The sequence below is a fragment of the Athene noctua genome, chromosome 8 (genome assembly GCF_965140245.1).
Source record: "Athene noctua chromosome 8, bAthNoc1.hap1.1, whole genome shotgun sequence".
Lineage (NCBI taxonomy): Eukaryota > Metazoa > Chordata > Aves > Strigiformes > Strigidae > Athene > Athene noctua.
This window is the reverse complement of record NC_134044.1, coordinates 24669333-24813511: the sequence shown is the minus strand read 5'-3', so window position 1 is coordinate 24813511 and position 144179 is coordinate 24669333. Positions and strand designations below refer to the sequence as shown.

The 144179-nt window shown below is 43.0% G+C and overlaps 5 protein-coding genes and 1 non-coding gene across 12 annotated transcripts; 4 read left to right on the top strand and 2 right to left on the bottom strand.

The window, feature by feature from the left end:
• Positions 1-62169: 62169 nt before the first annotated feature.
• On the top strand, positions 62170-62242 carry TRNAV-AAC (transfer RNA valine (anticodon AAC)). Its single transcript has one exon. It is a non-coding gene; the product is annotated as a tRNA-Val (tRNA).
• A 540-nt stretch (positions 62243-62782) lies between these two features.
• On the top strand, positions 62783-77976 carry MYNN (myoneurin). Of its 6 annotated transcripts, none has more exons than XR_012634012.1 (9): positions 62783-62830; positions 63525-63823; positions 65756-66558; positions 68382-68541; positions 69243-69421; positions 69675-69758; positions 70217-70303; positions 72033-74985; positions 77780-77976. XR_012634012.1 is itself a non-coding variant. In XM_074911599.1 (9 exons), exons 2-8 carry the CDS (start codon positions 63558-63560, stop codon positions 72299-72301), a joined length of 1848 nt encoding a protein of 615 aa, XP_074767700.1. In that variant the 5' UTR covers positions 62783-62830; positions 63525-63557; the 3' UTR covers positions 72302-72324; positions 77780-77976. The 6 variants fall into 6 exon arrangements, 4 of the variants coding, with proteins under 4 accessions (XP_074767700.1, XP_074767699.1, XP_074767697.1 ...); XR_012634011.1 differs by having other exon boundaries at positions 75879-77976; XM_074911599.1 differs by having other exon boundaries at positions 72033-72324.
• Positions 77977-79112: 1136 nt separating this feature from the next.
• Positions 79113-90221, bottom strand: LRRC34 (leucine rich repeat containing 34). The gene is made up of 11 exons (XM_074911603.1): positions 90147-90221; positions 89715-89836; positions 88692-88813; positions 88469-88533; positions 87606-87689; positions 84987-85115; positions 83146-83241; positions 81211-81365; positions 80969-81124; positions 79595-79721; positions 79113-79322 (listed from the first exon to the last, which is right to left on the bottom strand). The coding sequence occupies exons 1-11, from the start codon at positions 90153-90155 to the stop codon at positions 79119-79121; spliced, it is 1269 nt and encodes a 422-aa protein (XP_074767704.1). The 5' UTR covers positions 90156-90221; the 3' UTR covers positions 79113-79118.
• Positions 90222-90508: 287 nt separating this feature from the next.
• Positions 90509-96110, top strand: LRRIQ4 (leucine rich repeats and IQ motif containing 4). The gene is given in 10 exon segments (XM_074912499.1): positions 90509-90850; positions 91547-91718; positions 91721-92051; positions 92087-92302; positions 92304-92586; positions 93516-93686; positions 94014-94149; positions 94744-94944; positions 94947-95098; positions 95994-96110. Coding segments are annotated over 10 exon segments (2121 nt in total).
• Positions 96111-99733: 3623 nt separating this feature from the next.
• On the bottom strand, positions 99734-113144 carry LRRC31 (leucine rich repeat containing 31). 2 transcript variants are annotated; one of them, XM_074911601.1, is made up of 10 exons: positions 113099-113144; positions 111285-111542; positions 109898-110050; positions 109341-109508; positions 106701-106868; positions 105673-105840; positions 104739-104906; positions 103447-103614; positions 102131-102298; positions 99734-100953 (listed from the first exon to the last, which is right to left on the bottom strand). In XM_074911601.1, the coding sequence occupies exons 1-10, from the start codon at positions 113109-113111 to the stop codon at positions 100634-100636; spliced, it is 1752 nt and encodes a 583-aa protein (XP_074767702.1). In that variant the 5' UTR covers positions 113112-113144; the 3' UTR covers positions 99734-100633. The 2 variants fall into 2 exon arrangements, with proteins under 2 accessions (XP_074767702.1, XP_074767703.1); XM_074911602.1 differs by having other exon boundaries at positions 109898-110047; positions 111291-111542.
• An 8063-nt stretch (positions 113145-121207) lies between these two features.
• Positions 121208-142042, top strand: SAMD7 (sterile alpha motif domain containing 7). Its single transcript, XM_074911976.1, has 9 exons — positions 121208-121364; positions 129603-129744; positions 130450-130576; positions 130713-130849; positions 131974-132052; positions 134825-135504; positions 136896-137017; positions 137735-137845; positions 138747-142042. Exons 2-9 carry the CDS (start codon positions 129642-129644, stop codon positions 139017-139019), a joined length of 1632 nt encoding a protein of 543 aa, XP_074768077.1. The 5' UTR covers positions 121208-121364; positions 129603-129641; the 3' UTR covers positions 139020-142042.
• The last annotated feature ends 2137 nt before the right edge of the window (positions 142043-144179 follow it).

Sequence of the window (144179 nt, the reverse complement as noted above, 5' to 3'; positions counted from 1 at the left end):
TTGAGGTGTTTTTTCCCCCCCCCCCTCCCTGCTCCACTGACTGTGAAACCTCAGTGAAGTCGGTGGTGTTGCATCAACTGCAGATCACTACAGGTTTTGGTGCTTTGTTTTCTGCTAGATATTTTCTGATGTTGTATATTTCTGGCAAAAATTGCCTTTCATTTATACAACAAGCACACTGGATGCTCCCCCAATACCTACCTACCTGTGCAGGCTGAACCCACACAATCAGAAAATTCCACATTTTCTGAAGTCTTATAAGAATAGACTTTTTTATTATTATTACTATTTCAATTCAGTTACTTTCCCTTTCTTTGGCTCTTCCTTCACTGCCTGTCCACCCTCCTGCTAGAGTGAGCGCTCGTCTCCTTTACTTCTCCAGAGTTCATTTTCTCTAATTTGGCTTAATAGTGACCAAACTACTTCTCCTTGCAGCCCAGACATTTCTCCATCTCTCAAGGTGTTTCTCCTTTCATTCCACCATCATAGCCCTCACAAAGCTTTCATGTTGAATCCTTGCAATATTATCCTTTAACCAAGGACAGAAAAGGCTGCTCATGTCTCCCTCCTCTTTTCTCCTCATTCTGTCATTACCCACATTTCCTTCCCACTCTCCTATCTGTGGTGCCACCACATTTAAATGGTTCAACACACCCACAACTGGTCTGCTCCTCTTCACCTTCAACATGGGGCTAGTTAGATATATAGATCTATATACAGTTAGAGAGTTCATATCTACTGATTTCAAGACAATTTAAAATGTGCTTGCAAGATACTGTACAAAGACAGCCATATTGGACCATTCTTCATCCCACTAGTGTTGATGGGACTGTTCAAATCAACATCAGGAGCCAACACAGCCTTTTTGGATCATAAACCAGATTTGCTTTCAGGTTGCCTTGAGTATTCCTTTTCAAGTAATCAAATTTACAGTCAGTCTAACCCCAACAAGCTCATTTGATTTTTAATAATTACTATACCTATCAGGCCACCATAATCTTCTGAGTTTACCCATCAGACATGAACTTTTATCATGCATAGCCCGGTTCCAAATTTTACAGGAGGTTACTTTCACTAAAAGGGTAGACATGGACATGGCAAGGAAATTTCTCTGTGTTATTTGTGTACAATAATAGAAAAATAATTGAAATTATCTTAATTCCCTATTTGAACACTGATAGAGGGGCTGGATTGGAGCTGAAATCAGGTTCAACGTTCTGATGGCTGTGACAGTCTATACCACTAGCGTTTTATAAAGATCATGTTATCGCTAGATGCATTAATAACATATCCCTAAAATCTCCCTTTCTACTGTCTGGAGTTAAGTTAAAATAAATATTAGAGATGACTGAACAGAAAAAAAGACCATAATAATCCCAGACTCTGCAGAAGCCCAGATTTGTCTCAGAAGCTAATTAATATTTCAGGGGTATCTGAATCCAGCATTTTGATATGGGTCCTTCACTACGATTTATAGGAAGGTTTTTTCCATCCCTAACACGAGGTCCATTCATTTCCACTGTCATTTACTAAAGACTGGACATACCTTGGGGCTAAACAAAGAGCGAAGGCAACAGTGCCTTCGGCTTTGCAGGCGGGTGGTGGAAGGACCTCTTTGCCTGCACACCTAGCACCGCGAGGGCTTTCCAGCACTGTTATTAAATCAATACAAAACACCAACAGAAAGCGTGCATCTCATTTTTTAAAGTCGTATGTTTTCCGAGCTGCTTATTCAATCATTTTAACAATTCCTAAAAGCGTGACTCGCCCCGCACGTGTCCTTTCGGTGGGAACCATAGGTGATATGATCAAAGTTAGCCTACACCTAATCAGCACACAAGAAATAATCAAGAATTTTTTTTTAAGACGTGTTCAATTCAGCAAAGGGCAAAGACTATTAGTCTTTTCTTTATTTACTACAGTTTGGGTGAAATTCACATTATTTCTATTAATATTGTTCCCGCCATATCAATTATTATAAGGTGCACTCAATAACACAGCTACGTTATACCTCGAGCAAAGTATCTTTCAGTGCGGTTTCTCAAGCAAACAAGATTTACATCCTAATGCAAGATACATGGCTCTACCAAACTAATGCCATATGTCTCTTTTTTTCAGTCATCGCCCCAGTGACATAATCCGCCGGGCAGATTCAATGTGGAAAAGAATGTCAGAAACTCCGCAAAGGAAAACAAGCACCAAAACAGAAAGTTGGATGGGATTGATTAAAGCACCACTTTTAAGTGTGTTGAAACAACAAATTTTTCCCTACTGTAGCAGAAGAAATCTGTCACGGCAGATTTAGTCATAAATCGTCTTATTGATACATGGAGAGGAGGAATCTCATGTGGAAAGATTTGGTTATATATTGAACATCCCTAATCCTCACCCATCGGGTGACCTAAACCAGCAGCAGCGTGTGTGTATATCTCTATAAAATAGCATCTCCGCTTTCCCTTAATACGAAATTCCTGAACACCTGGATGCTCCCATGTCATGAAATAAATGCTTGTAGAATAAAAATTTACAGTCCCCCACATGCATTAAATTTGTTTAAACACTTTTTCAAAGGAAGAGGGCTTTTTTTTTTTTTTCCTTTGGCTTTTTTTTTTTTCCTCCTTTTTTAAATGGCGAGCTGTATTTTATAATGGAGCGCCAGCTCTCCGGTGAGCCTCCATTCTTCCAGCCCTGACAGACTGTTTGTCAGCTAAACTCCCCTTGTCATGTATCCCCACCACTGCCAACTCATGCACGGAGACCTTCACTTTTACTGCTACCACTTGCACCCTGCGCAACCTTTGTCATTGATCACTGATCCAACCCAGTGCCCACATGTTCTTCAAGTGCCTACACAAGTAATGAGGTACTTGTGGTGTAAAATTAAACTGTCAACTGTCAGCGATTGATAACCACAGCGAGAGCTGACCTAGAACACCTGCACCCATGGCCAAGACAGGTGTGACACGTTTGATCGCTGAGCCCTACTAGTCAGCGTGACCCGACGGTGTCCCTCCATGGATTTTGCCCCTGACAGAGACGCCGTATTTCAGCCCCAGGTTTCCAGTGCCAGCGCGGGAGCAGCCCCCTCCCCTATCGCCTCAGACCCTCTCCTCCATCCCCTCCACTGCGGTGGCTGCAATGTGAGCAACACCAGATTTTGGTGGTGACAGATATTTATGGCCATGGAGCGTCTTTCTACCTCCACATCTCCTTGTTCCTCCTTCTGATTCCTTTTCACCCCCATCTTGGCAGCAGCCCCCACCTTTATCAGCACTGTCAGCCCCTTTATCAAGGTTTTTGTGAGTCCCCCAGGGCTCAGCCAGGGTCTTCATTTCCATACACGCATTGCTTTAGAAACACTGAGTAGCATTTATGGCTATTTTTGTAGTTCAAAAGCCTCTGGTTCTGCTTCTGCGTTACTCTGCGTGGCGGGAGCACAGAGCTGAACGTTGCTTTGGCATTGTTCAAGTAAACTCAGTCTGATGCTGTTGGGAGCACTGAATAGGAAATCTCCAGTCCCCCTTCTCATCTGTTCCACCACCACCGTGGAGAAACACATCCGTCTTCACCCATCTGTAATTAGTTTTAGCTGTGGTTACTACACAATGTTTAGCCTTCAGTTCATATCTGAATATTTTTATTACTATTTTTGAACTATTAATTTTCACTTTAAGCAAAAAGGGGCTTTTAAGACAAACACTGTTTTTTAGAAAATCCTGAAACACATCAGAAAATAATGGCAGGAAGGTTTCTCCCCTCCCCTTCAACAGTTGCACTATATTAAGTTCATGTGATGAGAAGATAAAAATCTATTAACTTGCTGCTGACCTTATCGACACAAGGATCTCTACAGACATTACAGGAACCATATCTCTTCTGACTTTTACATCCAGAACCTCATGCACCAGCGTCTCAAACCAAATATAAAATCTTCATGATGAGTGAAACTGTGACACATACTCCGACTCTGGTCCTGCTGGCTGGCAGGAGACACAGGGTCCTCCGGGGCCCAGGACCAGCCTCTACTTTCAATTTGACTTCAGGGGCGGTTTTTTCACCATATGCTGCTGGGGGCTCTGAATCAAAACAGTTTCCATAGGACCATATGCTACAAGGCAAATGTGCTGGATACAGAAAGGCTTTCCGCTCCCCCATATCACCATGATGTATTGCAGACATAATTAAAGGCGAGTAACGCGGGCGTTCCTGTTTCAGTTAATCATTCCTTTTTGCAACTGAAGCTGGTATAAAACAAACCAATTTTCAAATTAGAGCAAAAGTCCATCTAAATACACATTGCTCACACATAGTTACACCTCCCACATTTCCACATATGTACCAGGCTCCTCCTCTGGCAGACAGTAGCTCTGGAAAGGCAAAGGGTTTTGGGTTTTTTTTTGTTTTGTTTTTATTATTATTAAATAAGAGCTTGTTTGTGCAGAGAAAGCACTCCTGCCTGTCTCCGATGCTTCTTCCATTTCAGCAACCAATGAGACAGGAGTCCATCACAAACACCATCCTGCTCCAGGTGCTAGAAGGCAGGGATGGGACAATTACACGGTTGTCCCTGAAAGGCAGCAAAGGAGTTGGTGGCAAGTGCCACCAGGAGGATGGTAGCAGCGTTTGTGGCTCGGCAGCTCTGCCTGCCGGGATGCAGCAGGTTCCCGTGCTGTTAGAAATAAGCCTGTGTGGGATACCAGCACAGCTGCACCTCAAACAGCCCATGGTTGGATTACATCAAATGAAATGAAAGTGTTTTAACATCATCGATCAGCATCCACGTGGCTTGCTAGTGTCACCGACACCTAAATTCCAGGGGAATTTGCTCAATAAGCATATTTAAGGGGATTTTGCTTGGACTGGGCCAACTCTCAGGGTAATTCAGATATCAACTCAGCGGGCGAGGTGTCACACACACCCCTTACACACCAGAGGCAGGGATCCGCATCAGCAAAGCTCACCATCTCCCAGCCTACAAACATGGCCAACACCCCACCCAGCTCCTCAATGCTTTGATTAAAAGATAAACTCCAATGCAAACAGATCATGCAATAACCAAATGTTTTCAGAAGGTAGCTGTAACTCAAGGTAGCTGCTCTTGAAGCTATGTGAACGTGTGGATGAGCCCGCAGAGTGGTTTCCTAGTGATTAGTTGGTGTGTGCTGTTATCACCTCCTCACGGGGAAGTTTTGGTTCCAAACACAAGAGAATTTTCTGGGACATCCCATGACTCATGTCCTCTGCCCTTATGCCCTGCTCCAGCCACCCACCACAGGAGATGAGACGCCGGACTGGAGAGACCTGTGGTCCAACCCAGCACATCTGGTTTCACATTTGGAGTGTGCTCACATAACTTTCTAGCAGTACCTGGAAAATCCTCAAGCATACTATTAATTTGAAAGGCCAGTGTCCCTCCAAAGCTCCTGGCATGCCAATGCAAACCGCTTGAGGAGCTCCAAGCTGGAGCGGTGCCCGTGCCCCATCCCTCCCCATGACTCCAACCCCTTGCACACGTTTCACTCCAGAGAGCTTGGAGGAGCTCGTGGTTAGGAGGAGAACTGGCCAAACCGCATACTGTATCCCTATTTCAGTCCCCCATGTTCCTCTGGGACCTCTAGGAAAATGGTTTCATTTCTGTGCACCCCAGTTTACCCTTATTGTACAAGAGCTAGTAGCAACACCCATCCCACGGAGGTGTTGGGAAGGGAGTTGCAGTGGTTATACATGCCTAAGCCGCATTCATATCATGAGTAATAAAAATATATTACAAATGCCTAACAATAAAGAAATAACATGGCTCAAGCCACTGCTGGTTGTGGTTGTGGTTTTGTGAAACAAAAAATCTTACTGATGGGGAAAATTGCTGATGATTTGCTTCACAGAAAGAAAAAATAAACAAGTACAATGTATAACATGGAACAAAGTTAGGGTTTGATCAATGATGTTCTTTATACTAGCAACTGATGCAGGCTGAAAAATTCGGATGCCAATTCAAACGTTTTCAGGGCTCAGAGACATAACGTAGAGCTCTGCTTGCTGAACGCAGCGAACCTGATGGGAGGATTTCAAACAGCTACTGTTCATCATCCAGTCCAGGCGCTAACGTCTGATGCTGAAACTGCAGACTCATTGTATTTGCAAGCAAACTTTAGTATTTTTATTGCATATACAGCCTTTGTGTTGCTTCACTGCAAACAGGTTCTGCAATTTGTATGCTAGAAGGAGAGTAGATATGTTGCTTCTCACCGATGCTCCCTGCAAGACATACTGAGATTGGAGACTGCAAACCAGCCCCAGCAGAGATCAGTATGTAAAGTATGTCTGGAGCACCACATACAGCTCACTCCAGCATGCGCCATCAAGGAGAAATTAATGATACGTGGAAAGCTCATTCCAGATGATCACAGTGACCAAAACTCTTGGACCCAGAGCCTCTTTTTTTTTTTTTTTTTCCCCTGCATTAAGAGAGAATCCCTCTTGTTTTTATTCTAATCACAGGGCTGACTGAAAATCCAGAACTTCCCCAACCACCCAAGTGGAAGCAAAAGAGCTGATTTCAGAGCAATCAGGACAAAACAGGGTCCAGATTATGTGCCTCCCATCCCGATATTTTGAAATCAAGAACAGTGCACACCTTCTGGCATCGAAAACAGATATGTAAACATAAAATTAAACTGCTAAACTCTTGGGCATTCCTTGGGACAAAAACGTCAGCAAGAAGTGACATCAAAGATAGGTTGTTTATATATTGGGGGACCTGTCTGCCTTTCTCTTCGCATTGATTTTTACGGTACAAAAATATTATTTCAGTGACAAGGATGTAAACCTTATTCAAAACAGGATTTAAACCATATCCTGCAAGTGAGGCATCTCTTCAGATAGCCTGCCTGCACTTACAGCATACCGAAGGCATGCTGATTTTCGTCCGTGGTGTTTGTTAAGAGGGTCACAATATCAGGAAGCAGGAGAAGGCTCATCAAAGCCTCGTTGCTCGCCTTCACCGCTCATCAGCTAGACAGTACCTTGTTTTTTAAAGCAGAGCGGAAATGCATCTCCAGTGACCCATTGTTAGAAACTTCCTTTTGTCTTTAAGTTTGCTGGAAGGAGTATGGGGGCCCCTTTTAACTCTTTTCCAATAGGTAATTTCCTTTAATTAGGGCTCTCATTACAAGTGAGAATTTATCAGACGTGATTAAAGAAGCATCTTGTCTCTTTCCTATCGCCTCAAAAAGGGCATATTTTGATCTCCCAGCATGTCTTGCAAACACAGATAAGCACAGGCACTGAGCTGGGAGATCACAGCAGAAATGTGGCCTGCCCAGAAGGTTCATGTTTGGATCTCAGCATCCTCAGAGCTTCCCTCTGAATTACAGGGTGTCACAGCCACCACCAGCGGGGAGCAGTGGGGCTCCTGGGGCAGGCAGGAAGCCAGGCAGATACAACCACAGAGCTGAGCTCCAGGGCTTCGGGCAAGTCACGGTTCCTTAAATCCCCACGTGCACTGTGCAAATGACCTTCCTGCATGTCCCTGGACTTGATTCCTTCAGAGCATCCATTTCAGACAGACCATGCCCTCAATAATATGAAAGAGCAACTCCTAGCCATACCCATGGGAATTTCATGAAAAAAAATTGAATATAGCCCTTTTGGAGCGCCCTTGAATGCATTTCCACATGCTGTAAGCAAGTAAGATGCAATACAGAGCTTGCTGAACCAAAATTCTGCACTGATATAATGAATTTGATCTACAGATGCAGCCCTCTCTGCCATCAATACCCTAAACATCAGCTCTGCTCCTGCTGCCTTCTCAGTATCTCATCCAGCTTGCTTTGACAACAGGGGAAAATCTCCCACTGACTTCAAAGGCAGCTGCATTGGGTCAGTATGTTAAAAATGTACTTGTGCTCTCAATAATATTGTTTACTTTTAATAAGCATGAGTGATAAACTCATGGGTAAGTGTACTATTTTATAGAGTAACTAGAGAGATGGTTATTACTGCGAACCAGTCAAAAGCACCAAAACTCAGATTATAATAGCAAGACTATTAATTCACACCAGAAAAAAGCTTTCCCACCTGCAAATTATGGTATACACTTACTCTCATTAATTATCTTGTATTTGCACTCACACTGAGCACAGAGTGTGCATTAATCTGATGATAAAGAAGCAACACGGAATTTTCCAAACATTAAAAACATTCATAATCTGTGAATCACCTACAATCCGAGGTGTCACAAACATTCATCTCCATATATGTCACTCACAAACATCTGTCCCCTCTTTCCCTCGCACGAACACACATTCCATTCAACCACAGATACAATCAGGCTTTAATTTTATTTTTCTCACATAATGTTAATCAAGAGCTAAAAAGATAATTTCCTTCTACCACAAAGCAATTCCACTGTGGTGGAACAAACTGTTATCTTAAGTTTCACAGAGCAATTGTTCAATAATTCCTGTTTGTGGCTCTTTTCCAAATCCTTGAGAATAGCTCAGGCTGCCAACCCTTCTTAAAAAAAAAGAAAAAAGAAAAAAAAAAAAATCACAACAGAAGCCGAAAAGCACTTGCTGTCACTCAGGGGTTCAGCGGTGGCAGGCTCGGCCATTTCTCAGAAGAAACTCCAGCCCTGAGACTCCGACATGCAGAAATGCACTGTCTGTTTGAAGACAATTGCCTGGAAAGATATAAGCTCCCAGACTGTAAATTTGTCGCAGCACTGGCCCTCTGAGATGGTGTTATCTTGGCTTCATGGATTCAGTGAATTGGAAGCTCCAGGAGGAAAAAAAATAAGAAGGATACTTGGCATTTTTGCAGTGTTTTCTACATGCAAAGCGTAGAATGAGCTTTAAGCAATTAATATTTATTAAAGAAGAATGGGAGGGTGTTTTGTTGCATGAAAGGAAACTGATAATGTGGATTTCTTCAGTGAAAGTAATAAAATGTTCTGTTTCTATGGAAAAAAAATAGAAATAATAACAGAAAGCACCTTGCATTTCAAAATCATTATTAATTTTAGCCTGTGAGCTCACTGAGGAAGGGACAGTCATTTACTACAGCTTGTACAATGAGCAGCACACCAGGGCACTGCCCTGCCCGTTGGTGGGAGTTGCCATCAGACAAATATTAGAGCAACATTAATCATCACAAGTGAAAGTGCAGCTAACGCTGCCCTTTCAAAGTCTCTGGGTCTGAACCGAGTGAGGAATAGGGCAGGGAGGAAGGTTCGTGGGCTCACCTCAACCAGCATGGGGCACCGTGCAAGAACCTGAGCTGCAGTCCCACCTCCTCCAAAGCATCCCAGCATAATCCTACAGCATCCTGGCCAGGATTTCCCCGAGGGTTTGGCCATGGCTTGCAGGAGGCAGTGCCTGCTTGCTCCCGGGAGGCCCAGCTGCTGGACAAGTCTGCTGTTACCAACACCGCACTCACATGTTCAAACCCAGTGTTAAAAGGGGGGGAAACAAGGTGTCTTTTCACTCCAGAACATAGATATCTGCAAAGACAATCTGTGTAAGTGGATTAACCACAAATTTTGGCTTCATTTAAATGTTTATTTACATTGCTTCCACTTTGGTATAAACGCATGTATCCAAATGAAACTATTCTCAATCTACAGCAGATAAAATTGAAGAATCAATCCCAGACTCTTTTCTCTAGCCAAGAGGAAGAAAAAAAAAAAAGCCACCACCCTCTGGTTAGAGTAACACAGCAGACTTCTCAGGGCTGGAGTACATTATTTTACCCAGTCTATAAAATTTTTTGGACTCGGAGCACAACAGAAAACAACCCAACTGTTCTGGAAAGATGCTCTCCAGGCAGAACAGGGAAAATAAACAGACATAAATAACCACCAGCTGCAGAAGAGCTTGGCTGCATCTGTACCTGCACACTGCACAAAGGCAGTGAGATCTACACAAAGTACATCTAAGATGAAAACACTGCTGTGGAGCTAAGCAGGACAGGACATGGTTCCCCACCAGCCCAGTGTGCTGAGTTTATCCCATTATCCAGCCCAAAAAAACCCTCCAAATATATTACCGTGCAAAGATAGGCTTCACATTAACCTTTTGACCTGTTTGAGCTCATAAAACATATAGAACTTCCCCAACAGCAAGCGTCAGCAGGAGCCCCTTGCTGTGGTGTTAAAGCCCCATGGAAGGGAAACCAGCTCAGCTTCCCTGCTGGGGGTGGACCAGGCTCCAGCCCGTGTAGCTGTGTCTCTGCTATGGGACAAGGGGTTCCTGCTGCCCATCTGCTCAGGATGAAGCTCAAGAAAAGCAAAATCAGTAAGGACAGGAAGAGGGGAGAAGCCAGATCACTGCATATTTGCCAATACACAAACCACATATTGCATTTTGGATGCTTCTGCGCTCAGCTATGAAGGTACCGCACTGAATTGTCAGGTACAAAGATATTTGCTAATTCCTGTTCTCTCTGCAGCTTGCTCGGCAAGCAGTGTTTATAAGGCCAGGTTCTTTGCGCATATTCTCATGCATAAATCCCACTGAGATCAGCCTCCCGGACCATAATGTTGGCTGGAGACCACACCTCCCTTTCATCCCAAATCCAGGTCCCCACGTTCAGTAGTTTACTTATTACTCCCCGAAAAACACTCCTGATTTAATGTGCTGGAGCTTACAGGGCCCTTCCCTTTAAGTTCCTCCTGGCTCAGAGATGCAGACAGGAGATCAGCCACCCTGGGCTAAAACACATATACATGCACATGACTTAACACCCTGATCCTCTGGGATAAGCTATGAGCCTGTAAATCACCACACTTCCAGAAAACAATAGCTACCTCTTGTTTAAATAAAACTGCACCTGCTATATTAACATACCACCAAACAATCACTTTGTTTTTTGCTAGGCATCCAGGCTGAAGCCACGCTGCTTCCTGACCCATATACTGAATGACTTATTCTTAGAAGGGTATAGGGGTTTCATGCCGCACAGCAGCGTTTCACAGTGATCACCTTCCTTCCTTCTTTTGTACTGGGGTGTTACAGAGTTTTGTTTAGCTTTCAACAGGTTTATTTCCATCACAACCCTCTAAGACCTTGTAGCGCTTCTTTGGCAAATGTTCCTTTTTTTTTGTTTCTTATCTTGGTCTATTGCAAGCACTGAACTGTGATTTGGGCCATTTATAGTCATTTTTCAGGAGAGTCTTCTCCCATTGAAAGAACTTGGGCAAAGCAGGCACTGGCTGAATATTTCTTTGCCAAATGTTCAATCACTGCTAAATCATTTTGCTCTCCCCCCAGCAGGTTAATTATGATGCCTGTTTCAAGTTTATTTATCTCTACTCAGTGCTTGTTTATTGATTGCACTGGGACCCTTTTCTAATGAAGTTATTTTGCTCAAATAAGGTGCTCAGCGGTGATTGAAAAATTGACTTCTTGAAGAGGTTGGGTCACAGATGTAGGGAGCAGCAAGTGTTTTGTAGAAGTACGCAGTGGATGCAAAAGCAAACTTATCCGCTTCAGGAAGAAAATTGGTGTCTCCAGCAAGGAGCATGGATGGGGCATTGTTAAGCCAAAAAAAAAAAATTTATTCCTGAATCTGAGCCCAAAGCAAAGCCCAAATCCAGCCCAAAAAGCACATTTCCGTTTAGATGTGCATCTTCTGTTCTGCAGGCTACTGTGTTTGCAACAAGTGTCCTGCCTCCGCTCGCCGCCTCACAAAAGGCTTTCCAGGAACGCGGTGCCCTCTCCTCCTCACATCCTCTTCCTGGACGCCTGCCCCACGCCACGCTTCCTGCTCGTCCCACACAGCGCTCAGCCGGATCCGGCACCTCCCGCTTCACGCAAGCGTTTCCACTCTTGGCTGCTTGAAGCCAATGAACTTTGTGGGGAGCTGTGCTCCATAGCCCCATTCAAGAGTAACATCAAGGCTTCAGCCATTTAAAACTACAGCTGGACTTATAAAACACCACCTGGATGCAGACCATCCTGTCCAATTATTTTAGCAATTGTAAGAATATTTGTCCTGCTCCTGCAGGCACTACTAGTAGATTACTCCTCTTCCTTTTAACCTGATTACAGCACTGCAGCCTGAGCAATGGGTGACTGGGCAGCTCAGAATTAAAGAGAATGCTATCAAAAAGCATTTCAAGGCACTATTTGGAGTTTCTGGTGAATCCTGGAAGGCAGGTTGCCAAGATAGTCTTCAATGAATTGACTGACCTTGACCATCAGGCCAAGTGGGATTTCCTCTTACACAAACCAGCAAACACATGCCCACACCAGCATCCTACCACGACTCTTTCATGAGAGCAACAATCTCTGCACACATCATCTACAAAGTCTCCATCCAGTCCACTCTCATTATTGTTCTCTCCCAATCAATATATTAAATTACTTTTAAAAAGCTTCCACATGCAAGGCATGACATTTCTTGAAGTCCCATATAGAGGAAGAAATTACCCTGAAAGCCAGGTTGACCTCCTGGTCCCTCTATCAGCAAGATGTGTAACCATATACCAGGGGAAAAAGATGTCAGCTCTTCTGAAGACCTGCCCTGGCCAGCACCTGCCCTGCCACATCCTTCACCCGTGGTGTACCCCCATCAACATCTCTGCCCAAAGCCTTGACCAAAACCTCCAGCAGTACCACGTGATTTGGCTGCCTCAATCCAATGAGCCCAAACTGGGATACAAAGCACCTACTGGGCCTCATACCAGGTCCAGCACCAAGATGACCATTGAGAATCACCAGTGCCTGCAGCGCTGCCCCTCTGCAAGTCTCATCAGTGTTGCTAGTCTCAGTGATGTCTACAGGCACCACCACATGGGTGCTGTCACCATGCCACAAGAGAGGCCCCTTCTGGTACAGCGGGGTGCTGGGAAGTCTTTGCAGCCCAACAGCAGCTTGGGCTCAGGAGGAACCAGAATGTCTTACAATGAAGGGAAGCTGAGCCAAGCTCTGGACCAACCCCTCCCCAACACAAGGGCATTTGGAAAGTTCCCCGTTAATAACAGCTTGTTTCGTGCCATGAAAATTGCGCAATATTGGGTTCACAAGCTGAATTCCAAACTGCTCGGGCATTTTCCCTTCAACTTCCTAAATTTATTCAAGTGTGGGAGCTCGGCTGTCTTTATAGTGTTCAAGTAACTGGCACATCACTCAGTTGTGGAGACTGACATCCCCCATCACTGCTGTGTCTGAGTCGACCTTTGCATTTGCATGCACTGGCCAAGTTCAACATCCACTTGTGCATCCACAGGACAGCGAATTTCTGCAGAGCCCTCACTTACCAGCCTCCCTTTATTTTGTTGCACTGAGAGCTTCCTTCCTATCTTGCTCCTTCCAAAAGCCAGTCAGCTCCATCACTGACCCTCCCAAACACAGTGATGATCCCACAGGCATGTCTGGAATATGGATGTGGGGAAGCCGCTGCTCTCAGCATCTCCCAGACTCACAAGGGTCAGAGGCACAGGGGGAGGCCATTCCCATCACCGTTGGAGGCAAGAGAGAGAGATCTTCATCCTCATGGCAAATGGCTGTCTGTAGATACGTGCAACATCTGCCAAGCAGAGGGACCATCTTGTATCCAAAGGGGTAAAGAGAAAAACAAAGCAGGGGGTCATTCAGCCTTGGAGCAACGCCCAGGTGAACCATCACTCTGCTCCCCACATGGATCTTTGGCCCCCACACCTTTCTCCTGCTCTAGCCACTAGAGAGCACTTCTTCCCTTCCCTTTTATCAGTCATGCTCACAGATTGAATGTTATCAATTGACAGCTTTAAAGCTAAGGAATTGTATAAATTAAATACGGTCTGCAGCAAATATACTGAGGAGCTAGAATTTATATACACACTAGATATGGGAGCTCTTAGTTATTACCCACTTACGGCTATGGCACTGATGAATGGTAAGGCCACCCTATCCCTGAAGGCACTTTTCATTACCCACAGTATAGGAATATTGAGAGAGTGTGTGTATGTATCCAGCACGACTGCTCATTTCCATAGTTCTCCATCAGGTTTGCATTCAGTTTATAAAATAAAAAATTACTCTGGGGACATATTTCACTCATTCCAGAACCCTTCCTCTCTCCCTCTCCCTCTCCCCCCCCAGCCCATATCCCGGCTGTCTCTCTCCTCCTCCCAGCCCCAATACCGTAACAATGCCTTTAAATCTGATGGTGCTTATTAAATGAAACAACTTAATTACTATCAATATATAATGTTGTGTACTTCAGCCTCAACCGAGACTTCTGATCCTATTCTGCTCCTGACCTTTAATGGCCATCAAATCAAAGTAATTTTGGTCAGCTCAGTACAGCTCTGACACATGCACAGGTCAGGAAGATGAAGGGACACTAATCTACCATGTTACCCTGCCCATTGTTTAATACCTTTTTCAATAGAATCTAATAACTGGAGAAATGCCAGTTTTCTGTCTAGTTTGGGTTAAAACCTCTTTCGCTGAAAATAAATAATTATGGAACATTCTGAATAGCCCAGGGTTTACATAATTGGTGCCTCTTAGACAGAGCAATATACTTGCCTTTGAAGTTTGCAAGGAGAGGAATTTAGGAATTCAAATCAGCGACAGCGCTCCTGAGCGCACTCCGCTCTCCACCTTGGAGGGGCCAGTGCCAAAGGAGGCTTAATTAAGGGAAGTGAAAACCACTTTCGATTCACCAAGGTAACACAACAAGTGCATTGCTTCCTCTGAATTGAAGGGAAAATAGCAGGAATGCTTCCACTCAACAGCAGCTATTCTGCAGGCTGGGACTCAAGTCCTTCGGGGGGAGGAAAAAAAAAATAAAAAAAATCTATCATAAAATAACCAGTAACCCCATGCATAAAGATAACAGGAGTGTTTAGGTTCAAGCATTACTATTTATACGTATTGTTTCCCTAGTGCTAAACAAAACAAGTTTTCCCATGCCAAAGCAAGGGACACTGCCAGGAGAGCTAGACACCCTGTCTGGATCGGACAAATAGCTTGACCTATTGACAGGGCGGCTGGATGCAGCAATATTTTATAGAGGGCTCACTTTGCTAATGCACTTGCACCAGGCCACTCTCAAAGCAACCCCATGCTCTGAAAAAAAACTAACTGAAACACAAAAACATCACATCAAGGCAGATACCAGTGACTCTCTGGAAAACCAGCCCTGGCTGCATCAAACACAAGGGCAGGAAACTAGGGAAACATTCAGGGATTGCCAGGTTTCACATCAGCCCTGCCTTTGCGTTTGTGAAAGAGGGAGGCCACAAATCATATCTGCCCAGCTTTTGAAAACACCAGTCACGGAAGCTGAGCAGAAAACACAGAAGGATGTTTTTGTTAATTACCCATTTCTCCAATACCCATTCTTTACCTTAAGTCATTAGTCATGTAACATAGCAGGCAGGTAACAAAAACCAACAACTGAGATTTATAGGGCATCTCTCAACCCGAGGGTCCCGCAGCAGCTTACAGGGTTGGGATTACATCATGACAGAGCTCTTCAAAGGCTGAAGGGCCAAAACCGCCCTCGGTGCAGCCTCCATCACACTGCAGGTGCTGCTCCAGATCGCAAGGAGCATTGCAGATCCACAGGGACAGGCTCCATCCCTCCCAGCTCCCGTCCGAGGCAAGCAGAAGCAGGATGCGATGGGCATCGCAGAGCTCAGCCTCCCCGTGCAAGTGAAACAGGGAGGAATGCCATCAGCTCCGGGGGAGTTATTCGGGTGTAACTTAGAGCAGGATTTGTAATCAATCCTCACCCAGACACTTACTTGAGAAGGAATTCAGGGTTTGGCTCTACGTACACCAGAATCACTTCACAACCACTGAATACATTTATGGTGTAATTGAATCCTTTAGTGATTTTTTCTTAAAGAGAAACTTTATCCATTTAGGGTCAATTCTGCATCATTAAAGTTAATGGGAGTTTTGCCACTTACTTCAGTGGCAGTAGGACTGAGGAGGGATTGGGACAGGACGGATCACTAAGTAATGCATCAGCAGCATCTCTGGCTGTCAGCTTCTCCAAGAGTCATGAAAGGAGTATTTTTCTTTTATTTTGGAGAAAAGTTTAAGAGTAAACAGAACAAATTCTGAGCCTTAATTAGAAGTCTGTGACCAAGCTCTGCTCTCATCCAGGTTGAAGTAAATCCAGAGGGAAGCTGCCGAAATCAATGGGGAGCCAGACTCTGCAGCAGTCAGCACTGGACGCAGAGGGGTTTTAGCACTGCCGTTACATGCTTCCCCCGCACTGGCTTTGCAAGAAAATGGTATCTACTCTCCAGACACAAAAAGCTGAAGTGCAAAATATCCTTTTGATTCAAAAGTACGCACACAAAAGCATTTTTCCTCATAAACTGCCATGCAAACCTTTTCCCTTATCCCAGCCAGCCGTTCTCTGCATCTGATCCCACATCTGGTTGCCCTCAGTGGAAAACACTGGTGAGTTTAAATGGCGTGACTCAAGTCCCATAACCAAGGAGGGCACAGACTAGACCACCAACTCACAGCTTATGAGTCTTTCCTAGAGCATTCAGAGATAAAAGATCTTGGATTTATTCAAACAGAGCCAAACCCTGCTGATACCTAATTTTGCTTCTATTACCTCATTAATAACCTACAGACGTTCGCAGCTTACACTTCTTTATGTCTGCATTGTGGTCGTCATACACAGGCACAAGGGCTATTTCTTGTTGTATTTGTTTTGGGTTTAATTCCCGATTCTAGTCTATGCCTCTGCCACCTTTGCAGGGCTGGGCTCAATTAACCCTTTTGTGTTCTCTTTGCAACGAGCTGCAGCAGTCAACAAGCAATACATAATCTTTTAACCAGTATTAATATATTCATGTGAAAATATTCATTGACAGCTTTACGTAGCGTGGCAATCACTAAAAGTGAGATTTAAAGTACGAAAGTGGCATTTAGTAGTTGCGTGTAAAGGCACATTCACGTCACATAATTGTAAACATGTTTAACGTGTGCTTGCAGCTAAAAACAAACTTATATCTTTAACACATTTTTCATATTGATCAAACTGGAAAAAATGAAAATAAGTTAAAGTAATCTGACCGTGTCAGGTAAACTCTTTAAAAAAAATGTTTTAAATGAGGGATAAAACTGTTTACAAGTTTTTAACTGTAAAATATTTCTTTTCTTCTTGTATCTTGCCAATATCAATAAAGAAACAACATGTATAAATATATATAAACAGACATTTGGCATAAAAACACATTTCATGAAATATGAGTAATAGAGTAGGAAAATGCAAAGTATATTTCTTTTTTACTGTATTGAATGGACAGGTTACCGTAAAGAATACATTATGTGCAGATGGATGAAAATACAAAGTGCATGCAGGATACACAGGGTATGAACAGGGTGTTCATTTCCAGGTAGAAACGCAAACATTTTGGTTCATTTCAGATCTCACTTACACTGCACTATTTGGTGTGATTTCATTGACTCCCATGTATTTGGACCTCAGTCCAGCAAAGCACTTAAACACATGCTTAGCTTTAAGCGCACAATAGTCCCCTTGAAGTCAAATTAAGCACATATTTACGTGCTTTGCTGGATCGGGGCCATACTACAGATTTACACAGATGTAAGTGAGCTCAGATGATCTCAAGCCACAATGTTTGTGTCCAGATTCAAATCCAATTGGCAAATGCTTTCAAAAGCCAGAGGTATTTGGATTAGGGGTTTTGGTCCAAGCCAATCTGTAACTTTAGTACCTGAACCCGCATTTCTTGTGCGCCCAGGACTCCCATCGGCATTAGTGGAAGCTTTGGAGGCACAAGAAGTACAAGAGCAAGACCTCTGGGACCAAAGAGCCAATTTACTTAAACCCAAATTATAACATTTTTTAACCTTTAGATTAAACCAAACTCCCACCAGAGTTCAGCCCTCGCTTCATTACATTTCTCACCCAGCATTTGGATTTTTTGTTTATCGTATTACTATTGCTTTTGGCTAGCATTCACTTTATTATATAACATTAACCTAGGAAAAACTAATGGGCACCATCAAATAGCTGTTAACATAAAGCACTTATAAACAAGTGCCATTAGTGAACCAGCAGAGAGCACAGGAACTCACTTACGTTACATCTGTTAGCGTTGGATAAACATAGATCTACAATTTTAAATGGCAAATGATGCCTCAGCCTGGTCAGAAATTAATTGCCAGATTTTTCACAGATTTCACCAGCCCAGCAAATGGACACCACATGCTGAAGAACCCCCAGCTACAGATAAACCAGCTGAGAGGTGCTAGAGCCCACAGCAACACACATTGTCACCCATGTGCTTGCACCAGCCTCTAACCTCTCCTGCTTGTTCAACCAGGGCATCAGACATGCAGGTCCCTTTCCACATGAGCATGGGGGGGGGTGTGAAATCATCTTCAAATCATCAGGAACAGAAGTTATCACCTACCACTCTGAGGCTCTACACAGATCAACAGGTTCCTGCTTCTGGTATTGCTCAGACCAGAGGTGGCTGCTGGCTCTGCGAAGCCTGTGGTTCCCATAAATGTGGGAAACACTAGCACTGACGTAGGAAATCCCCCTGGCCCAGAACTGAGGGCAGCACAAAAAGCTGGAGAGCTCTTTCAGCAATTCCTGTCCTCTCCAGAGGATGGTCCTCAACAGCAACAACCTCCAACACACCTCGCCCCCACCGTGGTCAGCAAAGCCTCTGTGGGACAGCACAGCCTGCCTCTGCAGATTTTATCAGACACTCTTATAGGATTAACACATCTTTTCTTGCTTATTAACCAAAACCTGAGTGAGATGGTGCTATTTGATCACAACAGCCAAAGCTCTCCTCATGCGCAGCACACCGTGAGTTTTCAAGAGAGTCTCTGAGCATCCTCAAAGCCATTTCCCTTCTCACACACTACTGACCAAGGCAACACAAAACTACAGAAACACACTGGCTTCTGCTGCTGACTGATGGGGATCTAAACCTGCAGCCAGAAATAAAGGGGTTTTTTCCTTTTTTTGTATGTATTTCTATACCTTGAGGGGAGTACAGACAATACAACAGGATCACAAGACAATGGAGATGCTGGCACTCAAGGCTGTGGCAGAAAGTACAACAAGATGTGGCATCCAACACCTATCCCCATAACATTTTAGCTGTGGATGGGGACACCGTGCTGGGAACAGTCTGGTTTGTCGCTCCCCCAAGCTAATCTCCAACATCATCTGAAAAGAATACAGGGAAGGAAAAAAAAAGTCTTCCTCTTATTGATTTGGGATTTTGTAGCCAACAGTGAAAAAAACCAGCAGACACAATGCTAATAAGTTTGCAGAAAATAAAAAAATAGGTATTTCTCAAGAAAACAACAGATCCTTTCTTCTAGCCTCTGCCCAAATTCCAGGAGGAATAGCATCTTGTTGATACTAGTTCTGGGATGACACCTTGAGACTGCTATTAGAACATGTAATTACACTGAGGAGATGGAAACACCACCAACTTCACGTGCAGGCAGCACTGGAGGAAACTGGGGCAGCAAAAAAGCAGCTTCCCACTGTGCCAAAGCCCAAAAGGCAAATTACCCCTGGCCCCAAACCCCCACCAGCTGAGCGGTACCTGAGATGGTGGCTCCGCAAACACACAACTCTGCTTGGAGTGTGAAACACCAGCAACACTTTCCATGGTGTCTTACAGGATAAACAGCAAAATACTTGGCAGAAGAGAAGTATCTTCTACCCAGCACAGAGACAGCCTTCACATTCATTAATTATCCTGCAAACAAGCCCAAAATAGCACAATTTCACTGCGATGTGGCACAGCTGAGCAGGTCCATGCCCAGCTCCATGGAGGTGAAGCTCAGGAGAGGCAGGATGCACCCTCTCAATCTCTCTTTTTAATTTGCACTGAGTGGTCTTCGCTCCACCACCCCCACGTCCTCTCATATCTCAGGCACGTGAGGTGCATGAATGTAGCCTCTGAAAACCTGAGAAATCCTGAGGCAACCACAGGAAGAAATCAGCTGGACAGCCTGGATACTTGAAGGGCTGCAGGGGACAACATCACTTCACAGTCCTAGCTTGTTAGTACATAATTATAAAAGCAGATGTCCTGCTCTTCCAAACTGTTTTGGGTTGTTTTTTTCTTAACAGAACCCACAACTTAGTTAACAGCCTTTCCTCACTCAAACGCTCAGGAAGCCAATAACGATATAACTCAAGTCTAAACTTTTGCTTCTCTTCAGCTGGCATTGCATGTCTCAAAAGAGATTTTTAAAGAGTTTATATAATTTTTTTAAGTCACCAAGATCAGTGTAGGTGTAATACTGGAAAGATATCCTAAAAACTAGGATATGGCTAGGAAGCACAAAAGTGACTGATGAGTAGTCTTGCTAATTCTGTATATCAGGAAGTGGAATGAGAGATGAGTAGATAAAATAATGCCGTTATATAAGCATGAAAACAAGCCTATAAAGATACTCCCAGAAATTAAAAGCCAGGCTGTCTCACCATGATCCTATGCTCTGAAACAAATGATGCTCGTGGAAGAATGCAATCCCCAGCAACATCCAGAAATCCAAAAGGGAGAGAAAAACCTTATTGTAAAGAGCTGTAAATATTTTCCACTTCTAAGTGTTAGAGGCTAGAGAAGACCTTGACAGAGTGAAGACTGCCCCGTATCTGCTTTCTCCCCACCTTGGACAGATTCCAGAGCGAACAGCCAGCAGAGCCACATCGAGTCCATCCCCTGCCAAAGCGGGTTCTGCTCTCACACCAGTTTTACACCAGTTTAGCTCCATGTGCTTTGGGGCTGTTACTTTAGCGTGCTAAGGAGAAAAAAACCCTCTGAGCCAGTGCTATCTGTGTGGTTCCTGCGGCTGACAGGAGCTATGGCTGGGCAGGCCACATCTGATCGGCCAGGGAAAGGTCTGTCTGCTTCTGCTCCTATGACGGTTGGGGGAAAGGTATCTTGGAGAAGAAAGGGATAAGAAGCTCCAAGAGCAAAGGAGTTTGGCTGAAAACCCCACCAGGAAAACACACTTTCTCTTGCTAGCCTCCTGCAGAATGTCTTCAAGCTATTGGCAGATTTGAATGCACAGAAAATATCTTTTGCTAAAATATTTTCTGTATTGAGATGATCCAGATAATTTCTGAAATTAAGTACCTTCTTCCAACTTAACATGTACTCACCACGTACTTCTATTAACTCAGTCCAGTGTCAAAATACAGCAGCAGAGGTTAATATTTGGACGTAGCTGTTTTTCTAGCCGTTCATATCACTTTTATTTCCTTTCCTTTTTGTTCTTTCCTTAACCTCTTTTTTACTGCTGTTAAATTCCTTGCTTTCATTTTTGCAGAAGTTCAGCCTTCCAGCCCACTCTCCGATGCTGTTAGACATCAGCTCAGGCTCAGACTTATTACTTCTGATATGTCACTCCACAGGCAGGGAGCCTAAAGAAACACTGCTCCCTCCAGCCCTCGCAAGCTTCAGCTGGATCTTCACCGACCCGCAGAGCACAGCTATTTCTGCAGAGCAGGAACCTAGAGGAAATGTGTGGACCTTGAAGAGTAAGCCCAGCACTTTAGTTCACACTAAGCCTCTGAAACAGGAGACTAAGCAGGAAGTCAAGATGCACGGAGGTGGTTTAGCTATGTGAGCTTGCTGACCTCATGCATATATATATATATATGTATATAAACTGGTATAGCACTGGGGAGAGGAAACCATGGAGAACAGTATATTCAGAATCTATTTAGTATTTGAAAAACACCGATCATCTCTTGATTCAGATGTCCTGAATTACTCTAATATTCCTGTGCAGAAAGGTGCCAGCAGAGCTGATTTGTTTGCCTCCTTTTGCTCAGGGGTCTGCCAGCAATCCATCAGGCATGTCCCATCTCCCAGTCCTCTCCTCAGTACCATCCCTGCCTACTGCCATCTTATTTCCAGTGCTACCTTTGCTGCTGACAACAAGAGAAAGCCCTTTCCTTCCAATGAAACACAGAAGGCTGGCATGATGAGTTTGGTGGTTACTGGCTGTTGTATGCACAAGTTGCATAAATAAAGTGGGTAAAAAAACATCAGATATTTTCTCCATTCTCTCTGCTCTGTGGCACCAGGAGGGATAACCTTTTGAAAAGGAAATAGAGCCCATTGGAACTAATACTCTTTTTTTTTCTAGTTTCTTCTCCATTTTTTCCTTTCCCATAGTGGTCTCTGTATTCCCTTTTCTCATTCAAGCTACATAAATAGTATTGAGCACTGATGAGGCCTAAATTCTGTTTAAAACCCCAGAAAGGGCTTTTAAGGTTATATCTGAGTCCTCAAACCAGTTATAACTGGAAGAAGAAATTTCCGTGATTTAGTGTCTAATAAACAAACTGCCAAGGTCAAGATGGCATCTTCTCCCATACCCATAATCACTTCCCTCAACATTTTGAGTTGTTGCATGTATCAGCAGTACTCCCTCTAATGTCCAGCCATGTTTAATTTTCCTCCTATAAATTACTTCCCAAAGAGAAGTGGGTGTGAATTATTACACTGTAAAACAGATTCTTAAAAGATGAACCATGCGGAATGTAAAATAATTATTTGTGTGAGGAGCAAACAGCAGAGGCTTATCTTGTAAATCCCGTCAGAGGAATTCTGGACCTAGATTTAAACACACATATTTTAGCTGAAAGGCTAAGGGACAAGTGATTTTAATAGCCTTGAGATTGTGATGATCACCTCATCTGTAAAAATCACGGCTCTTAAACATATTTCAAATTAGAAATGCTTCAGCCTCCAAAAATAAGTGTCTGTTGCTCATCCCTGAACCTGGGTCAAACTATTCAGTTGTCTTTAAAAGGACTATTCCTTCCAAGGGCTATCCAGCCATGCTGAGATCAATGTACAGCTTTTCACAGCAGAGCTGAGTGATGCTGCCATATCTGGCAGCAGCCCAATTCAAAAATCAAACATTTTGGGAACTGGGAGTGCGTGGCACTGCTTCCCACAGCAGGTCCATGTGCTATGCACAAAGCCATAGCACCTTGGCTTCTAACATTTCTCCTTATTTACAAAATATTATATCTAAAACCGTTGCACTGGTAACACAATTGCAATCAGAAGTTAGGAAATTGCTAAATAAAGCCCATTTTACTGCCTAACTTCAGGGAAAGCCATAAAATTATCAGTCCTCTCTTTCCTCAATATATTTTCTTCTCAGTTTGTGATGCTCCGTGGGGTATTTCTCTATGCGAACTCCGTGACGGTTTGGCTCCAAATTATCCGAACATAAAACAGAGCTTATGAAGCCTCGCTCAGAGGTTGCGTGGACCCTTTTTATTGGCACAGACTTAAAAAGAACCTTAATAAACCTTATAGGCTTGGGGGACTTTTTGGTTGCTGGCACTTGCCAACCACACCGCTCGCATCCCTTTTGCAGCACCTGGGTGGAAAGCAGGCTGGAACCACAATCCAGAGATTTTATAGGGCTGGATTATCTGCTGGTATTGCCCTCTTCCTTCCCAGCAAATCTCAGAGCTATTTTCTTTGAAAGCAAGTGGGTGATGCTGCAAGGATACTCATAGCTTAATGTGGCTTGATCACCCAAGGTAATGAACAGAGCCAAAAAATAACAGGGATGTCTGAAAGGGAGCTGGGGGGGCCATTTGCTGGCAGAGGGAGAGGTCTGATGGGATTAAAGCTGAAGCACATCCACCCATGTGCAAGTGGAAAGCCTAGCACTTCACAGTCCCGACTCTGTGGATTTTCCTCAAAGCATCCATTTCTCCCCAGGATTTTATTACTGCCTCCAACGATGGTGTAATTGCATACGTAGGGCAGCAGGCCCGAAGTTTAATCTGCGTTTTTTAAGGCCTAAACTCTGCACAGGCTGCCCATGTTTGCATAGAGCTCAGCACAACAGGCATCCAGTCCTGACTGGGTTCTGCGGTCGCTGCTTTAATTCAAGTCATAATAAATAATAATGTCAGGTTGGAAATAAATCTTTTGGGTTTGGTCCATGGCTGATTCTTCAGCATGGTGCATGGTGAAAGCACCAGTGTGGGAAGATTTCCTGCATCCCATCCTGGGTCTAGTTAGACTATGTCACACCTTCTGGCTCAGTCTTGGTTTGGTTTTCCCTTATGGCTTTGGTTTGGTACAGATAATTTCATCTTTTCTCTCATTCTGAGCCTTGTCACTGATATTAAAGACACTGCATGGTTTTATTCCATCAGATCTCTCTGTTCTGCATAGTCTGGAGTGACCTAGCGTGTCCTTTCTCATTTCTCAGTTACCTTGGCTTTATCTAGTATCTTCCATCACACCAGGTACCACAAACTCCTGGATAGTAATTATTCAGGCAGAGCATAAGTGCTTTAATAGCACTTGCATAGGCAGCCAGTGACTACTGAGATATTGCTTACTATTACAAACTGAAAGAATCAGGACAAATATATAACACTATTCACCTTTTACAATTAACAAGTCTTCACTATGACTGTGATTTATCATTATTGTGATACAGTAACAACAAAACAGCAGAAGTATAAAGCAGTGCTGTTAACTCAGATACAACTGATATCCCTTTGCTTTTCGATGTTGTGTATTCTTAGACCAATACTCCATGCCAGTTCCTGCAGCCAAAAATACATCAAGAGCCTAAAAAAGTAAAATAGAAACATCACTTCAAAATTCTTTCAAACAACATGTTTCCTTTTCTCCCTTTATACAGAGCCACAAAGAGAATGGGAAAGATTAAAATTCACAAAAAGCACTGCTTAATTCCTCACCAAGGTGCAGGTAAATAAAATGTGACACAGTTAAGTTCAAATTGCAAAGAGTTTTCAAGAGGGAAAGGCTAATAATTTCTGTCAAACGTTGGAAATGTTAAATGGTTTTTAAATCAAAAATATAAGCACCACCAGTGACTTATGCCATGTTTTAGACATGTTTGGGGTGACTTTTTTCCAGTGGTCAGTGCTTGTTTCTCACATACCTTCTGTTTGTCTGAGACAAAATCAAGAGGCATTAAATAGAGTGCTTACTAGAGGCATCAGGTACTTTCAGCAGTAAAGCTGTTCGTTTAGAAGGTACAAAATCAGGCTGTTGGAGAACCACAGTCCTTGGGATGCAGAGCCAGGCGTCCTGGACCCCTCCCTCACCCGCCACAGCCCTCAGTGGTCTTCGACCCACGGGGGAGATGGAGAGCACGGGCAATGTGTGGGGCACGGTGGGAAACAAGTATGTGAAGTCACCGCAGTCCCCCCATCGGCAGCGTTCATATTTCATCGTAATGGCTAAAATGACTCTTAAATGAGGCCAGATTATAGGGCCAACCTAATTCACTTACAGTGATGTAAATCCAGGTATCTGTTACAACATCGCATGTTGGGGCTCACCGCAGAGCAAAAGCTGCTGATAAATCCCCCCCTGAGGATGAAGGGAAGCAGATTCCTCCCGGCCAGGCCCGATCCAAAGCCCGTTGAAGTCGGTACAAGCTCCTTCAGCTCCAGTGGGTTTGGGATAAGGCCCGCGGCGAGTGCTGAGCCAGCTCTGCTGCCAAAATGCAAAATCCTTTTCCATTGGCTTTGCCAGTTTGGTGTTAATACATGTGTGAAGGAGTTTAGGAGGGGAGGTTTTTGAGGGTTTTTTTTTTTTAAACTGAGGAATGATTTCACCCTTGCCAGCATGTGGACTTTGTGCTAAAGAACAGGAGAGGGGGCAGAAGTTTTTCTGAATCCATCAGCTCCTTGTCACAGCATCCTAGTGGAGGGTGGATGTGTCAATCACAGGGACACCTAGGTCCCTAGGGATAAATTAGTTCCCACTCTCCACTGCAGAAGGGAAAATCTGGAATCACGGGTGGATGTGAGTACAGAGCCCCACTCGCCAAACCCAGCTGAAATAAGAGGAGGATGCGGGAAGCAAAACATCCCTCAGCCACAGGTGAACCCCTCATCCAAGTATAACAGGACCTGTTGCGAGCTGCTGTCATTTCAGTCCCATTTTCTCTAGTAAACAACGTTGCCCTGAACCATCCCTCCAGTTTTCTCTACAGTTCAGCTCTTCCCCCACTGCCAGGTTTTTTCTTGCACTTTCCAAACAAGATGCTATTGCCCCTTTGGCTTTCCAGGGGAAGGGCTCTGCCTTCCTGTGGCTTTCGGAGCATGTAGCCCGGCTGGTCTCAGAATTAGACTGGGGCCTTTGCAGGCTGCCACAGTATAAACAGTTTCAGTAGGGCACATGTTATACAGTAAGATCATCCGAAACCAAACATTTTCCCACTGCACACAATAAACATCCATAATAAATTGCATTATACAAAATATATTTATGGCTAATTTTTTAATGTAAACCACCTGGGAAGTTTTTGTTAGATTGGTCGATACGAAGGTCTCAGTATTCTGGTAATCTAATGATATCTAATAGACAAAATAGTATGATGTTACATCTGTCTCAAAGCTTTCATTTTCTGTAGCCCTCTCAGAGATCAAACTGGCAGAACTCATATTTTTTGAAATTTTATACATAATTGGTGATGCAATTGCCAAAAATAACCTATTCATAGAAGTCTTGCTCTTCTGGTTTCTAACTTACTGTAATCACGAAACAGAGCAGCGCACTGCTTTGCAATGGAATATGGGTTTGGGTCAGGGAGCAATGGCTACAGTTGTGTGGCAGTTTCCATTCTGCGGATTATTTTACAGGCAATTTAAATTTAGTTTAGAGTTTAAACAGGGCTAAAAAGTAGTGCACCCATTCAGACATATGAGCAATTCTTCAGAAAGGAATAAAGCTGTAACTTGGGTATATCTCTTTTCTGAACCAAAATTTTGCTTCAATATAAGATTTTCTAAACAAAAGCTCTTGGTGCCAAAGGGGACAGAGTGTTTCTGTTGCATAAATTAAGCCCAGACCTGCAATGCTTCCACCATAAAACTTTCACACTCGTCACAGATCAGCCAAGATTTCCAAAAAGACTCGAGATCATCGCAGATCTTGTTGAGCCAGCCCCTCTCTAGTCAATACAAATCCCAGCTCGAGCTGTGCTGCGTATCTGCTACGAGCACTGGCGGCTTGGTAGTTGCTGGACTCGTTTTAAAGTGCAGCCCATACCTTTAGCTACTTCCTTGCCTCCTGTTGTTCCTGGGACTTGGAGGCCATGTGGTACATTTCAGCCTTAACTTTGAATTTCCTTTATTTTGTAGATCAAACTTTGACATTCCCTCAAGGTAGTGGGGTTTTATGTCATTGCATATATCCTAGTTTAAAAGATAATGCTTCACTGAAACAGACCACAATATTAAACCCTGAAATAAAATGAATTGTATTTCACTTCCCAACTCCTATTGCTGGATTAGCTCACATTTTTTTCGCTTTGTTACGTATTTAGCACCAAATACGATATTCATTGCAGGCTAGCTTCCCTCCTCCCACACAGCTATGTGGCTGCCTTTTCTTCCAGCAGCACTGGAGAAGGCAATGCCTCACTATAGCCTGGAAATGCAAACAAAAGGGAGGGAACGTAAAGTCAATGAATGATCAGGGAGGGTTGCTTTATACCCTGAGCATTTTAATTTTTTTTTTTTTTTTTTTAATTTAAAATGGCAATGCAAAGAGACAGAGTCCTGGGCCTGACAACATCCACTTCTCCTTAGCTTCTCCATCCCCTTCCCCTCCTTGCTGTTCCTTAGCTGAGTTCATCTGCCAGCAAACACCTCCCTCCAGCAGCCCCTGCAGCAAAGGGGCCCGGAGGTGCTTTCTATCTGCCCGTATCATGATCTATACTGGTCTTGCCTGGTTCCTGGGCTGGGTGTTAAGAACTGCAGCGGTAACCAATCGCACATTAACATGGCAGGAACCCACTGGAAAGCCATAACAAAGCAGTAATCAAACCTCGGTGAGCCCAGACCCCCTTCTCTGTATCCTGACCTTGGCATGTACACCCTATTCCTCCTTCCATCTCTGCAAAATCCAGCTTTATCCTTAAAGGCAGGGACAGAGCACCCCTGAGCCCAGCACGGGAATGCCTGCAATACAGGTAAGCAGCAGTAAGGATGGAAAAGACTTTGAGCCAGACATTGGCTCTGCATTGTCTGAGTTGAACCCAGGGTTTTTAATGGCCATTTATTTTTTAAGTGCATTCCTGTGATCCCAGCCTTGAGTTTATGTCTTATATGAAACGGCACTGCTTTAACTAGGTGCATAGATTATAAAACCAGGAAGAGTGGTCTGGTCTGCCCCCCTGTATAACACAGGCTACAGAAATTCCCTAAATTAATTCCTGTTTGGATTAGCTCATATCTTTTTAGAAAAACAGCCAACCTTAATTAAGACAAAGGAATTCCAGTGATGTTGAAATCCACCCAGCTCTCAGCAAATTGTTTTACTGGTTAAATTCCTTCACTACTTAAAATATAAGCTGTGTTTCAAATCTGCATTTGTCCAGTTCTAGCTCTGTCTACTGGATAATATGACACTTGTATCTCCTAGTTTGAAAAGCATGTGGGATTAAATCTCCTTCTGCTCTTCATAAACCACTCCTTGCCTAACTAAACTGAAATGATGTAAAACTGATTGTATTGAGTTATGGCAAAAGAGCACTTAGTTGCTCCAAAAATGACAGCAAACCTAGTTAAATTTTAAGCAAACAAATATCATGAATTCTTGATCAAAAACCTGAGTGTCTGAACAAGCCCTTCCAAAGTTAAAGTACATCTGTCTAGAGAGTGGTTTACTGCAAAGCAAGGCAATTTCTGTGGACAAGGTTTCATTAGCTGAGATTTATAAAACTCCATCTCTTCCCCACTGCCCTTTCCTCATCCACCCTAGGCTGGAGCAACCACCGATGCTTTCCTTTATCCTCCTGCACCATGTGCCTGTCCTGACAGAAAATTCATTCCACTTTCTTTTTCAGCAACTTAGACAGCTTTACTGGGGAGCTGTGCTCCCCAGGACAGCCAGAAATACCTCCTCTGTCCAGCCACCTTTACTTACATGTGAAGTCAATAAATATCTTACAACGAATTCTCCCACCACAGAAGTACCCAGTTAGTGCATTTGGGAAGCATCCCAGGGAACAACAGGAGCCTATGCATGCCACAATCCCTCTCTAAACTGGCACATACATTAACTGCAATTGCAGATATCAAATGTATTTACCTCTCGGTATGTGTACACACATATATAGGTATTTTGTACATATATATACACATATACATATATATATCTCCATGGCATAAACAGAAAAGTATGTTATGAACGCACATGTATGCACACGTATACGGTAAGCACAGGCACATGCACACTTATGTGCACTTAAATAACTAGGTGAATAGGTGAATATGAACACTAATAGCCATTTATGGCAACAACAATGAAAGCTGTCCCTGGAGCCCGCCTATGGTAGAGCAGCCAAAATGATTGAGTATGTACAGGGCACTGCTGCAGCAATGGCACTCACATGGGCCTCCTTCGAGAAATGATTAATATTTAACCGACATGGTGAACCTGGCTTTGGTTTTAGTTATGATTAGATAGCAGGGTGCACAGAGCCGTCCCACTAAGGACGTTGTGGGATGTCTGAGCAGCTTCCACTCGTGCTTTGCAAGAAGACAGACAGAAAGTGAGAAGGGGAGAGAGGGAGAGATACAAGACAGTAAAAAAAAACATGCTCAGCTCCATTTGTGTTTGGAAAGAAAAGGGGGAAAAGCAGCCGGAGAGGCCAGTGTAATAAGATGCTGTAGCTTTCATGAAAGAGGTGAAATAATTTTAAACACAGACACACAATGAGTTTATTTATTTAGAAAGTTGTTAAATAGAGTCTGGGAATTCAAATATTCAATGTTGACATTGTACAGAGCTGGCGGGGAGCCAGCCCCCACTCTCCAGAGGGACCCAATGGCCACGGCGCCCAGGCCCTCGCCCCTCCCAGCCCACTAACTAGGTAAAAGCCATTAGTTATACCCACAAGCAATATCTGAATCCGAGTCAAATAATGTTCCCTCAGCCAACCAACTTCAAAGGCGTGTAAGTGTGTTTGGCTTTTTAGTGCTGGAACTGCAGCAATATGTCACACTTTTGAAAGAGTTTTGTAAACAGTTCCTTCCCCTTTGTAGAAACATTTCTTAAGTTTCTTGTACCCCCTGTAAACAGCGTTAATTAACAAGGGTTACATTTTTCATTTACAAGCAGGGCTGTATTAATAATGAGCTTGCCTTTTGGACCATCCTTTTCCTCTGTGCCCTTTCTCTGCCCTGCACCGTGGCCAGCTTAGTGTGGCCGGGGAGCAGCCGGGAGGCACCGCAGAGCTCGGCCACAGGCTCAGCCCCAGGCAGCATCGACTACTGCAGCACCACAAAGTTGGTCCCAACCTCAGTTGTGACTGTTGGCCCCGAGTAAGAGACACTGGGAGAGAGAGAGAGAAAGAGAAAAGAAAGGGGAGAGAAGAGAAGAGAAGAGAAGAGAAGAGAAGAGAAGAGAAGAGAAGAGAAGAGAAGAGAAGAGAAGAGAAGAGAAGAGAAGAGAAGAGAAGAGGGAAAGGAAAGGAAAGGAAAGGAAAGGAAAGGAAAGGAAAGGAAAGGAAAGGAAAGGAAAGGAAAGGAAAGGAAAGGAAAGGAAAGGAAAGGAAAGGAAAGGAAAGGAAAGGAAAGGAAAGGAAAGGAAAGGAAAGGAAAGGAAAGGAAAGGAAAGGGGAAAGGAAAAGGAAAAGGAAAAAGGAAAGGAAAAAGGAAAGGAAAAAGGAAAGGAAAAAGGAAAGGAAAAAGGAAAGGAAAAAGGAAAGGAAAAAGGAAAGGAAAAAAGAAAGGAAAAAGGAAAAGAAAAAGGAAAGGAAAAAGGAAAGGAAAGAAAACAGGAAAAAGGAAAGGAAAAAGGAACGGGAAACGGAAAGGAAAAAGGGAAGGAAAAAGGGAAGGAAAAAGGGAAGGAAAAAGGGAAGGAAAAAGGGAAGGGGAAAGGGAAAGGGAAAGGGAAAGGAGAAAGGAAAAAGAGAAAAGAAAAGAAAAGAAAAGAAAAGAAAAGAAAAGAAAGGAAAGGAAAGGAAAGGAAAGGAAAGGAAAGGAAAGGAAAGGAAAGGAAAGGAAAGGAAAGGAAAGGAAAGGAAAGGAAAGGAAAGGAAAGGAAAGGAAAGGAAAGGAAAGGAAAGGAGAAAGAAAAGAAAAGAAAAGAAAAGAAAAGAAAAGAAAAGAAAAGAAAAGAAAAGAAAAGAAAAGAAAAGAAAAGAAAAGAAAAGAAAAGAAAAGAAAAGAAAAGAAAAGAAAAGAAAAGAAAAGAAAAGAGAAAAGCCAGAGCCACACGCACGCTCTCCACCCCGAAAAGGGTTAATGAAGTGCCTGGTGAAAATGTGCCCGGCACAGAGTGGGATCGCCTCCCGCCTCCCCGCAGCCTCCCCCGTCCCCGCAGCCGCCGCGCAGAAGCCACTCGGGGACAGCCCGCGCCGGGGATGCCGCCGGGCCGGGCCGGGCCGGGCCGGGCCGTGCTGAGCAGGGCCGGGCCGAGCCCAGGGCCGGGCCGAGCCCAGCCGAGCCGGTCCCAGGGCCGGCGCTTGGCGCCCCGGAGCCGGGGCGGTGGCGGTGCCCGGGGCGGTGCCGAGCCGGGCCAGCAGCGGCGGCGGCCGCGGGGCCGGGCCGGGCCGGGCGTGTTGGCGGGGCCGCGGCCGCTGCCTCCCCCGCGGCGGGGTTTGGGGGCGGGAGGGGGCGACCGGCACAGCGTGCCCGCGGCTGTAAAGGCGCACTAAGGCAGAGGTAATGATGAAGCGACGGCAAATAAACAGCCTCGCTGCAAGGGCCGGGAGCCTGGACATGGCAAACATTTCCCTGCTCGAAAACAAATTCCCGGACAGTCTTAAACAGGCAAATAAACTTGCCAGCTCTGTTTTTCAATCAAGCCTTTTAAGTACTAGACTGAGGCAAATTACAGGCGCAGGAAAACCTGCTGAAACTTAGGAAAGTGTTATTTTACTATCTCAGATGGTTAGAGGGATCTGGATCTACCTTGGCTGCACTAAATTGCCTGTAAAAAAGTGGTGATAAAGTGTAAAAGTAACAAGTGCCTCCTTATTCACGTGTGTTCCCCTAATCTGATCACCTTCTGTCTCTTTATGAGGCTACTGGGTGGCTGGGGGCTACCCCGGGCCGGCTGCGGGGCTGCGGCTGCCCGGCCTGGGCCGGGGGGTTATTCGGGGATACGGTTTCACCAGGCGGGCACAAACCCACCCGAGTGGAAAAACAGCTGCCCCGGGGGCCGGGGGCCTGTCCCGGCGCTGCGCGGAGCGGAGATGCCCGCGCAGGTGCAGCGCGGCTGCGGGAGGCCGGGCCCGCACCCCCCCCGCACCCCGCACCCCGCTGCCTCCCCAAAGCGTGGTGCACAGAAAGACTTCAGCCTGTCTTCTCCCTTATTTTTACAGCCGGACATTTAAAACATTCACGAGCTATTACCCGCGTGGCTCTTTTTGTTTCTTATGTTTTTTGGGTTGGGTTTTGGGTTTGGGTTTTTTTTTTCGGGATGGGAAAGCCTCAAAGTTATTTTTTAGCAATTTTACACCGAGGTCGAAAAAAATGCTCGCTTCGGGTATTCTCCCTTAATTAAGAGGAAAAGCTTTCCTGGGTATTAGCGACATTGGCGCAATCGGGGCGATTTTTCTTTCACGCGCAGTGCAGTAAAAGTGAAATAATAAAAGAAGTGCGCTTGATCCCGATCTATACAGTTTTCCACGTAAGAGGGTGAAAGCTAGAAAATATTTTCTATTCCCAGCCCAGACAGAAAGAACCGAAAAGCTAAAAACTTTTCCCCTCAAACGACTAAATTACAGGGGTCGCCTCCAACCCGCCTGCCACTTGCCATGAAACTGAGACGCTCTTCGGAGGGAGGGGGGAAGAAACAGCTTTTCGACGAAAAAAAAAAAAAAAAAAATCCCAGCTTTTTAAATATTATTTCCTTTATGAGTGGATTGTAACTGAAGGATTATTTAATGCAACGCATCTGTCTGGGGGGGAAAGCGCTGCTGCTGCAGCGAAAGCCAAGACGCGCAGCCCAGAGCAGAAACTTTGCAGACGGTCGGATCTCGCCCGCGGAGCAGGAGCGGGAGCAGGAGCAGGAGCAGCCCTGCATCGCTGCGCAGCGAGAAAAGCAAGGGAGAGACAAGGAAACCTGACGGATTTTGTCGGGGATGTGAGACTTTTTTTTTTTTTTCTCCATAATTATCTCCAAAGCAGTGATGGCAACCTGGAGATTTAACAACATATTTGTTTTCGAATTGTGGGAGCTGGATTATCCACTTTCAAATCACCTAATCAAATGCAGGTTGCTGCTGTTATTGTTAAGGTTCGCAGAAAAGCTGATGATGATCCGGAGACATCTTTCGCTTCCCCTTTTCCACGCTCCTCTAATTTTTTCCCCTTCACAAATAAAGAGTAAATAAGCATCTGCTTTTTACGTCACGCAACTTATGCAACGTTTCATCTGACTTTTTTTTTTTTTTTCCGCCTGCCTATTTTTTTTTTCACTCGGGAATGCGAGTTGCCATCGCCATGGATATCAAATGAAACTTGCCCAGATGTGTCAGAGAAAATAAAGACATCAGCCGCTTTTAAAATAGGACACGAATGCTGGCGAAGTTTTGTTGCTGATTCCCTCTTTAAAAAAAAATAAAAAAATAAAAAAATAAAGCCCCAACACTGCAGCAGTTAAAAGCAAAGATCCCTATCATAAAGGAGAAACAGATGGGGTGAGCGTAAGACAAATAATTAAATAAGTCGGGCTTTGCGTGTGGACGGCCGAGCCCTCGCCTCGCGGAACAGAGACCTTCGGGCGGCCAAACTGTATAAAAAGTGCTGGAAAAGCGCCTGAAATTACAACATTTACATCAACTTTTAGCGGGTGACTCCAGCAGGCTGGGAACCGCTCCGCGCTGCCCCCCACCCCCCTTCACCCGCGTGGGGGCATCCCGGCCACGCGGGGCGGCTCCCGCGGCCCCACCCGCACCGCAGCCCCACTCAGGACCCGCTCCCACGCGTGGTTTGGGGGGCGAGGGAGGGGGAGATTTTTTTTGGCACAAGCCGGCGGCCGAGCGGGGGAGGTTTGCGGGGGGGATGTCCCCGGTAGCTCCGCACCGGCTACCTGCGCCCGGGGCTCGCCGCCTCCCCCGCAGCGCTGCCGCTGCCCTCGGTGCACACGCACATCCACTCGCACCCACTCACCCACTCACACACACTACCCCCCCCCCCCCCCCCCCCCGGCCCCCAGCCCTGCCGACAGCCGACAGCGCCCACTATAGGGCCCGGAGCCTCTCGCACCCCCCCCGCCCCTTCTTTCCTCGAACCCCCCCCCCCCCCCCCCCCCCCCCCCCCAGCTCCAGCCCCCGGCAGCAACTTCCAGCGCTCGGCACTGAACTTTTTCTCAACTCCTTCCCCACCTCCCGCCGGCCGCCCGCAGCCCCCAGACCGGCTCCGGCCGCCGCACCACCTCCCCCCCCGCCCCCAAGCCCGCTCCCCGCCGGGCCGAGCCGCGCCGAGCCGAGCCGGGCGAGTGCTGGTGGGGTGGGGGGGGGATGCTGCAGGTTGCCTGCGAGCCCCGCGCCGCACCAGAATGTCTATGCAACATGGCAGAGAGGGAGGGGGAAAAGCCAAGAGAAAGGGGTATTGCACCTACTTGCGGCCAGCTTCCTCGCCCTGCCTTTGGATCGCATGCTGCCAGTCCCGCGGCCGATGCTGGCGTGGGCTTGGGGTGGGGGGGGGCTCTTTTTTTTTTTTTCCTCCCGGAGCTTTTCCTCTTTTTTCGCTCCCCCTCTCCCTCTCTCCTCTCTCCCTCTCCCGCACACACACTCTCCCTTTCTCTCAATCCCGGCTCGCTATCTCTCCAGCATTGTCAGTTTGGACACCTTCGCACATGCGCACGGGCGGCTCCCCCCCGCTCTTCAACATTTCAGCGCCGCCAAAAAAAAGTTTGCAGCGATCCATCACCGCCCGGTGGGGACCCTGACAGCCGGCACCGGGGCCGGGACGGGCCGGGACGAAGCGGGCAACCGCCGCCGGGCTGCGCCACCGCGGCCGCGGAGCAGCCGCTCCGCCGCCTGCGCAGCCGGGAGGGGTTAGAGCGGGGGAGGTCTGCGCTCCCGCCGGGGCAGGGGCTGGGGGGTGGATGAAATGACACCTTTTTCTGCCCTTTGCTTCCTTTTTAAATGTTTTTTGATTATTTTTTTTTAATGGGATATTAATGCTGTTCTGGCGTCTTTGCAACATTTAAATAGTTTATTCTCACCCGGCTGCAGTTATCGTAGATCTCCCGTATATATAGACAAGGAGATATAATTTGATTCTGTGTTTTATTATGTATGTGCACCATTAAATCGTACACTTTCCCAGCGCACACACTTTTTCCCCCGCCTTGAACTCGGCTCAGCCACCACCAGTTGGGCGGAAAAAAAAAAAAGCGCTTTTAAAACAGTAACACCGACCGCTCTAATCTGTTTTAATTACAGGGTTTGCCTATCAAAGAGGGAGCACGCAGAAATTGGGAACTCCTTTAGGGGATGGCTGTGTCCGAGGTATGAATCAATCCAAACTACATATAGATTTTCCTCTGGTACAACCTCCTTGCATTAAACAGTTTTGTTCAATACCTTCCATGCGCTATTTATGTTCCCATTAATATCTGTTGCAAATCCTGCCAGACACCATAAAAAAAAATTACAATCTTTCAGACTCGGGGCTGCGCCAGTACATACACGCCGCTCAACTTTTTGTTTTAATAAAATCCTCAGCATCGCCCCTTTCCCCTTCAACCCCCCCCCTCCCCCCCCACCTCACACATACACCCCCCCCCGGCTGCCGGTGCTGCGGATCGGGGCCGCCTGCTGAGCCCCCCCATACCGCTGGCCCGCCCCCCCCCCGCCCAGAGCCGTCCGCACCCCACTGGTGACACCCCCCTCGCCCGGACCGTGGGGCGCACACACACACACCCCCCGCGCATCCCACGCTGCTCCCCCAAACTGCCGTCAGACAGGCGCAAGCACTTGGACCCGCTCTGCGGAGCCGTCCTTGATGCCCGTCGTTATTTTTAATTTGCAAATTAGATTTTTTTTTTCTTTTTTTTTTCAGGGTCACGCAGCTGCTCTGTGCCCACTGCACCCCCGCCCCCCACAGCCGGGCACCTAATGCCCCCCCCTCCCGAACAGGAGGGGCAGGATGCTGCGCGGCCGCGCACCCGTACCAGGCTTAGCCTCCCCCCGCCACAGCCCCCCCGCACCCTCGGGGTGCCCAGCCCTGTGGACCCGGGCGGAGCTGGGCCCCGCTGCCCCGCTGGAGGCAGGGCCGGGACCGCCGGGGAGCGGCCCCCCGGCTGCGCGAGGGATGCGCGGGGGATGCGCAGGGGATGCGCGAGGGGTGCGCGGGGTCGGGGCTGCTCTCGGGGGCCGGGCACTACCCGAGCCCGGACGTCGCTCGCAGGCAGCGCGTCTCCTTGCGGGGCTGCCACCGGGGGGGTGTCCCCAAATCGTCCCCGCGCCCCGCCTGGCGACGCCGGTTCGCTTGGGCGAACCGAAAACGCCCCGGGAACTTTGCAAAACTGCCCCCCTGCCCAGCGCCTAATGTCCCCCGGTTTCAACGGAGACGCCGGCAATGCCGCCGCCGGGGCAGAGGTGCGCGTCCCACCCGGGCGGCCGAGCCCGGCGCCGCCGGGGATCATGCGCGGGAGCCCCGTGGCCGGGCCGGCTGGCCGCAGATGCGGGTTTCCCGGGAGGGCAGCCCTGACCCCGGGCCGCTCCCGCCTGTCACCGCCACCTGCCCGCCGTCCCAGCGGCCCCGGGAGCCCCGGCAGGTGCCGCGGCGCCCAGCCCGGGGCACCCGGTTGCCGTCCCGGGCCGCCCCCCGGCCGCCCCCCGCTGCCCGCCCGCCCGCCCGGCGGCCCCCAGCACCGCCCGCCGCGGCCCCGCCAGGTTCGCTCCCTTCCCCGAAAGGTGCCGGCCAGCCCCCCGGGAAATCCGTTTCGTTCGTGTGGGGAGGCTCCTCCGCTCCCTCCCGGGTGGGAAACGGCGGGCTGCGGGCTCGTTTTCAGCAGATCCACGGCCAGAGAGAAATATTTAAATTTGGGGGGTTGTTTCGTTGTTTAGTTTGGTTTTGTTTTTTCTTCTGGATGGGAGGGTGGAATTAAACCTATTTCTAACACGGGCTGGGAGACCAAACGCACCCCCTCGCATGCAGGTTTCAGTGCATTCCCCGTAACAGGAAATTTTCTCTTCCTTAAATTACAATTGAACAAGCCCCGCAGTCTACTTGGAGAAAAGTTGGAATTCTTCATCGAGGTATTTGTTGTGCTATTGTCTTTGTGCAGTGAACTTTACATAGTGTTATTCAATCTCAATCTATACTCTCCTAGCTACCAGTAAGATTAATTTAATCATTGTAATGCAATTATTAATACTGTTTACCCAACGCTTGATTTCAGGTTTGCTGTTAAGAAATTAAGCTTCTTGCTGGGTGACCGAAAAGCGATGCAGGGATTTCCAGCGCACGTCGAAATGAAACAGTCCTCTTTATTTAGTCTCAGAACTCCAGCTTTCAGCCACGGGCTCAATTAGCCAAAATGGAAACAATTTTCATTCATTGCAATAACTCACTGTTCTGCTGATCACTTTCAAAATATACATTTTATTATTATACGCTGACCTCGGTGCCGCGAAGTGGCAAGGCTAGAAAGAGGCAGAGGGATCTCTCCAGCCCCCTTGGGCTGTAATTATTAGAAATTAATTGGGTTCAGGACCCTGGGTAGCATGGGTAAATTAATAGCTTGTCTGGTTGTTTAAATCCAAATTCCCGGTCCACGGGAGAGCCGGGGAGGGAGGCTCTCCCGCCCCAAACCCGCCCCGGGAGAGCGCGGCGAGGGCTGGGGCAGCGCGGACCCGCCGGCTCATTTCCCTCCTTCTTTTCGCCAACGTATTGTTTTCGGGGAGTTATTTAGGGGTTAAAAATCAAAAAATCAAGATCCTGTATACTTGGGAGCTGTCGTGCGGGAGTAAAAGTGAAAAGGGAGCCTTAGGCAAAAGGAAATTACTGCAAGCCCGCGTGACCTTTCCGAGAGGTAATCAATCAAGTGATCAACAGGGATATTTATCATTGCTAGATGGGGCTACTTTACAAATGCACAGAAAAAGGGGCGGGGGGGAGAATACACACAGACACACAAAAGTTTGGATAAACGCGATAAGTCTGAAGACAAATACGGAGACTTTAATCAATGGGAAGATTGCACATTTTCTTTTCTAAGCTCTCAGAAGGAAAGGAAAGGAGAAAACCACTCCAAAGTTTCCCAGTAGAAAATGCCTCCTGTACTAGGTGGTCACATGGAAGCTGTCCACTTTGCTTTGCAGTCCTGGGAAAGGCTGGGAACGACAGATGTGATTTTTAAAAAAAAAAAAAAAAAAAAAAAAAAAAAAGTACCAAATACAAGGGAAAATAATAGAGAGAGATTGAAGCTTTGATAGCCGGGCTCGGTGTTTGTTTTTATGTAATGCGTTTTTATTTGCTGGCTCTCGAAACTCGGAGGCTGCAGAGCCCAGTCCTGTCTGCCTCTAGTCCCCGAAACGGTTAACTCCGAAAACAAAACAAAAAAAAAGCAACGCACCCTATGCCCCCTACTATATGAAATCAGCGATCTGGTTCAATTAAACTTGCTCTCCGTAGCATAAAGCATCCACCACAATACAGGCAATGAAAACCAACAATAAAAGCCCATGCATTTTCTGCGCAGTTTCCTTCTCCCTTGTAAAACATGCCGTCGTGTAAGCACCAGACATTTAATTTTGCTTCCTATAACTTACCGGATTCCTTAACAAACCTACTATGTCCACTTTTTTTTTGCCTTTTTTCCCCCCCCGACTTTTGCTCTGTGCTTCACGCACACGCCTGCACAAAGCCTCTCTGTTTGCGCCCAGCGCTCGTGCCTTTCAATTACTTTTTTTTTTTTTTTTTTGGGGGGGGAACAATCTCCGGCACCCCCGCCGCCTGCCGGTAACGCTCCTCGACCCCTCTTTGAGGAGAAATCCGCGGCTAACGATTGCGCGCCCGCGGAGCCCGGCGCTGCGCGGCTCACAGCGCGTAGGAACAGCCGCGGTGCCCCGAGGAGCTCCGTGGTTGCCGCCGGCCGCTGCTTGTCGCGGCTGGGGCTCGCCCCGGCCCCTGCGCGCCCCTGCGCGCCCCTGCGCGGTTCCCCGCGGTCTGCGGCGCCCCCTGGCGGCCGCGGGGCGGCACTGCAGGGTGCGGGCACCCGCCGCGGGTGGGTGCGGGCTGATCCCGGGTGAACGCTCCGCGCCCACGACAGGGAGAAAATGAGGCGAAAGTGGGTTTTAACGGACGGTAGGTTCGGAGTCCGGTATAGGAACCTACCGGGGGGGCAACGCGCCCTCTGAGTTTCCAACAGGCCTGGGATTACCCCCTTCCTGGTGAAAGTGCCACCAAAAACACCCAGGTTGGGAAAAATTAAAGGTATTCTCAGGTTGAGAGACAAGTACAGAATAGCAGCAAGCCCTGCAAAATACTCCTCTAGAAATATTTCCCGATGAAAACAGGATGGGATGCCAACTATGAAGTAGCTCTTGTTCCTGCCTGTAGGAAGGACTTGGATTGCCACAACATTGAGACTTAAAGAAAACCAGGAAAAATTAACAGGCTAGAGGCTGAAAGACCAGGGTGGAGGTTAGCCTGGTAGATGAGGACATTAGAGGACTGAATCTGATTTTCTACTTCATCATAGATTTCCTGGATTACTTTGCACTGGTCCCTTAGTCTCAGCATTCCTCCATCCCTCACCTGAAACGGAGAGCAGCGTCACCACACCCAAGAGCTGGAGGTCACTGGCTTGAGGTGCCACAGCAAGGCTGGCTTGCCTCTGCCCCCAGTCCTGCCAGAAGGATGCAGGGCCATCCCCAAACATGCAACAGGACTCATATTAACTAACCACAACGAAAAAAATAATTTATGAATTTAACATAAGAGAGGTGCAATCAATACCCTCAACCCAAGCTCTTTTCCAGGACTTAAAGCACTTTCTGGCCAAAAAAGTCCTATCCTCATATCCTCAAGAGGTTACCCCCAGTACGTCTTCCTCTTAAAGGAGCATCAGTGGAGACGTAATTGGAAAAATTAAAGAGGAGGAGAGGGAAAGTAATTACAGGCCACTAGAGAAAAACAAACATGCTCTGAATGTAGACAAAACATTGAACAGAAGGGAATTAATAGTACTACAAATCAAAAAGGAAAAATGTCAGCAGAGATCAGCAGAAAGGGAACGTCCTATTAAAATCGAAAATAGAAATAATCAAAATCACGGAGGAACACAGAAGGGGGAAGGAATTTGAAAAGCGACCTGAAATAAAAGTAAAGGAATGGAATAAATTTTACTCGTTACTCAGCAGTAGTTAAAGCTGATGTATGAAGGTTTAAAAAAAATGAAGCCCCACTACACAGGTGAATCAGCAGGTGAAAGCAAACCTCTGACAAGAGTTTTGTGATTTCTATCAACCAGGCCAGGCTGGCTTCCATTATGCAAAGTGGACTGGGCAAGGCTAGAAAATCCCTGCAGAAGATGAATGGGGGTTTTCTGGTACCTCACATGACCCTCCCCTTCCTCCCTGGCCTCCTCCAGTGGCTTCCCAGAAGGAAGGAGCTGGGGACTGGTGAGATCTGGGCTTTGAGGAGCTGTTGTCCTCTTTGGGCAACACCACGAAGATGGTGGCACAAGCACTGCCCGGCTCTGATGAGTCAGTAAAACTCTCCCGCGAAGCACATTTTCTTCTGCCAAAGCCACATTCTGAAACAGGTCTGTCCAATGCCATGAAGGCTGGGGAAGCCTTGGTTACCAAGATGTTGAAAGGAGGTAATATGACAAAATATAAGGGGGGAAAATGTAGTGGGGTGATGGCAGAAAGGCCTCCAGCTGGTAGCGCTGCAAGAAATGAAATTTTGAAGTAAGAAAAATGAAATTATGTGTTTGTGCCATGAGAGCAGTATCATGACCAAGGACTGTCATCACAAATGTGGAGTTTCCCTTTGCTGGTGCTTTATCTGCTTTCACTGGTTACTACCAGGCACAGAGTGAGCTTCTTTCTGCTTGTCTTTAAAGGAACCACAAAAGCAGGTTAACACATCAGCCTTTATAAAATCCACAAACCCATTTTTCCCTTTAAAGCATAAGGAACACATTCATATTTCACTCCCATTTCTCTCCAGTACAAAAGCACAGGGTCGGAATTAATGAGTAAAGTATTTGTGTGACGTTTTATATTGTATTGGCATTTATATAGTGCTTTTCACAGGCTTCATGTCAAAACCCTTTACAGGGCAATAAATCATACACCTTTCCTGATGAAATTGTATGAAGGCAATTGGGCACCTATCCTGCCCTCAGCAATGTCCCACGTGCAAGACATGGGAAGTATGATGAAACCTGTAGAAGTGGGTCTAAAAAAAATGGATGTAGGTCAAACCTTCCCCCCTTAATATCCTGCAACATGTTAAAAAGTCTTTAGAGCCCACTTGAACAGCCACAGGAAAGACCTAACCTTAACATGACAAAGCTTCTATTACAATCTGAATTACTCAACATGCAAATTGAATTGTGGGTCTTACACTTAACCCCAGGTTTTTTTGCCTCTGAATTTAAACAAGATGTCCATTTACATGGAAAATAAGGATTTTTTTTCAATTGAGTTCATTTCTAAAAATAGCGTTCATTCACAAGACTGAACCCAAGTACCAAATTTTGAATCCTTGGCTTTCTGTTAGCATTCACAAATATCTCTCCTAACACAAAATTTGCAATGTGACAATGCACCTCTGCCCTGCCGGTGTTTGCTTTCTTATTTGCAGTTTTTCAGATAACGAAGAGTAATGAAGTTCTGAGAGCTGTATGCCTGATTAGACTGACTCTTTTATACGTTTATTTGCATTCCTGCTGTGTTTCCAAAGCCAATTTGGGGTAAGAAAAAATGGAAAGTCACTTAGTCTGTTTGGGGAGAGATGGCTGGGGTTGGTAAGCAGGAGCCAGAGCTCCACGCTGTTGTCGGTCTGGGAGAATCACAGTGCTTTGCCCAGTTAAGAGCTTTTTGGGTTCCATCAGTGTCCAAGGAGGCTTTGCAGAACGTCCCTTCTGGCAGACTGTACCCCCTACCACTTAAATGCCATTGCCTTGAGATTGCACAAAGGCAATGGCTGAGAAGCAAATGGAAAATCTTTGCAGTAGCTCAACACCATTTTAAAACCACTTTTCCACCTCCCCTATCTGTAACACGTGAAAACTGATAACATTCTGCACATACTGGCTGATAGTTCAAATGCATTAGAAACCAACTTAGTTATGATTTATTAGCCGGAAGAGCTGTTAGAATAATTTCTAAGTGTGAAAGAATACAAAAAAAAATACTGTTCTCCACCAAATCAACATTAAGATTACTTAATCTAAAATCAAAGTAATTCAGAAGTAAAACCAAAGTAAACAGGTAAAAACACATCTCTCGGTTCCATTAACTGCCATGGGCTATGTTAGAAGTAGAAGGTTCTTGCATCTTTTCAGAGGTGATTAATGTCTTGCGAGATCTGAGAATTAGCTGTGCAGATGCACTGCCGTGTAACAAACTAACACTGCCTTCGCTTTCTTCTGAGTGTCGTATCACAAGCTCTTAACTCACAAGAGCTCGAATTCACACACTGTTGTTGTGCTGTGATGGCAATGTAACATAATTTTATCTCTTGTTCCCGTCTCAGTGTACGACTTGTTTAGTAGTTTAAAGAATGATCTGTAAATAATACACATGCATAGACTTCACTGAGATGGATGACAATGATAATTAAAGTGGTCTTTTCAGTGGGAGACACTATCAGCATCAATAGTTAAAGCAGAATTTTATGAGTAATCAACACATTAGAGCCTGTAAATTCTATTCTTTCTGGCAGTAATACATTCGAAGATTAAATTAGACTAAATGTTTGTTACAACAAACGGATTTATGTTAGCATTCAGTATTATGCTCCCAGTCAATGTTTATTATGCTTTTGGTCGTATTTATTCTAAAGGTCTCATTTTCCTACTTCCATAATTTTTTGATCAGTTTTGTTTAAACTGGAAGCCTTTTACTTTTCACTTTTAAAATTACTGTTTCTTCTTGAAACTTCTAGCAGGTTATAGTATCTGGAATGAGTACTAAGAAAAAGGAAACAAGCTAAACCAAATTAGTATCTAATTTAACCCATCTGACTATTTCTAAGGCATCTATTATTGTGGTACCAAATCTCTGATAGCATGTGATCTTTGATCTTAAATTGGACCTCTGATAACATTTTTAATTAAACATCTTATTTGATGCCTGCTGTAGCTAAGATGCAAATAGCATCACATAAAGAACAAAAGTTATGAGAGCAGGGAACAGAAAATGATGGCTAGTTATAGCATGTTTATTGTACCAAAACAAAGAACCCCATCCTCCAGTCCCTGCTGAATTAAAATGATCAGGTTCAAAATTCAAAGACTGAGTAACAACTACCTAGAAATGAAAAATGCTTTCAATTTATTACAATTAAAACTAAAATAAACAGTTTGTCAGAAGCAAATTTGAAGTACTTGCAAAAATAATTCAGAAAAACTTGATTTTTTTTTTGGCTTCCTTTGTCCTTTGGTGCCCAGCAAATATTCCACTCTGTTGCAATCCTTCAACAGGAATTTTGTTGAAGACTTCCACACTGGCTGAGGTAAACCATGTTTGTTTTCTTTGAAAGGTGCTTTCAAATTACTTTTTGCATAGGGCTCATTAGTATTAAAGCACGAATGCACTGACAAACTTTATCCAACTATGTTCATAGCTGATTTGATAGCTATTTCTAAGAGATGTTAAGAAGGAAGATATCATTAGGGCACTGCTATTTCAATTTGTCGAGGCTTATATGAAAGCACATATCGACCGACACCTTATATCGATACAGGGCACATACAGGCAGCACTCACAGCTGACAGAAGTCGAGTGTGTCCAATTCCTTCCACATCAGATAGGAATTACTCCCTTGATTGTTAGACGCTGCTACTCCTGCTTAGGACATAAGTACAGATACCATTTCTCAGAAGGTTCTGTGAGATATGGAACCCCAAAAGAATTCAGCCACACTTAAACCCAACATTTATTAAAGCCCCACTGTTCTAGATGAAAATCATCAAGTACAGTATCATGATTCTTTGACTACAAAGTAGTCCTTTTTCAAAATGTCTTTGGAATCTTTTCTGAAATATTCCCATTTGCTTTTCTGTATCATTTCTTTCATTCTGCACTCATCACCATAATATGAGCACACTCTAATAGCACACCAAACAGCTGTTCAACCATTTTTATTTTTTTTTTCCCCAACGTCTTCCCAGAGGGGGATACGTATACTGTAGTGATTTATAAGATTTAAATTTTTCACTGTGATCCAGCCCTGTGTCAAGATATCACCACAAGTTCTCTGACAGCTCTGCAGCCTGGAGGAGCAGCCTCTTCGTATCTGCTGCCTGGAAGGAGGCAGAGTATAAGCAGTAGTCATCTCACACTTATCTGAAGTCAAAATTCAGCCCTTTCCTTTCAATTGTCACACAGATAATAACAAAAAAAAATCCTGCCACAACTACAGCAAGTGGTAAATAACAATAGATGTCAGGTTCCAGAAAGAACAGCAGGTGAAATTTTCATTTGTTTATTTTACAACACAGTTGACATTTCTAAGTGTAGTAACCGAAAGAGCCCATGAAGATGAAGAGCCAATTCAATTTGTGGCTTCCCCAAGATGGAGCAGCTGGGGTGGTGTCCGTGAAGGGACTGGTTACAGCAGAAACATCAGAGCATCACCTCCCAGTCCCTGGAGACACTGTAGCCCAGTGCCAGCTCAGAACCCCAGGACCCGCTCCCCGGTAACACAACAATGCTCTACCCACACCCCACGTTTGTGCAAGAGCAGACAGTGGCTGCAGTAGGAGAATCTGGCTGAAGAATGAGTGACAAAACCCTATAGAAGAGGCAAGAGAGCAAAGGTCTCATTTTTCTCCTTTCTCACATTTCCTAAGGTAACTGTGGTTTAGTCTTTTGGTTTTCATTTTTCAGGAAAGTCCTTAAGCCTATTTCACAGCAGTCTTTATGGCTGAGAGCTCATTCATCAAGAGCAAAATCTCAGATGCAAAGTTCATGACGGAGTAGTGAGGTGCAAAGTTGAAAGAAAAGAAAAATAATTTTTCCCATTCCAGAAATCATTTCAAAATTCCAGAAGCACTCCCAATTGCAACAAGATGAACTTAAAAGTGGGATTTGTTTGTTGCTTGGGTTTTTTTGGTTTGTTTTTACAAAAGCACGGGAAAAGAGCACTCTAACAACATCATAATGCAGAATTAGGGTTCTCCTGGAATGTGAAGACCTTGGGGGTTAAATACTTCTTCTCAGACGGGCAGATCAGGGTTAGAGCACACTCCCTCTAGATTCTAGCCTCAAAACAAACTTTTTATTACAGAAGTTTCACTGAAACTGGCATGTTCCCACAAAATGTTTCAGTGGTGAGAAATAAAGAGTTCCCGAGTGGGAAGCACTGCCAAAAAAATCCCCATCGTTTCTAGCCAGTGAGCAAGCAAATGCGTTATTTTGCCATCAGTGGAGAAGGATCTCGCTGTCCCAGTGGTGCTGTAAGGTCACGCTTCAGTTTATCCCTAGCAACTTCTTTGTGCATCCACATTGCTAGGTACCTAAAATAACACAGGGTCATTTTCAAATGCATTTGAGCAGTTTGTATTGTAAATGCTTATATAAAAGCAATAAGCATGGCTACAGGATGCAGACAGAAAGCTACCGTGACCTCTTTTCTATCCTTTTACAGCAGTCTCTATTCCCTGAACATACACAGACACATTTGTGATACATGAAGAAGTTTTGGAAATAAATTTTTCTCAAATATTTGCTCTTCAAACATGTATGCTTTTAAAAGAGATGTAGGATCCAGCTTTCACTTGTAGCACTTAGAACTTGCCTCTTGTTCACGTGTTGGGAAAGGCCAGAAAAGAGAAACTCTTGTGTTGCCTGAAACTGAGTGTAAGGTGATAACTTCCTGATTTGTCAAAGTCTTTCTGGAGGAGAAATCCTGAAAAGGAGCTGGCTAACATGGCACAACTGCAGCCATGAATCTCATGGAAGGTTTGGTGGGCACCGAAGCAAAGGACAGTGCGAGTGCCCCTATCGGCTGAGCACAGCTGGCTATTTGAGAAGCGTGCCCTTCTCTCAACCAAACTTAGAGGAGCGGCTGTTTCAGAAGTGAGGGGTGCTGAGTCAGCACTTCTAGAGACCACCCTTGTCTTTATCACTTGTGAATACTGAATGCAGCTAAGCATTTCATATTAACATCCCCGTACTAAGTTTACACATGCGACTCCTTACTGTACCCAACCCATAACAGCAACGCTTTGCAGTTAGAACCCATTAGTCAACCTGCGCTAAGTCCACCTTTATCCAAATTCCTTTGCTATCCCCACAACACCTGCTATTATGCCCTACAAAACAAGTACTACTAGAGAGGAAAAGCACCTCTACATTACAGGCAAAGAAAATCCAGCTGAGCAAAAGAAATCCTACTTTCTCTCTGAAGAAGACCTTGTGTCTCAAAACATGCTTGAAAGAACTCAAATACTTCATATAATTTTTAATTAATTCTACCTAGACACACAGCAGTCTGAGAAGCTGTAGTGTTTTATATATAACCTCCTTATGTTTCACTATTTACATTGTGTTATTCTCTGGCTATTTCCCAACCTTATTCATTCACCCTAGAGATCAATTTATGCACCAAAATAAAGTATGATCTTATCTTTGCACTGTACAGAAAACCGAAACAAAATTTCTCACGGGAGGCAGGGGTTAAGACACTGGACTGGGTGTCAGAGAAGTGGTGTTCTATTCTTGGCTCTACCACTCACTTGCTGTGGGAGCTTGTAGAGCAAGATATAGAGCAGGAATGGAGACTCTAGCCAATAAATTCCTCCTCTGTAACTTTTTCTCTTTCATTATGCATGAGAGTGAGTTTTTCCAGCGTGCAAGCATACATCTGAAAGCTGGGGAAACACGACTCAACCAAAACACAGAACCAGCGGAGAAAGAAAATGAGTGGAAAACATCAATTACAAAGTTTTCTTGGGCGCCTCTGAAGTACTGAAACAGAATCTCTACTCACACAGCGAAGATAGAGGACTAAATTCAGGCCCAGTTTCAGTAGGCAAACCTCCAACTACTGCACTGGACCCGCACAAGGGCTGACTTTGTCCTTGATTCATTTTCTGCTTCAGGCAAATTTTCTGGGACAGCAAACAATAAAGACTCAAGCCAGGGGGGAGAGGTTTTGTTTTGTTTTTTAAAAAATAGGAACCTACGTTTTGGTTTTTAAATAAGCAATCTGACTTTTAAAAAGTAAAAATAGAATTTATTAGGGCAATTTTGATTCAAAAGCCATAGCTAAGACTACATCCAGATCTGGAGCAGCTAACAAACTGTCTAAATTAAGAATGACAAACTCAGTTAACTCCTGCTGGAAGCGGTATTTCCATGCCCTTCAACAGGACAGACCAGACAGTACCTCTTGCTTTAGGTAATAGCTGTGATCTAATGCACAAAGTTACAACATTTCTTATCACTTTGGTAGAACTGAAGAAAAAGTAAACATGTACGTCCTCATTTAGGCATGGCTAGGGTTAGGCTCTTGTACCACTATGCCAGGTAATGACTGAACAGCTAGATTTTTGCAATTGTGGTGTCCTGATTTATCCTAGCCTTATTTATTTTTAATTGCTTTACTACCTATTAAGAGAATCTGCACAACATTCTGTTTTGAGCCATGTTCTAGATGTTTGGTGCAGATTCAATTCATCTGCTGACAGCTTTACAGCTGGGTCTTGGTCCCTTTAGGCTCACAGAAACAAAACAGTAATCCAGTCATAGAATATTGTTCAAGACTTTTTTTTTTTTTTTAATTTTGCATATGATATGTAGGAATATGTGGGAATAGCATATACCTTGTTTTGAAATTTTAGGAGTCATATGAAATCAAAGACTGACCAATAACCTCACAAAAGCAGTTGCTGTACAGTGTCAATTCTCAGACACAGGTAATCCTAGTTCTACTGTGTAACAAAATGCACTTTCTTGGTCAAGACAGAAAAAAATTTCTTATTCTGACAATCCCTCAAAACATCAAGTTTTCAGAAAGTTTTGGTCTGAAAGTCAGGCCCACTAGGACTCCTTTAAGGTGACCAGGTATAGCATATATTCAGTCATAAGTGGTTTATTAGAAATGTTAGCACTGAACACAGGGCCCCCTACACACAAAGTGTTTGCTCCCTTCTCCTTTTTTCATGTCAAATCTCTAACATTTTTTATTTTTCAGGGCCCACAACAAACTGTTCCAGCCAGTTGCTTCTTGATATGTAAGAACAATCCTTCCAACTTCATACTTTCAAAAATTTTCTGTATTTTAATTGCTGAAATATTAGGTACCTGCAGTCTTTAGTCTTTAATCGAAGTGCAACAGACACCTGATATATGACAATTATTTCTTAATAAAATATAATTATAAAATATTGAAGGCAGTCTCAGAGAATGTGCAATTGAAACTGTTAATATACCCAAGGGATTTTTTGCATGTTTATTATATTAGGCATTATATAAAACATAGGATTTCTTGGGATGTTATCAACAAAGGATAATTTTTTTTTTTAAAACCTGCTTTTTACTGATTGCATTATCAAATTCAATTTTATTAGCTTGAATCTTCTGGGAAGGATATGATTTTAATAATACATAAAAGGTTTGCCTAGTAGTTGGCTGTTGGCTTTTACTTGATACTTAATGTAATCTGTAATTACTATAGCAGCTCCTATGCTGGCTAGTGTGTTAAGGTCACTGGAAAGCTATCCTGTGTTGTACTCGGTGTACAAGAACATCCTTCTGGTGATTGATGGCTATACCCTATGGAAATGTTTTAATTTTGTCCTTGAAGCATGCCTTTAAGGAACACTGTCAATATGTATTCTTCCTTGTCAAGCAGTACATGGTCCTTAGGAAGCTGTAGACAACCCCCAGATCTGTCTTTCTACCAAAGAGAATTCAGTAACATCTCCTTTGGATTTCAAATTTGGTTCCCAGGTCTTCAACCAATGAATTTACATATGCCTTATTTATTAGAAAGGGAGAATTTAGAAGGCATGTTTTACCTTGCACAAGCATCAAGATAAAAAACACTTGAAGCCCCCACTATACTTAAAAAAAAAAAAAAAAAGTGTTGCAGGACTTGGCTTTAAGAAGTTAGTCTTTCTCCTTTATAAGTATTGCTCCTTCTTGCAATAATTTTTCTTTAAACTGTCAGCCTGAGCTATCTGAAACACTTGGCCAGAACTTACAGTTGAGAATCACACTTAAAACATGATTTGAACTGGCTTATATTACAAGACTAAACTGTATTTTAAACAAGTTTAACGTTGTCATGCTGTAGCCAAGCCCTGCAACAGAGCAGGCTTGCAAGCCAACAAGTCACCTGCAGCTTCACATGTCATCCGCTTCAGTGGTACTACCAAGATAAACTTGAAAATAGAAGCAAAGTGTTGGAAATATTCCAGAGCTGCAGTACCCCTGAGCTTATTAAACTTGGACTTTACACTCACAAGGTTTCCATGAAATAGATTGACAACCAAAACAATGGTCAATATTAATCACAGAATCAGAAATGGAACTAATAGTCTACATCTGTTTATGATCCTCACTGGATGTAAACCAACTTTTTGTGCTGGTGATACAGGTTTGCTACATTAAAAATGGCAGTCCCGAGGGAAAAAAAATCAGTGTGGAAAGTCCTCTGATTGAAGAATGAAAAATCAACTTGGTAGAAAAATGAATGATTGTGAAAAGCTGATTAATGACTAATTTTTTTCTGTACTTCATAACAACTTCTGTACTAGATAACATTACCTTTACATTCTGTAAGTTTATTTCAGACAAATTGTTCACTGAAAGGTTCACATGCTTTCACAAAGAAAATCAGGAGCAAGACTCCACTTGTCATTTACCAGGATTTGCCATCCATTTTCATAATTTCAAATTCATGGTTGCTGCTCCTTCTGAAAGCAATTAGAACACTGATTTATAAGCCATAGGAATAGAAATTTGTAAAATACTTCATCAGTACTCTTTTGGTATTACAAACACCAATAAAGAATCATTATCTTTACCTCCAATAAAATAAAGAAAAAAAGGCTCCTTGAGACAGGTTTTTAAGGACTTTTTCAGTATAGAACTTCATGTTTTAGGTTGTAGGTTACCTGTTTTCTCAGTGAAATTAATTAATTTCATGTTCACTAAACAACTTGTCATTCTGTGGAGATGGGTGTCCTCATCTCCAGTTCTAGCCAAGACTGACGGGTTTTTCTGTATCTCCCAGCTCACCCTGACAACGACATAGATTATTCTCAAGACCAGGTGCATTTAAACTGTAGACAAGAGTCAAGAGAATTTTCTTATAATATCAGTTCAGCTTAGCTCTTACTGCAAGTTTAAACCTGCTGCAAGTCCAAGCTAAACAGATGGAAGCTAAACATATTGTCGTTCTTGTCTCATGAAAGAACAGGGAGGTATTAAACATTGCTCTCCGTAACTGCTCAATGACTAGCACACACAGACCAATAAACCTCTGCCACTGAACAAGCCTCATGATTATCTCCACTGAAAATTAATTTTGTTGTACTCATCAGCTGTGTTGCATCATCCTTGTCATCAGAAAAATAACCCCAGATGCACACAAGAAACTGAGTAACAAACCACCTAATATTTCTATATCCTGCATGACCAAGTCTGTGGATTTACTTTTTTTGTTATAAATAAAAACAATCTAAAATCAACATTAATACAGAAGAAAGCTGCTATTCAACACATCAGTGAGAACCCCCGTTACCTGTAAGGCCACTACTGTAATCCCCTATAATTTCTTGGGAGCAGAATCAAAGGACTACAGCATGCAACTTCAATAAAAAAATCCAGCCAGAATAAATAGAGAAAACATGAAAACAGTGATTTTTTTCTGGCACTCTGTTTGAAAGGAAGAGTTAAATTAATACATGAAAAGATCCTATCAGCTCTGACTTGTCTGAGTTATTAATTGAACACCTTCTTGGAAACATGTAGATAAAGACGTGTACCTTAGAGAATACGAGATAAGAGTGAAAGGCAAGGGAGAGAAATTAGCAGTTTTGCCAGTTCACTTCCTTAATTGTCAAGCTAAGGTTGTTCAAAGCTGCCTGGAAGAGCATAATATGAAATGGTAACTAAAGTGCAGGCTGATGATGCAGAAGATAAAAACTTCAGGATTATACTTAAACATACTTATCTTTAGACACAGAAGAGGCTGTAAAGCCAGCTGAACGATATAAAGCTGTTCTAAAACAAGACAAATGTATACTCCATGTGTTATAAGCAGTTCAAGCTGCTTCCTGTGATGAAAAACATGGACTGTACGGTAGACATACTACAGCTAAGTACAATAGATCCCATGATACAGTTGTTTAAAGGAATATTAGAGTGATGAAAGAAGTGATGGAATTCTGCTCTTTAGGAGGCTCAGAGGCTGAACCAGACAGAAAAGGTTTAAGCATGCGGACTTGGTAAATTTTCCTGATCCTGAAAGTTTGTGACCTAGAAGACAGTTTTATGCATGAAGAGCCTGGCCCCTTAGGAAACAATACAGCTCTATGGGTCTGCTGCCCCGGGCAAGAGGAGGAGAGGGTAGTACTGCTCAGCACTTCTCATCCGCAGCTGCACAAGGTCAGTATCGTTATCGCCATTTTAGAGATGAAGAATCTAAGAAGCTCGGAAGGGCACATCTGGAGTCAGTAGCCGTCCTGGGACCAAACCCCCTTCGTCACTTCGTTTCAGTTGGTTTCTACACTTTCTGCCTTATTTTGTCTCCCACAGAGCACAGTGAAGCGTCCAACTGTACAATTCAGATAATACCAAACAGTAATAAAAAACAACCTTATTAAAATACTAATTGCACCACCAAAATGTTTTCTATGAAATTATCATAGCTGCCAATATTCCATCATTAATGTACAAAAGTCTGATTATCTTTTCAATAAAACCAGAGAAATGCTAGCCTTTAAACTTGTTATCGTTGCAAAACAGACTGCTATGATAATGCATGAGAACTTTGGTTTCCAGCTGTAAAATTCCCAAAAGTCTTGTGACTAGGTTATAACTTTGTTATAGATGATTACCTTCCTCACTCACAAAACTCCCACGTTTGCTTTTGGGAAACAAAGTATATATTCCACAAAAGCAAACAGATTTATTTAAATAAATGAGAAATGTGGAAAGCAATTTATCCTACAGCATATTGCTGTACAATAGGAAAACCAACATTTACACATGTAGCACTGAATTATACAATGCATTTTTAGAGGTAAAAGTAAAAACGAAGATCTGCTAATACTGATCCCCAACTATTTTCAGTGGAGTCAAGGTGTCAAACTAATTTGTCAGGGTGAATCCTAAAGTTTAAAGAGAGGAAATAATATCCTCTAATTTGGGTAAAAATATGTTTTAATTAGTTTCTCAGCCAAACATAAACTGAAAGCTACTACTGTTCTGAGCAAACTTGAAAAGGAATAAAATCTAGTGTTAAACAAGATTTCTTAATCACTTGAATTTCCCTAGAATGTACGTTGAAAAATACATTTAAAAATACCTTTTCCAATAGGGATGACAATTTGTTATAGTACCTTACTGGAAACTTAAATAGCATCTTTCAAAATTTGTGTTTTGAAGTGGATTCTATCAAAAATGAATTTAAATTGCGAAGGTTTCTATTTAAATAGCAGTTTACCTTACTCAAAAAAGGAAGAAGTTTTTACAAAATAGTTTCACTGAAATTCCTACCCAGGAATGATCCTACTTGCACATTAAATTCTGTAACGTGCTGAGTTCTACTCTGATGTTTTACAAATGAACGGCTATTGCCATCTACTGTTGGAAAAAATATGATCAACAGCAAGAGCACATCCAACAGACCTTCACAGCACAGCTAAGATATAGAAAACAAAGACTTCACCAACCACAGGGGAGCAGCTTATCCTGCCGAAATCTCTGAAATACAATATTCAGCTGACTAAAGAGAGGTAGAAAAAAAGTCTCTTCTACTCCTAAACCATTATCATTTTTAGGTCTGATATAACTGGGAACTATCCATGAGTCCAAACATTGACAAAAGTTCTTTTCTTACAAATTTGAGGGTTTGTAAGACTCCTCCAGTGCCTGCAGCTAGAATTAACATACAAATTAAAAGCTTAAGCAATAAAGATTAATTTTAAGATACTATTCATCCCAAGATATGATCATGCCTCTGCAAACTGAAGACTATAAGTGCAGAAGGTAAAAGCCATCCTGTTGGGTCTCCATGCAAAGGCCATGCAATTCAGAGCTCTTGCCTGAAGTCGGACGTGATCTGACCCACCAAGCAGGTCAAAGTCACCGAGCACAGGACCAAGACCCAGAGCTGTTCTCCCAGGCTCTCATGTCAGAGGTTTAGAATTGCTTGGGGTTCTTTTTTCCAAACTTCTTTTGGATAGAACAACTTCCCCGCTTGGGTGTGTTAAGCTGAGTACAGAGAATGGGGCAAAGAAAGGCACAGAGTTATTATACACTTAAACCATCTCTAGTCCATATTTTTAGCATTTACAAAGATTTGATTGCATGACTTCGCTTTACCATTAAATTACTTATTTAAAAATGATTGAGATGTATGCTTCTTCCATTCCCTTTGCTGATAAATATCCTTAGATACGACACCCAACCACATTTTGAAAGTACCCCTTGTTGAGGCAATCTACAAACAGAATTAGGGTAGGGTTCTATTAATGTTTGCCAGACCTGTCGGAGGTTAAACAGCCTTTGAATTAAACCATTCTTTACTCTTTGATAATTATTATTTCTCCTTAAGACACTTTTTGTTGTCTCGTAAGCAAGGTCAACTTGAACTGTTTTGTTAGACTCAATATTGTAGTTCAACGTTAACTCTGCTTGCACTGTTCTTACAAAGCCTGCATGTGCTCTCACCTCCACAAACAACTTTTGGAAATACTTAGCAGAATTTTCAGTAAAAAACTCCAGCTTTTCTGTTGGTCATTTCAAGTACATAACAATGTGTGCTTTCAATTTATACACGAAGTCATACCAACATGTGAATCTATACTAATTTACTGAAGCTTGTCCATCTTTGCATATAAATTTCTTAAAGTGATTTAAATCTTTGGTTTGGTTTGGGTTGTTGTCCACTGGCACATCACATACAACCCAGACAATCACGATTGATTTTAAATTAATGTAAGAAAGCTAAAACATAAACTGGAAACAGCTTAATTAAACAAATGTAAGATAAAATACTGCTGCTTTCTTATACAGCAAGTTCTTCTGAGAGCGGAAGAGCGTCCTTGTTGGTATCAGGAGGGGAAATGATGTTGAGAGGTGACTGAAGGCAGAGTTCTGGGTACAGCCAGGAGCAGAAAACAGCTCAAGACCTCTGCATGCCACACATTGCCACAGGCAGAATAAGCCACAGCTGAGATCTCAGACTTAGAAATGTGCACTTGAAAATGTGTTAACGGGACGGGTATGCTCATCCCCCCAGGGTCCCCAAATCCACCCTCAGAAGAGGGTGATTTGCACAGGCACAGTAATATTACACCTGCTATCTGTCAATTCTGTGGGATCTCCTGAGGGCTTTCATCCTCATTGTGCTGACTTTTTTTCTAGGTTCTCCATGGAAAGGGGGCGATTCCCCACAGGGACAGAAAACTCTAGGGTTTTTAGAAATAGCACGCTAGGAAGATGACCATGCAAAAGGAAGGCAACCCCATGTTGCAGGTATTAGTGGAGTGCAGCGAGGCCATTTTGCACTGCTGGGGCGATCGGCAGTGCTTTATCACCCTTGGCCAAAGCGCTTTCCACATACCCAACCTGATACAACAAACGCCACGTGACTGATCTCAATCAAGACAAGATCCACCCTAAGCAGGTGCAAGCAAGACGTCCTTCAAAATTCTCCACCTAAACTTTAGTTACAGAACCTCCTGATGACTTGGTGTGAATTTCTGAGCACCTGGCGCTCAATAACAAGTCCCCTAGGATGCACAACTCTAATTCCCAAACCATTCAAATGACAGCCCCGAGCAAGAACCTCAATAACGCGCTTTCACCATTTTATGGAGCACAAGTGCTCCTCCTCTCCCAAATGCCATCACCTCCTCTGGATCACTTTGTGGCACAGCTAACATTGATGACAAACTTCCCAGAGCGCACAAGCTTCAAAGGAACCATTAGATTTTGAAAAACAAACAAATCTGGAGATATTAACAAGAGCACTTACGCTCTGCAGGGAAGAAAATCCCCGAGGTGCTGACTCTCGCAGGTAACTACTACTCACTGCCAGTGGAGTTCTGCTTAGAGGAAAGCCATCAAGTACGATTTCTCTGACACACCGAGGCAGCGGCAGCTTGCAAATGTTTTAAACTCGTCAGGGGAGAAATAGCTGAGAGCTTCTGTTCCAATTCCTAAAAAGTCACAGTAGCACTTTTTTGGGACTGTTTCGCCGGGGCCAGGAAGGCAGCTGCAGGCTCTTCAGAAACAGTAGCAAGCTGTAGCAACAACAGCTACATTTGTACTAGTCTCCACAACAATGTCATATTGCACAAAGTTTTCCTTGCTATCGTAAATAAATAGAAACAAAAGTAGACCAAGTTCTCAGTTTCCAAACATTTCTTCTCCAGCACATGAATCTGCAGAGCATACACTTTTTCATGTGTACAGAAACTTGGCAGTTTAAGCTTATCACCTCTTTCAGAAGTGACAGGAAAAAAAAAAAATCTTAAACGTCACAACCCCAGATATATTTAGGAAACAAGTCTTTTCTCAGAAAAATGAGACACTTGTAAGACAGGGAGAGTTTCGTTTGAAAAAATAGTTACTAAGCACATGAAATATCTTGGCTTCGCATGTTTAGTCGCAAGTCTGAAATGAAGTATTTGATGCCAAGTGAAAGCTGTTGCTCAGAAACACAATAATGAAAACACATAAGCTCCTTTGAACCAAGAAAGAACATTACCAGTGGCAGAGCCAGTGCTAGTTTTAGTTAGATCAGGCTTAAGTGACACTCAGATTCCACTATCAGAAAGGACGTAAGCATCTTCAAGTGCGTGACATCGGACTTCCCCATTTTCACTTATTCTGGTAACAAGTTTTCTTCAAGCAGAATTTCAAAAATTAAGTACTCCCATCCTCTGTGCAGATAAAAAAAGAGCAGGCCACAAGATGGCACTGGCCAAACACTCAGGAAATTATTGAAGGGTTGGTGAAATGCGAGCATTGAGTCATGCCCAGGCCCACTTTCTAGGGCCATGTCTGTTCCCCGCCGAGGTGAGACTTGTGGCAGGGCACTTGGCTTCCATCGCACAGGGCACACACGTACGCCTGAGTTTGTGGTAAATTTTCTATACGTGGTTGATATTGGCGATAAATGCACCAAAAATATTTGGCCTATGGTAAGGACTACCAGCTGAGGTAAGAGCAGCCTGTTTCCACGATGGTGAGCGCCCTGGGACAGGTTCTCTGCGCTACTCCTTCAGGGAGACGAGGCTGCGGCTGGGTGTGCTGCACGGCGGGGCCAAAGCCTCCGCACGGAGAGGAACGGCCGGGGACAAGTCCTGACGCTTTCCCCCTCACGTTCCGTTCCTCCACACCTCAGAGAATTTGTCTCCAGCTCCCTATAACCCGGAGGCTCGCGTGTTTTTGCAAATTTGTTTCCGTGCTTCTTAAATATATATATATATATATCGACGAGTAAAATTCAACGTTTCTTCAGCTCGGTGAGTAAAATTCAACATTTCTGAGTTTCCATCACCGCAGGGCTCTCCCAGATAAAATCACCCGAAGCCTCCCACCGCCCGTCCTCCGGGAGGGGGGGAGGAAGGATACAAAACAACTCTCGGCGGGGACTGGCACTTCGGGGCCTCCGCTGGGCTCGCCGTGCCCCCGGGGTCCCTCCTGCCCGGGCGGCCCAGCAGGGCGGACCCAGGGGCCGGGCCCCGCCGCGCCGGGGCCGCTCGTTCCGTCCCGCCTCAGGCCGAGGGGGGTATGGCGGGAAGGGGGGGGGGGCGGCAGCCCCAACGGTCGGGCGCGAGGGGCCCGCGCGCCGCGCCCCCCCCCCCGCCCCCCCAATCCTCCGCGAGCCCCCAGGGGCGGGAAGCGCGTGTCGGGGCGGCGCCGGCCGCGCGCCCCACGGCTGAGGGAGGCGCGGCGTTGGCCCGGGGGCGCCGCTCCCGTTTTGCTCTGCTGGGGGCCCGGCCCCCCCCCCCAAAAAAAAACCACCCCGCACGGAGCAGGGGCGCTGCCCCTCCGCTCCCGGTCGCCGCCGAGGCTGACAGAGACGAACTCTTCGCGGCGGCAGTGGCGGGAACCGGCCGACCGCGGCCTCCGGACGGGGGCGGCGGCGGGAGCCTCCGCGGCGGGTCCCCGGCTGTGAGGGGTGCGGGCGGGGAGGGGGACAGGGACCCCAGGGCGGGCTGGGCTGAGGAGGCCCCTCGCTGACGTTTTTTGGCTGGCGGACCCCCTTCCTTCCCCCACCCCCCCACCCCCCGGGCTGCTCCCCCCACCCGCTGAAAGTCAGCGAGTAAAACAGCGGGCGGGCGCGGGGAGCGCGGCGGCAGCCATTAGGGTTAGTGACGCCGGGGCCTCCCACCCGCCACGCGACCTAGGGGCGCCCCCGCCGGGCGTCTTAAAGCCTCCGCGGCCGCGCCCACCGCGCCTCCCATTGGTAGGAGGGGCGCCCTCCTCCGCCGCTATTGGCTGAGGCGGGGCGAGGAGGCGGGGAGGGAGAGAGTGGCGGGAGTTTGGAAGGCTCGGGCCATTCGCCTTCTGGCCGCACCACGTGCTCCCAGGCGCGCGCCTGGCCGCGCCGGCCCCGCCCCTGGGCCGGGGTCTGCGGGAGGGGCGGGGCCTGGGGGCCTGGGCCTGGATCGTGAACCCAGAGCCGGGCCTTGGCCTTGCAGTCGGGATCTGGGGGATGCTGCGTGGCGGTTGGGGCCGCCACTTGGACTTAGGGCCCGGCCCCGCGTTCAGGCCCTGCCCTGGTCTCAGTCGAGGACCCCTGGGTGAGGAGCTGGGCCCAGAAAGTGCCCCTGCTCCCCCCAGGCCGGGCTGCGCCACCCCTGTGCTCTCGCGGGTGTTCATCTCTCCGTGACCTCTCGGGGTGCAAGGCGCATTGCGGTACCTGCTCGCCTCGGCCGCCGGCTGCCTCGCCTCTGCTGCATCACATCCCTTCAGAACGGTTTTTGTGTGTTTGCTTTTTGACCCCGAGGTTTCCACGGAAAAGCGGGGCGTTTAAAGGCCGCGATGCTTTACAGGCACAACGGAATATTGAAGCACAGCGTAGAGCTCTCAGACTAACTGTAGTTTTACACATAATCTACAGCATTGTTCTGGTAAAGAACCTCTAAAAAAAAAAAAAAAAACAAAAAAAACCCACATTTTGCACCTATTCAGAAAGATGTATTCGTGGACTAAGAAGGAAGTAGCTGTGCCAGACGTGATTTTTATTGGACTTTCAAAAGGCATGCTACAGACACAGACAGACCGCCCCTTAGACACTAGGTCCCAGGTAGCTGTAATCTCACGTTCTTTTCCATGAAGTGTTAAGTAAAATCTGTTATGAAATCACATGTCTTTTAGAAACATTTTCTGTGCACCGTGTTAGGCTCAACCTCCCTGTACTCTGTCATGGTAATGTGCAGTGGCTGAAAGGCACTCAGGGAAGTGAAGACCCTTCTGTCCAGACTGGAAACTTGTTAGGAGAAGCACTGACTTTCACCTTAACACCACCTGGGACCATGCGGACTGTCCCCTTGTTTAAGCATTCGGCTTAATTCCAGGGAAGAGGCTAAAACTACCAGAAGGAGTGGAAGTAAATCCTTATGCCAACATCACAATGATGATTCATTCATGATAGGAGTGGAACAGAGCTTGTCAATCTGGTGACTATGCCAACATTAGGAGGGTGAAAGAGGGTTCCAGGACAACAAAACCTTTGATTCTGAACCATAATTTCATGGCCACCAGGAAGGTGGTGAGTTTTTTTCACCTCACTGGGATTCTTAGTCGTCTCTTCCTCGAGGCTCAGGCACATATAACAAACTTTTCTTTTATACTTTGTACAAGCAGCCCCTCAGCTGTGGTGGCTTGTGAAGTGCCGCTTTCTTTCAGGATTCGGGTTAGGTGCTCTGTCAGATCACAGACGTGCAGGTGAAGCCAGAGGATACCACAGGGCAAGCAGAAGCCTTCCAAGACTGGTATGCTGTGGGTGACATGTAACCAGGGTCCATCACACAGCCAGTGCCCAGCCCTGAAGCACAGAGGGTGAGCACAGCTGGGACAGACACACAGGGCTGGTACCTCAGCATGCTCAGGGAAGAGCTCTGCCATTCCTTCTCTGTGAACCAGCAGGTTAAGCAGTGCCTCAGCCAGAATCACTCTCTGCTCACTACTTTTCCTCTTCAAGCTGTTGACATAGACATTCTTCCCCACAGCCTCTCTATCTCTCCAGGATGTGACAACCCCAGGCTCTTTTGGGTACCTACAGGAATTAAACAAAATACAGTGGCCTTGGACACTTGTGCTTTTCCACCCCCTTCTCCATGGCAACACCAGCATCTCCCTTTGATCAAGATTGTCTGTTTGGGGGTGTCCCAAGTAAAAGACTTTAGGAAAAAGCATTTCATGTACATTTAAATTATTTGTGTTGTTTTGAAAAAATACTGGAAATATATTTTGCCCTTTCACAGGCCGGGCAGCTTCAGCAGTTGTGAGATCTGAGATCATTTAGCTCCTCTGAGAAGATTATAGTTTGTTACATAAAAAAGAACCCTCCTTTTTTAATTGTGGTTGTCAACCTATGACTGAAAACATATCAATACATATTCATCAGTTAATTTGTATTTTGTGTTTAATTACATTAACATTTAATCCTTGAGGACTGCTAAAGACCTTCCAGGAACAAAATGAGTGTTAGGAATATTGGGACAATATGAACTGAGCAGAGACGTGGCTGCAGTGTCAACCTTTTCACACCAGGTGCTACAGTTGTGCACAACGGATCTTGTGATTGTTGTGTGCCGCTAAGAACACAAGTGTGTTCCCACATGGACCTGAGAGCTGTTGCAAGCATGAAAAGAGCTAGTATGGATGCTGGTTTTTCCCAAATGCTCTTTTGTGGCACCTCTTATACACACTTCCTTGCAGCCGTTAGAAACCTCTGCATGATGACAGCTGTAGTGTTAAGAAATCTTGCAGCTGCCACTGCCAAACTCAACAGAACATTGTCGCTACTTGCTTCCAACTTTCTTCTGTTCCACTTCTCCCTTCCCTGTCACTGCTTTCTTCTGGAGCTTTTCCTATTTCATTTCTCCCGGCTTTTCCTACTCCTCCTCCCACAGATTGGGGTTCGGCTTGAGTTTCCCTTTGCAAAGGATGGCAAAGCTAAGCTCCCTTCTACAGCTCCTTCCAAGATCAGGCATTCCAGTGCCTGGTGTACTAGAAAATCCAGGAGGATTAGTCACTTCCTCATTTTTCCAAGCTCCAGCTGTAGCGAGAGGCCTGCAGAGGAGATGCTGCCTGATGTAACGCGCTCTGTGTTCAGCTCCCAGCTTGCCTGCACGCTCCTGCTGGCTGCTTTATTATGGTCCTTCCCCGCCAGGCCAGCAGTGCCAAACAACTTCTCTCCTCTTTGGCTGCGACTGCCTCATTCCAATACCTGATAAACACACACTGAAACTGCCCTAATTTGTTCCTGCAGGAGCTGCAGTACTCTATGCTTCTCTGAGGCAGTCCTGCCTGATTTGTCTTGCTCATCCCACCTGCATTTGCTGGCACCAGCAGGCAAAGATCTCTCATACTTGGCTCCTCCCATTTTCCTGGGCTTTTGAGCTTCTTTTGTTGGGATCTTTCTCCTTGTCCGTGCTTCATTCCCCACAAAGCCGTCCTTCCAGCCTTTGTAACCACAGCAGGAGGTAGGCTAGGCATGGCATGCAACAGTGTTTCAGAATGACACTCTGGTGTGAAATATTAACCGAGGGCACGGCTTTTTATTTACAGATATGCTGAAAATCAGTTAGAGCGGTGGTTCTCAACCTGTGGTCTGCAGACCCCTGGGGGGACAAGATGTCGTCACAGGGGCCCACGCAGGCTTAAAGCAGGGGTGGGGAACGTCCATCCTGGACACATTTGGTCTGGCCTGCGGCAAGCGCTGCACCTCCTTCTCCCACAGCCCCCTCCCCTCAATGCTCCTCTCATACTCAAGCCCCCTTCTCCACGTCTGCCCTGACACAATAGTATATTCGGGGCTAGGATGGTTGGTGGGACCTACTTTAACTAAGCAGTTTTTCTCTTGAAGACATTTTCTTAACTCAGCGGCCCTCTTTAGGGCTGCCATGGGACTGAAGTCTGTTCCTCTAAGTGGTGACCTCCGGACCTGTGAACAAAAATATATAGTGACTGAACACGCACAAACAAGGGGGAAGGTGAGAAGAATTGTAAAAACTTTTCATCAAATTTTAATGTAAAAATTGGCATAAAATTTGGAAGTAGCACGGTCAAATACCATGAAATGGGCCATTTGAGCAAGAGTGTTGATGCTATTATTTTAAATTCATGTGGAATGATTGCAATAAAGATATTGTCATAGGAGTGCGTGCATTGACAGACTGACTTGTTTCTCCTTCTTTACAAATTTGAAGACCCTTCGTGAGAAAATTGAAGTAAATATTTGATGCAGTCTAGTGCTTTAAGTCTTGAATTAAGTCTTGGTGGTCCAAGACTTTATATAATTTTATAAACTCATTTAAAGGAGGTCCGTAGTGAAGGGAAGGTTGAGAACCCCTCGGTTAAGAGTATTCTAAGGGAAGATCACGATCTTCAAGCGGCCCGTTCACAGCAGCGCTGTTACTCCCGGCGGGGGGAGAAGGGGCGGTCGGGGACGCCGCGGGGGGTGTTCGGGGAAGTGCCAGCGCGGACAGGCCGAGCGCCTCTGGGGGTGCGGGTCCCCGGGGCTGAGCCCGGCGGGGCGGCGGGGCCGGACGCCATTACCGGCACCGCTGGGACAACCTCCGCAAGCGGCGTTTCCGTAGTGTAGTGGTTATCACGTTCGCCTAACACGCGAAAGGTCCCCGGTTCGAAACCGGGCGGAAACACCAGCCTGGATGGCTTTTTTTCCCTTTTATTTTTCTTTAAAAGAACGGACCCACTCCCCCGTGAGCTGCAAACCGGCAGCGGCGCGTGTCTAAACTTTCAAACACCTTTACCTGGGTTCCTTTTAACCGCAAGCACCGGCACGGCGAGACTCCCCCGCGCTGCCGCTGCATCTCCGGTAACACGTGCATGAAGCCCCACGGGTGCAGGGCGAGGGGCCACGCCCCGGGAGCGGCGTTAATTAGACGCCCCCCACCCCGCCCCTGGCGTTACGGCCCCGGGGAACACCGGGCCCCGCCGGCGCGACTACGGCTCCCGGCATGCACAGCGCCCCGCCGCGCTGCATCATGGCCGCTGCAGTCCGCGCCCCCCCGCCCTCCCGGGGAAGCCGCTCGCAGCGCGGCCCCGCTCGTTCCCCTCAGCGCGCCGGGCCGCGGCCCCGTCCCCGCTTCCCGCCGTGCGGCCGCTGCCCCTCAGCCCCGAGCCGCCCCGGAGCGCGGCACCGGAAGTGGCAGCCCGGAAGCGGCGCGCGTGGCGTCATCAGAAGATGGCGGCCTGAGGCGGAGGCGACCGTCCCTTCCCCTCCGCAGGTGCGTGGGGCGCAACCGCCCTCCCGCCGGCCCGGGGGCGGCTCCGTCGGCGCCGCTGCGGCCCTTTGGGCGGGCGGGCAGCGCCGGGGGCACGGCCGGTGCCCGGTGAGCCGGGCGCGGGGGACGCGGGGGTGGCGGGGCTTGGCCCGGGCGAGGGCCGCGACGGGGGAGGGCGCTGCGGGCTCCGTCCTGTCCAGCGGCGGGGTCGGGCCGGGCCGGGCCGGGGGGGGCGCCGCGGTTGTTGGGGCACCTCTGGGCCCCGGTGACCTCCTGGGACCGCCCGCAACCGGGGTCTGCCTGTCCCTGGGGCGGGGAGCGGGTCTGAGCCCTGGGGAGCGGCTGCCCCCGCCGCGGGGACCGCGGGTGGCTCATTTCTACAAAGTGCTCCTCGGAGCCCGGTTTTGACCTGACAGCTCGTCAGCTTAGTGAGGTTAATCCTCTGATCGGGTGGGGGAGTGTACATGACTCTGCCCTCTTCCCCCCGCTCTGTCTCTAAAATTAGCAGCCCCCCAAGTTAGAAGGATCCACCCGTCTCGCTGTACCTCGTACAAAAGCGCTACAGTACAAACCGTCCCGCGGTGACCACGAGTGGATTCCAACGCTGACTCTTTTGTAATCGTTAACTTACGCTGTTAAAGGAAAAACAAAGTTAAATCTTGCATGTAAATATTTTTTTTTTTGTTTTCTTTCCCAGATCAGAACAAAGAGGCTGCAGCTCGTTATCAAAATGCAGTATTCCCATCACTGTGAGCACCTTTTAGAGAGACTGAACAAGCAGCGAGAAGCTGGCTTTCTTTGTGACTGCACTGTTGTTATCGGTGAATTCCAGTTCAAAGCGCACAGAAATGTGCTTGCCTCCTTCAGCGAGTACTTCGGGGCATTTTACAGAGATGCGTCTGACAATAATGTGGTTTTGGATCAGACTCAAGTGAAAGCTGATGGATTCCAAAAACTCCTGGAATTTATTTATACGGGAAACTTAAACCTTGACAGGTAACATACGCTATTAAAGGGGGAAAGAGAATAGGGAAATAAACCATGTTAAAGCAATACTGGATTTTTTTGGTCTCTGTAATAAGTTCCAGAGGAACAAATAGTAATGGATATGATACATATTAGCAAGTTGAAGCTCATCTGTTTGTATGTTTTAAAATACCACGTGACCTATGAGTGCCGAAAGAAAGGTATGTTGTCTGATACTTCATTGATTGATGGTTTCAGTCTCCCAGTCTTTCTGGATCAGAAGGGATTAAATATATTGCGTGATTACTGGGAGAGGGAAAGATAAGTGTATTATTTCTGAAGTTGGATTATAGGAGTCTGGTTTTGCAGAGAACACACAGAAACTGTGTATGTGGTAGAGACTAAAGTCTGAGGAACAGATGAGGATAGGCACCATTTTTTAAAAATTACATTTGTTAGAATTCGCGTGATCTGTTACGCAACGTTGTATATTACAGCGCCCAAAAGGAGTCACAGGAAGAGTGTTTTCCCCACACACTACATTGATTTTGTGCCCATTGTGTTGCCTCATATACAAGGAGGATTCTTTGCAGTGCTTCTCTCTCAGCAAAAGAAAGAGACTATCCCTCATGAGGGAAGTGTGATGACTTTGAAGTGTGTGGTCCAGGATTTCTACTCCTTTCTCAACATCTGGTGTCAACTGCAGGTTTAAAAAAACGTTTGTTTCTACTGAAGACTGAAAACTCATGCTCCATAATTTCAGTATACAGATGCAGGGTGTTGGCTTTTTTAAAGTTAGCTACATGGATTAACAGCAGTAGGGCAGTGTACACAGCTATGTAGTGAAATTAGTGATTGATGCTTTTCAAATTACGCATGAGCAGAAGCGTGCAGCGTTCTTGTGTCTGTCTGGGACTGCAGGAGGAGAGTTTCTGGATTCATGCTGAGCAGTTGAGATCTCTGAAGGAAGAGGGAGGTGAAAGTATTGTTCTCACCCCGGGAAGAACTACCTGACTAAAGATGACACCTGCGGGTCTGCCTCTGCACACCCGACATCTTGTACAGTATCCCTATAGGTGAATGCTGCAACTGTCGGCACATTCTGTTAACTTTTGTGATGGTGGGTGCCTGGGTGACACCAGGAGGGTGTACTTTGAACACAGTGCTAGTATAATACAAGCTACTAAAACAGCTGTTTTCCCATAGAGAGAGTAATTGTGGCTAGTTACTTATTGTTTAATTACATTTACCGTGTAAGAGGTTGTTAGAGGGATGCTGTTTACCATTAATCTCTTTAAAGTGCTGTAAACCCACAAAAGCCTTGATGGTGCATGTTGCCACCTTTTCCAGATCATTTTTTTTCTAAACCACTGAGGCCTGTTTTGCAGGAACTGAAAAATCGAGTGTAGTACTTTAAATGAGGACTTCCCTGGTGTTAATGTTGTTGGTGCAGAGCTGATACAGAATTAAGAGTTTGCAAATTGTTTTATAAAACAAGATTAATACCCACCTCACAGAAGTGCTGAGGTGAATGCGCTGCTTGCGAATTACTTAAGACTTTTCCCAGAAGGATTATAGAATGGTAACTTAGGCATTTTATTGTCCAGTGTTTTACCCCTTCGTGCTGTGATTTCTGAGCTTTTTGGACCTACAACGCCACATCTAGCCTCGTAACCTCACAATTAGACTTTCAACATAAAATTGTACAGAAGGCAATTGACTGGAAATAGTTCCGTGGACCCGCAGACCCCACGTGGGCCGTCGGTTCGGGTGTCATTGTCGTACTACTGTCTCAGGGCACTACAGCACTAAGAGATAGATCTTGCTGTATATGTTCTTAAAATTACGTTTTCTGACTGTGTAACTTTTGTGTAGCTCTGCTGTCTGTGTTTCGTACAGTTGGTACAGAACAGATGTTTGCTTTGTCCAGAATGTTGTCACCCAAGTCTTGTTTTCTTGCAGCTGGAACGTTAAAGAAATTCACCAGGCTGCTGACTATCTCAAAGTAGAAGAAGTGGTCACTAAATGCAAAATCAAGATGGAAGACTTTGCTTTTATTGCTAATCCCTCTTCCACAGAGACATCTAGTATCACTGGAAATGTTGAAATGAATCAGCAGACTTGCCTTCTGACTCTCCAAGATTACAGTAATCGGGAGAAAGCAGATGCTGCTTCTGCAGAGTTGGTTCAACCACAGGCGAAGAAAGCAGCTTTAGAAAAGAAATCTCCTCAAACCAAAAAGCGAAAGAAGAATTTCAGCTCCCCCAAAAGCATACAGAATAAATCCATGCAATATCAGAGCGATGTGACCGAGAACGCATCCATTGAACTGTTCTTAGATGCAAATAAGCTGGCCACCCAGATCACGGAACAGGCTGCCCAAGGCGGCGATAACTCTGAGCTGCAGCTGGCGTCTGTGGTGGAAAGCGAAACACTGGCAGCGCAGGATATCCTAGTCCAGACTATTGCTGCGAAACAGAAACGGGGAAAACCTCAGCAAAGCTGCGCGCTGAAGGAGCACTGCATGTCCAACATAGCCAGTGAGAAGAACGCCTACCAGCTGGAGAGCACAGGGGAGGAACTCGACCAGAAGTACTCCAAAGCTAAGCCGGTGTGCAACACCTGTGGAAAAGTCTTTTCCGAAGCCAGTAGCCTCCGTCGACACATGAGAATACACAAAGGAGTGAAACCCTACGTGTGTCAGCTCTGCGGGAAGGCGTTCACCCAGTGCAATCAGTTGAAAACACATGTAAGGACTCACACAGGTAAGCTGCTGGCCTTGTCTTCATGGGCTGTGGAGACCTGGAGTCACAGCCCATGAATACAGGATTGAAAAGGTCTTTGCATTCCAGCTTCTTCCTCTAGACATTCTGTCTGCTGCTGGTACGCATATGGGGATAGTACCTGTATCCTGGTAGCATGAAATGTTTCAGCATTTCTCTGTACAAAATCATAGTTTCTACTTTAAATAGCTAGAGAGGACTTTAGTAGTTGGAGGATTTCTGGAAAGACTCAGAAGAGCTGGCTGCCCTTTAACTCTGTAGAGTGACAGAGTGCCAGAAGCAATTGCCAGTAGAGCATGAAAAACTCACTGTGCTTGATACCAGAATTTCTATTGCTTTCTTTTGTTAAATCTTAATACATGTTTGATAACAAAAGTGGGGGAAGAAGCAATCTTCTGACAAGTAGGTAACTTCTCCCGTAGAGTCTTCAAAAAGGCAGAGGAGGTGGCTGAATTACTACAGCATTTGGGATTCTGTTTAGTAAAACACGCAGCTGAGATGTGTGATGGTGTTATCTCTGCATTCAACAACATTACCAGAAGTCTGTGTTGTATCAAGAGCTGCTGAACAAAGCATCAGAGAGAAATCAGTTACGAACACTTAAATGTTGAGACATACGGGAGAAGTACTGTGCTTGTCTTTTTGAACGTTCTTCCCTAGAGATGGAAGACTTGATGCCAGGTCAGCTCGTTCTTCAGGGTGATCTGGGATAGCTGCTCTCCTGCTGTTGCCTTTGCTGCTGTACTTAGCCCAGCAAGCAGCGGAGGGACCTGGTTGATGTAGTTTTCTTCCTTTTGTGGCTGGCATTTGGATTTCTGAAGTAACAGTGCATCAGATTAAAAAATGGTTTAGTTTTGCTCTTTTTCCCCTTTGGAAAACTGAGCAGAGGCCAGCAGTGGAGCTCTTTCCAGGGAGCTGTGAAAATGTAAAGAGGTGAAGTAGGAGGTGTTGAGGTACAGCTGCAGGAGAACACCTCGCTCATTCTGTAACCAAGGGAGAGGATTTCCAGTGTTATCAGCCACTGACTAACCAGAGCTTCGTGGGCAAGATGGAGCTCGTGAGCAGTGTTCAGGGACAGTTTGCCGGTAGGAACATCAGCTGCATTTTCTGCTTTTGAGGGTATTGTACTGGGAATTTTTGCACTAGTAGGTAGGGAATTTCACAGTCGTGGTTGCTACATGGCAGGTTAGATGTCTAATACTTTTATTTTTGAAGTTTTTATGTACACGGTGTGCCTAAGAATTGTTGAGTTCTTGATTTGGTTGTGCACTGCCATAGAGATGCAGAGGTAGGCTCTTTTATATGGTCATCGAAGACCGCAGCGTTGCACAATCCATTATGCGAGACTGCTGCCCAGTAAAAGAATGTGAATAACCACAGAATTACCTGAAGCCTTCTACAGCAGATGCTAACGAGAAATTAGTGAGCACCAGGCTCTGTTGAAGACCTGTTGCTGTTTAAAAAAGCAGATTATTTACTGGTTGTTCATCTCGAATATTCAGAATTGTGAATAGACATAAGCAGCAAAAAGTCTGAAAATGTAGTAGTAGCATTCTTAAAATAATTTGGTGAAACAGCCCTATTAAATACTGTAACCTTTTTTTCCCCAGAAGGTAATGTGTTAAAAAATAGTCTGTTATCTGCTGTATTCCTGGCATGTTCCCCTTCAGCAGCCTGATTATGGGATGTTCCAAGATGTTATTTGTAAGAAGCATTAGAACAGACACCTGAGCTTTGGTCAGGTAATGGATTGGAAAGCTTTCTTACGTAAGTGCAGAGAGCACAAGGGTTTTATTTTTCACTAGGGGAGAAGCCATACAAATGTGAACTGTGCGACAAAGGCTTCGCTCAGAAGTGCCAGTTAGTGTTCCACAGTCGGATGCATCATGGAGAAGAGAAACCATACAAGTGTGATGTCTGCAACCTGCAGTTTGCAACTTCAAGCAATCTGAAGATTCATGCCAGGTAAGCAAAAGCGAGATCCTGCAAATGCTTAGACATGTGTGTAAACAGAATAATTCGCTCCAGTGGGAGCAAGAGTCACACTTTCTCATAATTTGGTCATTTCTACTCCTTTTCTCTTGGGTCTTCTCTCGCACTGCATAACAGAGTGATGACATCTATGTACTTGCTCGTTAGGGAAGCAATTTGTGATTTATGAATCTTGCAGCCTACACACTGGTATCCTTATGGCAGTGGTGTGGGTTTTGTTTCAAACTGCTTGTAGCACCAAAGAAGAGAGAATTCCTTGGTGGGAAGTGAAACAGAACAGCTCTCACTGTTCACTGCTATCTGCATGGGGCTTTTGCATTTTTGGCAGAAGCAGGAATTATATTCCCTTGTTAGGAATCATTTTATCTTTCAGTACACAGCAGTGCAAAATCATGCTGAGTTCTCCCCCTGTGTGTTACACCTGCAGGGCCTGTAGTTCTGCCGTTGAAATCATGGACATGCTGATTCCCAGAGCCAACAGCCTATTTCACTCCATGAGAAACTGCTAACTCAAACCCAAACTCATAGTTGTTACTTTTTTTTTTTTTTTTTGGTTCACAGAACATTAGCCCAGGGAACTTTGGGGATAAAGTACTAATTGAGGAAAGTTACTTAATCGTGGGTGTTGGATCCCTCTTGACCAGGAGGTCGCTGATGTCTGTGTTGGTTGGCAGGAAGCACAGCGGGGAGAAGCCCTACGTCTGTGATCGCTGCGGTCAGCGGTTCGCTCAGGCCAGCACGCTCACCTACCACGTGCGTCGCCACACGGGGGAGAAGCCTTACGTGTGCGACAGCTGTGGAAAAGCCTTCGCAGTCTCCAGTTCTCTCATCACCCATTCCCGAAAACATACAGGTGAGGGGAGCAGAGCCCTGCGGGACGGAAGGGGCCCTGCAGAGGGCTTGGGGATGGGCAGCGACAATCTGTAGATCAGGAGTTACCTCTGGAGTTGTCATCCAACTCCTTTCTCATGGTTTTTTTTCCTCTTTGACTCCAGTTCAGGGAGCTCTTTCTCCCATTGGACATCAGCTCTGTTTCATTTTGATTTGTTCTTTATGTGTATTCTGGTTTATATATTGAAGTAACAAACTCTTTGTGTTTCCTTTAGGAGAGAAGCCATATATCTGTGGCATTTGTGAGAAGAGTTTTATTTCCTCTGGAGAGCTCAATAAACATTTTCGGTCCCATACAGGTCAGTTTCCAGGCAGGCCACTTCCTGCACTATAAATAATATTTTACCTTCAGCCTTTTGCTTTTAAAATACACTGTATCATGCTGTACTTGAAAGTAGCAGTTTCTTACTTTATGTATCTCTGTGTTAACAGAGATGTATGATATATCAGAGACGTAATTTCTGTATCTCTGTGTTAACAAATTTGAAGAAAAAATTTGTGAATTTTTTTAAATTGTTTTTTTTCAGATTATGTAACAGTATGGGTGTTGATGTATAATCATGGCTTTGCTTCTAATTTTTTTTTCCTTTGTTTTAATCTATTATTCTGGAAACAATTTTATTCTGAATACAGACAAAATAACAGAGTTACAAAGTTGTATTTTAAAATACAACATTGAAATCCATTATCCTACATCTCTAACTGTGTTTTCTTTCAATTTCAAGATTCTTCTAACTGCCAAACCAATTCTTTTCAGGTGAGAGACCATTTATCTGTGAAATGTGTGGAAATTCTTACACAGATATAAAAAATCTTAAGAAGCACAAAACGAAAGTTCACACAGGTAAGTTCCTTATGCAAAGAAAGGTTAAGAAACTACATCAACTGTTTTGTCTTCAGTGCTGAATAATACATTTTTTTGGCTTATCCAGGCCTAAAATTAGGAAATAAAAGGTTTTTGGATAGTAGCTCTCTTTAGAGCCAAAAGAATTTGCTTTAGAAGTACCCAAGCCTCTTAAAGCATAAAGTATACGCTTTAAAGTAGATTCCAGACAAATTTGCAAGCATTTGCATTGCTATAGCAAACACATGTTGAACAACGTAGAAGTAGATTGCTGCTGACAAAAATTTCTGTATGTGAATATTTATTTTCTTGTCCTAGTAACTTGTGAGAGCTTCCCACATGAAGGCAGAGTCTGAACTGTAGGAAATCTTTTACCTCTTCTGAGTATGTCAAAGGAGTAGGTCTTTACATGGGTAGTAACTGAGGTGAATGAAGCATACTGGTTACAAGGCTTACTTTACATCTTGAAACCACATATATTTTTAATGTAACTGAAAGATTTTTTATATATGCAATGTTAATCCAAGTCTGAGCTAGATCAGCAAACACACAGGATCAGACAGCTGGCAAAATGTTCCCAGCTGTGAGTACTGCTCTAAGAAAACTTTTCAAATGCTTTCAATTCCTCCTCTAGATACCAGATTTTGATTAGGAAGAAATTTGACATAGATCACTTACCTATGGTGCAAAGCAGAGAGATGTTCAGGTAGCCAGCCTCTTTCCACAGGGGTTCCAAATGCCTCCTGATTTGTCCATCCTTAAGTGTATTAACCATAATTCCCTTGCCTCTGTCATATGGAAAAAGGAATAATAGATGTCTGTGCAGGTCTGGCGTGGGAGGGAGAGGGTGAGAAAGCAAGTGTCATACGCAGAGGCAGCTTTGAATGTCAGAAGCTCTAGAAGCCCCGTCTAGGGAGGCCCGGGTGCAGTGGGAAGCCAGGGTGAGGTGAGAGCAGCGGTGAGTGTGGAGAGGGCCTGGCAGAGCCTGAGGGGGAGAGCTGGGATTGCTGCCAAGGCTGGTCTGCTCTCGTGGGGAGACAGAAGGCAGTCAGGAGAGCTTCAGCGCTGAAATGAGAGACTTCGGAGCACACTTTGATAGAGGAAGGGCCAGATACCTGATGTGGCTTGATGAGAAAGCCTCCCAAGAGCAGCAGCAGACTGCATTCAAACAGGAGGGCAGTGAGGAGTCCATTAGCAGTGATTTCAGTTAAGAATAGAAAAGCATTTCTCAAGTGGCTGGATAAAAACTGAAATGGCTCTGGCTGGAATGGATTTAACAAATGTTCTCTTCCAGTTTATGGATAAATGATACATTGTAGATTGCTGTCTCAATTAAAAGAGGATGCTTGGATGTGGCTGTGGTTCTTAAGATTTCCTGGGGTGGAAAATCTCAAGGAAACGTTCATAACTGCATTTTTTCCAAAGCTCCCTCGTTCACTGTGATGTTAAGGATTTGTTATGTTCCATACCATGTCACGTAGAGATCAAGTTGGAATGCAGCATCCATCCAGCTGTCACACTACAGGCAGCAGGGGATGTGACTTTCGGGGCGTACATTGTACTTACAGCTCGTTCTGGCTTGGCCACACATGGGAGCCACTGACAGCCCAGCTGCCCCGGCAGCCTTTGGCACACAAGTGTTTGTTTTGACAGTCATTTAAACGGGAATTTGCAGAATTTGCGCAGGAGCTTTTGAACATTTTTTTTTTTTTTTTCCCCCCCCACCCAGGTTCTGAAACTCCCCCTGATTCTAATGCACTTGATAATTCTTTCAATGAACAAGAATCCATTCAGAGTCAGAAAAGTCCATTATCGGAGTCCATAGATGTGAAACCCTCTGAGATGTCTTTAGCACTTCCTCTTTCCATTGGGACTGAAGACCATCAGATGCTGCTTCCCGTGACGGGTGGTCAGTCTCCTTCCTCAGAAACATTACTAAGATCTGCTGTGACTGGATATTCAGAACCTCAGTTTATTTTCTTGCAGCAGTTATACTGACAGTGCAGTACAGAGCCATCAAGGTAATTTGGTAGCAGAGGTTTGGTAAGGTGAACATAAGCAGTCAAGCAGTCACACTTTTTGAATTGGACTTTTTTTTTTTTTCCCTCTTTGTAAAGACACTTGTAAGGCATTTCCACTGTGCAGTGCTGTCTTTCAGTTTTTGAATCATGCTAATCTACAGTCACATTTCTATTTGCAATTAACATGATTTCCAGGAGATGATTCCTTTCCAGCAACACCTGCCTTAAGAATTCTCTGTTAAATATGTTCATGTGTTTTGTAGATCTCCTCCCATGTTCCTGCTGATCTGATGTGTCACAATGTCATCTGAGAGCAGATGTTTTAAGCCATAATTGATAATTTATTAATGCAGGGGTATAAGGGGAAAAAATCATCATTTGAATGTCCTAACAAGCTCATACTCCTGCATTCCAAGGTGATACCGTGGTACATGATGGAAGGTAGGGCAGTGCTCTGGTGAGGTCTTGCAAAGAATTCCTGCTGTCTGCCAGAAGCAGCCATCTTCAGTTGGAGTCTGACCAGAGGGAAAGAAAGTTTTGTGTATTTTTTCCTGACAAGGCAAGTAAAGGAGAGTTAATTTTTTTCTGTAGCATGGTAAGTCAGAAGGTTCTAACGACATAGATACTACCGGGTATTCTTTCCAACAAGTCTCTTTTTTTTTAAGTGAATCAAGCATTGTATCTCGTCCCAGATTTCTTTTTCACATCCCTCAAATGTTCTGGTTTTGACACAAACAGCAACATTTGCTCAAAAGGAGAGCTGGATCATGCATGTTGTAGATGAGATGAAAAGATGCCTTGACTTAATTGTAAGGAGTGAATCATGGCTTCATAATTTTTTACAGTAGTGCTTCTTGTGCTAAACAGTAGGTATAAAAAAAGGAAATAAATCCTGCCCTTCACTGTGAAAATAATAACTGAACGCTGCATGAGGGAGCATTAAGGAAGACTACAACAGAGCAGATTGATACTCTTCCAGGCAAGGTTTAGTTAGAGTATGACTGATTTGTTTTAATTGAAATATTAAGTAGCACTTTACTTCTCATGCTACTTGTCCACAGTAACTGCACAAAACTGGTAACTAGCAAGACCCATGTAAAGGTTTGTTTTATTACTAGAAATGTACATTTTTAAAAAGCAACATTTTTAGTGTCTGAGTAGGGTCATTAATTAAAGACTAGTTGACAATAGGAGTACTTTTATACTCCATTTTGCCAGTTTGTGCCATTAACATAATGTAAGCATTATTTAAGTAATCATCAAATAGTAAGGAAACAGAATACTGTACCAACAATGCATTTAAAGATATTATTTGTTGGTTATTTATTTGGTGCTAGCGTTTTATTTCCACTGATGCCTTGTGTCGAGACACTGATAAATAGAAGAGCATAGGAGATACCTCTAAACTGATTCTGTTCTACATGGAGTAATAATTAATCTGCACCTTAATTAAACAGACTTGTGAAACATTTCTTGGAAGATTTCATTTAAATATTCTGCAAATGATCCCTCAGCATGACTGTGGATTTTTTTTTTTACTTACATGTTTGTACTTGTAAAGTAATGGCCCTTTTACTGCTTTGTGTTGATCATCTTAGTATGTGGCGTGTTTCAAACTGCTGCTTGATCATATTTTATGATTTAATGTATGGCAGATTTGCTGATAAATTCTACCACAGGCAGCAAAGAGTACAGCCACGTTCACTGGGAACATTCTTAATGCAGGCATCTCTGACTGTCCACTGGAACTAATTATTGCCACCCCTGCCTGACCTTTAATTTCTTCCCTTATCTGTACACAACATTTATGAATAGCTGATCTTCTTCATAATGCTGGCAAAGGACAACGGATTAAGTTCTCTGCTGTTTTTTTTCTGTTAGTTTGGCACTTCCCCTTTTCCTCCCCTCTCTTCTTTTTTAGCTTCTGTTGATGTAGCACCTGCAAGATTCCTTAGCCTTGCCATTTCAGACTGAAGAACCACAAAGATTGGGATCTTGACTCTGTGTAAAAAAACCAAACTCTGTGTAGCTTGTCATAAGGTTCCTCTTTACTTTCTCTTTCTGAAAATAGAGCAGAAGTCTTGGGATAGGCTTAGGCTTGGTCATGAATACTGAAAAAGAACAATACTATACAACTGATAAATTTTACATCTAAACAGCTTTGGAAGATAAACTAATGATATGCTGCTGTTATCTGAGGAAAAGTATCTGAAGATTAACACATCCAGAATAAATGACCACAAGAGAGAACTAGCTCTGGAAAAAAAAAAAAAAAAAAAAAAAAAAAAAATTACATTCCTACATAGAAAATGCATTCCATAACAATGTTTGTTTGAACTGTTTTTATATTTCTAAAATTATAGCTTATTACTGTATTCTTAGATTTCAGACTTTTTTAAAAAATACAGTGCTTAGATTTATACAGGATTTGTTTAGATACTTATAACAGTAACACTTGCTTTATTAGTCATTTAGTTTTCTTTATAGACAAGAAGATAATCATTATTTTTTACAAGACAACAATTTTAACCTTTCTTAATAGAATACACAGGCTTGTAGTTTTGTCTTGGAGCAATAATTTAGTGACCTGCACTCCTGAGTCCCCATCTGAGAGTCTTGATTTTTATCCTCATCTTTCATGAAGATATCTCAGCTCCTGAGGTATGATCTCTATGAACTGTATTCATTTACTAGAATATAGATTTTAAATATATATATATATATATATATATATATAAAATATATTTGTAGGTGTGTTCAGGCTGGGTGCTGTAGGACCTGAAGAAGTGGGTCTGTACTGTACCTTTTGCCAATAGATGCATGGAAATCAGCTGCACATCTAATTCCTAGGTTTAAGGATTCTGCGTTCATTTTGGAGGTACAAGTAACAGTATTGATAATTTCTGTAAGGGATTAATATGGAAAAGCACGGAATCTTTTTAGGAGACATCTTCTTGAGACCTATCTGCAAAAGGAAACTGGGAATTTTAATAATTCCATTAACAGTAATTTAGAGAAAACGACATGATTTGTCACACCATTGTTTAAGTCAATTCTGCGCTGAAGTCGGTGCAAGTTTTGCCTGAATTACATTATGTGCATCTAGAAATCGCTGAATTGGCTGTTTGGAAATACTTGTGTGAGAATAGCTCCTTGTATGACAGTTACTTCCAAATTTGTGCCTGTGTGTGGGCACAAAGCATGACAGCTTTTCTGAAATCGTCTGTTTCAAAAAAATTTTCAAATATGGACAAGTCCCATGTTTAAGCGTTTCAGGGCTGTGATCTTGGATAGGCTATCAGTAAGCCTTGCAGGATTAAGTTCAGATAAGGACTAATAACTGATTTTTTGGTTAAGTTATTTTTAAAGTATCTTTCATGTATATACATTTTTTTTTTTCCTCTGTTATTTGTATATACCTCAACTCTCGATTTTATAATCCCCTGGGAAAGGAGGGAGTTGTACATATTTAGCCTGAAGTGTTTTATGTTAGACTTTAATAAACTTGCTTTGTAATTTTCCCTCACCTTGTGTCTCCTGTTTATAACTGCAAGGGGTAGCGACAAAAGGAGGAGGGAAGCAGTCTGACATAACCACCACCACACCCCCTGGCAGAAGGACGCGCGGTAGCCCTTGGTGCAGCTTACTAACACAGCAAGGATTACTACAGTTCCTTCTCGGCAGTAAACACACCTGACTTTTCTCATAGAAGAGATTTTCTGGATCTGTTCAAACTAAATTAAACAAAAACCTTATTCTAACTACAATCTAGTATAATGACTCTTAGGTTCATTTTTTACCACTCGTTTTGAGGTATTTGGGGTGAGAACTTTGTTTTGGGGTTTTGTTGGTTTTTTTACAGAGCACTGAAGATGTACTTTTTATGCTAAAACAGATAATGAATTTTTCTCACAAGTTTTATCATCTTTTTACTAGATTGTTTAATTTTACAGAAGGTGGTGTGGTGGCTAGAGCACACAGTGGGATTTAGGGGACCTGCTTTGTACGACTGGCCTGCTGGATCAGGCATTTTCTGTCCCTTTTTAAATTGGGGCAAAAATTCTGCCTTTCAGCAAGGTACTGTGAGTTCTGGAAGCTGAAACAATGGTTTACAGAGCAGGGTTATGCTTGCTTTAGCTATCAGAATAATTTACTCAGAAGAACATGGCAAAAAATTCTAGCCTGTGTAAATTCTGTCATTCCAAAGAATACAAGAGATGTCTTTTAAGAATTTCAAGGTTTGGTTTTCAAAGAAAGGAAAGCAATCAATGTCTCTGGCATAGGTGTCTCTAAGCAATATAGTTTTGTGCACAAATAATTATTTTAGTTTGCAGGAAGCTGTTTATATGGAATTGAGTAGGAATTATTCTGCTGCCCTTTCTTATGAAAGAATATCAAATAACACATGAGCTATTTTTATGGATATTGTCAATAACAGTGCTCATGGGTGGAGCATCCTGCTGTCAAACAAGGGTTCAGATGAGTACAACTATTTCAAAAACATACACTAGCACTTTTGAAAGTAGATGCCATTTATCCAGTTATATTTTGTATGATGTTGTCATCTTACCACATCTAAAAATAAAATACTGCTGTTGGTAGAGTTGGGACTGACGTGGTAGATTTGATTCCTTGTTACCACAGCAGATTACTGAATGTCATTCATGCAAGTAAATTAAGACTTCATTTGGGCAATTAAATTAGCCTGAACGGGACAAGAGAAGAAGATATATGGAAAAAATATATCTGAATCTTGTGGTGATCTTTCTGGCAGAAAATTCTATCATCAGTGTCTCAGTATCTCAGTACTGAGAGTGCTCTCTTGAGAGTATCAGAGTATAACCTGCAATGCTCCAGAGCAGCAACACTCAGAAGAATACCAGCTTTGATCATACAGGCTTAGCTAATAATTAGAAATTTTGGAATTTTCACAGCATGTAGATTCTTCTCAGACAATCTCATTCAGCATATCCTCAACTTTTGTTCTCATTGCTCCGTTCTTCCTGTTTAACAACAGTAAACATACAAGCTCCTCTGTAAACAAGGGTTTTTACAGTGTGAGGTATGGACTCTGAGCCTGACAAGATGACGGCAGGTTAAGGTGTAGAACAAACTTTCTTGCTCTTTGGGCTTACCTCTGAGTCCTCTTATGATACTAAATGCTTTTTGGAGCAACAGAACTGACTAATTTGTGTTTGGATTTTTTTGCCAAACAACAAAAACCCTCCGTGTACGCCAGCTGCCAGTACCAGCTTGGTAAGGGGTATCCATACATCTCCCTCTTTCTACATGACCACTGTGGTAATACAGAATCAGAACAGCAGCAGTTACATCACTGCTGCTTGGGTATTATTGCTGAAATTACTTTCTTTTTGTCCTTCAGTCTTGTAGGTCTTTTGCCTGCATGCACATACATTCACAGATTATTCTGTAACTTTTTATTAATTTTTAACAGGTACGTTTAGACACACAGAAGATTGCAGTAGTGAAAGCCTTTGAGCAAACCTCCGCTGTCCTGTTTGGTGCCTGTTTTTCTCTAGTTACTGCTACAGATATGAGCAGAGAGGATGGAAAAAGGAAACAAGCTGAGTGATTCCCAAACTTCTACTAAGTCTGTATCTAAACCATTAAACAGTGTTTTAACTACTGTTACATGCATATGTTGTCTTATTCATGCGTAGGAGTTGCCACATGGCTATAATGATAGAAATCTTTTCAAACAGTTTTCAAGAGACAGGAAGAAATAATGACACCAAGTTTGGTGGTGTTTTTCATTTGTAGTACAGGAAACAAGTACATGTTGTAAGTTAATCAAAATACCATTTATATCTGAGGTTCACCAGCTTTAAAGTTCCAGCGTTGCAGAGGCTTAATGCTTAAGTTCATTTAATGAGATTTTGGAAAAAAAAAGCCACTCTTGGAAAAAGATCAAAAAGCCTGTAATTACTAAGTAAAAGGAAGAGAGTATATAGAACACAGTAGCAACAAGTGGATTTCCCCAAACCTCCTGCTTTCAGCAAGAATCTTGTTCTACAGCATATCTGATTTGCTGTCAGGCAAAGCTGCTGTCCCGGGTGTGTTTTTGTGGGTTGGATCTGGCTGGCTGTACTCCAGGGGTGTTACCTGTGGGCTCCCTGCTACCGCACACCTGACTGACTGCAGCGAGCACAGCCCAGGAGGGCAGCGGCAGCTCTTCCCCCACAGCAGCCCTGCGGGAGAGCACCCGTGGTTGTGATACTCCATCCACGGCTCTGTGGATGTTTCTGATCCAGCTCCTTTTTCTTAATAAAAATCCTGATCCGAGAAGGCATCCTAAATAGAGCGGAGTAGTTCAGCTGCCAGGAATTTGATTCACACATCTGCACTGCTGCAGTCTAAACTCTTCACGTGCCTCTGGTCAGTGAGTGTTTTACTCCCCATTACTGCTGAGAGTGCCTCACGTCACTCCTAGTGCACTGTGCTGTGGTGAAAATGTTTTTCCTCTGAGCATGTTATTTCACTAAATGTATCCCCTAGGAACCCTGGAACTACAGCTCATCATGGTAAGGAGATAGTGTGCAATAGAAATAACTGCAGCAAAATTAATACATTTTCATATTAATAGGCTTTTAACAGAGTGGGCATTATTTAGCAATAAATTTCAAGTCAGTGGCTTGATATTTTAATGCCATTTCAAGCAGTTTTAGATTTCTTCTAGACTAAAGATCCTGAAGAAAGAATATGCAGCAAGTTGGCTACTGATAGGATGTATTTTACTAAAAATCATATAGGAAAAGCTCAAGCTGCTACCTCGCTCACAAGTATTCTGAAACACCTGTAATTGCCAGGCTGCCATTAGCATCTTGGTTTGTCTCCTCCCCACAACTTGGTGTCCAGTAGTAATGCTTCTGAAGGCCGTGGGAGAGCTCGGCGAGGTAAACGTGCCCATCCACTTCATACGGCTCCACGTCGGTACAATTAGGTTTCAAGCGACCCGTCTGAATCAATTCTGAAAATGCCTGAAATCAATAAAACCAAGAATATGACATATAATACTCCATTTTGACTGCAGCGAAGGCTCTAGAAGATGACACATAATGGGAGAATACTTGATCATTTCAGTATGCTGATGTCCAAGTCTCATTAGAGCACCACCATATTATAATTATTTAAAAATCCCCATGGTAAATCAAGTATCTTGTTCACTAATTGCTGTAGTCTTCCAAATGACTGTAAAAACAAATTGGAACAAACAAAACCCTCTTGGAAGAGTTCAGAAGCAACCACTTACCACACAAGTGGCTTCATCAAATTTGTTCCCCCAGATGTAAATGTAGGAAAGTTCTATGTTTGTTTTCATTGCACTCGAAAGAGCCACAAGTCCTTTGCCACTTATATTGTTGCTAACTACTGACAACCTAATAAACAGAGAAAATAGTTAAGCAAATCTGTGCCAAACCAAGGAATTCCCATCTCTTAGTTTAAGAGTTTAACTATGATTTACTATTATTTTACATTTTATCTTTATATATATATCATATATGTAAAACAAAATTTTGTATTTGTTATAAATTTTATTAATATCAAGGCCAGCCCTACCATAAAATCCTTTTCAGCCTGCTAAAGGCAGTTTGGACTATGGACTTGTGCTATTTCTCAAGGCATTTCCATGACTCATGCAGCTAGGTTGTTCCCTGTTTGGTTCTTCAGTGTCAGTGACTTACTGCGTGGTGGCCAAGTCTCATCTCCACTCTGCTTTGAAGCCCAAGCCTTGGCATTTATCCAGGCTAAGCTTTGATCTTTGTGAAGTGGCAGTTATTTTTATATTAGTGAACCTGGAAGGCTTTCAGAGGCACCAAGCAGCTGCCACCTCCTCAGTCTGCTACTTAAAACTAATGGCTTCAGGTAACACCTTTGATCAGCTTTTACATCCTGCCGTCGCATGGTTTAATGCGGGCTACAAAATACACCCTGGTTACAGCTCTTTTGGGTTCACCTGAAAGCTAACTTAAATGGAGGATTTTCTTAAGTGTTGAAGACCAGAATCAACAAATACAGTGCCTTATCCCTGCACGGAATCTTAGAATTCTGAAAACGTACAGCTGTTTTTGTCTCTGCACTACAGGGATCTGTGCTTTAAAGATGCAGAAAGAACAAATGAACTGATTGCTTCCCCCCAAATACCCCCTTAGAATGACTGTAAAAGCTGTGAATCGCATGTAAGATGAACCACTACGAAACTGATCTCAGCACCAACCCCAAAACCCCCTGAAATAGAAGAATAAGCGTATGTCAGGCCGCACAGCAATGGATACAACATGGGGAAAAGGATGTAGGAGAAAAAGGGGATAAAATGAGTTTTGAGTAGGCCTGGTGGTGTGGGAAGGTGAACACGAGGCATTAGCACAGATCTTAGGGCATCTGCCATGGCAGGAGACACCTATGCTTAGCAAAGCAATCCCACCTGATCTGTCACTCACATTCCCCCCCACCCCCAGAAGGAAAAAATGGACAAAAAAGTCTGAAACTTCCCAACTTTTCTATTTTGATCAGCATCAAAGCACACAGTTTTGATGTCAGTTCAGCCGCTGAACAAAAATCAGCGTTTCTTATACTCCTGAGTCGTTACTCCTGCAGTCTCTGGGGAGGTTGTGTAAATACTAACGCCTGAAGAGTCCTGTTGTACAAAGCCAAGGCTTCACTCAGGTAATTGGCTCCATCATCTTCTATTCGGTTTGCATTTAGATCTAGGATTTCCAGGGTTTGGTTCCGTTTTAGTAGTTCTCCCAAAAATTTTACACCATCATGGGTTATTTTATTACTGAAAGAGATGCACATATTTTTCTGAAAAAGGCACTAAGAAAATGAGTTTGTAATGTTAGGGCTATGTCAATTAATAGCTCTTACCAGCTAAGATCAAGGTATCTCAGGCTGGAGTTTTCATACAGTGCCTCACACAGTCGCTCTACTCCAAAGTTTTTCATTTCATGCTTGCACAAGTGTAATTCCACAAGAGAAGAGTTACTTTTCAACATCAAAGCGATATGGACTGTGGTCTCTTCCTAAAAACATACACTCAGGTTTATTAAGCTGTACTTTAGGGTAAGGTATGGTCTTCCTTCAGTAAAAGTGAGATGCGTAACTAACAACAAGATTGGGTTGTCAGTAGTGTCCTATTTTGAATACTGCATTAAAAATAGCCAGGAAACCATATTATAAAAAAGCTGAAAATTAAAAAAAAAAAAAGAAAAAGAAAAATACCAGAAAGATATTTGCAGATTTACAGTACCGTATACATCCGTGCAAATATCAGGAGCATCAATGTTTGAATCGTTATGTCTAATCAGTTTTCCTTCCAGTCATTGCTCTTAAAAAAATGAATGTTTGAGTCCATCTTCACTAACATTAAAAGTATTTTGTCATGATGTTAATCTATTATTTCATAAAAAGAGAGAGGATTGCTATGGGAAAAATATGTAAGACAAAGTAAGTTCGTTCTGAAGTGTTCACATTTAGTTAAGAAAATAATGGAGTGAGTCAAATATAAGGCAACAACCCCAGAGGCCTCAGAAAATGATAGAGTTGAAGGTGGGAACAATGGCAGAGTCTCCCACAGATACTGAGCAGGCCCTTACTGGCCTATATTTTCAGTAGCAGTAGTTTAAATTGACTTCTAAAGCCAGGTCTAGGCAGATTAAGCCCACTCTGAGTAGAAGAAACAACTTCAATCTGTTTAAACTGTTAAATTCACCTTTGGGCCTTCGTGACAGTTTGATTTCACCATCCTGCTATCAGGACAATACTGTACCTACCACTGACACCTGACAACTGCTGCCAGTCTGGTGAAACCACCAGTGCAACCAGCTGGGTAGCCGAGACTTCAGCAGGACCAGCAGGGCACTGAAGCTGCGTGCCTGCCAGCAAAAGCCCCCCAGCTCCCTGCGCCTCTACACACCCAGTGGCCCACGGTGCTGCCCCCAGCAAACACTGCCTTGCAGATTCTCTTTTCAGTGCTGTTTTGGAGGATTTGTGTCTTTGCTTTGCCTACAAATGTGTCATAGGTTTTACACTGATGAGGTTCATTCACTTGTTAAATTCATGCTTCAAGTTCACACAGTGAAACAACAAAATCACCCAGCCCCGTGAATATGGCTTATTGTTGAAGTGTGCCTTTCTTCTTCAGGCTGTGGGCTCTGGCAATTGCCCGTGGACTGCACTGTTCAGATAAACAGACTTTTGTTCTTCCCCTCATTTCCTACTAAACAACATTTCTCCCTCATTTTGCTGAGCAATGCATGAAACTCTCCATGATGTCACAGCAGAAGGAATACTTGGTTCTCCAACAACAAGCCCTCTCCATTAGCCCATTATTTAACAAATGCATATGTACCAAGAGAGAAATTTTTTTTTTAAAATAGCCTTCTAGTTAAACAGGGGCAGCCTGTGACTGCACAAAACTTGGTACAGAAAGAGAAAAAGAATCTTTCTGCAACCATTTACTCCACTTTCTAAGGAAACCCAGAGAGCCGTGTAGCTCAGATGTCCATAGAATCACAGAATCATCCAGGTTGGAAAAGCCCTTGAAGCTCCTCCAGCCCAACCACAAACCTCACCCTGACCCTTCCCAGATCCCTCAGCGCTGGCTCAGCCCGACTCTTCAACCCCTCCAGGGATACTGGGGACTCCCCCCCTGCCCTGGGCAGCCCATTCCAACGCCCAACAGCCCCTTCTGTAAAGAAACGCTTCCTAATATCCAGTCTAAAAAAAATACATAAATACATCGGTACTGATTTACTTATGCTTCTCTCTTTGACTGAGCTGACACCACAGTCTATTACATACCTCTTGGCTGTACAGTAAAGGACGATTTAGGTTTATTGCTTTGACTGATTTGTTCTGAGTCAGGGCTGTTGCTATTGCTATTAGACATTGCATACCCTGGAAATGAAAATAAATAAACTCTTTAGAGAAACCTGTTCAATGTATAGATCAAGCTACCAAATTACCATGACTTCTTAGAATTGATTGTCAGAAGATCAAAACCATCAAATGGGCTCAGAATGGAAATACTATTATTTCCTCCTCCATGTACCCTGGAGAGATGCAAGTGCAAGAGCTTACAGACACAATGTATTTTCTGGTAATACCAATGCCAGCTCCCCGTGGAATAACAGGGTGGAATTAGACAACAAAGTAGGAATGACCAGGAAATTTGGCAACTCAGAAAATAAAAAGCAAGAGTAATGCTTGATACTTGTCCATTTAATTGATCCTGTATTTTGGTTTTCCTGATTTATTAAAATGAGCTTGTGTGTGTGTTCCCTAAGGTTTTTGGTAAAAGTCTTAGGAAACATCCACTAGGTAAATTCATACTAAATGTGAATTAATGTGGTACAGAGTAGTGAGAGTCTAGGATACAGGCCGGTTCAGATTTTTGTATTTCCTTCTCATTTGCTCCCAAATTTATATTTACGTTATTTACCAATTATGCTGGTCTACACCCAAAGCTATTTCATTTTAAATCAGTTTTATATCAATTCCCTACCAAGCATAAACACATTAAGCTTTCAGACGAACCCTACACTGGCTACACTCTCCTTGTTTATGTCTTCATAACACCCTTCACAGTCTCTGAGATGTATTCCCCCTTCTAGTTTAGAAGCAAATTCTGTAATTCCAGGAAACAAATAAAATAACCTTTTCATCTGACCCCAGCTCTCCCCCTGCTTCCATGTAACAGTTGTAACTGTTAGGTTACAGCCAAGCTTACTCCTTCTGCCCAACATACACCTCTTATCTCCTGAAAAGATGAACACCCTTAACAGGAAGGCTGAGAGTGGCCCATCTTCATTTCACTTCTAGCTTGGTTAGAGCATTCCCCAGGAGAGCAAGATACAGGACCAAATTCTCCCAGGCAGGGAGAAGAACCACTTCCACCTTCCAGCCCCTCTGATGTGATCACACAAGGACACACCATCAGTCAGGTGCCTGGACCTTGCACTGGGAGGAGGGTCACAGCTCCAGCTGCTGCCTCCTGCTGTACCCCACAGGTTTTTAAAAGCCATCTGCAGGCTTTTACTGGCTAGAGTGGGAAGCGCCCTGCTTAGCACCCGTTTCTACACTCCTGACTTCCCCTGTGCACTGTGGAAGAAGCCTCAGCACCCAACTCTAGGAGGCAGGAAGTTATCTAAGACCAAACTGGGTGCTTTTCTACTCAACTCCACACTGTTGTGCCTATGTCCTTTATAGATCCAGCTCTGATAGGAGCAACAGAGCTGTGGGACTGAGTTACTGTCAGGCACTAGCACTGCACACTTTAGAAGGAAAAGAACCTCCAAGGAATAAGAAATCCTTTCAGCAACATGAATTACACAGGGCTTACTTCGACAGCATAATGAAAAGTGAACAGCAGAAGCAAATCTTGGAAAATGCAAAAGCTAAGTACCTGAATCCCAGGGACGTGGTGGCTCTAATACATCATCAGTTATGACTTCACAGGTCTTTTATGCAACAAGCCTTTCCAAGTATGCATTGTAATATTATATATCACGTTATGTCCAGCTATCACAAAATGTAAAATCAATGACAACAGATGGTATTTTCCATGAATTAAGTACTGTAGTACCTTTGTAATACTCTTGAAAGACTTATGTCATTGCTGATAACTTTACTGGATTACTCACCATATCACAGTCTCCAAGATCCAGCTTCTCTAAGGTTGAATTAATTTCTAGCATTGAAGCAAAGGACATTCCACCTTTGTTTCCTATTTTGTTTCCAGTCATTCTCAAATACACAAGACTTTCATTCCTCTAGACAAAATAATAATTAAAAAAATATCAATTCCTTTTAAGTGGCCTGAAAACCAATGCTGTCCTTTTTCCTGCAAATCCTAAGGGTTGTCACACAAAGACAAAAGCCTTCAGAATTGTGTCTAAGTGCTAACACTGACTGAGCATGTGGCTGTGCTGGGTTTGTGTATGTGGTGAGGTTTTGGTAGCCGGGGAGGGAGCTACAGGGTGGCCCTTTTGAGAAGCTTCTCGAAGCTCACCCACCTCCAAGTTGGACCCACCTCTGGCCAAGGCCAAGCCAATTAGTGACTGAACCTCTGTGATAATGAGAAGGAGAACCTGGGAGGAGGAGTTGGAGTTGTGAGGAAGACACCTCTGCAAGCACTGAGGTCAGTGGAAGAAAGGAGGAAGAGGGGGGAGGAGCAGAGACTTGTGGGGAGAGGGCAGGCTGTGCCCTGCACCCATGGAGGTCACTGGTGGAGCAGATGCTGACCTTCGGCCCATGGAGGACCCCACGGCGGAGCAGGGAAGCCCACGCTGATGTAGTTTGGGGCTGGGAGGACTGCAACACGTGGGAAGGACCCACACCAGAGCAGCTCGGGAGGGGCTTCAGCCCCTGGGAAGGACTCACATAAGAGAAAATCCATGGAGGTCTGTCTCCTGTGAGAGGGACCCCACGCTGGAGCAGAAAAAGAGTGTGAGGAGTCCTGCCCTGAGGAGGAAGGAGTGGGGACACTGACTGTAACCACCATTCCCTGCCCCCCTGCACTGCTGGGGGGAAGGAGGGAGAGAAATTGGGAGCAAAGCCTAGCCCAGGAAGAAGGGAGGGGTGGGGGGAAGGTGTTTTTAACATGTGGTTATACTTCTCACTGTCTTGTTCTATTTGTTAAGTGTTGTTATTATTAGTATTTGAATTAAACTTATGATCTTTTTCTTCCCCTCAAGAATCTATCTTTTGTCTGTGACCACAATAGGTGAGTCATCCCTCCCTGTTATCTCAGTTCTTGAGCCTTTTGCTTTATTTTTTGTCCTTCCCATTCCTGGGGGGCATCTGTGTGGTGCTTAGTTGCCCTCTGGGCTCAAACCAGGACACAGGCTCAGGCTCCCCTAAGTGGAATTAAATGCATGGGAGTCCAGAAGTAAAACTTTAAAGCTTTTGTTTCTCCCAAATTCACACATTTCACACTCATGTAAATAATGCAGGCAGATATTTCTGCATAAATTGGCAGCTGAAATACAAATTATATCGAAACTGATTTAAATCTAGTAAGTATATTTTAGACAATAATATAATTTTCTTTATTTTTTTACGGTCTTTTAAATCACATGGCCAGTCAAAGCTCAATGAAGCCAGTCGCCCTCAGTAGGGCTACCTGGTGCAGAGTCAAACCAGTGTGTAAATCTTTGCTGGACTGGAGACTTCGCTGGCAATATAAAGTTCTGATCAGAGATATAGAAAAGCCAGCATCTTCCTCCTTCCCCTCCACAGAATTTCAATGGATGTGAAATAGCTATTCGACTCTGATAGGAGCCAAGTACCTGAATCACACAGCAACACAGTACAACTCTGTGTACTGCAACACAGAGTAGTTTTGTATTTTTAGTTCTTCAGTACCACTGTAATCACTCATTACTAGAGATTATGATTGATTAAGAAATTACAGAACAAGAAGTTCTGTGAGCAACAGAACTAATAAAGCCTGGTTTCATACTGCTTTTATGTCTTCCACATGGCCCCAGCACCCCCTTCCCCCACCGCAGTACCTTGCTACAGCATCTCCTTCCCTCTATAAACCCCCCCCCCCCTTCACCCCCAGATCCTGCCACCCGCCTGCTCAGCAAACCCAGCAAACACTGCTATGGGGCTGCACCAATAGCTCTGGGGGTTGCTTGCAAGTCCAGTGCTGTACAATCTACTGTACAACCATAGCGTGCTGGAGGCCTGTCAAATCTAGTTGAAATCAGTTCTGAGTTCAAAGACTATGAAGGAGGAAGAAAGAGCTCACATGAGTCTCGTTTCATAAACACAACAAACCTTACATACAAGCCTCATTTCCTTGGGAAACCGCATTAAAAATAACAAACATGTTTTTATGCTTCTGCTGTAAGGCAAAGTTTTCAAAACATATCTCAGACATCTTGAATCAAGACAAACATTGACATCAAGGCACACGCAAATTTAAAAAAAAAAACAAGGGGGAAAAAACTGATGACATTATATATCCCATAGCAGAGCATAGCATTTTTCACACAGAAAAATCCAGCAGTGATAGATGTGATAATTAAGTGTTAATGGCAGCACAGTGCAACTTTCTCTTGTGTGAAATCTGATTTCTGAAGTCTGCCTTGGGAAAACAAGCAATCCCTGTGATACAGCAAAATGCTGAATGGACTAAAGACAGAGGGCCCTTTCAGCCAGCTCTGATGTTGGCAGGACAGCTAGTACTGTTCATCAAAAGCAAAAATATCAGACTAGATGCCATTGTCTAAATCTCCCAGACAAATACTCACATGGAGTGCTCCTGCTATCAGCTCTGCACCACTTGTGCCAATATCATTAAACATCAGGTTAAGGTACTGCAGAGTGGAGTTTTCCTTAGGAACAAACAAAGCAGGGCAATGAGCCTTTTTTCCAGACTATTTTTCAAAACGGAAATGCGTCATACACATACTTAAAATTTCTGTCCTTCACTGTGTTTCAGGCAGCCCCTGATTTGGAAAAGTAGTTAAAGAATGCCAAAGTACATCAGATGATGATGGAAAGGCAGAAAAACACGTAGTGTGTAGGTCCTCATGGGGCTTACAGAAACCACCTAGGAACCGGCGTGCTCAGCATGACTAAACGAGCACGACTAAACGAGGCAGGTGGGCAAGTTCAGATGCAGACCTTCAGGCATTCTGTGAATTTTAATGGCCCTCCCTGATCTCCAGGAACACAGGCACTGAGTGGCAACTCACCATTTGCCATCTGTATTCTGGTGCTTACAATGACAGAAAGGCAGCATTAAAGTCTCCTATGTTTAGACATACATAAAGATTAACACTGCTGATAAAGTATCTAAAACAAAAGTCCTGGCACACTTGACACTACCATTACCTCCTTTGTTAAACTGAACTGTAAGGCCCAAAGCCCCAAAGTTTATTCCATTCTTTCTTCATGACACTTTAGCCAAATGTGCAATGGCTTTCTACCAGAAATTAAAAATCTCCCCGGAAAATACAATCTGAGATTCTGGTGGGAAGGATTTGGATGTGAAAGTCAAAATTAATGGAATTTTGCCAAACCAATGCATTCTTGTCTCCAGTTTACCACAGATAAATAGTCATAGCCAAATAAATTACAAATTGCTAAGTAATAAAGAACATTTTGGCACCTGGAGGAATGCTGCCATGTGCTTAGCTCCAGCATCAGCCAATACATTACACCTAAGATCCAAACCTGAAAAAGATGAAGAATGAAGAATGTGACAGATGTGTATCTACACTTAACTGATCTCTAAATAAAATGAAATAAAGATGAACTAAGGTTGAAATCAAGACTGCTTACATTTTCTTATATTAGCACAGCGATGTCAAACATACACAAAAAAAGCTTACCTGTGACAAATACAGTACTGCATAAGACAGAGGCAAGAACTTGCAGATCGTCACCTGTAATTCTCTGCACAGGCACTAGATGATTATTTCCAGCTATTTTTAATGTGAACCCTTTTGTCCGTCTGCAGTAACATAAAAATGTAAGCACATGGGGAGAGGTAAAATGATAAGAGAAAAATTATTTCTCTCTCCAGATAAGAAGTGTATCTATGCTTGCCCTCACGGATCCATTTGCATGCAGTTAGCTGCACGCTACCTTTGGTAACATCATGACAGATGATGTGATTCAAGCTGTACCTCAGCACTGTCCTCTTCAATATTCTGAAGACAGTGCGCAGCTTCGAGACCATGCTTCACACACATCACAGAAAGCAGGAAGAAGCAAGATGAGGGGAAGGCAGATGGAAATAAAGACTACCCTGGAAGTCACTTCATCATCTCCTTTTTACTTGCTCCGTTTCCTTTATTTACTATATACTGCACTCAGGGTCAAAACCTAACACAAACCATTTCCCTATGCTGTATTTTCTCGGGTTTTCTCTCCAAAGGACAATAAACTTTGACCCCAGGAGCATCCATGAGAGGAAGTCCTACCTAGCTACATAATGAGACCAGAGTTTGAGTGGTTAATGCCTTGGCAGGATTCAGAGACAGTTCAGGGAAGCATTACAAGCTGGAAACTAGCTGCATGCAGCTAAGGCTTTTTAAACAGGAGTGAGACAAAAGGGAGTTGAGTGACTAGACAATGTGTTTGGCTTCTTTAAGGGACACAAAGGCACCATCCTGTACATTTTTCCCTTTTTTTATTATTTCACTGCTTGTAAAGCTGCCCAGAAAGGATATATAGCTACAAACTTTCTGCCAAGATGATGTCAAGATGAGTTAAACCAGAACTTCAGCAGTAAATGCTAAATATGATGTGTTTAAGCCTGAAACTACATAAACTTTCTCATTGTTCAACTCCTGCTATCTTGTTTAAGACTTTCAGAAGCATCTGAAACATGCTGCCTGTTATTTCCTTACATTTTATCATTTTTATCAGCTTCTTGGAGCACATGAGCAATGAAGGGGTGTTCAGGTCGGCCCAAGTTTTGGCAGACCAGCACATAGTGCTGGTGAAGATCTGGATGAACTGACATGACCTGCTGGAAAACAAAACAAAGTGTTACTGCATCGTTAAGGCAGCCTAGCAACATCACCAGGGACCCAAGCGCTGTTGTGCTGGGCTCTGCATAACAATACAAGTGGGCTTGATCTGTAAAGGATTACAACTCTTGGTATGCAACACAATAACAGCTGATACAGACAGGAAAAGCAGGAGGCAAAAACGTAGATTTGCGGATGTGTTTCTGATCTGCCATCACACAGGATCTGTGTTGACAGAGAATTAATATTCCTACAGGCAGATCCTTTCCCCCTGTAAAGCAGCTAGGCCCCCGACCTCCGCGGGCCTACCTGAGCCATCGATGCCTGCACCCTCTCCCGTGTCAACCGACCCACGGGTCAGTTCGGTCCCACGGCCCAGCCAGCCTGCTCCAAGGGCAATGATGTTTGGTAGCGGAGGCCGTTTCCAAGGAGGGCGGCCCGTGCCCTCCACCAAGAAGGAGCGGGGAAGGCAGCCAGGCCCAGCCCAGGGCCCTGGCGGGAGGCCCCACCACCACCCCACCCCTGTGCCGTGCCCGGCCCTCCCCACTGCGGAGGCCTGGCCGTGTCTGTGGGGAGGGAAGCGGAGTTTCAGCAGCTCAACCCCACCCAGAGTATTTATTTAGTGGTCTGCCCGCGGTCTCCAAGGAGCCTTTGCAAAAATTTCCGTGGTTATGCGGATTAGTGGTTACTTCAAAGGTGCCAGCGCTGGTCCTTTCCACCAAATAAATCCTTCTAGCGAGTTCACTACTGCCCTTGTACGCTGGAGGGGGTGGGCTGGGATCCCACGTTCTCCTGTCCCACAGGAGTGGGGCTCACACCCAAGTACTGAACTCAGAGCCAATAGAAACACCCTCACACAACATCGGAATCAGTCTGGGAAGCCCAGCACAGATCTCTCCCTACGGCGGTCACTCAGTTCTTGCTCCTTGTCCCGGTGGCACCTGGAAACCACCCATCTCTGGAAATGTGGCATCCTCCCGGTGTGGTTACGGCAGCAGAGAAAAGGGCATCAGGTGGGAGACAACTGACAGCTGCCTCTCAATCTCTGCTTTCTCTCTTACTGTACCTTAAATGCCAGCTGAAAGGTTTCTTCTGTCCAGACATCAGAGGTCAGCCAGGTAGTCGCCCCTTCCCACCTCTTGCTCCTTTGCTATCAGCAACAGTACAGCTTCGAGGGTTCTTAAATATCAGATTCACTGGCATCTCTCTGGCACAGAAACCACTGTTACAGGAGAAGCTGCCACCTTTTTACAGTAAGACTCTTCCAGTTTTACAATCAGCACAGCTAAAGACAGATCTCAGTTAGTGTTTGTAAATATAGGCCTTCAGACTCAAGGAAGTTCTTCATCCAGCTCCCCTGACTTCACAAGGTCACCCTTGGAATCTGGTTCTTGTGGACTTCAGGATGCGCTGGGATTCAAGCTCATGGTCCCGCTGTGTGTGCTGCAGGATTTGATCTCAGTGAACACAAGCATCTTTTTGCAAGGGTACAACTGAAACTAGAACCTGTCCCTAAATGCTGAATTCTGCCAGTATTTATTTAAGCATAGGAAGGTCTATGAGTACTGTTGATTTTTAATTTTTTTCTCTTCTGAAATTAAAAATAAGGAGCAGAGATGGCTGAGTCTCAGCAGAGCCAGGAGGGCCAGCACAGGGGCATTCACTGCCCCAAAGCTGAGTGCTGGTTTTGAGGATGACTGTGATCACAGACAGCACAAGAAATGCCAGTGAATAAAATGCCAGAGAATGAAAGCCTTTCTCCCACACGTGTCACAGACAGGGTATTTTTGACTGATCTAGCCAAGAAGCAACTGTGAACCATCTCACCAGGGGTCTTAAGTCTGGAGTATCTGGAAGATCTACACAGGGAAAAGAACCTGATTGTATCCCCAGAAATATTCATTGCCTGAGGCACATGAAGATCCTCTTGGATCAGAATGACATACTGGACATACGTGAAGAACTGGGGGAGCTGAAATGTCTTCTGAGCTTAGATTTAAGTAACAAGCCCCTCTCTTTTAGTTTGCTTCCAGTTATCGGCAAGTTGGAGTCCCTTTGTCAGCTCAGGCTCTATAAAACAAACCTGCAGCAAATCCCAGTGCAGATCTGGGAATACTTCCATCATGTTGAACTGCTTGGCCTTTCTGACAATAATCTCAAGTGTCTGCCTAAAGAAATAGTGAACTTGACAAAACTCAAGGAAATTTTCCTCCAGAAAATAGATGCAAAAGTTTTCTAAATTTTCCTCCAGAAAATAGATGCAAAAGTTTTCTCAAGGAGCTTTGTCATATTGCTGATTTAGAAATAATAGATCTGTAACTAAATTGAATCAGTCTCACCCCAGAAGAGGGAGGCTTTTTGACAAATTTAGTTAAGCTATTTTTAGCTTTTAATAACTTATCCTCCATTCCTCCTACATTGCAACGCTGCCAGAAGCTGGGTATGCTGGATCTGTCTCAATCTCCTGCACAAGCTTCCCCCAGGTTTGTAGAGTCTCACTGAAATGAGAGTACTCAGACTGTCTGCTAACAGCCTGGAGAAGTCCCCACACCAGGTCTGCCGCTGGCTGCCCCTTTCTCGTGTTAATTTGAGGAACACTGGACAGCACACAGTACCTGGATCCTTCACCATATTAATCAGCGTCAGGATACTAGATCTGAGTGAAAACTGCTTTGGCAATATTCTTAAAAGAATATGCACTGTCAAAAATGTGGAAGTATTGGCCCTTGCTGACAATCAGATACAGGAAGTATATGTTCCTTTGTTTTAATTTTTATTTTATTGATACCTCCCTTTTGCAAAATCTAAGTTCTTCCTTACAGCTGAGTGCCACCTTTCCCTGCTAGAGTGAGAAGGCACGTTCCACCTGATATGCACCTGAGCCTGGGTTACTCATTATCACTAACATCTGAGTATTCAGGCAGGGAGAGAATAGTAAGAATGTGGAAACACTGACCTTTGTGTTGAATTGTAAAGGTGAAATACTCACTGGAGGAATTGCTTCAGTCTTTTTGCATTTTTTTTCCTACATGCACTGGAAAACAAGAGCTGCATTTGTGTAGAATTGATACGTCAAACTGAAACAGAGCAGAGGGCAATTTAAAAATGGATATGATGTTGTTAATGCCTTTAACACCATTAACATTTGCTGTTCATTTGATAACGAACAGTGATGTACCCTACAGCTGTGTTATTCTAAGTGCAATGGTATTCATTGATATACTCACTTTAGGGCCCAGAACACACCTTCCTTTTTATATCATGCAATGCTTTTTTTCCAAGGAGATTTTCACTTGTGCAATTTTCTACTTGAAGCTTACATTTACAGAAGTAGTAATTTATGCAAAAGGATTGCTTTCAGATTTCATCCATTTAAATTACTCTCCTCTGCACTGTGCATACAAAAAAAATGAAGAAGCAGACTCATGTTTCTGCTAAGAAATAAAATTAACCCCATAAGAAATCTTTCCAGCAGAGGAAACAACGTGGATTTTTTTTTTCCAGAATTTCCACCATACTGTGAGGTATAATGTTATATTAATGAACAGAATATTCTGTGTTCATCCATCAACAGTAATGCAGCTCCCCAGCATTTTCTTGGAGATTTTCCCCTAAAAACAAAATCCCAAAGATTACGGCTTAATTGACATAATGTATCTTTTAAATGAGTGTGTCTAGATACATGCAGAGGTGAAAGAACTGAGAAATTTTTGAAATGCCTTAACCTGTCTGAAAACCAGTATCTTTCCGAAGCAAATCTTTCTCCAGGAGTCATTAGAGAGATTACACCCAGGACAAAGTAAAGGAATTAAATTCACCAGTCTGCCAGAAGATATCAGCAAATTGCAGGTAGGAGCAACGGAAGGGAGAAGATCTTGGTCTGCTGCAGCAAGGTGCTTATGTGGGCTTCAGCTGCTCCCAAATGCAGGACTGAAGGTTCTCCTAATTTCTTTGAGTACAGGGTGCAGCATCATGCCAGCACTGTTCGAATAAGAATAATATCAAAACTCAGTGTTTGAAACTCATGTTGTCTCTTCGTGTCTAGTAGTCATCCCAGTGGTATTTCAGTTTACAAACCTTACTTCTGCACTTACTGATATTCTCTGCGCATTGATTATATTTCAAGCTAAGGAAAAATCCTTTACTTATTAAAACTTATGCACACATATTTTCCAGAATCTCAAAGAACTGCATATGGAGAATAATTGTTTGAACTACCTGCCCACAGCCATCGGCTCATTGACCCACTTGAAAATACCTGACTGTCCTAACAATCTCCTTCAACAGCTCCCAGACTCTCTGTGCTGAATAGGTGAAAAATAATCTTTGTTGGCCCAAGGACACAAGTACCAGTATTTTGGAAGGAGGGAGAGAAGGAAGGAATGCAGTGCATCATTCAGGGCTCATCCTGTAATTGGAAAGGAACCAAATAGGATAAAAAGTAGAACTGGGAGTGTGGGGGAAGTGCTGCACCCAACCCATGTGGGCAGGAGGTCCTCACCCATGACCTACCTCAGCTTCAGGGTCTGGGGAAAAAAGATGTTTTCCAGAGCTCCACTGGAAGCAGAGCCCCTGAGGTGAGAGGCACGCACCAGTGACTCCAGGGCAGTGGTGTGGAACTGGCTCTCTGGGGGTGCCCCCCAGCCCAGTCTTTCCGTCTTCCCCACTTTCCATTGCACTTCTCTGTGGCTGAGATCGATAGCACTGTTGGTGTGTCACCTGGCAGGAATTTAGCCAGGTGCATAGTCTTCACCTAGTGAAGCAAAAGCTTTGCTAGGAGAGCCCGAGTCCCATCCTTCTATATTTGGGAGCAGATACTTTGGATTTTAAACACTCTGTGTTCAAGACACACATTCATTACATGCACAGGTGAATTGTTCGTGCCTCATCCACATGCTGTTTACAGGGAGAATGCAGGAATGTTCCACATCATTCCTGTTCTTTGTGCTGCAGCTGTTTGCTTTTGTGTGTTCAGGTTTGCAAAAACTGCTTGTGGAGAACAATCTCCCATCCCAGCTGCCTGAGGATTTGCACAGTCTTCAGCAGCTGGAGCTGATCCTCGGGGATGGGAACCCTATGACAGACCCTCCAATTGAAGTCAGGAGACATCTGCCATCTTGGAATACTTACAGGAAAAAAGGCATAAAAAGGCCATGAACTTAAAGGAAGGGGCGTTAAGAAAGCCACCACAATATACATACAAAGCCGTGTTTTTAGGAATAGCTACTTTGCAGTACAACCTACAGGGCACTTGGTGCAACGTAAAAAACCTGTTAAAACACTGTTTGTATCAGCCATGGCAGAGCAGTACTTCTATCGCTGATCATGTTAAGGTGTATAGGGAACCATCAGGAAATCCAGCACTGGGCAGCGTTCAAAAACCTACCAGAAGGTTATCACAGCCCTGCCAGGTCACAGTGATCAAGCACAGAACAGCCCTCACAACCTGCAAGGCAGCAAGGTTAGTGTGTCTAAAACCAGATCAGATCCTCTAAGGCATTACTTAAAGACAAAACTAACTGCAGGTGGCATCTTCACTCTTGCTGACTGTATTTTGACTGCAGAGAGTTGAAAATCTGTTGTGCAAACATAATTTTTTGTGGTTTGGGGGGTGTGCGTGTGTGTGTGTTGTGGTTTGTGGGTTTTTTTCCAAAAGTACATCAGTATCACCAGTGGGCCATGGAATTAATCTGCTCAGAAAAACTACAGGGCAAGATGGAAGGAAAGGCAAATCCTCAGTCTTTGATTCTTCTGAACCTAAATTACTCCTCTCTTTCTGTAATTTCTTTGTGAACTACTGTGTTTCTCCCAAACTGTTCTTCTGAACTAAAAAGTTATATTTAAAAATGTGTAGACAGTCATTTAAAACTCTAATCAAAGGGTCTGGAGGACTACAGTGTTAGTGTCCTCCCTGGTAAGAAATTCCTCTTGAAAAAGACTAACATACAGTGTGAAGGTCAGGTGGCTGGCACTATTTCAGCTGCAAACAATGTAGTCAATACAGAATAAAAGAGGGTTTGGAGACTTCGAGGTGCCTGGTTTTTTTGCATCGAGAATACCTACCAGTAATACTGTTCCACATGACTGCTTGTTTTTACCCTTTTCCTCCAGGTAACCATATTGCCGTTCTCTCATTTTCAGATACAAAGATTGTAGCGTGGGCCGATGAACCAGAAGGAGATTGGACCTTTCTTGACACTTAATCTAATGAAAGAAAGAAAGAAGGAACAGGAAAAAGAGAAGGTTGTGAAAGGATCAAAAGCCAAAAAGTGATATTTGAACAATAAACTGAGCTCTTTTCATTTACAAGAAGGGCAAATGTGAGCCGAGGTAAGCAAGCAGGACACAAGCAGTATTAAAGCATTTGAATCAATGAGTGTTACAATGGGAACAGATGATTTTTTGAGGTTTGAATTTGTGTTTCTGTCAAAATTGACTCCAGCTGAATCAGGCAGATTCTGAAATATTCTTGAGATGCCTCATTCTGAATACATTTTATCTCAAAACATAAATGCAGCTGATGAACTGGAAATTAATCTAATCTGTAGGAATCTGGTGCAATGAAGTGTTCTTGGTTCTGAATCCCAAAGTATTTTACCTGCAATGCTTAGAAATCTGTTTTCCAGTCAGTGAGGTACAGCCATATCTAGGGTGAAACCATATTTGTGGACCCTCCTACTGGCAGTTATTTAATGAGTTTTACATTCAGAAATGATCAGTACCTTGTTTGGCAATATGGAGGAGGATTCCAGGCAGTCAGAACACATGCACTTCTACCAAAACCTGCATTACCATCCTGTCTTACAGAGGTGTAAAAAGCTGTTTTGAAAGTATCTCTACACTTTTGCAAAACTGTTCACTGATGTTTTGACAATCTGTAGTTATAGTATTTTGAATGACTGCAAGCTGTCAAAATCCTTAGTGTTATAGCTCATCTTTGAGATATTTTACAAACTCTCACTAAGCTGTCTGGGTATGACAGGCTTATTTGAAAGCAGAGTCTGCAGAATGCAATATTCTGCACTGACTCTGGGTCCTGGCATGTCATAGCACCTTTGTTATTCAAAAGAACCATGACAAACACTCCTTGCTATAATTTTAGTATGCCAAATTTATATTCAACTGCCTTTCCACAGCACTTTACAGATAGCTGTTTGTCCTAGACATCTAATGTCTTTGCCTAGTTTTTATTTTGGATTGCTCAGTTACTCCTTAAACTCCTCCAGAGGTTTATTTGCAGCACACAAAGTACAGAGCTGGACGGGGACCGGCAAGTGTGCAGATTCAAAATGCAGGTGTGGGTGGGAGCAGAACCCTTTATTTAGTTTAACTGGGTGGTGGGAACTGCAGTCCTGCTCTCTTCCCCTGCTGAGTTGCCTCAGAGCAAGTGGTGGCACCCCGAAGGAGGTGGCGAAGGCAGGGTCACTGAGAGCCAGCTCTTCCTAGAGCTTCACCTCCAGGTAGTGCTCTCCAAATGCTGCAGCTACCTCTGCATCCAGGCTATGGGTCTTATTTCTGTTTGGCTCTTGAATCAATCCATATTGAAATCTCATTAATAAGCTTGTTGGCAGGAGAGAGCTGGGTGCGCAGAAAAGTGGGATGGCTCGGTTCTGATTTTGTTTTATGAGGTAACTGATGCTGTTCTGATTGTTTGGAGGTGTCTCATGAAATTTTTTCACTCTAAGTGAAGGCAAAGAAGAACAGAAAGTAGGATGATTCAGAGACTACCAAGGAGAAAATCACTGGAGGAGAGAGATTTCAAGGAAGACTGGCAGATAGACAGGACATTTAATAGAAGTGATTTAATAAAAGCATTTTAACATGGTAGGTATCAGAGAATCATGGGAGGGCAAAGGACCGAGAAGGGGATCATGAACAGCAAGTGAAGAGGTTGCTAGCAGTGAGTCCACACTCTGCTCTGGAGCTATGAATGAGGAACCCAACTATGACAAAGCACAAAACCCCAACACCAAAGTCCGGTTCAGTCAGTAAGATTACAACAGATCGTGGACATTGAATGTGGGCCAGCTGCTTCTGTGAATTATAGAGGTTCAAGTGGGAAAGGAGTGATTCAGAGAGATTCTCACAGAACACATAAAGGATAAACTTCCCACTTGAACCAAAGGCAGATTTGAGGAGGTAAGTCACAGGAAGGCAAGCGATTAAGAAGTCACAGGAAGGCTGTCAAACAGAGATGATGGTACTTCCACATTAGAATAACTCTCCTGGCTTAAGTCATTGCTTGAAAGTCTCTCATTAGCCCTGTATGAAACAGGGGCTCGTCGCTTCACTCCAAAGGTTGAGGATCTCTAGAAAGTAACTGATCCCACACTGCAGTAATTCTCCGCTACCTCTGACCAAGACACTCCACCTCACATTTCTCAGAGCTGGGGGAACGAAGTGTGTTTTTCAACTGGAACAAAAACTGGAATCAGGAAGTCTGTGGAGACCCTCACATGACATCATGGATTAAACGATCAAGAGGTATCAGCACAGCATGTTCAGCTGCTGGTTACAACCCTGACCAGCCAGAAGTTGATGTTGGAAGGGTCACCCAGACTGAAAGGTGAATATTGATGTGCATCTGCATGGGAGAACTTGCTGAGAGGGGTTCTAGCAAGTTAGGAAAGTGCCACTGAATGATCCTGTTGTGCCTCTCCTCCAGGAGATTGCTGCAGCATGCAGACATACTCAGAGCTAATTGAGCAGTACTTTATCCCTCAAGCTGCCTCAGGATTTCTCTAAGACTCCTCAGTGGTCAGATCTAATATCTTTACTTCCTAAAATACCTTACCAGTAAATAATCCCACTGCAGTTTCTGAGCTCACATGTGGGTTAAGATGCTCCATGACATGAGTGACTATGCCAGAATTTGGCTCTGTGTAAGCAAACACAACAAAATGCCAAATAAGAATTATCAAATAAAAAAAGGAGGGGCCACTTACACATCCTAAGTTGGGGCTTTTTCTAACAAGTCTTGGGCACAGAGCAGGGTGCTGTGCTCTTAGCTAGAAGCTGCCCTGTGACTTTGAATAATAGACTTTGCTTATTTCCGTCATCTTTAGGGTAAGGATAAGAACACTCTCTTTGTCACAAGGTGTGAAGGTTAATGGATTAATCATGAATGCAGGAAGCATGAAGGCACTGCAGGGACTCCCACTGGCTTTCATATGCTCTAGACTGGACTTGTAGATCTGAAAGTTTGCTTTTTTTGCCACATGTCATGAAAGGGTCTGTACAGAAAGCATAGTCTGGCTAAGGCTGAAACAGCTCAGGATAAGCAAGGACATCTCTGAAGTATCCTGAGGTCTTTGCACAGCCTTATCCAGAACGCTCATGGATTGCTCTGTACCAAAACCCCTTGCTAGGTAGCAGGGCATTTCTCTGATTTCACTTACCTTGCCGCCGAGACATGCAAAGACACCAATCAACCGTTTCTTACCTTGATTTTATGCTGACGCTGCACACAGGACTCATCTACACTACGAGATTGGCACCAAGGGCCAGAGCAGAGGCAGAACAGCTCCTTCAATATTCTCCTTACTGGATTAAAATATACTCCTGAGTTGTTGGGATGCTTTCTAAAACTCGCAATTACATAGGTTTAATGCATTCATAAAGAGGCAAAAGCTTTGGGGGAGAAGAAACTAAAATTTAAAACATAGAGTTTTCAAGTATATTCACATTAGAGGCACTTTCCTTATATACACAAGGCCACAATTCACACTGCCTGCCCACTGGCATCCAGCACACTGATACAGAGAAATGATGACTTGTTTTGAGATTTATTTACTTATAGAAAACTGCTTAGCAACTTAATTACAGCAAGTTATAGTCATTTTTAAATATTGCTGAGAATCCTGCTTGCCCCGACTGTTCTGTGGAATTTTACCAGGGACTACTGTGTTCATCAAAACAAAGCAGTTCACTGAAAATCTACCAAGGATTACAATGTTCAGCAAAATATTACACTTTTGTCCTTGAGTAACAGGTGGCTCTAACTAGTTGGAATTTTGCTAATGAGTAAAGATAGCCATATATGAATGGTAGAAGTTCTATTGGTTCTCTTAGATAAGATAAAAAGTAAACCATCTGAAAAACACTCTTGTTATTCAAGAAATTGGCCAAGAGAATCTGCGCATGCTCCAGGGAAAAAACAAGGTGAGAAAGACTACAAGCCTTCCTCCCAAGACCCCTGAAGATGACCACCAGGAGGCAATGCACAGGTGCAAAGATGACAAACTGCTGACACCAGCCTTTCGAACTAACCCAGCCTTAGTCATGCATATGTATGTTCATGTTACGTAATGCAATGAATATGGATATCCATACTCTCTGAGTTTTTGGTAAAATGTGCGGTGGGTGTGCAAGCTTTGTGGAGAAATCCCCTTGCACCCCGGCCGGAGTAAACATACCTGCTTTATAACTCTATTCGAGTTGTAGAGTCTTTTATTTTTCCCCACGAATCAACACATCCAGCCCCTTCCCTCCATCAGCAAACCTGCAGAGTGTCCATCTGAAATCATCCGGGCTCTTTTGACAGTAGTCATTGCAGTATTCACAACACGAGGGTTAAGTGTACACAGTAGTGTAAGCATGGCCCAGAGAATCTGAAAGAATATGTTATTAAATGGAATGATCTATGCACGCAGAAGGTTAAGTAACAGTTTTCTAGAATTGTGGAACTATTTCAAGAGACAAGATTACTAAAAACTGGGCAGGCTTCTAAGTCAGAGACACATAATACTTGGTTCATTGCTGCTTGTGAAAGGCCTTCCAGAAACCTTCAACCTCCATCAACAGTCAAAACGAATGTTTCTTTTGTTGTCTTGATTAAAGCTTTCCAATCGTTTCCGCTGCGATTCTGAAAGGATCCATCTTTGCATCCCCAGCTCTGCCAAGGCAGGCAGCTTTGTCAGGGCTGCTAACAACTCACTGAACCACTTCCCACAGTCACGGCAGGATGATGGGCGAAGGCTGACATCCAGCTCTGAGAGTTCTTTGAATATTGCTAAGCCTTGACAGAAAACGACCCACCCTTCGTCAGAGATGTTGTTATTATAACTCAAATCCAGTTTCTGTAATCTGGTGAGATGGCCATCCTGCGTCAGTAATGCTGCAAGAAATGACACACAATCACAAATAATACATCCTGGCAATTGCTTTAAAAGCTTATAAGTAAGAAGAGTAGTATTTTAATACCATATTATTTAAGGCTTTTCAGCAGTCAAACAGCAAGATTCAACTCCTCTGCAATATAAAATCACTTGCTGTTGAACTCAGAAAGTGTTTTATCACAGCTGAAGGAGTGTACAACATTTAAAACACAGTCGATTCCAAATGAACAGAAGTAACAGGTTAAAATTGTATAGCAACCTGAAAACCTTTGAGTCGGTTGGAAGGAAGTTAAATCAAGTGCCAATTAAAAGGGGCAGACAGGCTTTACAGGGAGATTTAGAAAGAGGAAAGCAAAACTAGATGAGGTTGCATGATTACAACAGCCACCTCTCACTGTGGGAGGGTAATGGGCTTAATATACCCTAAAGGGAACTGGGATCCGTAATGTATGATTGGCAAAGGAGACACCCATCAAGGGTGAGGTTTGTAAAGTCAAAAGTATTCAGGCTTCATCTCACCTGCCTTCAGATTACAGGGCCTTAATAGCTGTCACACAGCTATTGCCAGTTCTCAGACACTCAAACCCCATGTGTCAGGTCCACAGAATCACAAGGATGATTATAAAATAAACAGGTTTTTTAAAGGATCCTAGAATTTATTCCTTCAGCAGGTTCTCATTTTCCAGTATTTCTCAGCAGCTGCTAAAAGGTGGGCAAAAATATTTCTGTTTTAATTCTCCCATAATAGTTTGACTCCAGAAACACACCTAATGGACTGAGAGCTGGTAGTGCCTGTATTACTGGCTGTCGGCATGAACGTTTTCTATAAATTACTGAACCCAAAACCAGCAAAATAAAACTCCTCAGAGGCAGCTTTAAATACGTAATATTAAAAAGGACCCAAAACCTACATTTGCTAAGTGCTGTCTTTTTGTATTAATAAAGCTGCCAAGAGATTTTTTGCATTTTATCCTTTTCAGCGTCTGCACTGTGTATGTACAGGACACAACGTTTTCAGCAAAATGAAAACCCTTTCTGGGAAGAAAACTGCTGTATTTTCCATCTTTTCATTTGATTTATGCAAAAACATGCTCAGCCCATGGAACAAATCCATCCCGAATTGTGGTCTAAATGCCCTGGCTCCTTGACTGCTAGGAAATACCATGTTATACGTACTCAGAAGTGCCAAATCTTCGGCCACCAAGTTACAGCTGCTCAGTCTTAACACTTGAATCTCCGTTGCAAGCTTTAGCACTCCCAAAAGCAGCTTTAGGTTCCCACCAACGCACTTATTCCAAGAAAGGTCTAATATCTCCAGTTCAGGAAGGTGAAGGGCAGCCTCAGCTGAAAAGATTAAGACCAGCAACTTCTGCTTACTAATAGAAAACATGGCCTCAACAGATACCTCACCAGCAGTTCACCTGTAAATAGGCTCCTAACAAGCTGCCTACTTGTGCTCAGAATGGCTTCTTTTATCTTAATAAAAGTCAGACAAGAGACTATAAGGAGGGCCTGCCTACAGAATCTCTAAGGACTATGTGGAGTGGTTTCTTGTCTTTCTGTTTACATTATTGGCTTAACCTTGTCCCACTGAAATCAATTTAATTTAACAGCTTGTTTTTAAACCATTTTATATCAATTTAAAGACAGCCATTTTTTGCTGTGAACTCACCATGCAAGGTGAAATGCTCTGTATTTTTTGACAACACCAATTTTCATGATGACATGCTTACATAATTGTAATGATATAAATATAGTACTCTTCCTGCAGGGACCTCAGATCAGTTTAGCTTGCTAAAATCAGTCAAGTTTTACTACAGGCTTCAATGTCACTAGTAAATGGTACAAAATATAAATGCACAATACACAGTAACTAACAGATCCCTCTGTACTTAGACTTTACGTGCTGTATGGAACGCCTATTGAAGGGACAGTGTAGCCACTAATCCACTGACATTTGCAGTAAGTAGGCAAAAGATGCTGAATTTACATATCCTGCATTAGACTGCACTTTCCCCCACGGCTGTGCAGTCTCTTTCCCCTCCTGCAGTCATTGTCTCAGTTCCTCTGTTGCCCCATGCTTAACTCTAGCCCAGAAAGTTTCTACTGAAACTTTCACCTGCAATGAGGTGAAAAACTTTCAGTTAAAACTTTACCCCACTAAACTGCAAATGCAGTGTTACAACCACACTACCGTTACAACATAATACGAAATCATGTTTTCCTTTCTCTTCCAAAATTAGGGAGCATACAAAAGCTCACTCTCAAAGGTCTAAAAGGATTTCATCCAGTCAGGTATAATGGGGAAGACATACAACAGTCTTCCCTTGCAACCAACTCCCATGAAGCACTGGTTTCATCACAGGCTTTTTCACTCAGGACCTGTGGTATAATATAACCATGATCCTTGGAGATCAGCCAAAAGAGAATGAAGTCCTTTGTCCCACGGGGATACACAGAAAATAGACACACTTTAAAAAAAACATTCCTACCTAGTGATGAAAACGACTCTTGAACTAAACCACAATTGCTGATGGCCACGGATTTCAACTTCGGTAAAAACCTGAGCCTGCCCAGAAGAGGATCAGATGAGATTCCTACATTTTTATTCGAGGATAAATTCAGCTCTTGAAGACTGGAGAGTAAAGGTATCACCTGGGCTATGAAAACATGAAATATTTATTAGACAGTCACCAATACAGAACAAATATGTAGTTGTATATTTGCCTGACATCATTTCTTTTCTTTATAAAATCAATCCAAAAGTCAAGGCCAAGTTCTGACACTCAGATTTATGGTGAGTAATGTTTTAGTCCATAAATAGCCTTGTCATTTTCAGTAGGAATGTTTAAGAAATTAGGTATTACATGCTGTGTGGAAGGCTGTCAGAACACAGCTTACTGTTGAAATTTTCTAGGTGAAGTAGGCATTTTAACATTAAATGAGATGGGGGTTATTTCCAAATGTCTTCACTGCTAACTGAAACTCCCTTATATTAATGTTATTAATCTCTATTAATCAATAAATTAAAAATAAATCATGGCTGCTATTCCTAATAGTATTTCCCAATGCTTCAGCAGCAGCTTTTCAAGTTCTCTTTATCGTGGAAACTAGAAGGTAGGCAATATAGGCCTTGAGCAATGAGATTTTTTTGTTGCTATTGTTATTCTAGAGTAAAAAACAATGTCAAAAAGTTACAATAATGTACACAGAAAAAAACCCGTCTCACTGATTCAATGGGAAATGTCTTTTCCTTCCTAATAGCATTTATGAGTTGGATCAATTCAACCCAGAGACTGTAGTCTTCAGCTTTTCTATAAAGCATAGAGCAGCAGTGCAAGATGATCTAACATCACTCTACTCCACGTACAGTTCACTGAGAGAGTTTTAGGCAGTTACATTTACACGCACAGATGTGCTTTGGATCCATGACAATTTATACCAGTGGGGGAACTGTCCCTGGATATTTCCAAAATTACTGATTATCAAAAGAAAGCCGTGCTTGGTGGTGGTTCCTACACTCCCATCATGGGTCTGAATCATGGCAGATTCAAGTCCTTAGTTCCACATGGGATCAGACACTGAGATCTCCTTTAATTCAGAGAAAAAAAAAATCATTCCATATTGATCAAGAAAGCTATCCTCTACACTGCACTTCCTAAACTGCCTAATGAAAAAAGTACTGAGATCTGCTAGACTAGGTTAGGCACAATCTTACGCCTTTGAGGTATTTGCCGGAGTCAAAACCTAGGATTCTTAATGGATTTCCTCAACATGTCCTTACATAAAACGGTCATGTCCTCTTCTGTTACACAGCACTGGTGGAGATCAAGGACTTCAAGATTTTTCAAGCTGGCCAAATGAGCTGTCGAATCTTTAAAGCCACCACCAATCTCTTTGTTACATGATATGTCTAGTTTTCTGAGCTCTTCAAGGTGCTGTAAAGCAGCATCTGAAATGGAAAAGGAAACATGTTGGTCACCGGCTGCTACAACAGCACAGGTCATGGCTTTAGCATTTATTTACTTTAACATCAAAGTTTGCACAAGGTATTGCAGGCAAAGCTCCGAGACTAAGCTTCAGCGTATAATTACAGCAGACATACAGTAATACCATAAAGCTTCCCCATCTATGCAACTCCATTCTTCTCTGAAAGAGCAGGTGAAGGTGAGGCCAGCTCCTCCCCCAGATCCATTCAATCCTCAACCTTTTGCTGAAATTACTACTGGATGTGCTAATTAGTGCCAGTTGTTTTGTCTTATGGATAAGAGCTCTGTTAGGGAGAGACACAAATCACGAGCCCATTTCATTTGGCTTCACTGGACACTCATTAAGTGATAATGGTGAATTTGGATTTCCCTCAGAGTAGGATTAGCTTGTTAAAAGTTAGCCAGCCTGCCTGTGCCCTTGCCTATCTTCTGTCTGGGGAAAGAGGAAGCATGTCCAGAGAGCCACTAATCTACCCTAAGATGTGTCTCAGATAAATGGTGTGGAGGGTGACTCTCCCCACTGACTTTCACAGGCTCGAGCTCAGGGAAGATAAATGCTACTCCTGCTGAAAGCCTCTAAAGTCTTTTATCAATCTTCAAACAGCAAATAACGATTGCCCATTAATACTGCCAAGCCATCAGCAAAATCCCACCTCACTGCCTTTCTTAAATGGTTTTCAGATGTACAATTTATTCAGAATGAAAGTCTTTCTGAACATAAAGTCTAACCTAAGCCCTGGAGGCTGTCTTGCTTTAATCCACACATGTGCAAGTTTAACTCTTTCAAGCCTGGCACATTTTTCAGATCCTGAGCAATAACCTTCATGCTGCAGCCGATGTGTTTGTTGATAGAGAGATCTAATACTTCGAGATTTGGGATCACATTTAGAATTTCAGCTGGGGAAAAAAAGAAAAGAAAACCAGAATTGGTAGTTGTCTGGAATATATACAGATGAATCCCAGAAAAATGTAGCACCATGACAAACAGGAAGAGGTAAGCTGGGTTTGCCTATATGTGTGGTTTAGACTTACTAAATTCCTGTTCTACCTAAAAAATACAGCAAAACAAAGACTGGATAGGAATCAAGAAAAATCTGTGAAATATCTGTATGAAAATAAAGGTGAAAAAATACAAGGACACTTGGAAATACAAGGAAATAAAGAGGGGGGGAAAAAAAAGTAATTAGAAGATATAGGACTGTATGTTGCATATGGGCCATCTCCTGCAGTGGAGATGAGAGCACAGGGGCTTCACTTTAGGGAGAAAATATCTTTAAAAACACAATCAGATCAAAAGACCACACAGGATTAAGGTATGGTGAAAGAGGGGAGGGGTGATCAGTGGTTGCCAGCTCAGCCTAAATTCCCATCCCATGACTAACTACATATTCAGCTGCTTAATTTTAAGCAATCGGTGGTGGAAATTCTGGCACATGAGTTGCTCAGGGTCTCAAGGGATCCAGCAGCCTGAACCACTGAGGCAGACAGACTGTAGCAGTTTAGATCGAGCTATTCTTCTCAACCCTACCTCATGTGATTAGAGAGAGCAAATTTACCTCACATGATTAGAGAGAACAGCTTTCTTCTTTGGAAGAAAGTGCATTAAATCCCAACACTGTGTGGTAAATACTGTTATAATGCAGAGCCTGAATTAAATTAACTTTCTGCTAGCATTGAGCTCAATACAGCCATCATCTGAGTCAAACAAGTTACATATTGTGAAGACAGTCTCAGTCCAGCTGGATGGATACACATACCAAGGGATTCTCCATCCTTTGCCGTCAGGTTACAGTCTGTAATTTTCAGAAGTTTTAACTTGCATCCTTTCTGTAGTTTTTTTGTCAGGAGTGATAGTTTTCCACCTATGTTACTGTTCCATGATAAATCCAGTTCTTCCAGTTGAGAAACAACTTCAAATGCCTCTCCTGTAACAGAAGTCTAAGATGATTGATTCTGGGTATCAATTTCAGTGCAAGACAAAAATACAGGTTTGGAATATATTAAAGAAGGTTATCCACTTAATTCTCAAATTATTATATCCTGAATGGCTTGCCAGGAAAATTGGTGTATGCCATGAATTGTTGCTACTGCAGCAATGTTGTATAAATTCTCACCTTGTCTGAGGAGCAATACAGATCACAAGTCACAGTACACACAGACCTGAAATTTATTCAGGTTCCCAAATCCTCATCAGACTGTTTGGCCATCACTGTAGACCCATGTGAGGACCCAGAAAGTCTAATGTATAGGGAAATCAACACAAGTGACAAGTCTGAATTTGATGTCCTGTGTAGTTCTGCTCTGTTTGATTTTGCAGACTTCCAAAGTCCTCAGTACTGTGTCCACAGGTCATTTTGGAGAGGAGGAATTAAGTCCTCTCACAACTATTTCTGAAATATAAAAGTGTCATTTCTGAGAGGAACTTCTGAGTCACTTCACAAGGAATCAAAATGAGCACTGTTTTGACCCAAACTAACTTTCCCATGATTTCAAGGCAGACAACACTGATTTTGATTACATTCAGAAAAATTAGCCTTGATGTACCTGCCAATGTGAATCTGACAAAGTTCTTTGTAATACTAACATCCCACTGCAAAATCCAGCCTCCTAACTTCCTTTGGAGAGTAGGGAGTCAGATGTATATTTGCATAAATTCATTCCCAAGAAAGATCAATTAATCAGACCATATGCAAATGCAATTTCAAAGTGTCATACATAAATTTTTGATCTAAAGTCTTGTCATCAACCTAATAATTGAAAATTGTATTTTAATAATAAAACCCTTTCATGTCTGTGTTTTCATAATTAATTCTTCACAAAAGATTTATAATAGAAAAATAATTATTTCTGTTGTTGTAAGTGAGTAAGTTTGAGAGAGAAGGACATGTCTTACTTTTTATTTTTGCATTTATTTTAAATTATTGCTTCAGTCTTGAATACTGAGAAATGCTCTAGAGCTGAGAAATGGTTTCGTCTCTGCAGCACAGCCTGTTTCTGTTTGACATGGGGACTAGCATTCCAGATAAATTTTCCACCCAGAAGATAAATAAAGGACTGTAACTCCAGGAATGGTTTCCTACCACCTCTCACAGTCACAGCTCTGAGCAATCACGTAGGAGAGGTTGGTATTATGATTATATTTGAGGCACTTGATTTCTAAACGGAATGCAGCAAGTCTACAAGCAACCACATTTCCACAGATAGATGTGGACATAGTAAAACAGGCAGTATTGGCCTAAACACATGTGCTATTTTCAAAATCATAGGCAAAAGTCAATGCAAATCAACTGTTGCTATTCCATGTGTATGGGGCATCACAATTTGACTGGAAATTTAAGTCCTATGATCGGTTTTGTCTGTCTCAGCAGAGGCTAAGCCGGAAGGGGGAAGGAAACAACACAGAAAAAACAGGCAGGATAAATCAATTGGAAAGATAACCAATAAAACTCAAGAGAAAAAAAGTATGAGAAAAGGGTTTGAAAGAGAATGAAATAAATTTGAAAAAATTTGATAGAAAATGAAACACAGCTTTACCCTCATCAGAAACAGACTGATTATTTTCACTAGCTTTTGTAGAAATGCATTTTTCTTCCCCAACAGACAGCATGATCATTTTTGAGCTACCACCATATATGCCGTTGTATTTCTGAACCTTTCCTGGAAAAAGCCTGAATATGAATGACATAAAACCCAGCTTTATAACTCAGAGTGGTTTTTAGAACTTGCAAAATAAGCAATAATTTTTATAATTCCTGGTTGATGGAGTTTGCCCTTCTTTTAGACACATATCACAGACCCACCCCAGAGTAAACTCCAGGCCCAGAGGTAAGCGACTCAGTATCAGAACCTGAGTGCATAACACCACTTTAAAACCTTTAAATCTCATGCTTTGCAGAAAGCGGTGTTGCAGGCACTCCAAGCAAAGAATTAAAGCAGAGGAATAAGCTTCTCCCAGACTTGCAAAAACAAGTCATAAAGCTCTGAGGCAACACTTCTGGTTTTAAATCCTTTTTTTTTTTGTGATGAGCACTCATCTGTCCTGCAGCATGAAGACCTAAACTGACCCTATCATGACTGACTCTGCTTCAGTTCTTCTGTTTACCATTAGATATTAAAACTAGCCAAAAACCACCTAATCCAAATTGAAAACATGCTTTTCTGCAAATAGGACTGAATTCTGTTCCCTTCTGAATGTGAAAGCTTCATACCCTGAGGAATGGACTTGGCAGAGCTACCCAAATGTATAAGGTCACTCCTAAGCCCAAATTCTTTCTACTGTTTCACAGCAGGAGTTTACATCACCCACTGTGGAAGCAGCAGGAGTAGGATGCAAGAAGAGGAGACGGATTACGTTAGACCCAAGCTGTCTGGAAGTAAATGTAAATTAAATTGTGTACCTAAGGAGGTGACATCCTCTGCTGTCAGCCTGCAGCTGTTAAGTCGAAGGACTTTTAACAGGTTCACGTGATGAAGATGAACAGTGAGAGCATTCAAAGTTCCACCAACACAACCATTCCAGGACAGGCTGATCTCTTCCAGTTCTGGGAGAAATGGCAGTAAAGAAGCTGTAAAAAAGAAAAAAAAAAAGTGTATTCTGTTGGCATATTGTCTGCACACTCAATACATCTTAATACAGAGATGCTGTCTACAACCAATGCAGCATTATAAAGCCATGACAATTTGTAGCTCAGTTTTCTTATCTGTAGTTTGAATGTAAGGACATTCATCTGCTTCATTGACCTGTATGATTTTTATATTTATTTATATATTATATAATTTATGTAATTTATTAATTAACATTTCTCAGGGACTTGGGACCTCCAGATGAAATGTTAAATAAAGCCAAGCCTGTATAAAAGAAAAGGAAGGGAAAAGAAGAGAGAGAATAACTGAATAGGCAAATAAGAATTAAAGAAATGTATGAAGTGCTGAGTTGAATAAAATGTGTATTTACCCAGCTCTGTTACATCTGCTGCACTTAATGCACAATTATTTAGATCCAGATTCTTGCTGTTGGGTTTCTTTCCCAGTTTCTGCATGAACTGGGTAAATCTCTGTTCACCAGATGGTGACTCCGCTTCAGAAATGAGATGTGAAAGTCCATCTGAGTAACAAAGAAATAGGGCCCTGGTTACCTCTGCTCAATGTATTAAGGTACTCATAATGTGCAAAGCCTGACTGTGGCTGCCAGGTGAAGATTTTAGGAAATGAACTAAATCTGACAGTAAACTGGGCTCTATTTTTGATCAATGTGGACCAATAACCCGAGTGATAAGATCACTACAAAGCTCCTGATGCAGATAAAAGAATCTCATCTTGCACAACATCTCCACGCTATCTTATCCCAGTGACTCTGGATGTTTGCACCAGTTCAAGGACATGAAATTCATGCAAAACTCTGAACTGCAGCTATTCTGCATGCACAAGTTGTATAACCACCTCTGTGTGCTTGCACTGCAGCAACACAGTCTGTACTTGATCAGCTAGCACCGAGTGGCCCTCTTCACCGGTGTGGTGAACCTGCTGCTTCCTTCATGACAGCCCATGTTCATTTGCAGTGTCTGTGTAAGGCAGTTCCTGCATTTCTTGGCTTTGCAAAGCAACTCCCACTTACCTTCCTCTTTCATACTGTTTGTACAGCAAGGAAAATTGCTTTTACATTCACTGCTAAAACCTTTAACAGATCAGTAATTTCACCTAATGCCTATAGCTGGAAAAATAGCCAAAAACTACACAAAATAGCAATCCCACTCTTAGCAGCTGTCCTCTCACCGTTTCCCCAAAGCTACCCAAAACTCTTAGGACAAAGAATGGGGTTCTAAGCCTCACCTTTCAGCTCCTTTTAAAAAATAGTCTAATTTTCTCTGGTGTGGATGTAAAAAGTATTCCTGTGTGCACAAAATAACATACATGATGAATTTCCATTCCCTTCCCTTTACCAGTAACAAGTGGTAGAAAACATCTGCTCCTGTTGTCTTCAGATTGCTTTAGCAGCACAGTGGACAGAGACCAATCTTAAATACAACACAGGCCAAGCTACTGCTCAAAGCTTGGCTTTGAAAACAAATAAGCTCCGCAATTAATGAGCTGACTCCAGCACTGACCTCTCGCACTGGAGGTCAAGAGAGGGGTCACCCAAAAGCTTTATTCCTCCTCAGCAACATGGATCTCACTCCATGCTCAGCATCTATCAAACTGTTAACATTCCAATCAGAAGCAAATCCTGGCTAAAGTATAAACTGTAGGCAGCAAAATACAGGATTCTGGCTAGCAAGGAAAGCAACTGATTTTCTGTGAAATCAAAATATAAACACATGTGCATGTATTTCATTATTGTATAACATTACCTTCTACAGAGAGTTCTAGTGTCTCACTCTGATCATCAGCTCCAGAGTTGTTTGTTTCTTCAATTTCCCTTCTGTCCTTGCTTTCAGATTTCCCAAAGTCAAGGCCCCTGAAGAATTTTTTGATGGATGAAGGCTGCTCTTTTCTTTTTCCAGGAGAGGACCTCTTCCCTTGGAACTTTTTTATAACAAAGTCAAACGGGGAACTCCTCAAGATGTCCTCTTCATGCTTATCCCGGCGGCAATGAATGTCATCTTTCAGGGGATCAGCAGACATAGACATTTAGTTTTAGTAATATTTACTCTTGCTTATCTTCTTTCATAATGGCAGAGTCACTGAGAATTTCTTACCGTTCCCTCCATGCTAATATCAGGAAAGCACTGTTTAGAAGACCAGACTCTGAACTCATTTTTCCTCCTTCAACAGAAACTGGTAATGCTCAGTATTAGCACAGCAGATTCAGTGGTCCCAGTTCTCCATGGTACAAGTATCAGTCTCTGCTGCCTTGTTAACACAGACTCCTCCTGAGCCACCCCACCTGGCCACCGAGCGCTGAAGGGCTAACCTGCTGCTTTCCCTGTCATTTAATCCCCAGGTTCAATTCTTAGTCTTGTGGCCACATTAAAGAAGCAAGGCTGAGATGTCCCCATTCTGAGGGGATGCCAGGTTAAGTGATTCTCCAATGCCAAAAGCCAGTCCAAACAGTTAGGAAGGTGAGAGGAGGTGGTGTACAACAGGGAGTACAAGGACATCCTTGCCTGAACAATGTCACACCCTCCCAAACTGAGGGTAGAACATGCAAATGAAACCCCCCATTAACCTTAGAGCAAAGCTGAAATGATAGTGCAAAAACCAACCAGATGTTGTAACAATGAAGTGCAGGAGTGTGCTGCTGCTGGAAGGAAACAAGCCCCCCAGACAGCTTGTCTGAACAGTTCAGTACTACAGTGACCTCAGCTTCAGTGACTAATTCACAGGTAAATTTAAGTTTGACTTCATAATTTATACACATGATTTCCTTATTTCAGTTCATACTACACAAGCCATAGCATCATCCAGTGATTCTGAGGCTGCTTTGTTTTTCTCTAAACATTAATGCTCTTTCTTTAGTTTTAATTCCAGCATTTGCCCGCACACACATGTTTTTATGTGTCGAGTATCGAGTCCTACTGTGTGCTGTAGGCTGCAGGGTAAATGGCTTGTGCTCAGACCCTGATCCTGTAATACACTGGAGCTCATGAAGGGATTTCTGTGCTCACACAGATTTCTCCTTCCCCAGTACAGACCTGCACACAGAACTCATTCCACAATTTGCTGTCATCCACTGAATGCATGAACTCAGTCATTTTAATAACCATTATATAGAACATCACTGGCATCAACTTTCCAAAAAAGAGAATCACGTGAAGAAGTATCAGAAATTTGCACGAATAGTTTTCATGTTATTAGAGCAAGTCAGGCCAGGGGGAAATGTCAAAATAAGGCAAATGTAGTTTTTATATACACATACTTTGTGTGTGTATATATACTGATGTATATGCATGTATGTAACTTCCAACGCAGTAAGAAAATTTATCTGCCATGAACAAAGTGTTCAAGGGCAGAGCACTTACAACTGCAAAAAGTTGACGCATTGTTTAAAGTCTTACTCTTAATAGCCTTCAATAGCTGTATTTCTTACAAGTACAAAAATTATACAAAACAATGGTCATAGAAGTACCTGCACATTTACTGAGCTGTAAAACAATGCTGATTACCCTGGCTCTGCTTCAAGCTGTAGAGCAGTATTGTTTTAAACAAAGAAACATACCTGTCTTTTCCATTGGTACACTTGAGAATCTCTTTCACGTTTTACAGTACTTTCAGGGCTTGCAGGAGAAGTGAGCCATGCCACACAAACAAAACCTCACTTCTTTCCCTAACAGGACTTTCCACACATCTTTCTTTCAACAGTTTCTGTCTTCATGAGTTTGATAGCAGCAGCTCTGTGCAAGTGGTGTGGGGGCTCTTTCCTGATGCCTCTGCACTGTCTCCCAATGTCAGCCTGCTGTCCCTGGCCTCTCTTTTCTGGGAGGGTTTGAAAGTCCATTTAAATGCTCTGATCATGTCCCAGCTTAGATCACACACAAGGCAGAAATGAGGAAGTGGCAGCACAGCCGTGGATACTGCACACTAACCACTGCATGGCCCTGACACAGCTGTTGTTAGAAGAGGCTGAGTCACCTTCTAGATCAGGTTACCTGAAGAAAAGCTCTTTGTTTTCCCACCCCTTTTGTCCATACTGGTCAGAAATGCTGCTGGAGGCTGAGCAAAGCCCTACTGTCAGCAGGATGTTGCATAGTTCAGTAACAAAAAGGAACACAGAGGACTAGTGTGCTCCTGTTCATTGTAGGGCAACAGTAGACACCAGAGGAGAGGTCGTACTGCATCATCCAACACAATTTACTTGTAGGCAACAGCGTGATACAACATTATGATGCAATCATTTGCTACATCATATACATACATCAAACTTCACTATATCTTTTTTTGTCTACCCTAGAATCTAATCTCCATGATGGCAAATATTACAGTTTCTAGCTTAAACATACTCATGGCCATTTATGCTGAATTTCTTTACCTTTGATGATTCTTTTTAACCTACGAGGCCTTCACTTCTGTAAACTAGACCAACCAAACTCTTCTTGTCTTGCTTCACGTGGCAAACTATTTCCCTTATCATTTCCTGTTCACCTTTGCCTGCACCTGTTGCAATATAATTTATACTTCTTCAAATATAAGGGACCATCCACCGATACGTATACACTAAAGACATGTGCAAACTGGAGTGCTTTTGGTGGGGAATGATAAAGCTGGTCAACAAAACTAATGATTCATCTGAAAGCAGCTGAGCAGACACCAGCCATGAGGACAAGCTTGACTCAGTGTGTCAATGTACAAATGATTCAGGCAGGGTGGAATGAGGCACGGGGTGCTGCTAGGAGCCAAGAGGATAAGATTAGGAGAAGAAAACCTTAAAGTGAACATCAGGAAAATCCTTCTGCCCATGAGAAATACCACGCTAGAAAACATTCACATTAGGAAAAAATGCACAAAACACTATGATGAAGCATCTTTTCCTGCAGGAATGGAGGGCACATTTCTCTTCCCAAACAGAAAGGATCTCTAGGTTGGTTTTAGGGTTTTCTGACACCAGAAGTGGCTGTCCTACCCCAATTTCTGAAACTTCCAGCTCACTACAGACCTGTATCCACTGGGAAAGATAGCTGCCTGTGTGCTAACTCACTTCGTGTGTTCAGGCATCTCAGCTATGCAGACTATTGAAAATCCCAAGTATTTCTGTTAGTAAGGAACAGTGAATTTGACAGCTTTTTTTCCACTTTACTCGCTGTGCCTAACAACGGAGTGGCCAGAGATGAAACAGAGACAAAGCAACCCATGTTTGTGAACATGTGCCAGACTCTGCTGGCCCAAGACACTCGATGCCCACTGCAGTTCAATGAGAACTTGGAATGGGAATACCTGATAATCTCCACTCTCTGGAACTGGGGAAATCCTTAAGCATGTTAAGCACTAATTACAGTGTTTAGGCTGGGCTAACTTGACTGCTGTGACATCGGGATGTTAGGTGATGTGCTGCCAATTCAGAAATTCTTTCACCACTTTAGGCTGTTGAATGATAGTGAAAATACCTCATGGCACCATGACAGCATTGCTGTAATCCATTGAGACGGGAAATGTAGTTTCACAGTGACCTGATTTCCTCTTCCTAGAAAGCAAAACTTTACCTTTTTTTTTTACAGTTATGAGGGAAGAGCGGACAGCAGGGTTATCCCAAAACAAAGCAGGATAACTAGAGCAAGATGGCTGCACTGGGCTGAAAACATGAGCATTACTTTGCAACAGGCCAAGGCCGTGCTGTGAACACACAATGTATCACGAGGGCCAGACCCAGCCATGCCCCCATTAGCTGCTAGACCAGGCCTTGCTGCGTCGGGTGCCGTCTCCCCCATGGTACACTTCTGAACACGTGTCCTGCTCCTGCCTCAGGGACCTGCACGGCTGCTTCTTGCAGTACATCAGGGATAGCACCAGGCAGGCTTAGCTTTTGGAGTTTAAGAATACTAAACGCCTCCCCCTTTCTATCCAGTTAAATGGTTTGTGACCATCTGCCGAGTTCTCAGTGTCACACTTGTTTATATCTACTCTTCCCTCTGTGTAGACCTGGGGCAAGGTTAGTAACAGAACCAATTTTGGAACAAAATAGTTAAAGTTGCATCCCACACAGCATCCACTGGTGAGAGATTAAGGTGGATTTTTGTACTTTGCCTCATTGTGACTCCTTAATCCAGCATATATTCCAAAGAAATAATGCCATTAGAAGATTAGTGCCGCAAGTTCATTTGAAAAAAAGGATTTGCAAACACTGAAATCCTATATTCTATGTACTTAATCACTGAGTATCATTTTGGGGATTTCCTCTCCCTTTAGTAGTGTCTCTTTCAATGAAACCCAAGCAAAGTAGCAACTCTGTTTTGGATGGCCCTTTTTATCCATTAAAGGAAAACAAAACTTCAAGCATCTGGTTAAAATAATACAGAATCTAAACACACTGGACTAAACCCATCCTTGCTGTCATACAATCCTTGCAGTTATACCAGGGAGGCAGTTGGCCCAATATTTAGAATTTAATTGTTTGGCATATTTATCTGCTAGGGATTTTTAATATTCTGAGTCCTGCAACATGTAGCAACACAGTGACCCTTTGTTTGCTTCTAAGGCAGCTCCCCTTCCCCAGCTTTGCTCACACCCAGTGAAGCCACTGCTCCCCTAGCTGTGGGAGGAGGACACTGAATCACTGCCTCGTTATCCTTCCTCCCTTTCCTTAGCAGGCATCTCTGCTGCTGTTTCCCTTTTCTGCATGACTGTCACTGCCTGCAGCAGCCTCCATGGGCTTCTTTTGCTCCGCTTGATTTGTTGCAGGCTGCCTTGGTGAAGTGGGCAGTTGCATGGGCCAAGAAACTGCTGGGGGTGGAAAAATGCTGACTTTGCCAGTGCCAGGTGACTTGCTCTCGGGCTGTGCTGACTCAGAATACACGTGCCAGGAGCTGCTGCCAAATGAGGGCTGGGGAAGACTGGCCTGCTCCAGTACCAGGTTCACTGCCCTCATCTTTCCCAGTCATGTACATCAAACCATGCCCTCCACAGCTCTCTCCATCCTCTCTCTCCTGCCCTGTCTCTTCCCATCATCCCCAACTTTGACCTTGTTTTGACCCCTTATAACTGAGGCAGCAAAATTCAGCCTTGCCTACATAGCTGAGAAGCCTTCAGCTGGCACTGATGGTACGTTGCTAGCGCCGCAGGATCTGTGTCATCCACTGGTTTGATGTTGACTCTCTTTACACGGAGGCAATTCACAGAGCAGTAGAGATTGGCATTAGGGCCTGAGAAAAGCCTTCAGAAGAGACTGCACACAGGACGGGCTGGAGGGACCATTCCCCAAGCATGAATGGATGCAGCTGCAGTCACTAGCAGGAAGCGCTCTGCAGAACCCAGGTGAGGAAGTGTAGCTTGGGCATCCAGGCAGAGCTCAGCAGTGTGCTGCCATCTGAATAAACACTTTTTACATATATTCTTATACTATCAGAAATATTGTGCAACACTGACACTTCCCTGGAGCAAACTAATTTCAGACTTCCCTGCACTGAAATCAGTGTGCATGCCTGAGGATTCAACTTGAGCCAAAGTGAGTAGTCTCATAATTGCCTACAAAATAAATACTTGACCTTCTGATTTTAATGGCTCATCGACCTACAGTAGTCCCTGAGGCAGCTGTTTAAAATACATTTCACTGGGTTATGAAAACTAAATGCAACCCCTTTGTTCTTTATTTATGTACAACCACAGACTGATCACAGGAGGGCTTAGAAAAAGCACTGAGAACGTACAAAACCAGCTAAAACATTGGGTTCAGAAATGCATACACCTCTGAGTAACCTTAAACAGTCCCCTAAACTCAGTGAGACCTTTCATAGGCGGAAAGGGTGTGGAAAATTTTGAAATTTCACTGCACTTTTACACTTTAAAACATAACAAAAAGTCAAGCTATGGAAGTCTGGTGCTAGCATGCAAAGGTGGGCTCTGCCTGACCTGAAGGGGCTGCACACTTGGCAGGACAGTCTTGCAAGTGCATGTGCTGGATGAACTGGTCATGACCAGAGGTGTCCAATGGCCTCCATTACCACTCAGAGCTATAAGAATTTCAACCTGGCATATACCAGCTAAACATGAACTGTAGAATTCTAAAACACAGTCTCTTTTTTAAAGATGATTTGCCTTACCTACTGTAAAATAACAGCAATGATAAGTAGATGTTTCCAATTAATCTCTCATATTGAATATGCATTTTGATTTCCATAAAGAGCATGACTAAAAGATCTATTGCAGCAAATGCATATTTATATCCACAATGCAGATATTTTTAACACTTTGATATTACTGAGTTACTCTTTTTTAAACAGAACTACACAAATTAAAACTTAAATGTTTCATTCTCTATTACAATATACTAGTCTGAGGAAGAAGATTTTCAGGCTGGAAAATTCTTTTTGGTTCAACTTATGCCAGGATTAATCCCCTTTCAGTTAATCATTTACATGAATGAGTAATCTGCAGAGTTCATACAAGGCCTACAAACTATATTAATTACTAGAAACCTAATTAGAAATCAACAGAGTCAAAGGATCAGTGTTGCTTCCATACGGTACCATCTGGTACAATGGGTCTGGATAGTTCAGCAAAACCCCCATTGCTTTCTGTGGAACTTCATCCTGAAGATGTGTTGCCAGAGAGAGCAACTTTATGCTGATATATGAGCTAGTTGTAAAGCATTTTTAGGGTCATCCTAAATGACAGCATCCGATTCCCTGTATTTTAGGTTATTTCAAAAGTTAGTTCCAAGAAGAGTATTTACTCAATTTTCTTTTTAAATGCAATACCAATGCAGTTGTAATTTGCCTTTCCACATACAAAAATACCCCAAATCCATATACATGAAAAAAATCCCTAAACAAGCAAATACAAACATATGCCATAAAATGGTTTAATTAAGATAGTAGGTGTGTGTATCATCATTTGCTTTGTTAATTCTTACTCAAATGTAAAAAGGCACGTCCAGAGTGAAATTCCACAGATGACACAAACAGGGTAGAGCGTGGCTTCTATCATCTCTGGCGTGTGTGTGTGGACGTGGTAATTATTACCAACTGATTTGCTCCCTCAGCATGCAGTTAATTTGAACATTTTGACTAAAACATTTCAGTCCTGTTAGCCAAATAAAAAAACAACCCAAGTGTTTGAAAACTCAGCTTGTATGGTTTTAAAGCCAAACCTTTCCAAATATTTTGACTTGGGGACACAAAATCCAGTCTTCTTTCAACATACAATGTCTAGTCAATTTAATTTTCAAAGGAATTTAATGGTTAGCCATATTTCATCACTTAGATTCACTCATTGGCTTTTGGAATTGAGATCAGCCACTCTAAAAGTCAGTAGCTTCAGTTTTGTCCCTGTTCAGGCCCAGTTCTCTCTGATTAATTCCCAGATTTTCACCGAGAATGACAGAGCTGTGTAATTCACCTAGTCTCTCCAAAATTCTCTCAAGAGCTGTGGTAAATGTAATGCTTTTCCATTGAACAGCCAATTGTGTTACAAGCTGTTACCTTTCCAGTGAGTATTTGCTGATCTGGTCCGTATGTATTTAGTAGAGGTGAACACCGAAGTTGGACACTTCCCTCAGTGTCCTGCAACTCAGGAAGGAACAAGAGCACCCACCCTGCAGCAAAGGGCTGAGAATTGGAAAAAAATCTGCACTCTAAAGGAGTGCTACAACTTAAAGGACATTCTGCATACCCTGGATGTCAGATGATTACAGGGACAATGAGACACACTTTGCCCATTCCCTTCCGTAGTTATTTTTCAATTTCTTGTGAGTGGACCCAGAGAAAAGATCCTGTGTCTTTCTAAGCCAGCTGTGCCACCATAGAGTCCAGTAACTGTTTCTAATCCCAGGATCCCGGAACACCGCTTCTTGTTGAAGCTCATTCTTGGATTCACAGCCTGCCAGTCCCAGACTTCCCAACCCATCCATCAGACCACCCTGTTCCTTGACTCTGCTGCCAGTTGTAGACATGCTACTCTTCTAGTTTAAACCTTTTGTAGTAAACACTGTAGTGAGGCTTAAAGAATTTAATATGTATGAACACAGACTTCATTTTGGAAAAAGAATGATCTGTGATAAAGTTCTGGATCTGTCCAGCTCATTTCATTACACAGAAATAAATCTCTTCTGTGCCAGAAACCAAAGGTTAGATGCCACAAGTCTTGCAGAGTAGCATGCTCTCTCTCTGAACTTCCCTCATTTGGTAAAACAGGAAAAAATAAACATATAACCTTATTATATTGCTGGTTTTGTTTCTATTTCAGGAAGTAGTTTTTCTGGTATTGAAGTTCTTGTGGTTTTCCTGAAATGTGATTCACATGGACTAAATATCTGATGAAAAATGGATGCTGATGCAAGACTTTGCTTTTAATTTATTCAGGCAATGCCGTATCTTGCAAACCATTTGCTTCAACCTCACCCAGACAATCTTGAAAAATCCCAAAAGAACTTTTTTTGAGACTGTATCTACTCATTACATTTGAAGTCACAAGCTTCTATAGGCAGTTACAGACTGAGTGGACTGAACACAAGCTGAAAATTATCTTTAAGCCTGGAATGCTTCTTTGATTCCTTGTCTGCCTGCATGTGCAAAGATCCGGACAACCACATGAAAATTACTCTCAGGTTCTTTTAGCTGGTCTCTAGTTTTTTTGAAAGGAATTCCTAAAATTATTTTTAAAACCTAGTATTGGAAATTTTTTCAATGATTCTGGGTGTGATTTTCTTCTTTATAAAGAAGGTCCTGACAGCAATAAAATACCCATGATAGTATTTACAACAAAAATATTTAGAGAATCACAGTCACTTTAAAAAAAATGTTTAAATAATCCCACACTAGATACTATATATGTATCCCATGCTATATTATAAAACAAGTTGTTTTCTGTAAGGATGTGCTGAACTACAGTAGAATTACATCTCTTTGTTAATGATAACACTTCCATGAGAGTAATTTTCAATAGGAATGAGTCTATTTTCTCCAGGTTTAGGCACTATGTCAGCATTTGAGAAAGGATGAGGGTCAATTTTTTGTTGCAGTGAGCACCTGATGAACCTTAGGCAGGTGAATAAGGGATTAACAAACATCAACCTTGACATCCCATCAACTGACATGTGTATTAGAAAAAACTAACCAGTCCCTGACATTTTTAAAATCTGCCATTTACTGGCCATCCATTCTGAGAGCTAACTCACTGACAGTGAGAATTAAAGGGTAAATTGCCAGCTTGAGCAGTATAACCATCTGATCCCTGTGTTAGCCTCACAATATGCTTAACAGGATTTCCATCTTCTAGTTCCCCCCAATCCAATCGGATACACAGTTCTGGGATAACATGGTTCTGGGGTAACTGCTTGCCAATGGTCAGAAGTACATCCTTTCTGAAAATCAGTATAAATAGGTAACGCAGTGAGTGAGAGCTAAGCAATTGTTAATCTTCTCTCATATTTCTTGTTGGAACAGGAAGATTTTAAGTGAATGCATCAAGCATCTTAAAAGCTAACAAGAGCTTAGCAGGTTAAATGTGAAATAGGTTTATCAGATCAGCATAGTGCTCTTCTCGTAATTATGTTTTTACAGCCTGGTTAGGGGATGGTATTGGAGAAGGGCTTGTGATGTCAGAGTGGGTAGGGCTTAGAAGCAGGGATGAGGGCTAACCAAGATAAATTCAATCTGTATTTAAAGTAAAGTCAGCGTTAGTTAAGGCAGTTTTTGACATGTCAATCTTGATGTGTTTTAAAAGCTGCCAATCACATTACTGAGGCAGCTTGTAAGGAAGACTTATAGTGAAGGCACATACTCTTGGATGCTCATGGTGTCTTCATTTTACCCAAAACTAAGGTCTTCACAATAGATGTAAGTATACATGGAATAAAAATAAAAAGTGCTACTTTTTAATGTAAATGGAAATGCAACATCTGCTAAGCAATACCAAGAGGCATATGATTTTTCAGATTGACAGGAAAGACTTATCTCACGACAGAAACAGCACAGATCAAAGCAGACTTCTTCATGGTGTTTTTCTTTAAGAGCAGAACTGGACTTCAGAGAGTAAAGTCAGGAATTGGCAGGGGTGATACAAAAAAAGTAAAGTATGTGATTAACAATGTTCTGATTTCTCAGCAATCTGCTATATCTATTCTTATGGGTATATAATCCTGCACATTCAGGTGCAAATGTTGTATTTAAGACAGACTTGATAATTTTAGAAATATTTAAAGATCTATTTCACAAATGGAGAATTTTACTTTGGGCAGGCTTGTCGCATGTTCAGTATTTTTCTAGAAAGCTCTGGATACAGATCGAGTTGTTTAATGTATACGCACAAATGTTTTACTGTCTTGTCTAACCGAAACAAAATATTCTTAAAAGCTAACTGGTTGTTAATATATATATATATCTTAGTGCTAATTTATCTTTTTAAGGTATGATAGAAAACCCTCAATATTTTACAGATACTTCCTGGAGCAGTGCATTTTATAAGTCAGTGTGCAATCAGAATTAATCAACGCTATCATCAGATATATTTGGATGTTTTAGTCTGACATATCTACATTAGATTTATCTAATTAAAATTTTGCTTGTGTGTGTAGACATTGTAACAAAACCCAGTGCTAGCAGCTTTGTGGAACACCAATGTATGCAGTGTGATATATTTTGTAAAAATAATATCAAAAAGTGATGAGGGTTCCTTACATCTTGTTATTATCTGAATATGTGGGCGGAATTAACTGTAGACTGAGAAAGGCTTGGGCACTATTATATTGCCTTTGGAGCTAAAATTTCATGTTCCTCAATTACAGAATATGCGAATTTCTCATCTCCCCAGTGCCCCAGAGATACAGAAAGAGCCAGAGAAAGGGGCAATCCTAACTCAAGTAATTCTATCATGGTCTGATCCTGCACTCTGGAGCTGAAAATGTTCAGTGTGTTCAGATGCTGATTTCTGAGCCTGTTCACAGGATCAGGGGTGCAATTTCACATGTTAATCTCACAAGGGGAAAAACTTTGTATTAAAACTTGTGACTTCATCTATGAGTTGGAAAGTAACAGTGGTTTTAGTATCTGACATCTGTGACTTACTTATATTTTAACATACCTGCACATATTTTTTAAATAAACGTGTGCTGTCTTTTGCTTTGAAATAAAGAAAGCTAACCTGAAACAATTAATGATAAAAATCTGCACCATCTTGTTTTACCTTAAATGTAGATTTGAGGAAGTCCAAGGGATATTGCTGCAATATTTAATATCCTAACTGAAGAGGAAAGGTACTGAGGATTCAGTACAAGTTTTCTAGATTCAAACTCTTAGCCAGTGAAGTTAGAGTTGCTAAATAGTTTTAAATAGTCTTCCTAAGACCTGTTCCTCTTTCCACTACCCCATTTCTTTCGGCACTAGGAGTGTTGTCATTAGCACTAATATTTCATGTTGAAGTGAGACACAAATCCCACTAAAATGCAACTGCATTTCATTTGAAAGTACCAGCCTTGCTCTCCAATCAGCAGAAAGCTTTCCATCCCAAGACTTCCATTTCCAGTATTCAAAAATAAAAATGATAATAAAACCATCCCAAACTTTTTTTATACTTTAAAAATGCTTAAAAATTTAAAAATACAGAGTTTAGTTTCCCTTTAACTGATCCCACTTACGCCACATTTGGCAATCTTCAGGCTTCTAAAAGAATCAGAGGCAAGAGGATAATGTTTCAAATGTCATCCCTAATTATGAAATAAACCCACAAGGAAAACAAATTACATCACGCTTTTATCTCTGTGTCTATAACTGATGTAACGGAGAGACCCATCCCTTGTGAACAGCTTCTCCATGTATCAGTTTGTCAAGATACAGGGTGGGTGTACAATGCCACGCACGTTTACACATGCGTGCACACACCTTCTCTGCTACAACCGTTATCTTCATTAGTTCTTGCTTAATTATTTTACTTAGTTTTCAAAAGGCATAATTAAAGCACTCAGTGTGATCCCAACTGGAGTCTTTGGGTGCTGCCACAAATACAAAGGAATAACATTAGTACTATGGATCTGCAGAAACTGGTCCTGTGGTTACAGCACGGAGCTGAGGCAGGAGTGCTGAGCACAATTCCCACCTCAGCTGCTTCCTGTCCTGTACCTGTATGGCTCCAGGGCCAGAGCAAGCAGCAGAGCTGCTTCTTCCCCCGCCCCCCAGCTGTCTGTCTCACCCAGTAGGCTTTGAGGGCTCTTGCTGAGTGTTTGTGCTCAGCACAATGCATCTTCTCCTCTGGTTTTAGTCAATGCATTAAACTGACTGTTGCCTTAGTGGCACACAGGAATAACAGCTTCCCCTTGCCCCCAGCCATTCCAGCAGGAACAAGATGAACTTCTATTATGAACCTAACTAGTTCCTGAAGGATTGAGTTTGCCAGTACTAAGCCTTGATTTCTTCCTGAGACCAATGTGTTTAAAAAAAACCCAAAAAACCAAGTGACTTGCTGCTTGTAATCTTACCAGTTAGCTAGTTCAAAAATGGTGAAACATCCGTGTCCTCATTTCAGTGTCAGGCATGCAATACAAACTCTACTGGCTGATACATACAGTAGAAATATAGTTATTTTTCTTTCTGTAGGGAATGTATCGTTCTCAATCCAGTTTTAGGATTACACTCTAATCAGAGTCTCTGAACAGTCCGTGCCCACGTATCTAGGATTAGAATTTATCCCTACAGCCTCTCTAGTGGTACCTTACCCCAATTAAGACGACACTTTTCATGCTCCTATATGACATAATGTTGGTATAATTGCTTTCCAGAAGTAATTTATTTTGCTGACTGTGGGTTCTTGAATAAGTACAAGCTCTAGCTTTAGGATTCTTAGCATAGGTTTAGGGCAAGAACCCTTGATACTACAGTTAATAATGTTAGAGTATTAATAATATTGGAAAATTCATATATTTTTTAAAACATCTGATTTATCAAGTAGTCAGGAAAGCTTTTTCTAGAAAGGGAGGCAACAGAAATTAAGATGAGACTATGTATGGAGTTTATTCAGGTATTTCACTCACAAACACATATACCTGTTTATATTCTATGTTTAACTGATTTCTGACACAGATTTACTCGAGCATTTTAAACAGTACTCAGCTTCTTCCAAACAGTCTGTGGAGTCATTGCAAAGGTACACTAAACACTGGGTTTAAAAAATGCCAAAAAATTCCATGTATTGTCAATAAAAGCAAAATTAGTTAATGAAATCTTAATTCATTTAACTAAAAAAAAAATCAGTCTTTCAACAAGTCTCTATTGCACATAAGACTATACTGTATTTTGCCAATGCAATGAAACAGACTGCTATAGACATTTTGAAACTCTGTAAGGCATGATTAGATTTGCAACTGCTTCTGGTTCATGAGGTTCATGTCTTGCCACTTCTCATCTAATAAATTGAGACAGAATTAGTACTGGGTGAGTGGTTCTGCCTGCTGCCAAGAAGGGTTTGCTAAGGCTAAGACTCTAAAGGTAGAGATTAACTTGTCTTCATCCCTGTAACGTGCTGGACAGCCAGGATTTGTGCAATAGGATCACAGCAGAGCCATATATGAATGTAACACTGGACAGCTGGTGTGTATGAATTTACATGAACCCTGATGTAAGATTTTGAGCTACTCTTAAATCCCAGCTAATATATGTATCAGAAGTATACTTTCCCTGTTCCCTCAGAGATCTTCTTTTGCGATGCTGGTTGCTAACATGCTAGTTTTTATGGAAACAGTATGAACTAAGTACCCTAAATTTGACCTGCAAGTCAGAACCCCAGCTAAGTAACCGAAAAAGGTGTTTTTCTAAATGGAATAACATAGATTAGTCAAGTCCAGTATCTACTCCTGACACAGGGTTATACACAAGTCTTTACATTAGGATATTAAGCTAACTATTTATCCTGTCTGATCTATTCAATACTTCCCTGTACAGGAAATTCAGGGAAATAAGTAATTTAATGCAGATGACATATACATATGAAATATGTCCTTTAAGCAGAGTTCACACAATCTTGATATTCTAACATTAAGCTAGGAAAAAACAGATTAGCATTTCTGCGGAAAGCTGAAAACTTTTGCTACAAATACCAGAGTTATTTTTATATATCTATATAAATAAGAAGAAATCCAAGCTAAATTAGCTAGGATTGACTGGCACACCAATGAAAAAAACCAGAACGACTTCATGGACCAACTCCAGTGAAAACCTCCATAAGAAATCAAACCCTTCTTTTGTCTCACAACGATCCAAAAACAGTCAATGGGAGCAATAAACTAAAGCTTTAGTTGAAGAAGATACCAATGAACTTCCAAGCCACATTATTCCTTTACTTTTTTCAATACTATCTCTTTTCCATGTCAAACTAACAGACCACCTAAATAGCCTTTGCAAGGAGAAGTTGCTTATGTGATGCACGTTGTCTGAATGTTGCTCTGTGAATCTTGGTTATTATCTAATAATCATCAATAAATACAGATCAACTCCACTGTGGATGTTGCTGTATAAGGTACATTACATTCAGTGAGAACTCCAGCATTTAAAAGAAAAATCACACTTTTAGAAAGAAAGATTTTAAGAATGGTCTTAAATAATTTCTGCTTCAGCTCTGAAAGGAGGATGAGAGACTACCTGTCAACAGACAGTATGTTAATACTTCACATCCAACAGAAATCCAGACTTGTTTTGGAAACTGTACAGACTATACAGAGAACACCACAGGGATACTGGTGCTACTGGTTTCTAATCACAAATCTACCATTTGGTTGTTGATAGATGGCCGTCAGAACAAGCAGGGTATATGGGATCCCATGTAGAGGTGGTGGATTTAGGTCAGAATAGTCTTTTCCCACTAGGTTTTCCATAGTTCTACACTTCAAAGTCGTATCAAATAATTTTAGTCACAGGTGTGATTTTAGGGGGGAGTGGAGTGAGGGGTGTTACTACAACAGTAAAAGTGTAGAAGTACTAGGTAGACCTGATAAAGAAAAGTGTCTTTTACTTGTACATCTTTTTCCCACACAGGGACAGCTTCTCTAGAATAAAATGCATTCACAGCTGTGATTAAAACAGGGGATTGAAGCATTCTAGCCATTCTTGAAAAGCCAAAGTGGTACAGCTTGTCAGATATCTGACAGAAAATTTGTCAGAATACTAGCTTTTAGATTTCCCCCCCCCCCCCCCCGATTTTCTGGAATAAAAACGTCAAAACCTCCTGTTTTTTCCATTATGTTTATCTGAACCTCTGCTGGTTGTTTTGCACCTTCATATTCTCTAGTCAAGTGCACCAGGCAAAGGCCAGGCTGTAAGGAGGTTAGCATGAAGTTTAAAAGTGAGGCTTTGTTTTCCAGAGTATTTAATACACGGTCGCTCATCTGTGAAAGAAAACCACCTAAATGGCTCCCTGGACCAATATGGTAGGACAAATACCATCATCCCAGTTGCCATCTATTTTTTGAGCTGCTGTAAAGTTTAGTTCAGCATTAAATCGCTTTAGTACTGAGCTTTAAAATGCTTTAGCAGCTCAGAAGCACTTCGGCAGCTCAAATGCTCTTCATGAAGCACCCAGCATCCTAAACCACTTTAAGTCTAAAGTATCCTAAAAAAAAGGCAAATGGAAACATGTCCAGCAGCACATGTTCAGATACATATGTCAAGAACAAATGACATGGTGTTGGTTTTGGATTTGAGAGGGTTGTCTGCTTCCAGAAAGACCTGAATCTTGGCCAACATGAAATCTAGCACTAACAATATTTACAAATGTAAAGAACTTTGTATTCTGAGGGAACACCAGTGGTGTGGTCCAAACAGAGCCTCTATTCCCAGTCTGAATGGCTGAAACAACTAACTTGTCTACTTTTTAAAACTCCTTTTGAGGCTGAGACCAAGTATCTTCACTCTACCAAGGAAATGGTAAATTCCTGAAGCATGTGAATTAGATAGATAGCTTTCCCTTAAAATTTTTTGTAACTCACCAATAGGTTAAAGGCAACAGAAGTTATTATAATGATTACTCTAATTTATAATTGTCTTGGATAACAGTACAGAATTTGGTTTGGATAATGAATGGTTTTTAAAGTTTGGTTCTCTTTTGGAAAAGGGCTGGATGTGAAAGAGGGCATTTTTACTGTTCCTGCTTACTGTTTTTCTAAGGAATTTTTGTATCCTAGTTGGCTGGTTTAAAGGTAAACAAACCACTTTGCAATTGGATCCATCTTGTACTCACAGCAATGCTAACATCTCAAACTCTGATCTCACCAGTACTTGTACAACACCACTGCCTTTGGAGTGGTACCATATGCACAACTGGTTCCACAGTTGGATTTTATGACGCCAGTGCCATTGATCACAGGCACTGACTTTGTAAGAGTAGAAGCAGGGGCAACACAGTCTAAAAATGAAAATATGTCTCAGCCTGCAAAGTAAGCAAGTTTGACATAAGTGTGAAAATACACGAGAAAGACCTGAGCAAAAGGTAGGTAGAGTTCTCAGGGAAGGCTGACATTTTAACATAATAGCATCATCACAACATGCTAAAGGCAAATTGGCAAGTAAGCCATAAAAAGTCAAAGCATCCAAAGCTCTGGATGGTTTTGGCCATTCGTGCTTCAGAGATCGCATCTTTGTGGAGTGATTATTAACATGTATTCAGCAGCTGCCAGCACTCAGCTGAAATGGGAGGTAGCTGCTGTCAGGGAATTTCTCAGTGATGGCTTCCCTGCCATGGGATTCACAACCCAAACTAGACCCAGCAGAGAGCAGTCTGCTGCTTTTAGTGGGACAGTCAGTCCTCTTTTCCTTGCACCTTGTTTCTCAGTGATTCCTCTTGCTGGCTTTCATGGAGAAGTTCAGAAAGGCATGATTCACCTGAGCTCTCTGACCTCGGTAGATTCCCTGTGCTGCTCTCTGCATTTCCAAGGTGTCCCTCACTGTTATCCATATCAAATGCCAGATGGACTCATGGAGCTGTAACTCTCCATCTACAAGATGGGAACACTTAAGCATTACATCCTCCATCTTTCCTAAGAGAGAAAGAATCCATCTCATCACAGCTCATGTAGAAGAAAATTCAACTCCTTAATTTCAATTTACTTAAAAAAAAAAATTGATGTGCAAATCTAGTTTGAAACAAATGTACAGATGCCCCTGCTGCCTTTAGAGCTAGCCTGCTCCCTCTGCCAGCCCCTCAGCTTAAAGCATTCCACACAGGATAGCTTTTTAACATCCAGGCTGTGGGTTATTGGACTTGTTTCCTTTATGACCTATCTGCACAAATAATCCTGCTGTAGATCATTCCCCCAAAATCCTGAGCAGGGCATACTGGGGTTACCCCAGTATCAGGATAATTTGTAATCTAGTCACCTTCCTCTTTTTAGGAAGTTTCTAACTGCATTTAGAAATGCTCACACAATCCACCTCAATGCCAGTACAGCTATTCAGATATGGATCTGTAGCGTTTTACTTTGTAGTCTAGATTTCTACTCTTCATCCAGCTTTATTTACCTGTACATATACAGATAATTAGTCTGAGCCTTGCTGGTTTTATCACCATTCTGATCATTACAAAGCATGTTCTGTTACCTTTTTTACTTCATCTGGCAGTCTTAAGGGGCTGATGTCATTTGGAACATATTTCTACTCTTTCTTTCAATCTGTTTCACTTAGTTTACAGTAGACAGGGCTCCAAACTATTACAGTTCCCAGATTAAACTAAAGATACCTGCCTTCCTAAGCATGAGCACATGTCACTGTTCTCAGGGCTGCTGTGATATACCAGGGGCTGCAGGCAAAACACTTTGGTTTTATGTCCTTCTGAGCAGCTGATATTTCCCAGTATCCTGAATTTCCTTGCATGGTAAGACCCAAGGCCACTGAACAACTCAGTATAAACAAGGGCAACATGTGCATTGTCCTGAAAACTGGAAGTTTGTATATGGTAATCAATACAATCCACAAGCACTGATGGGTACAGCTGTGACTGGCAGAAGGACTACCAGTTTATCTGAGAAATAACTTGCATAACCTGCTCTGTTTCTTACATTGTGGAATGTTTTATTCTTTTCTTTGGGCCTGCTGATTCAGATCTTTACAGCAGAAAAGTTGTGGCTGCCTCCTTGCAGCATGACTCCACGAGATCACATAAGAAAAATCTCTATCCTGGGGGAACAAGGAACACTAGAAGAAAAGCACTTATACCGACTAGCAAGTGGCATGGCAGCAGGAGGTAAGCAGGAAGAAACCCAACTGCATGTTTGTTCATAGGACTGCCAATATCTGTACAACATACAAACAGCCAGCAACAGGCTTAATGTCTTTAAAAGGCGTCTCAAATTCATCTTAGGAGTAACTGGAGAAACATTTATCTTATTAAAAGTTAACATTGGGGATTCTTGGCATTCAGAACTTGATCAAGAGATGCTAAGCATCTGAAGAGGCAAGGTCACACAGGAACTCAGCTACAAAAGCCACAGCTGGACATTATGTCTGGCTCACCACTGCAGGCTCTTCTTTCTAGAGCTGCTGTCTCATGACAAGGCAGGTTCCAGCTAATAAGATTTTTCTAAAAAATAAATCTGTATTAGAAATGAAAACTCTCTCAAGCAGAGAATCTATTGTCATCTATTTAATAGTGATATATGAATTATTGTTGATTGTAAATTGTCCTTTTGTACCCTTGACTGCACATCCTGTTTATTTTTACTGCAGTTTGATTATATAAAAAACTACATTATTTAAACAACATGGTTAAGGTGGCAGTGGAAATGTATTCTTTTTTAGTTGCTATTAAAAATTAAAAGTATGATTTACTAACTCATACTAAAATGCTGTCACTTGACAAAAGACGACTTTTCTAGTAAAGTCATACTGCAGACAGAATAACTTTCTAATTTACTACATTGACAACAGAACTGTATATGCTTTGTGTCAGAACTGCGGCAGCGGCAAGAGATGCTAATGAGAAATCAGTTGATGGCAATGAACCCCCAGCTAATGGGCACAGGCCAGCAGAGGATGCAGGCAATTCCCTCCCAGTTTGAGCCTCGACTGGTAGACAGGTATTTTGCACCACTTCTCTATTACCACACTGCCATTAAAGAATAACTGTGCATGTGCTGTACCTGAGTATATAAAGATCTTATTCTTAACTAAACAATGTCCTTTGCATGTCTGAATGTACTTTTGTCCTCCCAGAGATCTGTTACCTTCAACTGAAATGATGGCATCAGCTGACCCAAGACAAATCCATATGGCATCCCACCTCGGACCCACAGTCCCACAGCACACAAACATGCCAAACATTTTGTCCAACCGTGTTTACCCAGGCCCAGGTAATGAAGCGCTGTCTGCATCCTGACAAGTGACACCATGGAAATGAGAAAGCAAACTGCACCTATTAGATTTCACAGATTTATCAGTGGTGTCAATAAACAGTTTATTTTCTTTGGAAAAAAAAGGTCTCACTAAAAGAAGGCAGTCTGCCTACCAGAGATTCTAAACCGTGCCAGTTTAAGTCTAAACACCTCCATTGTAGCTTTTGTTAAATACACTGTTACAAAATCATTTGCATGTTTGTGTCCTCTCCTTCTCCTTTTACATTTTCATAACTAAACAAAAAGTTGTAGCTAAACATATTAGTTCAATCAACAGCACTTTTGGGTACATTTAACTCTTGCTCATATATGAGCATCAACTGCTTTAAAGACTACTTCACTGACCATATTCTTTAATCATAGTATCACATGCCCTCTTAGTCATGTAGGGCAACTCCAGGTCCTTTTAATAAAGGCTCAAAATTACAGGGCACAGCTCCAAGGAGAAGGCTGGATACCACAGCATGGCAACACAGCTGTGGCACACATGTCATGCTGCACATAAATTTATACATCACTTCATACAAAGAGGTCATATCTTAAGGTTCCTTCTTTGAGAAGAGTGAATACGTTCTCAATGCCACACAGGTGAATAAACAGGAATTTCTGGCTTCAACTTCCCCCCATGTCAATCTCAAATAAAAAGATTGCCTCAAGAGGCAACGTCATTTAAAATTACACGGCATCTAGGCTGGAAACAGTCTTGAAGGAACAGGTTCGCTTTGCTTAACTGTTGGTTATTATTTTCTGAGCAGCTATATATACTTCAAAGACATAAGTCACCAGATAAAACCACCCTGCTGACTCTTTCCTTTATGGATAATGGCAGGTATCCCTAACTACAGATCTGATCCTGCAAACACCTGATGCAGGACCTTCATGCTTCTACTACAGATTGCCACCAAAGCAATCAACACAAATAGGATTTAACTTGAAGTCATATCAGCTTTCCGGCAAAGCACCTAGTTCAAATCTTAAAAAACTTTTTAAAGTGTCTCTGCATTGCTTTGGGGTTTGTGCATTTGCTATTGCTTGAGGAAATAAATGAGTTTTACAGATTTTTCTTTCCTCTTCCCTTTAAGGATATAGTTTTCTGCAACCAGAATCCATGGAAGCTGTGGCCAGAAGACAGGAACTGGTTCAAAAGCAAAATATTGCCAGGTAATCAATAGCAAGCTTTGCTCTGAGGTGTGTGCCATGATTAGGGCAGCAAAAGCAGTTGGAAATCATTAAGTCACAGACTTTTTTTTGTGGGTATTTACAGCAATTGAGATACTTTTTCAAGTCAGCCAGAGAAGCAGAGGGCCCTTAAGGTCTGAAGCTACTGAACTTTCTGGTTGCCCCTATTCTGCTTTTAGCCTTAAAATAATATAAGAAAAAGAAACAAACCTCTCAGCTTGGTTAAAGAAATAAGCAGCAGACTTCAGTCCAAGCCCTTGAACTCTGGATCCAAACACCCTGAAGTTACAAAAAAAATCAGAAACAAGCACAAACTTTACAGCTGTGTGCTATCACACACAACATTTTAAGCCTCTACAGCCAGTCACCCCAAGGGCCCAGCTGTGTCTCTACCCAACCAAGGTGGACAGCTTCCCTAGTTTAACCAAATACCCTGGATGTCAGGGTGACTATAGAGAGTCCAGTTATTTCTACCAGTTTCAGTGTCATCAGTAGCTGGTTAGGTAACCACCAGTGCCCTCTCTCACAGCCACACCATTTCCCTACAGGAATTCTATTCTCAGCCACTCCTGCACTAGGCTCTGGCACAGTACTGAGCGGCAGCACCCCTCACACAGTAAGACTAAGAGAAAAGAACACATAAATTCCAAGTAGGCATCTCAAGAGAATTATGACAGAAGTGTTTTGAGCTCTTCAGTCAGCAAAGCTTGATTACTGAACTCTTCCAAGCACAAGATTTGCATTAACAATGTATTTCATATAGCTGATGTCTGCAAGCAGTTGGTGCTAATTGCTGTAAGGGGCCTCAGACAAGAATGCACCCAAGGACATAATTTTTGCAACTGTGATGGGTACATCCCAGGGAGGGCAGAGAGACCAGCAGACACCTGTGGTAATCAAAGATAAGGAAGCGGAGAAACTTTACAGACAGAGCAATGAGTCAAGATGAGGCTTTATATGAAAAAAAAAAACCACCTCAGAGTTCATGGAAAGGACACTAAGAGACACCTCTTCAACAACCACTAGGGACCACCACAGACCACCAAAACCCCCCATAGAAGCCCCTCAGAGACCCTTCCCTAAATTTTAGTAGCTTGCACAGATATTAACACATGCATTAGATCCTCTGAATATAGGTCTGTACTTCTCAGAAATTACATGAATATTTCTTCTATTGTATATGATACATGTGCCTTTGTCTTTAGACATGCACATTAGGTGGAATGATCCCACATGTATCCAGCACTTGCAGGAAAGAATGCCTGCCTTCTAAAAGCTTCAAACTAAGTCTTAGAGTTTTGAGTTCTTTTGAGACCAAATTTACAGCAACACTGCCACATGGCACAAAAGTCTGAGGAAAAACAAGCAAAATAGCTATCAGGAAACATGCCCATCACATATACTCTCAGTCCACCAAACCCAGAAAAACCCCAACCTAAAAGATATGAAAAAAACCTTTTACTCCAGTCTTTTACCATCCTGGCAACTTCTGCTAGCTTCACACTGCCTGCTGCAGCACACATCACCTTTAAACCTTGCATCTCCTCCTTTCACCCTTTATAGAAATCAGGTGTTGGCAAACTATCTCCTGCACTTGCTGCAGCTGTGCTGCTGAGCACCTAGGCCTAAATCCTTGTTCTCTAAGGGATTCTGCCTCATATCAAAGCCCAGTCATCTCCTGTCTGCTGATTCTCAGGGGAGCAAACTCTTATCTGTGGGAGTAGTCAGGAATGTAACGCTTGTTGCTGATTTTCTCCACTTCAAGAGCTGTGTGTGAGCAGTCATAATTGGGCAAGATGCACAAGGACGTGGTACACAGACAAAACACTTCCACTGGATCTCTAAAAGCAGATAATAACTGGAGGTTGTTGCAAAGATGAAAAGAGGGCAGAGAAAAAGCCCTGAATATTATGGAGTGACCAACTAATTCCTCCATGCAACAATCACCCAAATAGATACTTTTCTGTCTGATCACTAGCTTTCCTCCAGAGAAAGCTGATGCCAGCAAAGGTTGGTACAACAAAGACACATACTACTCCTTGTACTCTCTGTATCTCACTGGTAAGCCCTCCTACCCGCTATGCCAGGGCCAGGAAGCTGGCACAGACCCTGGAGCACTGGCTTTATTCACCAGGAGGGAGATCAGTTGAACACTTACCACCAGGATCTCACCCTTTCACACCCTCAGGGCCATGCTCAGGTGCCACTATGGAGAGAGTTCCTCAACAGACTTGCTCACATTAGCTTACTCTGAATGGATGCACAGGTTCTGGAGATAATATAATTCTAGTTCTTTATCAGTTACATTATCACTGACATTTTCCAGTTTTCAGTATAATTTTCTGATTGTAATGTAAATCACTTATTTTCTTTAGTATTTGACCTTTATGACCCTGGAGAAAATTTTCCAAATCCCACACGAGCATAATCACTGTAATAATGCCTGGTTTGCCAATATACAAATAGCACTTTTATTGTCTGAAATACTACCCAGAGGCATTACATGGAAGATACATTTTATCTTCCTTTTAGTTTACTATATGCATCTGGCAGCACATTAAATATAGCCAGGTTTGCCATTCTATCTGCATTCAGTGACCTCTCACAGGTAACAATATAGGGAAGAGAGAAGAAAAGCAGTAGTACTCTTGCCTATCCAATTGTCAGAGTTTTAATCTGCTACTGAAAAAAAAAAAAAAGAGGTGATGAAGGAACTGAGTGACCCTAACTGCTTGTGCTCTGTGTGTCTCTCAGAATGGAAATGGAGATGAGTGCTATTTTTCAGCAAAAAGAAATGGAGAAGGCTCATCGGAAAGGGCTGCTGGGACTGGAAGCACCTTTCCTTTACCATGGGATGGCAGCTAGTCCCATTGCTTTCCGTGGCAGGCACAGACTACCTGAAGGCCATCTTCCTGGGGATTTATATGTTCATCGTACCACCCTCGATGAAATTCATGGCAACACCATGCTCATGGCAACCAGCCCGTACCCGCCAGTCAGCACTTTGCAAAGGGAGAGGGGACGTCGCCCAGGGAGAAGAGCTGGAAATCACAAAACTGCAGACTGTAGCGCCAATGGCACAAAGAACCAAGCTGATGACAAAACTACAGACCTTGCTTCAGCTGCAGGGGATGATGAGAAAGAAGACAAGAAAGAAGCAGAAGTGGAGACACCAAACAAGCATGAACAAAGCAAAAACCAGACTGAGCCACCTGCAGTTGCCAAAAACTGTAAAGAGTTTGAACAAGGCTTGAGAAAAAACTGTGCTACTCATGAAATTTCTACTGAAACCAACAGCTGCAGCAACACAAATGAGAAGGAATCTAATAGCTCCTGTGCTGCTTTTGATGACAAGTACATGTACCCTTCTGCAATCCCATTCTCAGCGTTACCATGTGGATTTCCAGTTCCCAGCAACCCACTGCTACCTTCAGGTTTGTCTCCAGATTACAGTTAGAGTGTCATGTTGATATTATTTATTTTTATTGAGTTGCTCTCTTATTTCTTCTCTCTCTTTCAAGCAGATTTTTGGTATGATACAGTCACAGCAATTAAATGTAGAATTCACATGCTGCAAATAGCAGTAACTTGGTAAATCCAAGTCAGCAAAGGTAAAGAATGGTTTTCCCCACCTGCAAACTGTGCTGCTTGCTGACATAAGGTTTCAGTATCGTAGGTAACAGTGCTTTACTTTGCAGGACAATGCAAATGCACAGCAAAAAGTCACAAAGCAGCCTAACTGTTTCAGTGCTCTGTGCCACAAACTATACTGCTGTCATCCTGTGTGTGTATCATTCCCTGGGGAAAACACACTTGCCACCCCTAAACTGTCAAGTTAGCAGCACGTTGAGATTCTTTGCAATTCTGTTCAATGTGTTACGTTCTCTCCTCTCCTGATGGTGTGGGCGAAATGCACACAGCACGCAGCAAACTGATCATAAACCCTGTGTGTGTCAAACAGGACAAGGAGTCTGCACTCATTTAGGAACAAACTTATCCCTGAGACTTGGTCTCCCCAAGAGCAGAGCGTAAGACACAGGTCTCTTCAAGCTCTGTACAAGAATTGTCATTTCTAAAGCTTTGCAGCTCTTGTTAAATGCACCAGTGCCAGTGGATGAGCCCTGCAAAACTTTCCCATTACCTGAAATAAGAACAGGCTGGGGTGTTTATCCAGGATCATCTACCAAAGAAATACTGTATCACTGAAAAATATATAATCGTAGAATCACAGAATCATTTAGGTTGGAAAAGACCTTTGAGTCCAACCGTAAACCTAATACTGCCAAATCCACCAGTAAACCATGTCCCTAAAATGCACATGATGTATTCAGTTCCTGTCTGCAAAAGGAATTTCAACTAAAATAAACAAAAATGCAGGATGCAGTTGTGAGCTAGCCTCTCTCCTCTGCCCATAACTTTTCCATATGTCCTTGCAACTCACAGTAGGCACTATGGGCTAGCAAAGGCTTGGTTCTGTTCTACTGAAATATTAGTCAAGTTGAAATAACAGTAAAGTCTAAAGAATCAAAAGCATGGGATAATGTATTCAGTAGAGAAAATACTGCAGTATGATTTGTATGTGTAGTGGTACATAAGGTGCCAGCAGTAAACAAAAGAAGCTACCAAAAGAAAACCCTCCAGAATCAGCTACTACTGACTATCTGGTGATTTTAGTGTCTAGGATTCCCATGTCTGCCTGTGACTACACACTGCTGTTAATGTATTAGGTTCTGGAGAAGTATAAAAATTCTCATGTTAACAATCATTTCCTATTGATTTGCCAGCAAAGTTCTACAAACCTAACATTCGTGTTTCCTCCTCAAAGGAGCACATGGCCTGATCCTGAACGGAGAAGACATTTCTTCCATTGAAGACATTCGCAAGTGGACTGTTGATGACGTGTACAACTTCATCATTAGCCTCCCAGGCTGTTCGGATTATGCTGAGGTGATTCTAAATTTCCATCACATTTTCAGATCTTTAGGACCATCTAGATTTAAAGGTCATCCGACAAATGTAAATGCTAGATGTCAACTGGTTGTCACAAAGTTACAAAGGTAGTTTGTAAGTTTTCATTGTGCTTCAACACATGAAGCCACTTACTTCCCTTAAGAAGTAAGGAAAGCTCAGCAGCAATACAATAGTCAAGAAAAGAATCTTAATTTTTTCACTCCACATGCCCTGCACAGTTTTTATGCAGATTAAAGCAATTCTGCATTCTTGTATATTTGTATAACTCACCTACCACCCCTGAGCTCTTACAGGCATCTCTCCATTTGACAAATAAAATATCATTAGAAAGGCAAGAAAAGAGGTTGAAATCTTGTATATTCCTGGTAAAGCCTTAATAAGACCAACACTATTCATTATTCTTTCACTGGTAGCAGGCTGCTCACTTCCTAAAAAAACCCTAAACAAGTAAGTAACATTGAAACATTACAAAGTTCCCACTTGCCAAGAACAAGTAGATAAGCTACAAGCAAATGTGCTGATATCCAAGCACCTGAACAAGAGACATCATGCTGCAGTTAGGAGACAAATACAAAGATAAAACAATAAAATTATTAATTCCTCCTTTTGTTGCTTATGCCTCAGGATTAAGCATAAAAAATAACCAATGAAGTCTGTTTTAGCACACCACAACGTGTTTTATCATTTCATAAGATATTTAAAGATCACGCTATTGATGGAGAAACCCTCCCACTGCTGACAGAGGAACATCTCCTGGATACCATGGGATTAAAACTCGGACCAGCATTAAAAATCCGCTCTCAGGTACGATCATTAAATGTATGCCAAGATGGCAAGTCACAGGGATATGAAAGAGTCAGAAGCTAACAGGATGAAATTTCTCCAATTAAATTTTTTTCTTACTGATAACTACCATAATATTAGGAGGAAAGAAATTACTCCAGCATAGTTTGCTTTTGCTTCTCTGCGTGTTACAACAACACACAGAGAGACACTAAGGGGAGGTTAAGACTGACTGAGAGACACTTAAAGTGGAGTCAGGATACAACAGCACCGGGGACCAGGCTGAGGTTGGAAATGGAAAAGATGTGTTTGACGAATTAAATCAGTTTCACTCCTCTTTTCCCTTTCCAGCCAGTAAGAACTGCTCTGGAACACACTTGCTTTTGCTCCAAGCTGGCTTTTGAACCATACTAAGTAGAGGTTTCTACAGCCTTTCTGGGAACATAATCATACATGTTTCAGGGACAGGCTGTCCCTCCATGGTTAAAAGTTTTCTGCTCTTAATTTCATCCCTTAATATCAACTCTGTGTGTTTCTGTTGTTGCCTGGTTCTTTCCATTTTCTCTAACCCCTCCCTCTCTCACCCTTCTTTCATTAAATCCACCCTCTCCACTCCTGGCTGGCAGTTTACCTCCCATAGTTGCATCCATGGGTGCTACAGCACCTAGAGAGGAAGAAGAGCCTGCTGTCAAGCTCAGCACACTGGGCTGTTTCCCAAGCTGAGTATTGCCAAGCTCCTTCCACAAGAGAGAGTGAAATTGAAGAGATTTTTTTCACTTTTGCTAACCACTGATAACCCTTTGAGATGGTTGGGATCTCCTGGATGTCCCTGGCATTGCTACATGACAGTCAGCCTTGATGTCTAACGGCTTTAACACTATCTCAAGAAGCAACTGCCGCAATTGTGCTTTTGTCTTTAAAGGTGTCTCGACGTCTGGGCAATGTGTTCTACATGATGAATCCTGCTCTGGCTGTGCCCCTGCCACCTGCTCCAGGCAAACCCCCAGATCAGCCCTCTGACATAACCTCCCCTCTTCACGGCAACAGCAGCGGTGATATGCTGGACAGTCCCTGCTCTCAGGACCCAGAAACTTCAAAAGCAGTGGAACAGATCATTTCAGAAAGCAGGGAAAATCCATGTGACTCAGCTGGATCTCAGGCTGGCTTCCAGATGATAACTTTCCAAAAAAATTGAGCTAAGTCCAGGATATAACATGTTCTTAATAACACAGGAACCTCTAGTTACAAAGTGTTTGAGAAGTAGCTACAGCCTGAAACCACTGTGTGACTGGGGCTGAATGAAATAAACCACAAATGCAGCATGAGGAAGTGTGGTATCTGAAAGGCATTTAAAAAATGCAACTACATGTTAGTGCAATTATTTTCAAGTGCAATTCATTGAAAAGCATACCAGTACAGTTAATGGGTACATCTAATTTTTCATTAAAGCCCACTGTCATCACTGAAATCTGTCAAGACTCGGAGTGCACTGTCTTACAGTGTGTTCCCGCGGGCAGCTGAGAAACTATAAGGAAAAGTTACAGCTTCCACACATAGCTGACTTCTGCTTCTGTGGAACAAAATTCATGCAGAAAAATTATATTGGGAGAGTACAAAATTACCCGCAGAATTACCTAGACTCAGCAATTAGAGTTAATTCCATTGCTATTCTAGAAATAAGCCTTTCTAAGTGCCTGGGAAGGGTATGCAGCATAGACAAGATACACAGATTAAACCCTGGACATGAAAATATCGTGTGTAACAGCAATTTTAATTATTCCGAGGCATTCTTATCACCCGGGTTTGAATTTGTTTTGTATGACTGCACAGCTGAGTTTAGGAGGAAGCATCAGGAGACTCTGACATGAAGACCAGTCACTGGGACAGGAAGGTTCCTGCAGGGAGCAGGCTCAAAGCCACCTGGTTCCTGCCGAACTCTGCCACAGACCCGTCCCCTCAGCTCACCTGGGCAAGCCAAGAAAGCCCTTCACTCAGCAGCACGCACAGTGCCCTTCATTTTGGAAGAGGCCATCAATTTTAGCCTGAAAGCTCCCTTTTTTCTGCAAAAATATGGTTTCCCCTCACTTCTGCTACTGATGCTTCATTACCTCACAGCAAACAAGAACCACAAAATAGAGTTTTTAGCTGGGGATAAATCCCTAGCGCTTTACTGTGATTCCTGTGTGAATTACCTTGCTCCCCTCTTTGGAGGTTTGGTCATATACTGGTCTTCCACGTAGGCTTTGGAAGTCAGTATACTTCCACTCTCCTTGCAAGAATACTTCTTTACTCCGAAGGACACACAAATATTTTTGATAAAATTAATATCTGTAAATTGAGAGTTGCTAGATTGCAGATCTGCTGTATATAACTGCTTTAGATTCTCTCCCTTTTGTTTAGTTTGTGTGGCCTCAAGTACTTCAGAACCAAGAGATACGCTGCTGTTTAGACAGTGAGTGTCTAAACACATGAGGAGGGGAAGTATTCCCATATTTTAGACTTTCACTTTAGCCTGAGATAAATTGTTTTATATTTATATTTGTGCACTAGATAATATATGATTAGATGTTTGCAATAAGATGTTCATCTTACTATACCATTCAAACTTTGCAGCCTTCAGAAGGGCAAATATCTATGGTACGTATTTTCTGAACTAGCAAAGTCTTTCTGTGAAAGGAGTTGAGCCTGATTCTGCTTTCACCGAAAACCACCACTGACACCAATTATGGCAAGTTTGGGCTCTGTGCATGTATCTCCAAATATTGTAACTCGAGTGTATGATTTAAGGGTTAACCAGTAAAATCCAGTAAGGCCCATTGCAAAAGCATGGTTTGCTATGCAGCAAAATATTCCAAAGCTGCAGACAGACCCTAAAGTAATCCCCTCCTAAGTGAAGTGTTGACCTTTACATCTGTGATCTGGTGAAATAATGGGAGTCTTTCCCAAGAGTCTGTATTATGTCTTATGCATCATCTTTGGGTATTTTTCATATAAGAAACTATTTACTGAATACTTAATAGTGTTCAACAAAAGCAAAATTATAATCTGAAGCTGGAAAGTTTGACTATAACTCCGTAAGACTGCCGAAAAGAAGTACAACAGCAGTATTAATCTTGAAACAGCAATTAGTTAGTTCTTTGTCTCAATTAATTAAAAAAAGTGTTGACCTCTGTTCTCTTCATCAACTTTTCTACATTTTTTTCACGGCTTTAAAATTTAGTAAGGCAGCCTGGAGAGTTTTATGTTGAATTTGGTAATGTAAATGTTTACTTTTTCAGATTCTGGATGAAACACAATTAATGTACAAAATCATATTCTGTTTGAAATGCTTTTACCTATTATTTTAACACATCTTGGATTAGATACGCCAGAAAAAAATGTTTTACTTTTACAGTAGATTTAACTATTGTGACTTTTTTTTTTTTTTTTAAATGTCGGCTGTTCATATACCGCAAGGGAAAAAGAAAATATGTTTATATAGTAAAAGTGCTTGTTCAAATCAAAAAACCAACAGGGACACCAAATCTGTTTAGCATCTAAAACAATTTCTAACTTTTCTTTTGTACGATGGACGATCATGTTGACAATGTCACTTATTAAACACTGGTTTTCAAATGGCATCCTACCTCCTCATTGTAAGAAATATTTGACTTAATTCACGTGAGACCTTCACCCTGGAAGAATCTCCGATGCGTTTCTAGGTCAATGAGGCCACGAGATGTCGCTGCAAAGCTACGAGAGGTTATCCACTACCCTTCAAAGGGAGATGCAGCAGGCTTGGAGTACAGGTGGCCTGGTAAGAGCAAGGATATCAAGAAACTGAAGTTGTTTTTGTAAAGTAACAGCAGAGGAGCTTGACTTGGAATCCCATACGCCAGGGAAGAAAGATTGAAATCTGGTTCTGAAGAGTGTGACTATTTTTGGAAATGGCTCAAACATAGACAATGCCAAAAGTGGAGAAAGCTGGGATGCAAACTTTGCAGTCTGGTACTACTTCTGCAATTAAAAAACCCCGTATAATCCTTTGCACATACTGGGCTCTTCTTCCCAAAATGACAAAAAGAATGACTTCATGGCTTCCTGTACTGGGGTGGAGTTGTGCCAGAGCAGCCAAAATACAGTAAGGCCTGGACTGCACACAGCCATAGAGTGAAACAGGAAGGAAAGGGGTTTACCTAAATGGACATAATCAATTCTACTTCTAATGAAGGAAATACCACTGCTTTCCTCTCCTACAAGCACTTCAGAGAGAATGAAATAAAAAACCCAGGTAACAATTAAAAAAATACATAGAATAAGTAGACAGACCCATATTTTCAGACTTTGATGTATTCCAGGAATTACATTTATAGGTAAACATTGGGGCCTTACCGATTCTCAGCAGCTACATGTTCTTTTTTGATTTTTAATGCTTATTCCAGCTGCAAAGGGGTGTAGCTAGCAATCACCAGTATGTAAGAAAGCTGGCAGAACTCTACTACTTAATGACTTTCTGGTGCCTATGCCACCACTGTATTCATTTTTTTCTGCTATGCCACTAAAATCACAATGGGATAGAGATGATGTATTTTAATACGTGTGGCATCATTAGAAATGTTTCACTTCTATTGTTGTATTAGTCTGTAATAGCGATGCAGTCAATGAAGAAGAGAATGTTTTTATGAGATGTTGTAGAAGTATCTGATTTTGGCTGTATCTACTCGAAACATGTAGGCTCCTAGGGACAGGGACTTCTATTTCATTTTTTTATAGGGAAAGGTGAAAGACAAGATAAATAAAAAGGTATAACAAACACATAACAAAATGGTTCTGTACTATAAATAACAGTTTTAGGAAAGTCCTGAAAAGGAAGCAATGGCTTGTCCTTCCTACCATAACCTGTGTTTCTGACCTCATGACTGCTGCATGTGATGATGATGTGGAATGCATATTCATGCAGACTTAAATAGATAATCCTCTTCTCAATTCCCCAGGTGAAAAATTTCTAAAACCCACTATGAATACACTGCAGTTAGGCAGAATTCTTACCTGGTCCAAGTCAGGCAGTCATTGTAATCAAACACACGAAAACAGACAGCTAAATCCACAAGGCAATGGTATGTCAAACCAACTCATATCCATGCCACCAGCTACTTTATAAAATTTAGAATTCGGAGACCTTATACAACTGTGAATCCTCCACAAAATAGTTTTCAGAATGTTAATTTATCCTTTGAACGTGAAACAGAAAAAAAGTTTTAAACTTTGCAGAAACTTCTCATATTTATACTTTCCAAATACCCTAATACAATGTTGCTTGGTTGTGTAGTGTTTTGTGTCACCTTCAACATCAGAAATTTTACAGAAAAGTACCCAAAACTAAATACGGGTCTTGGTTTGGTACCATGCTCTGATAATGGCATAATAAACATCCTATCTAAGCCCTTAATTATTCACTGGAAAATAACAAGCCAGCTCTGTGGCTGGGTATTCATCAGGGTTCTGCTACCTGTGACACTTGGTGTTGATTCAGCCCTGCAACTCTAAGAAATAGCTATAGCTATAATATACTGCTATGGCAATTTCAACATCAGAATAAATGTTAAGGTAAGAGAAAAACGTTCGGTTTAGGTTTGGGGGGTTTTCGGGTGGGGGTTGCTTTCTGTCTTTGCCGTTGCAAAGCTCTTCTTTGGGAAGACTTTGCCTCTACTGTCACCTATATTGAGGTCACAAGAATTCTGTTGACTTGGCCTTTACACAGTCCTTTCCTTTGTCCCATTGCCAGGTTTACCTAAGTCTGTATCCTTCCAGACAGACATTAGTTCTGCTACTATGCACATGTTCTTCTTGAACCAACAATTTCCCTGTTGGTGAAAATGCAGTCTTTCACCTAGACTGTAGAAAAGAGGAACCTATTGTCCCTGTTGTACAGAGAACGATAGAATATTTTCTCCTATAGTACAGCAAAGACATGAATAGATGTTTTGCCTTATCAAAATTTAAAAACACGTGTATGTGGCATCTGTGTGTGTGAATTACTGAAAAAAAAACAGTCAACCAAAATAGCAAACAGAAAAAGCACTGCTGACCAAGGGGAAAAAAGAAAGCATCAAGCCAACCTGATTTTCATCTTTGCTGATTACCTTTCAGGCACAGGGTTCAAACAGCTCTGCTAGAGAGGAGTGCTGTTCAGTCTGTGACTCACGGGACTCCAGCAGTCTGTAAACAGTTTGCATTGAAAGATGGGCTGTAAAGCAGTCACTGGCTTTTGGTTGAATCTCTTAATTGGACAGACGTGAACTCAAGAATCATATTTTCATATATTTTTAACTCAAACACTTGTAGCCATAACAACAAATTTTTGCTTTTAATAACA

Bases quoted from the DNA above. Each gene is read 5' to 3' on its own strand.
- MYNN (XM_074911599.1), top strand. From the start codon at position 63,558: ATGCAGTATTCCCATCACTGTGAGCACCTTTTAGAGAGACTGAACAAG. The intron at 63,824-65,755 runs GTAACATACGCT...GTTTTCTTGCAG, and splicing joins GGAAACTTAAACCTTGACAG to CTGGAACGTTAAAGAAATTC. The intron at 66,559-68,381 runs GTAAGCTGCTGG...ATTTTTCACTAG, and splicing joins ACATGTAAGGACTCACACAG to GGGAGAAGCCATACAAATGT.
- LRRC34 (XM_074911603.1), bottom strand. The intron at 85,116-87,605 runs GTGAGTATTTGT...TATTTTGTCTAG, and splicing joins TGATAGCAGGAGCACTCCAT to AGGAATGAAAGTCTTGTGTA. The intron at 81,125-81,210 runs GTAAGAGCTATT...CATCTCTTTCAG, and splicing joins AGATACCTTGATCTTAGCTG to TAATAAAATAACCCATGATG.
- LRRC31 (XM_074911601.1), bottom strand. The intron at 102,299-103,446 runs GTAGGAATGTTT...TAATCTTTTCAG, and splicing joins AGAGTCGTTTTCATCACTAG to CTGAGGCTGCCCTTCACCTT. The intron at 100,954-102,130 runs GTACGTATAACA...CATTTCTTGCAG, and splicing joins CGAAGATTTGGCACTTCTGA to CATTACTGACGCAGGATGGC.
- SAMD7 (XM_074911976.1), top strand. From the start codon at position 129,642: ATGACTCCACGAGATCACATAAGAAAAATCTCTATCCTGGGGGAACAA. The intron at 135,505-136,895 runs GTTTGTCTCCAG...TCCTCCTCAAAG, and splicing joins CAACCCACTGCTACCTTCAG to GAGCACATGGCCTGATCCTG. The intron at 137,846-138,746 runs GTACGATCATTA...TTGTCTTTAAAG, and splicing joins CATTAAAAATCCGCTCTCAG to GTGTCTCGACGTCTGGGCAA.